A 144,179-nucleotide genomic window follows, 5' to 3' on the forward strand; every position below is an offset into this window, starting at 1 on the left:
AATGACGGTTGATAAGGTTTATGTTTTCGTTAGTTAAAGAGTTGCGGTTAGTTTGTGTTGAAGTGTATTTAAAGCAGTCAATGGCGTAGGTAGATTCCGACTGTATGTTACACTTTAATGTAATGTAGTTGTTGTAGTTTACTTTTGCAAGTATTTACGATGTAAATGTGATATCAAGAAGGAAACAAATACTGTACAAATCTTGTATTGTTTTATCAACAGTTTTCACGATACGTTAATGTGGAAGAGTGAACAGTAAACGGTTAATCTTACTGCGATCCTGTTTTCATTGACTATGGTTTACCTCGGTGTTTAGTTCAGCGTTCTCTTACACCTGAGCGAGAACACTATAGTGATCATAGTACCATTAGTTTCAACTTGATCATGGACAAAGACAGATCTGGTCCTCGGGTTGAGTTTCTAAACTGGAAAAAGGCCACATTTGAAGAAATAAGAAAGGATCTAAAAACTGTGGATTGGGACAGTGTTTTCTGGCAAGGATGTCATTGGTAAGTGGGAGGCCTTCAAGGAGAAATTTTGAGAGTGCAGAGTTTGTATGTTCCTGTCAGGATTAAAGGCAAAGTGAATAAGGATAAGGAACCTTGGTTCTCGAGGGATATTGGAGCACTGATAAAGAAGAAGAGAGAGATGTATGAGAAACAGGGAGCAAATAACGAACTTGAGGACTATAAAAAGTGCAAAATAAATACTTAAGAAAGAAATCAAGAGGGATAAAAGAAAACATGAGGTCGCTTTAGCAGTCAAGGTGAAGGATAATCCAAAGAGCTTTTACAGGTATATTAAGAGCAAAAGGATAGTAAGGGATAAAATTGGTCCTCTTGAAGATCAGAGTGGTCGGCTATGTATGGAACCAAAAGAAATGGGGGAGACTTTAAATGGGGATTTTGTGTCTGTATTTACTAAGGAAACTGGCATGGAGTCAATGGAAATAAGGCAAAGAAATAGTGAGGTCATGGAACATATACAGTTTGAAGAGGAGGAGGTGCTTGCTATCTGGAAGAAAATCAGAGTAGATAAATCCCCAGGACCTGACAGGGTATCCCCTCGGACCTTGAAGGAGACCAGTTTAGAAATTGCAGGGACTCTGGCAGATATATTTAAAATGTCGGTATCTATGGGATTGGAGGATAGCTCATGTTATTCCGTTGTTTAAAAAAGGTTCTAAAAATAATCCTGGAAGTTATAGGCCAGTAAGCTTGACGTCGATAGTAGGTAAATTATTGGCAGGAGTACTAAGAGATAGGATCTACAAGTATTTGGATAGACAGGACTTAGTAGAAAAAGTCAGCATGGCTTTGTGCATGGTAGGTCATGTTTAACCAATCCATTAGAGTTTTTCAAGGTCAAGGTCAAGGGCACTTTTATTGTCATTTCGACCATAACTGCTGGTATAGTACATAGTAAAAAGGAGACAACGTTTTTCAGGACCATGGTGTTACATGACTCAGTACAAAAACTAGACTGAACTACGTAAAAAAACAACACAGAGAAAGCTACACTGGACTACAGCCCTACACAGGACTGCGTAAAGTGCACAAAACAGTGCAGGCACTACAATAAATAATAAACAGGCAAGGTGTCAGTCCAGGCTCTGGGTATTGAAGAGTCTGATAGCTTGCGGGAAGAAACTGTTACCTAGTCTGGTCGTGAGAGCCCGAATGCTTCGGAGCCTTTCACCAGACGGCAGGAGGGAGAAGAGATTGTATGAGGGGTGCGTGGGGTTCTTAATAATTCTGTTTCCTTTGCGGATGCAGCGTGTAGTGTAAATGTCCGCGATGGCGGGAGGAGGGACCCCGATGATCTTCGCAGCTGACCTCACTATCCGCTGCAGGGTCTTGTGATCCGAGATGGTGCAATTTCCGAACCAGGCAGTGATGCAGCTGCTCAGGACGCTCTCAGTACAACCCCTGTAGAATGTGATGAGGATCGGGGTTGGGAGATGGATTCCCCTCAGCCTTCGCAGAAAGTAGAGACGCTGTTGGGCTTTCTTTGTTATGAAGCTGGTGTTGAGGGACCAGTGAGATTCTCCGCCAGGTAAACACCAGGAAATTTGGTGCTCTTTAAGATCTCTACCGAGGAGCCGTCGATGTTCAGCGGGGAGTGGTCGCTCCGTGCCCTCCTGAAGTCAACAACCATCTCTTTTGCTTTGTTCACATTAAGAGACAGGCTGTTGTCTCTGCACCAGTCCGTCAGTCGCTGCACCTCCTCTGTGTAAGCTGACTCGTCGTTGTTGCTGATGAGACCCACTACAGTCGTGTCATCGGCGAACTTGATGTGGTTCGAGCTGTGTGTTGCAGCACAGTCGTGGGTCAGCAGACTGAACAGCACTGGACTGATCACGCAACCCTTGGGAGCCCCCGTGCTCAGTGTGATGGTGTTGGAGATGCTGCTCCCGATCCAGACTGACTGAGGTCTCCCAGTCAGGAAGTCTAGGATCCGGTTGCAGAGGGAGGTGGTTCAGGCCCAGTAGGCTCAGCTTTCCAATCAGTTTCTGAGGGATTATTGTGTTGAATGCTGAACTGAAGTATATGAACAGCATCCGAACGTATGTGTCTTTTTTGTCTAAGTGGGTTAGGGCCCACCTAACCCACCTGGTTCGAGGTGGTTACAAGGAAAGTGAATACAGGGAAGACCCCTAGCCTCAGATGTCGACTACATGGACTTCAGTAAGGCCTTTGACAATGTCCCGCATGGGAGGTTAGTTAGGAAGATTCAGTCTCTATGTATACATGGTGAGGTAGCAAATTGGATTACACATTGGCTCAATGGGAGAAGTCAGGGAGTGGTAGTGGAGGATTGCTTCTCTGAGTGGAGGCCTGTGACTAGTGGTGTGCCACAGGGATCAGTGCTGAGTCCCTTGTTATTTGTCATCTATATCAATGATCTGGATGATAATGTGATAAATTGGATCAACAAATTTGCTGATGATGCAAAGATTGGAGGTGTAGTGGACAGTGAGGAAGGTTTTCAAAGCTTGCAGAAGGATCTGGACCAGCTGGAAAAATGGGCTGAAAAATGCCAGATGAACTTTAATACAGACAAGTGTAAGATATTGCACTTTGGAAGGAAAAACCAAGGTAGAACATACAAAGTAAATGGTAGGGCACTGAGGAGTGCAGTAGAACAGAGGGATCTAGGAATACAGATACAAAATTCCATAAAATTGGCATCACAGGTAGATAGGGTAGTAAAGAGAGCTTTTGGTACATTGGCTTTTATAAATCGAAGTATTGAGTATAAGAGATGGAAAGTTATGGTGAGGTTGTATAAGGCATTGGCGAGGCCGAATTCGGAGTATTGTGTGCAGTTTTGGTCACGCAATTACAGGAAGGATATTAATAAGGTTGAAAGAGTGCAAAGAAGGTTTACAAGGATGTTGCCGGGACTTGAGAAACTGAGTTACCGGGAAAGGTTGAATAGGTTAAGACTTTATTCCCTGGAGCATATAAGAATGAGGGGAGACTTGCTATGTCAATATAAAATTTATATTTTAAAATTATCTATGAGTGGTATCTATGGGTATAGATAGAGTGAACGCAAACAGGCTTTTTCCACTGAGGCTAGGGAGAAAAAACACAGAGGACACGGGTTAAGGGTGAAGGGGGATAAGTTTAAAGGGAACATGGTGGGGGGGGGTTGCTTTTTCATACAGGAGTGGTGGGAGTGTGGAATGAGCTGACAGATAAAGTTGTAAATGCTGGCTCACTTTTAACATTTAAGAAAAACGTGGACAGGTATATGGATGAGAGGTGTATGGAGGGATTATGAGCCAGGTGCATGTCAGTGGGACTAGGCAGAAAAATGGTTTGGCACAGCCAAGAAGGGCAAAAAGTCCAGTTTCTGTGCTGTAATGTTCTATGGTTATTTGGTTAACAGATGGGGTGCTTAGTGCACGCCAATCCTTCATCAGATGTAGGCATTTCACAGAATTTCAAATCTTGCGTACGTAGGTATTAAGAACTTCTATTAACCATGAATGTGGGACAGAATCAAATATTTTTGGCAATCAATGTAACAATATGAAAGGTTTGTGCTTTTCTCGGGGCTTGATTTAGAATGACAGAATCTATTATCAGTTGTTCTTTACATCCTTTCATATCCTTACGGCATTCTTTCTGCTCTTCTGCAAGTATGTCGGGGTCACCCAATGAGTGAGGATTAGTTGCGAGACACATGATGTTATACTTTTATATATGGTTTATGAGCAAGTAATAGGACGAGGTTTTGATGGGTCATCTGTGATTTCTCCTTTAGGTTAGAGATATGTTTTACCTTGTTACTATATGTAGTATTATTATTAAGAGTTCATCTTATTTGTTACGGGGAGTAGGCCAGAGAGTGTGGCCAAGGAGTGGGCAAGATGTATGTACATCTCATTTGAACAGAGATGAAGAGAAAATTCTTTCGCTTGCGGGTGGTGAATCTGTGATTTAAAAAAAAATTGCCATGGATGGCTGCGGAGGACAAGACATTGGTTATATTTAAAGCACAAATTGTTGGGTTCCTTAATAAAGGCGCCAACTTTATAGGCAGACGGCAGGGCAGTGGGGTGGAGAGCAATTGCAGAGCAAATTCAATTAGCCGATTGATCCAAATATTCTCCTAGTTCTTCTGATGGCCCAACTTTTGGAATGATTGGAAAGGGTGCAGAACAGGTTCATCAAAATGTTGCCTGATTCGAGGGCACGGAATACAAGGAGATATTTAAGAAACTTGGTTTGTTGACACCAGAGGCTGAGGAGTGATTTGACAGAGGTGCATAAGATTGAGAGAGGCAAAGTTATGCAGTGCGTATGTAACTATAATGGCTTCTTTGTTTGTTAAAAGTAAGAATGCTTCTTTGTTATGATAAGTGTTTTCTCTTGCAGTTTGTTTAGGTTTAAAAGTGCTGATAACGGGGGATTGTACTCATTTGTTAACCAATGGAGGAATGCTATTTTGTCCTGTGGTCTGGGAGCTGGGTTTTCGCGTTTTTTTTTCGGGGAGGGGGAGAAAAATCGCCGAGGATGGTGGACGTGCGCCGCACTGCTCGGTTGACCACTGCGGGTGGGCCCAGGTGCGAAGACGTGGAGGTCAGAGGGGCCACGAGGGGTCGAACGGTTCGATGGCTGAGCTTCAACAATGTGCGTTAAACTGACTGAACTCTGATAAGTTTTGGCGCCTTTTATTTTATTTTATTTTCCTTCATATATACTGTATTGTTAGTAACCATTTAGTTATTGTAAGATCTTTAAAGTATATTCTATAACAGTATTGGTGTGAGTTGATATTGTGTGTGTGCGTCGTTGCGTTAACTTTGTTTTCCACAGCACCTGTGCATACGGGAGGCGGGGTTGGAGAGTAGCTGGAATTTTTCCACTAGATGTATACCAGCCATTTGAGCAAGTGTTACATTTGTGGGGGCTCGTCCGGGATTGGATGTGATGTGTGGAGTGGATTTTCGGGTTTCGGAAGAGGCGTTACTTGAGTTGGGTAAAAGGCATGGGGCAGGTAGAACTAGTAGCTGGACGGTGTGGTAAAGAGCTAGAGTCTAGCTGGGTGCTGGTTCGTACAAGTGCTGACGTCATGACGTTGGATCTGCCAGCGATGGTCTGTGTTCCGTGGGAGGTGGGCCCGTGGGGACTCCACACCCTCTCCGAGGATGAGGATGACGAGACACCGGAGGAGGAGCTAGAGCTAGAAGTGGTCCCTGGGGAGGTGCCCATCACCAGTAAAGGGGGGTCGGAGGGGGAAGGCGTGACTGGGCCCCGCCTCCCAGGTGGAGTGGAGGCCTTCGAGCTGGCAGTCGCACTTAACTCCCTGGTGGGAGGGCCGAGAGGTCACTGCTGAAGCTGGGTGTGTTGTCAGGAGCCAAGCCTACTCCGGATCGGGATGCGGACTATGAGACCTGTATCGAGCATACGTCTCTGATGTTAGATGAGTGACCAGGCTCGGCTGAGGAGAAGAGACAGCGATTGGTGTGGAGTTTGAGGGGTGCGGCGGCCAAAGCTGTCCGGGAGTTGAAAGATGAAAAGCCCGGGGCTACAGTGGAGGAGTGTATAGAAGTTTTGGAGGGAGTGTTTGGAATGTCAGAGGATCCCGGCTGCGCTTAGCAGAGTTTAAACGCCTGGGACAATGGAGAGGGGAAAAGCTCTCTGAGTACATATTTCGGATGGAGGGAATGCTTACGGGGTTGCGGCGCCGGGGGGTAGTGCAGGCGCCCGACGTGGCTAGAGTGAGGATGAGTCAGATCTTCAGTGGCTGTCTGGAGGAGGACAAGGCTTATAGAAAGGGCCCCCCTCCATCATTCGGGCAACTGATTAGAGAGGTGCGGGAGCAAGACAGAGCGTTGAGGTGGAAAAAGGGCTCGGGCCTCCGCGAGCGATCCTCAGCGACACAGGAAGTGGTGGCCGGGTGGAGGACTGATAAAACCCCAGGGTTGTAGGGATCTCCCTCTGGAGGGGAAGGACAGGGAAAGTACCCGCTAAACGGGGGCGGCCCGTGCAGTGGGCTGGAAGTGGCGGCCGTCCTGGGAGAGGAGGGACGTCGGGCAGCGTGTGCTTTAACTGTGGGAAAGAGTGGCATTTCAGGCGGGACTGTGAGTGCCAAGGGTGTGCTATAGTTGTGGAGTGGAGGGACACTTTCGGTGGGATTGTGAGAGACAAGGAGTCCCGCGGAGGGCAAGCCCACCTGCGACTAAGAAGGGGGAGGTGTCGGGAAACTTAGGAGAGGCTCAGTGAGGGAACGGACTGGAGCCTCTGGAGGAACACGTTCCCAGAGATCAACCAGGGGACCACCGGGTGCCCACGCCTCTATTCCGGATGGGCTGGTAGGACCCCGTGCCAGTGTGTGTCTACGGATAGAGGGAGTTTACGCAAAAGCCGTTCTTGATACGGGATCGAAGGTGACCTTATTGTACCGGTCTTTCTACAACCAATATCTAAAGCATTTGCCCGTAACCCTATTTGACGCCCTGCAGATTTGGGGTGTGAGCGAGGGTGACTACCCGTACGATGGGTACCTATCGGTGAGATTGGATTTCTCGGAGGACGATGTGGGAGTGTCCGAGGCTACTGAGACAGTCGTGCTGGTGTGTCCGGACCCGGTGGATAACGGTGGTGCTGCCCGCCTGGTGGGGACTACCTCCCCCATTGTGCGACGGCTCCTGGGAGCCTGTAAGGAGAAAGGGGGGAAAACATTCTGGAGATCCTCCCAGTGCACCCAGTGTTTCGAGCGGTATTCGAGGAAGGGTGTGCCCCCCAAGGGCTGGACCCCGAGTGTACGCAGGTGAGGCCTAAGATGATCCGACCAGGGGAGGTAGCACTCGTGATGGGAACCCCCAGATTCCCTGGAGGGCCGGCGGGCGAAGCCCTGTTAGTAGACAATCTTGAGGGGGAGACACGATTTCCGGCGGGGGCGCTGGTGAGGCCCGAAGTGCAGAGACCAGGGGTGGTACATGCGAGGCGGATGGCTGTAAGCGTCAGGAACACTATGGCAAGAGAAATCACCATTAAGAGGTTGAATGCGGCTGACGCATCTGTTCCCGGTGACAGTAATGTCTAGCGCACCAGTGAGCACCCCCAACGGGGAGGGGTTGGAGCAACGAAGGGAGCTGACCGCTGAGTCTTTTAACTTCGGGGATTCTCCTGTGTCGCCGGAGTGGAAACGCAGGCTAGTGGAGAAGATGCTGAAGTTGGAAGCTGTTTTTTCTCGGGGCGAGTTTGATGTGGGCTGCTCCAAAAGCACTCGCCACACCATCCGGGTGACGGAGGACACCCCGTTCCGAGAGAGATCCCGGCGGCTGGTCCCGGCAGATGTTGAAGATGTGCGGCAGCACCTGTGCAAGTTGAAGGAAGCCGGAATCATAGCTGAGTCTCGAAGTCCTTATGCGTCCCCAATAGTGGTGGCACGGACGAAGAATGGGAGGGTGTGCATGTGTGTTGACTACAGGACTTTGAATCGGCGAACTGTCCCTGATCAATATACCGTCCCGAGGGGTCAAGGATGCGTTGGCCTGCCTGAGCGGAGCAAAGTAGTTCAGTGTGCTGGACTTAAGAAGTGGGTATTACCAGATCCCGATGAGTGAGGGCGATAAAGAGAAGACGGCCTTTATCTGCCCGCTGGGGTTCTTTCAGTTCGAACGAATGCCCCAAGGCATATCAGGGGCCCCAGCCACCTTTCAGAGGCTCATGGAGCGGACTGTGGGGGATATGAATCTGTTGGAGGTGCTGGTGTACCTGGACGATTTTATAGTATTTGGATCGACTTTGGAGGAACATGAAGAGTGGCTGCTAAAGGTTTTGGAGCGAGATGGGATGCTAAATGTGAGGAGGCGTTTCATTCTCTGAAAAGGGCGCTGACACAGGCCCCGGTGTTGGCTTTTGCCGAACCCCAGAAGCCATATGTGCTGCACACGGATGCCAGCCGAGAGGGTCTAGGGGTTGTCCTGTACCAGGAGCAACGCATTGAGACCGGTAGCGTTTGTTAACCGCAGCTTATCGCCATCTGAGAGAAACTATCCCAATCACAAGTTGGAGTTCCTGGCGCTGAAGTGGGCGGTGGTGGACAAGTTGAGCGATTACCTGTACAGAACCAAGTTTGAGGTGAGAACGGATAACAATGTCAGTTTGCTATCACCGTGAAGGCAGAGGGAAGAGGAAGGCTGGAGTAAGCCGTGGACCATTTGGGGGTTTTTGATGACGCCATACCCCCAGCTTACTGTGACCTGACCGCACTATGGACTAAGTCAGAACGAAGTCCGGGGGAAGTGGCAATTGCGAAGCAGAATGAGCCGGGTCTTGGCACTGTGTGGAGAGCGGTAGAGAAGGGGGATGTGGCGTTGGCTGAGAAGGTGAAACACGCGTCCGTGCCTCTGTTATTGAAGGAGTGGCCTCAGTTAAAGTTAATGAACCAAGTCTTTTACCGGGTCACGGCACCTCCGGACCAAACCCGGCGTTGGCAACTGGTCATGCCGGAGAAGTATCGGCAGACTGTACTCCAGGACTTACATGATGTTTCTGGACACTTGAGGGTGGAAAAGACTTGTGGATTATACAAGGACCGGTTCTACAGGCCCCGGATGAGGGGGCAGGTTGAAGAATATTGTAGGAAATGCAGTCTTTGTATCAGGAGGAAGACCCTGCCGGCGTCGGCCGCTCCTCTTCCGCACTTGCAGAGTGCGGGACCCCTGGACCTGGTGTGTATGGATTTTCTGTCGATTGAACCTGAACCCAGCAACACCGCGAATGTCTTAATTATCACAGATCATTACACTGGATATGCTCAGGCATTTCCCACTAAGGATCAGAAGGCGACGACAGTGGTGAAGGTGTTATGAGAGAAGTATTTTGTTCATTATGGCCTTCCCAGGCGGATCCATAGTGATCAGGGGCGGGACTTTGAGAGCCGGCTTATCCATGAATTACTGACTATGCTTGGGGTTGAGAAATCCAGGACTACCCCCATCACCCGCAGGGTGATCCTCAGCCAGAGAGTTTCAACAGGACCCTGTTGGATATGCTCGGGACGCTGGAAATTGGGTAGAAAAGTAAGTGGAGTCGTCATATTGCAAAATTGGTTCACTGTTACAATGGTACTCGCAATGACGCTACAGGGTACTCGCCCTATTATCTGATGTTCGGGCGGGAAGCGAGGTTGCCCATTGACTTGTGTTTTGGGGCTGAAGCGGGTGAATTACCCGGGAAGCCATATCTGAAGTATGTGTCTGGTATGAGGAGAGAGTTGAAAAGTGCGTATGAGTTGGCCAAGGCGGCGGCTACCAAACAAGATCAGAGGAATAAGAGGAGATATGATCAAAAGGTGAAGTTCGCTCAATTATTGCCGGGCGACCGGGTCCTTTTACGGAATTTGGGACTCCATTGTAAGCACAAGTTGGCGGATCGCTGGGCGGCCAGCCCCTATGTAATAGAGAGCCAGATGCCGAATCTACCAGTTCACTGGGTGAAACCCGAGGATGGGAATGGGCCTATCAAGGTACTACATCAGAATCACCTGCTGCCCTTGGGTCAAGAAGTGCAGGTGGATAAAGAGCCAGAGTGGGAGGTTACACATGGTACAAGGACTCTGCGAGGGCGCGGGCCAAGGGAAGAACCCGCTTTGGAAGGGCCGGAACAGGTCCTTAACCCGGGAATGAATATCAATTCGGAAGAGGACGATTCAGATGTCTGGTTCCTGTTTCCATTCGCTGGTCCTCAATACAAGAAGAGGAGGCTCCTGGCCCTTCCCATACTGAGTTAGGTGGGAGGAGGGAGGGTGTTGATGGGCAGACTGAGAGGCAGTCAGCGTTGGGGGGAGAGAGGGTGGAATCTGAACGCGGGCAAGATGGTTCTCAGGTGAGGGGGGAGCCCAGTGAGGGAGGGAGTGAGGGTCTAACAGGTTGACCTGGGTGTCCGAGGCAGAGGGCTCTCAGGTGAAGCAGGAGACCAGTGAGGGGGAGGGTGGGGGTCCGACAGGAGTGTCCCCAGTTGTGTCTGAGGCAGAAGGGATACGGAGATCTCAGAGAAGTAGGCACCCCCCGCCCCCGGAGGGTTTGAAATATTCAGTGCCAGGAGATCCGAGTGCGACCTCTACTACCCTGGGCAGTTATTTCGCTGCTTTTTGCACCTGGGTTGGGCTTGTGTCTTGCAGGAAGCATTGGAGAACTCTGGTAATATCATGAGGGCATGTCTTTTGTTCGTGGGGGGGGGGGGGAGAAAGTACTGCGTATGCAATTAAAATTGCTTCTTTGTTTGTTAAAAGTAAGAATGCTTCTTTGTTACGATAAGGGCTTGCTCTTGCAGTTTGTTTAGCTTTAGAATTGCTAATAACGGGGGATTGTATTCATTTGTTAACCGATGGGGGAATGTTATTTTGTTTTGTGGTCTGGGAGCTGGGTTTTCGCGTTTTTTTTCGGGGAGAGGGAGAGAAGTCGCCGAGGAAGGTGGACGTGCGCCGCACTGCTCGGTTGATTACTACGGGTGGGCCCAGGTGCGAAGACGTGGAGGTCAGAGGGGCCACGAGGGGTCGAACGGTTCGATGGCTGAGCTCCAACAATGTGCGTTAAACTGGCTGAACTCTGATAAGTTTTGGCGCCTTTTATTTTATTTTATTTTCCTTCATATATACTGTATTGTTGGTAACGGTATCTGGTGTGAGTTGATATTGTGTATATGCGTCGCTGCATTAACTTTGTTTTCCACAGCCCCTGTGCATATTGGAGGCGGGGTTGGAGAATGGCTGGAATTTTTCCACTAGACATATACCAGCCATTTGAGCAAGTGTTACAGTTATATTTGGGAGTCTGAAATGCCTAAGACTAGAAGGCATATGATTTCGGCGAACATATGGGTAGTTATTTTCCTTTGTTTGTTTTTACAAAGAGGTAGGGGCTTGGAATGTACTGGATGGTCACCGAGGCAACGATAACACGCCTGTTAAATATAGTCGTAGATATACACTAGAATGGATATGGTCCATAACATAAAGGAGAATACAAAACGTTTTTTTATCCTTCCTTTACTGGATATATAAAGAGTATGTGGTGCGTGGCCAAGTGGTTAAGGCGTCGGTCTCAGCTGAGGCAGCGTGTTGTGTCCTTGAGCAAGGCACTTAATCACAGATCGCTGCATGGGTCTTAATGCCCTTTCCTTGGACAGCATCGGTGGCGTGGAGAGGGGAGACTTGCAGCTTTGGCAACTGCAGGTCTTCCATACAACCTTGCCAAGGCCCCAGTCATAATCGAAAATCGATGGACAGCCGAAGAAGAATATAAAGAGAATAAGAAAGGAGAGAGCAGATATCCGTCCATTGGAAAATGATGCTGGAGATGTAAAAATGGGGGGGGGGGGGGGTGGAGGAGGGAAATGGCGGATGAACTCAGTAAGCATTTTCCGTCGTCTTCTCCGTGGAAGGTGCCAGCAGTATGCCACTATGTCAAGAGTATCCCGGGGCAGAAGTGAGTGCAGAATTCTGAAGAAGGAGAGAGTGCTTTGGAGACTGAAAGATCTGGGGATAAAATAGTCCCCTAGACTGTAAGATACAGTCTGTCAGGAACCTGCCTGGGGTGAGCGGGGATTTCCAGCCCATTTCGGTCAATGTGAAAGTCTCGGCTGAACCAGCTGCTGGATTAGTGGAAAAATACATTGTAGCATATTCAGGCTGCAAGGAGAGACTCTCTGAACTGTAACTTGAATCCAGAGATCGGCAAATGGTTTGTGGTTAAAACCAAAGAGCTGATTGTGGACTTCAGACAGACGTAGATGAGGGAACACGAACCGGTCCTCAGAGGGATCAGAAGCAGAGAGATTTAGCAATTTCAGGTTGCTGGGTGTCAGTATCTCTGAAGATGTTACTTGGTTCCGACATATTGATGTAACTATAAAAGAGGCAAGACAGCGGCTATGTTTATTTCGGAGTGTGAGGAGATTTAGATTGTCGCTTAAAACATTCAAAAACATCTACAAATGTACAGTGGAGAGCATTCCGACAGGCTACGTCACCGTTTGGTATGTGGGACACTGCACAGGATCAAAAGAATCAATAGAAATTGTAAAATTAGTCACCTTTATCATTGATACTAGCTACCGTACTATGAAAGATATATTGAAGGAGCAGTGCATCCATTATGAAGGACCCTCATCACTGAGGACACGCCCACTTCTCATTGGTACCGTCAGGAAGGGGTACAGAAACATGATGGCTCACACTCAGCGCTTCAGTTGAGCGGGTAGTTCTCGATTAATTTATGTGTACATGTGGATCCGGGCCTGTTTAAATAATAAAAAAAAAGCTCTCATGAAAACCGAGCTATTACAATTAAAACTGTTTATTTCAATGTGACTTTGCGTTCAGTGCGTGGCTTTAACATACCGAGCTCCTGTATTTCCTTCAGTATTCTGTCCAACTTCGGTAACTCGGTCCTCATTTTCGCAAAGGATTCCCACATCGCCCTCCGGGTTCGTAAGCCTTTCCCCATCACCAAATTTACGAAGAGTGTGGAACACTCTGCCCGGTTTCCCTTCTCTGCCAGTTCAGCAACTTCCTAAAGAAGGGAAACAATAAATTTTTTGTGCAGCAGACAGAAAGACATGGAGAATGTGGAGGAGAATATGTGTCCATTGTCGCTGTAGCTTCAGACAGGTGCAGTCACTTGACTGTCAACTCATCCCCTGAGTAAACGGATTCAGCAACAATAAAATATATAAGTGAGGCAGGGTATTTTATAACAAACAAAACGTTTATTAAACACTGAAAAACAAACCCCCAAAAGTAAACAAGCAACGAACGTAACCGGAAATCAGCTGTTGTGCGGCAGCTTAAACAGTTCTTAAAGCAATAAAGCTTAAAGAGTTCTTAAAGCGATGTTGCAAAAACAGTTCTTCAAAGTAGTACTGCAAAAGTTCAAAATACTCACAGTCCATTAAAGGAGAGACTTTTTAAGACGATTTAAATTCTCTTTCACGTCGTGTTATTGCGGTTCCCAGTCGAACTACTTTTCCCCGAGAATTTACGAAGATGAAAATGAAACGGCTTAAAGGCACTGACCTTTCCTTGACAAAACTGTACCCAAACCCTTTCTGCTATATTTCGCAGGGATTAGCACAGGGACAGCCAACGAATTCCTTCCGGATGAGGATCAAACAAGGTGGAACCTGTTTCACCGTCGAAATCAACTTTCCTCGATCTTTTATCTCCCGAACTCCGATCTTCACTCTCCACTGATTTTTAACTGGCAGTATTATATAGAAACTGCCGGTAATGACCTTTTAAACTTTAAGCGCTAAATAAAACTCCACCTTTCAACCAAACTGCGTCATAAATTTTGGACCACGCAGTGGCATGAAGTCAAACTGACAAATCCAGCCACCAACTGCTCCTCCTCACAGGGAGGGGTCCTCCTTTTATACCCTGTAAAAAAAACCTGTCACATGACCTCTACTGGTGGGTGTGGTGTGGTGTGGTGATTTCAATATGCTGTTAACTTTGGAAAATCAAGTTGGTGCTACATCCCAAGACAGGGGATTTGTATAATGCCGACAAGATACTTTTTAGAGAAGCTACTGGTTGAGGCCACCATATTAAAGGCGAATTTGGATTCGGTGTTCTGCTTTGAAACACATTTCATTAGGGAGCTTAAGGTAAAGGAGCCCTCAAGGGCCGGTGGTCATAATTTAATAGAACTCACCCTGCAGGTTGAGAGGGAGGTCGTAAAGGTAGACGTATCAGTATTACAGTGGATAGAGGGAATTACAAAGGCTTGGGAGAAGTGCTGGCCAAAGAAAAAATGAAGAACGACACCTTTGACTAGATGAGGCTGCATACCCGATAAGCGCCCATGATATGATAGGGAAGATAGTAGCACCGAGAGAGGATCCACGTTTTTTCTCCAGTTCAACTTTAGGCTGACGATCAGGAGGCAAAGAATGGGAAAAAAGTGGGCTTTTTGCTTTGGATGCCGGTGACTAGCGCTGTTCTGCAGGGGTTTGGGGACCGTTTCTTTTCTTATTATATGGCAATGATTTCGATGAAGGAATTGATGGGTTTATGGCCAAGTTTGGTGTCAATACGAAGGTATGTGAAGTGACGGGAAGAGTTGAGAAAGTAGGGAGTTCACGGAAGTAAATAAACTGTATGGAAAAATGGACAAAGCAGTGGCAGTTTGAATATCGTATAGGGAGTTATATGGGCATGCACACTTGTACGAGAAATGAAGACATAAACTATTTTCAAAACTTTGATACATGTATGTGGAATTTTCTGTGGAAAGGATGTTCATTACAGTGGAGATTCTAGAACCAAAGGGTACAGCCTCAGAACAGAAGGACGTCCATTTAGAGGAGATGACCAGGAATTTCTTTAACGGGAGGGTAGTGAATCTGTAACTTCCATCGACACAGACAAGTCATTGGGTGTATTTGAAATGGAGGTTGATATGTTCTGGATTAGTCAGGTCCTCTCGGTTTACGGGGAGAAGGTATGAGAATGGAGTCGAGACGTATATTAAATCATGTAATGGCGGACAAAATTAATGGACAACTGCTCCTCTGCCTCAGGGTTTTATGATTGATGGGTAAAGACAACAGAATGTTAGTTAATGTTGGTGCAGCTGTCTCAGGATTCAGATAATTACTGCCTGGATTATAGGATCTGGGATGTTATTTTGAACTTGTGTAAGACGTTGCTGAGGCAAATTTACAATATTGTGTGCAGTTTTTCGTCACCTGCATACAAGAAATATAGAAATAAGTTTGAACGAGTACAGAGAAAATTTAACTTGGATGATGCAGGGACTGGATGACCTGAGTTATAAGGAAATATAGAATAGGTTAGGACTTTATTCTTGGGATGTAGCGGGTCGAGGGGAGATGTGATAGAGGTATACAAATTTATCATGAGATGTATAAAAAGTGTAAATGCAAGGAAGCTTTTTCCACTAAGGTCGGGTGGTACAACAAGTGGTCAACAGTTAATGCTGAAAGGTGAAAGGTGAAAATTTCATGGGGAACATGAGGGGAACTTCTTCACTGTGAGAGAGTGAAATGAGTTAACAGCGAAGAGTTGGAAGCAAGCTCAATTTGAACGGTTAACAGAAGTTTGCATCGGTACGTGGATGATGCGCATATGGAGAGCGATGGTCCGGGTACAGCACGATGGAATGGGCAGTCTAAATGGTCTGGCACGGACTAGATTGGCAGGAGGGCCTGTTGCTGTGATTTAATTTTCAATTACTCTATGAATGGACAGTTATGCATTGTTTGGGAACTCTGATTGAAATGGAAGCAGGTTTGGTTAGTAAGATTACAATCCCTCAGAGACTGCAGTGAGGCCAGTTGGCCGAACTTACAATCTGACATCGTGTTATTTATCCTATATTAATAAACACGGGTGAATTTGTCAGACGGTCCCGTTAAGATGGGAAATTCATTTTAAGCTGAATGCCTGTTCAACAGTCCGGATATACAGCCACTGCTCTTGAACCTCACCGGTACAAACAGCAGGTGTGAGAGGAAATGATGACACTGAACCTGCAGTTTCCAGTGCTCCCCATCTTAACAGGCCTCTACAGCTGAATCAGATCTACTGGAGACAAGTTAGAGATCAAATCTTCATTGCCATGTAGAACGACGGGTCGCAGATTGATTTCAATCACTATTCCCTCTGATACCAGCAATTCTGTGAGAAAACACTAAATAAACTCACCGCATGTTCTTGTGCACTGAAATATCGCTCCTTTCTCAACATCCAACTGAGTGTTTCAACCCCTTCTTCAATCGCTTGTTTCAGTCTGTCCCTGTAGGGCTTTGTCAGTTGGTATTCATCCCTCTGTGCCAGGAGGTCAGATCTCGTAGGCACTGGATCTGCGAGTATGAAAAGGAGAAAGTGGACAATAATCTCAAACATCCATTGTCTCCATCGCTCTCACAGCACTCAGAAAAATCATCATGTCTCCAATCCCAGTGTTCACCCATCTTCAGCTGCAAACACGGATTTCGTCCAAATCTCCAACAAAGGCCTTAAAACCAACCCAGCAATGCCCTAGGCATTACTTTACCATAGGACCATTACAACAAAGACCAGTCCGCAACCCACCCACTCACACAGTTTAACTTAGTATGGACAATAAATGCTGGTGATTTCAGTGATTTCTGCTCCCCGGAGATACAATCGCCATCACGCGGGCTGTATTTCCCTCAATTCACATCCTGGAAATACTGTCTTCACCCGGAAAGCTCCATTTTCTTTACTTCACATCCCGGAAATACTCTCTCATTTGGACAGCTGCATTTCATAGAAACATAGATAACCTACAACACAATACAAATCTTTTGGCCGACAGTACTCTGCCGAATATGGAACCTTCGAAATTACCCATGGTTACCCATATCCTTCTATTTTTCTGAGCTCCATGTACCAATCCAGGAGTCGCTTAAAACAACCTGTTGTATCCGCCTCCACCACCGTCGCCGGCAGGCTATTCCACGCAATCACCACTCTCTGCGTGAAAAACTTACCCCTGTACCTTCTTCCAAGCACCTTAAAACTCTCGCGTTAGCCATTTCAGCCGTGGAAAATAGCTTCTGGCTATTCACACCATCACTGCCTCTCATCCCCTTATACACCTCTATCTGGTCACCTGTCATCCTCTGTCGCTTCAAAGGGAAAACGGCCAAGTTCACTCAGTCGACTCTCATGAGGCTCCCCAAACAAGGCAATATTCTTGTAAATCTGCACTGCACCCTCTCTATAGTTTCCAGAGCCTTTCTGTAGTGAGACGACCAGAACTCCAAGTGGGGTCTGACCAGGTTCCTATGTAGCTGTGACGTTATCTCTCGGCTCTTGAACTCAATCCCACCATTGATGAAGGCCAATACACCGTATGCCCTCCTAACCACAGAGTCGATTGCGCTGCAGCTTTTGAGTGTCCTCTGGACTCGGACTCTAAGATCCCTCTGATCCTCTAAACTGACAAGAGTCTTACGATTAACAATATATTCTTCCATCATATTTGACCTACCAAATGAATTAGCGCACACTTATCTGGGTTGAACTCCATCTGCCACTTCTCAGCCCAGTGTTGCTTCCTGTCGATGGCCTGCTATAACCTCTGTCAGCCCTTCACACTTTCCACAACACCCCCAACCTTTGTGACATCAACAAACCTTATCATTTTCCAGATCTCTATCATTACCTATTTTTTGAATATTTCGTAAGCTTTTCTTTACATTTTGACTCGATTTTCAATAGCCTCTGTAAAGCATGCTCCGGCAACCTACCGTCCTTTCCCCGACTTAATGGAACGTACCTGCGTAAAGCGTGGCGCAAATATCTCCTGAACATTTGCCACATTTCTCTGAGAAAATCTGTTCCCAAATTATACTTCCAAGTTCCTGCCTGATAGCTTCACATTTCCCCTTACTCCAATTAAACACTTCCCTAAGTTGTCTGTTCATATCCCTCTCCGATGTTTTGGGAGTAAAGGCTTCCTCTCATTCACATCCAGGAAATCTTCGGGGCACGTAGGACGTTTCTGACAGTGGGGTAACGGGTGCCCCTCGACACCACATGTACCACAGCCACACAATTCTCTCTCCTCTCTGGCCACCCACCCCAGGAAGGCCTCACAAGCTCCCTCCTCCCTGCCACAATGTGTGAACGCATCACCCTCATATCTGTCTCACCTGCTCCTTGTTGGACCCTTGACATCCCCGTGTTTAATGTGCTTCCGAGCTGACGCGCCGTCGCCTCACCTGTGCCGGTTCCATCGTGCGGGGCTGTGTCTCTGACGTCACTGTCTGTAGGCTGACTTTGCTCCCCCTCCACTGTGGCTGAACCGTTTTCCATTGGGACATTGCTGTCAATCCGACGCTGCTTTGTTGTCTGGTTTCCCTCGTCCCGATCATCTTCCCTCGATGATTGGTCTGGAAAATATCTCTTCGGATCTCTCCGTACCCTAGTTAATTTCCAAACTAAAATTAAAGATGAATCGCAGGTTATATTGGGTGATTGAGAGCTGAGCAAAACAAAGAATCAGACTGGATGGCTGCAATTAATTAACCCGAAACTTCTGCTGACAGGTTTTGAGTGGGACTGTGCAGGTGAATGTGAACCGTACTTCATGCCACGTGACCATCCCATTAATCCGGTCCCTGGACACATCGACTCGCAGAAAAAGAACAGGAGAGACACAGTAATAGGATCCCTGGCTACGCAGTAACTAACACATTGAGGGTCAAGGGATCTTAATGGCACAACTGCAAGTGATACCGGGAAATATCACTGGGATTACCTTCCACAAGCAAAAATCTTCATGAGTCACACACCTCCCGGTCCCCTTTGTCACACACAGACCAGCCACTGGATTACACTGTGTCCGATACGGTAGTTCATGCACTCTGTGTCCACAGACTCACACACTGACCATACCCTAAGGCCCATGCTGTCCAGTTCTGCCGTGGCCAGACTGATGCAAAGTCTCTCTCAGAAATCTACTTCATCCTCCTCACAGAGAAAGCCACATTCTGTAAACTAATTATAATCTTTTTAATTTTCTGGTGCCTTCACACACACTGCACCGTCATATGGATTTGCAAACTTTAGCGAGATTTACTCTCAGTCTTTTTCTGTTTAAAAGGTCACCCTGCATTATTAGTGAGGCCTGAGAACATAGTCAAAGTTCAATATAAATCTATTATTGATGTACATTCAGTACAGTACCAGTAATTCACAGTAGAACAAAGATACAGAATAGAATCAATGAAGGGTTACAAACAATGCTGACAGCCAACCAATGTGCAGACAGCAAGCTTTGAAAATACAGCAAACAAACAAGTACTTAATTTAATAGCGGATAAATAAATACAGAAATAAATAAACGTTATTAGAACAGGAATCAATGTGTACTTCACAGATTGTGTTCAGTGATCTGCAAGGTCCTGTGCAGAGTGAAGTTATCCACTGTTTCATGAGCATGATGGATAAAAGATAATCGCTGCTTCTGATCCTGACAGTGTGAGACCAAAGGCTCCGGTACCTCCTGCCCGATGGCAGCAGCGAGGAGACAGCGTGGTCTGGATGGTGGGGTACTTGTTGATAGCTGCTGCTTTCCTGCGACAGCCTTCCTCGGCGGGCTCTGATGGACTGAGCTTCGTGCAGGCTTTTCCATTCATGGTCATTAATGTTTCCATACCAGACCCTAATGCCTTCAGTCAGGATGCTCTCCACTGTACCTCTTTAGAAGTTTGTCTAAACTTCTCATGTCACCACGGGCCCATATTCTTCCTTCGTTTGTTCAGAAGCTCACCTCAATAACCTAGACAGTAATCAAGATGAAATACACCACCTAAACCCTCCTTCTCCACTGACGGAAAGGTCAAATGGAGAAATGAGCTTTTTCCTGCTCCTTCTCCAAGATAAGGGCCCACAGGTCATGGCTTAATGTAGCTCAGCAAAGGCAAGGCAGCCGACTAACTCTGCTACAGGGAGAGAAGTCCCAGCCTATTCTACCTCTCCTTATAACTCACGGCCCCCAATCCTGTTAATATTCTCACAAACGTTTCTGTACCTTGTCCATCTTAATAAAATCAGTCCTGTACCCTATCTCCATATAGAAACAATTTCAGCAAAATATGGATCCGAACCTTTGGTTTTACCCACGCTGCAACACCTTTCAGGGCGCGACTGTTTATTGTGCAAGTCCTGCGCTTCTTTAACTTTACAAAGTAAACCAATTAATAGATGCATTTTCCACGTTCCTCTCGGTCCCCTTTATTATCCATTATACCACCAATTTTGATGCCATCTGCAAATTTACAAACGACAGTGACAACTTTACCTACAAAATCACTAATACAGATTGTAACAGTGGACTCAGCATCCATCCATGCCACTGGTGACAATCCGCCAATCTGAATAGCACTTAAACCCTCTGATTCCTTCTAACGAGCGAATTTCACATCAAGTTGGCTAGCTGGTCCGCAAGGTGACGAACCTCAGGGCTGTATATGGTGACATATATGTACATTGATAATAAATTCACAGTGAACTTTCAACTTTTGAGCTTTCAATAAACCCATTATCACTAAATGCGACGTCACAAGGCAATATATTGAGACGATATTTCACATGTTCGACACCATTAATGTTCCCGTTTGCTGAAACTTGTCTGTGCCCCGTTAGCGCCCGAATAAATTTCTTCATCTGAGTTATTGTTCACCAACAGGACAGAGGTTAACATCCCAGTGATCATACCTGCTTCCATTCTGAATCTTCCTGTTGATAATTCGGTCTCAGTGCAGGAAAGCTCCACCTGCTGGTAATATTCTGAATTACATACAACAAACAGACATTGAGTCAGGGAGAGTCCGATTATTTTGCAGCATTACAGTACCCCATCCCCGGTATCAGAAGAGCAGTTGACCGAGGGAGTAAACATTCCTCGTGAACATCAACTTCCACACCATATCTGTATGTCTGTCCAGTGATATCTAGTGCATCATACTGACAGAGACATAGAGCAACAGAGCACGTATACAGAGTCTTCAACCCAACAAGACCATGTCAACCGCAATGATCACCGAAATAGTCCGAATTTCCTGTGATGGGGCCATATCACAGCATGACCCAGTTACCTGTCCGAATTGCTCCTTAAATGATTATATTCAAACTACCTCATCCACTTCCTCCGCCACTCACTCCACATGCAGTGCCCATAAAAAGTATTCACCACCTCCCGGGAGTCTCCAACCTTTATTGTTTTACAATATTGAATAAGAGCTGATTTAAATTGGCCTTTTTTTCCAAAGATCAACAGAATATTGACACTTTAATGTTAACGTGAAAACGGATCTCTACAATTAAACTAAATTACAAATAGAAAACGGAAAATTATTTATTGCATAATTATTCACCCCCTTTAATATGACACACCAAATCATCACTGGTGCAGCCAATAGGTTTTAGAAGTCACATAAATAGTTAGAGATCTATTTTTGGAGTTCTGTGTGCAGTCAAAGTGTTTCAATTAATTATAGTAAAAATACTCCTGTTCCTGACAATTAATTTCTTCATCTGAGTTATTGTGCACCAACAGGACAGAAGTTAACATCCCAGAGATCATACCTGTATCCATTCCGAATCTACTTTTTGGTACATCGATCGCGATGCAGGAAAGCTCCACATGCTGGTGATGATCTGAAATACACACAAAAAGCAGACAGTGAGACAGAGAGAGTCCGATTACTTTGCAGCATTACAGTATCCCATCCCCGGTATCAGAAGAGCAATTGACCGAGGGAGTAAACATTCCTCGTGAACATCAATTTCCACATCATATCTGTATGTCTGTCCAATGAGATCTAGTGCATCATACTGACAGAGACATAGAGCAACAGAGCACGTAAACAGACTCTTCAAAACAACAAGACCATGTCAACCACAGTGACCACCGAAATGGTCCGAATTTCCTCTGATGGACCTATATCAGTGCATATCCCATTCACTCTATATACCCGTCCAAATCGCTCCTTAAATGATTATATTCTACCTGCCTAATCCACTTCCTCCGACACTCACTCCACATAAAGTACCCCTAAAAAGTATTCACCACCTCCCGGGAGTTTCCATGTTTTATTGTGTTACAATATTGAATGACAGCTGAATTAATATGGCCTCTTTTTCACTGATCAACAGGATATTGACACTTTAATGTAAACGTGAAAACGGATCTCTACAATTAAACTAAATTACAAATAGAAAACACAGAATTATTTATTGCATTATTAATCACCCCCTTTAATATGACACAAAAAAATCGTCACTGGTGCAGCCAATAGGTTTTAGAAGTCACATAATTAGTTAAATACAGATCAATTTTCGGAGTTCTGTGTGCAGTCAAAGTGTTTCAATTGTTTATAGTAAAAATACTCCTGCTGCTGGTAATAAATTTCTTCATCTGAGTTATTGTGCACCAACAGGACAGAAGTTAACATCCCAGTGATCATACCTGTATCCATTCCGAATCTTCTTTTTGGTACATCGGTCGCGATGCAGGAAAGCTCCACATGCTGGTGATGATCTGAAATACACACAACAAGCAGACAGTGAGACAGAGAGAGTCCGATTACTTTGCAGCATTACAGTACCGCATCCCCTGTATCAGAAGAGCAGTTGACCGAGGGAGTAAACATTCCTCGTGAACATCAACTTCCACACCATGTCTGTATGTCTGTCCAGTGAGATCCAGTGCATCGTACTGACAGAGACATAGAGCAACAGAGAACGTAAACAGACTCTTCAACACAACAAGATCATGTCAACCACAGTGAAAAACGAAACGGTCCGAATTTCCTGTGATGGGCCCATATCCCCGCATGCCCCATTCGCTGCAAATCCCCGTCCAAATTGCTCCTTAAATGATTATATTCTACCTGCCTCATCCAGTTCCTCCGCCACTCACTCCACATACAGTACCCCTAAAACATATTCACCACCTCCCGGGAGTTTCCATGTTTTATTGTGTTACAATATTGAATAAGAGTTGATTTAATTTGAGCTTTTTTCACTGGTCAACAGGATATTGACACTTTAGTGTAATCGTGAAAACGGATCTCTACAATTAAACTAAATTACAAATAGAAAACACAAAATTATTTATAGCATAATTATTCACTCCCTTTAATACGACACACAAAATGATGACTGGTGCAGCCAATAGGTTTTAGAAGTCACATAATTAGTTAAATACAGATCTATTTTTGGAGTTCTATGTGCAGTCAAAGTGTTCAAATTGATTATAGTAAAAACACTTCTGTTGCAGGTAATAAATTTCTTCATCTGAGTTATTGTGCACCAACAGGACAGAAGTTAACATCCCAGTGATCATACCTGTATCCATTCCGAATCTTATTTTTGGTACATCGGTCGCGGTGCAGGAAAGCTCCACCTGCTGGTGATGATCTGAAATACACACAATAAGCAGACAGTGAGTCAGAGAGAGTCCGATTACTTTGCAGCATTACAGTATCCCATCCCCGGTATCAGAAGAGCAGTTGACCGAGGGAGTAAACATTCCTCGTGAACATCAACTACCACACCATGTCTGTATGTCTGTCCAGTGATATCTAGTGCATCATACTGACAGAGACATAGAGCAACAGAGCACGTAAACAGACTCTTCAACCCAACAAGACCATGTCAAGCACAGTGACCATCGAAAAGGTCCGAATTTCCTGTGATGGGCCCATAACACCGCATGCCCCATTCACTCCATATACTCGTCCAAATTGCTCCTTAAATGATTATATTCTACCTGCCTAATCCACTTCCTCCGGCACTCACTCGACATACAGTAAACATAAAAAGTATTCACCACCTCCCAGGAGTTTTCATGTTTTATTGTGTTACAATATTGAATGAGAGCTGATTTAATTTGGCCTCATTTTCATTGATCAAGAGGATATTGACACTTTAGTGTAAACGGGAAAACGGATCTCTACAATTAAACTAAATTACAAATAGAAAACACAAAATTATTTTTTGCATAATTATTCACTCCCTTTAATATGACACACAAAATCATCTCTGGTGCAGCCAATAGGTTTTAGGAGTCACATAATTAGTTAAATACAGATCTATTTTTGGAGTTCTATGTGCAGTCAAAGTGTTCAAATTGATTATAGTCAAAACACTTCTGTTCCTGGTTATAAATTTCTTCATCTGAGTTATTGTGCACCAACAGGACAGAAGTTAACATCCCAGTGATAATACCTGTATCCATTCCGAATCTTCTTTTTGGTACATCGGTCACGGTGCAGGAAAGCTTCACCTGCTGGTGATCAGCTGAAATACACACAATAAGCAGGCAGTGAGTCAGAGAGAGTCCAATTACTTTGCAGCATTACAGTACCGCATCCCCTGTATCAGAAGAGCAAATGACCGAGGGAGTAAACATTCCTCGTGAACATCAACTACCACACCATGTATGTATGTCTGTCCAGTGATATCTAGTGCATCATACTGACAAGAGACATAGAGCAACAGAGCACGTAAACAGACTCTTCAACCCAACAAGGCCATGTCAAGCACAGTGACCATCGAAAAGGTCCGAATTTCCTGTGATGTGCCCATATCTCCGCATGCCCCTTCACTCCATCTACTCGTCCAAATTGCTCCTTAAATGATTATATTCTACCTGCCTCATCCAGTTCCTCCGCCACTCACTCCACACACAGTAAACATAAAAAGTATTCACCACCTTCCAGGAGTTTCCATGTTTTATTGTGTTACAATATTGAATGAGAGCTGATTTAATTTGGCCTCATTTTCACTGATCAAGAGGATATTGACACTTCAGTGTAAACGTGAAAACGGATCTCTACAATTAAACTAAATTACAAATAGAAAACACAAAATTATTTTTTGCATAATTATTCACTCCCTTTAATATGACACACAAAATCATCACTGGTGCAGCCAATAGGTTTTAGGAGTCACATAATTAGTTAAATACAGATCAATTTTAGGAATTTTCTGTGCAGTCAAAGTGTTTCAATTGTTTATAGTAAAAATACTCCTGTTGCTGGTAATAAATTTCTTCATCTGAGTTATTGTGCACCAACAGGACAGAAGTTAACATCCCAGTGATCATACCTGTATCCCTTCCGAATCTTCCTTTTGGTACATCGGTTGCGATGCAGGAAAGCCCCACCTGCCGGTGATGATCTGAAATACACACAAAAAGTAGACAGTGAATCAGAGAAGAGTCCGATTACTTTGCAGCATTACAGTATCCCATCCCCTGTATCAGAAGAGCAGTTGACCGAGGGATTAAACATTCCTCGTGAACGTCAACTTCCACACCATGTCTGTATGTCTGTCCAGCGATAACTAGTGCATCATACTGAAAGAGCCATAGAGTAACAGAGCACGTAAACAGACTCTTCAACACAACAAGACCATGTCAACCACAGTGACCAACGAAAAGGTCCGAATTTCCTGTGATGGGCCCATATCCACGCATGCCCCATTCACTCCATATACCCGTCCAAATTGCTCCTTAAATGATTATATTCTACCTGCCTAATCCACTTCCTCCGCCACTCACTCCACATACAGTACCCATAAAAAGTATTCACCACCTCCCGGGAGTTTCCATGTTTTATTGTTTTACAATATTGTATGAGAGCTGATTTAATTTGATCTCTTTTTCACTGATCAACAGGATATTGAAACTTTAGTGTAAACGTGAAAACGGATCTCTGCAATTAAACTAAATTACAAATAGAAAACACAAAATTATTTATTACATAATTATTCACTCCCTTTAATATGACACACAAAATGATGACTGGTGCAGCCAGTAGGTTTTAGAAGTCACATAATTAGTTATATAGAAATCTATTTTTGGAATTCTGTGTGTAGTCAAAGTGTTTCAATTGATCACAATAAAAATATTCCTGTTGCTGGTAATAAATTTCTTCATCTGAGTTATTGTGCACCAACAGGACAGAAGTTAACATCCCAATGATCATACCTATTTCCATTCCGGATCTTCTTTTCGATACTTCGGTCGCGGTGCACGGATGCTCCAACTGCTAGTGATGCTCTGAATAACATACGACAAGTGGACAGTGTGTCAGAGAGAATCGGATTGCTTTGCAGCATGGTGAGTCAGTATACTGGCAAAAACTACATCATGAAAAGAATACTGTAATCTACTCCACGAAAAGGTTACTGAGTAGTCCAAGTCATGCAATGGATTCAAGTCCATATCCGGGTCATTGTGTATCCCTTGGAGTACAGCTGAGTGAATCATCAAGGAATGAAAAAAAAAAATGGCGCAGCTGTAAGAGCTCTTCAAAGTCCTTAAGGAAACACGACAATGCCAAACGGAATGCTATCTGTCCTTAATTGGGGCTGCGGGGACAATTTACATCCGAACAGCTCAAGTCAGTCGATATGCCGTTCCTGACAGTGAGAAACCACACTGTAAAGATCAGTTCACAGTCCCATAAAATTCAGTATCGTCACTCCATCTGAACCCTGACACAGGCCGTTCCGAATCACATGCAGCCTCTCTCAAAATAAGAGTGTTCTAAAAATAGATTAACTTTAAACAATATTACATTTTGTGTAGGACAGATGACAATAGAAATGGCAGGTGTATGTCAAATTGAAACCATGCATCTTGCATCTATATCAAAGAAATTAAATCTTGAAATAAACTTAGAAAAGTCTGAAATTCCAAGAAGAATAGTTAACATTTGAAGATTACATGGTAGTTTCAATGTAGAGAACAATGAACATTCCAGAACAATGCCACCCCGTTGGCATTTTGAGATGATTATGACGTAACGCAGCCAAGCAAAGAATCATCAAAACCTGACTAAAAGCAACTAGAGATGATGCAAGATCTTGAAATGAGTAAACACTGTGAGGGAATGGAAGTGGCTTCAAAGAGCTGAGCTGCTGACAGGACATTCCCAGACCTGGAGTGATTGCAAGTCGGTCTGACAGAGGCATAACTGGGAGCTACACTCAATCTCGCTTCAACATTTTCATACCTTCCTTTGTACTGTCTAAAGGATCACTGTTTGAGTAAATGAGGCTTACCAAACTTTCTCCTGACGGAAAGACTTGAAACTCTGAACCAGAAGGGCTCTCCAGTTGAAGCCCTCAGTCCTCAGGCTGGTTCACTTATTGCTATTCCCTCATCGTCAGTCTTGGTTTGCTTCCACTTGTAGGATTTGCTTCCAATCAATCTCTTACCACAGTTCTACCTTTAACCAGAGAAATACATTAACAAAACAAAGAAGAACAAAAAAATCTACTCAATCTTCCTAAAAAGAAAACTCGCTGAAACTTAAATATTATGATCTCAGTGATCAAATCTGTAACTGTCCCTCACACTTCACAAAACCTGACATGGCATAAAAAGGTGTTATCGATCAGTCATGGTAAAGCACAAGATATAGGAACAGAATTGGGTCATTTGGTCCACAGATTCTGGTCCACCATTCAATCAAGGCTGCTATTTTCCCCAAAGCCATATTCCTGACTCTCCCTGTAACCCTGAAGCTACCTAGAATTCTAGAATATATTAATCTCTGTCTGAATATACCCAATGACAGCACTCACCGCCCTCTTTGGCAGCAAATTCCATGGACCAACCATTTGGTTGAAGAAATTTTTCACATCTCTGAGAAGTGCAAGGGACAAAATTTGTAATCTGAAATATCAGTATAGTAATCTATTTAAATAAACATAGAGATGGGGGCGATCTTACATGAGTATTTTACATCTGTATTTTCTCAGAAAATGGACACAGACTCTAAAGAAGTGAGGCAAAGCAGCGGCGATGTCATGGACACACTGCAGATTACAATGAGATGTTTGCTGTCTTAATACTAATTAGGGTGGATAAATCCCCAGGGCCTGACAACATGTTCCATCGCACTAGAGCCTGATGATCCTTTGACTGAGCGGGAAAACTGGGCCGCGGGTCGCCAGCGGCTGGGATACATTTCAGCTTGTCTCCAGCAGGTAAATTGAGCAATTTTGTTCCTTATCCTGTTGTTGAAAGGCGTTCTGGAGCAGCGCAATTGGCCGCTACATTTCCCATACGTTTTTAATATAAAACTGAAAACAAAGTACTGGAGCGAAGGTTCTGTGGGCGACAACACTTTGTTAATGAGAGAGATCGGACGAGAAAGGCCAGACTGGAAGGCGATAGTAACTCGAACAATCACGCGTTACAGCCGGAGTGTGCAGAGGAGCATCACGGAATGTGTAACATGTCGAACATTGAAGTTGACGTGCTACAGTAGCAGAAGGCCCCAAACATACACACACAGTGTCCACATTATCATGCTCAGGAGGTACACAATGTGCCACCTGAGTGTAGATTTCGATGTTTTTTCCGTCAGTGCAATTTATTTCAGGAAGTTCTTACTAGCAGTGCCAGATGTAACCCGTCTTTACCAAAAATTACACATGCACAATGGAAAACATACAGATCAGTAAACCCGCACAATGCGAAAGGCAATGTTGCACTAAATACATTATCAGTATAGTTATAAGTGCGTATATTAAAACAACGTAATGCTTTCCACCCAGTACAGTCTCTCTGTCCTTACTTTGTGCTGATCTCCTCATTCTGTTTCCAGCAAATCCAAACACGTGGAATTTTTGGCCCGAGCAGTAAGTGAAAACGACCTGAGTAATCACGAGGAAATCTGCAGATGCTGGAAATTCAAACAACAACACACACAAAATGCTGGTAGAACACAGCAGGCTAGGCAGCATCTGTAGGGAGAAGCGCTGTCGAGTAATGGTCAGTTGATAACACCCTCACTCTAATCATCCCGTAACGCCACACACTGCTCCCCAGACCTTGAACTGAACAACACAGAGACTCGTTCAAGCAAATCAGGTTTAATATTGTACTTCAGCGTACGGGGACAAAGATTACATACTGTATATCGTCTCCATTCTATTTGTTCCAGGGAGGAACGGTGGCCCGCATGCTGCTTCATTTCTGTTCGTGTTTTCGCATTGAATTATTCTTTACTTTGGGAGCAGTTTATTGTCAGACTATAAACCCCAGTGACAGCTCAGGACAGAGACAGCTGTGGGTTTATTGCACAGAGACAGCAGAGGGAAGGGCACTCTGAACTCTGATGAAGTATTGTGCATTTGGAAAAATCATTTCCTTACAACACTGAGCTTTGGATTTCTCCAGATTTAACTCTGCTTCCGTCGCCTCGAGTACATTGATTTCAAGGTCAACCAGTTTATAAAGCGAACTTTAACTATTGTCCCCAGTTAAGCAATCACGTTGATGAGCCAGCTGGGAATCAGCTGTGCCGAGGTTTAAATCCCCCCGAGATAACTACCGGTCAAAGTCGGCAGCAAGATACGAACGCCCTTCCCTTCAGTTTACTGCTCACTTGCTGGAAACAATTTACCAAATCATATGTAATTCCGACCTTTCCCCTCTAGTAGAGATAACTAATGTCCACGTCGGCAGTTTACTGCTTAGTTATTGGAATAGTCTTGGGAAAAAATCTTTCTGCTTCTCTTTTCTAAGGAAGAGAATTTGAAGAACAAACTAGCCCAGCCCGTGCAAAACAAAAAGACATTGAATAGATCTTAATCTGTTGCTGCTCAATCTACAACAGGCAGACATGTTCTCCACGTTCCTGTCAAGAAGCCACGTCATGTTGTTTGCTCGCAGCAAGCGCTCAACTCATTTATCTAAACACCAACCAATAGTCCCTTCTCATTCACCTATTTAACTGCGAATGCAATCAACTCCACGCCTTTATCTAATAGCAGCGTATACGGTTTAAATCCACCGATTCATCGGGTACCTGGAGATAAAATCGCGTCTATATGCATCTATGAATATTTAGAATGAACACTGAAAGTTACATATTTTTGATTTTACTTATTAATTGTGGGGCATAATAGAACAGAGTACAATAAGGAAAAGATTTCACGTTTCGTAAACCTTTCCTAGCTGTGAACACTTACATCTGTGCAGCGACAAAAGCTGCGAATGGCCACGCGTTAGTTGATGCACAGCGACCATCTCTCTCTCTTTCTAGATCATCCCTCCCTCATAACAGGTATCTGTGTCCACTGATTGGTCAGCGACAACCTGTTGTTGGAATTCGGCCCAGATCTCATCCTTGCTCATGCCTACAATGGGGGAGAGTGTGTCTAAATGGAAAACACACTCGGTGACCTCTTTATTAGGTACACCCGTATACCAGCTCGTCACTGCGGATCAGTTAATCCTGCGATAGCAATTCAATGCATAAGAACATGGTGATGAAGTTCAGTTGTTCTTCAGATCAAACATCAGAATGGGGAAGAAATGACATCTAAGTGGCTTTGACAGTGGAATGATTGTTGGTGCCTGACGGGGTATTCAGAGTATCACAGAAAACTGCTGATCTCCTTTGATACTCACGTACAAGAGGGTCGTTTTACAGAGACTGGAGCAGGAAAGAAGCAAGCAACCAGACGTAAAACACAGTGAGAGGCAGTTCTGCGGGTGAAAATGCCTTGTTAACAACAGAGGTCAAGGAGATTGGCCAGACTGATCCAATCTGACAGGAAGGCGACAGTAAGTCAAGGAACCACGCGTTACGATAATAGTCTGCAAAAGTGCATCACTAACCGCGTAGCATACAGAATATTGGAGAGGACAGGCAACAGCAGCAGAAACCGCGATTATGCACTCAGTGCCCACGTCTGTAGGTACAGGAGGGACTGTACATTATACAGTGACCACTGTGTGTAAACTTAGATATTTTATCAACAGCCGGTGACATTTAATTCAGGAAGTTTTATTTTAAATATCTCGGTCAGATACATCTCGTCTTTTACTAAAACGACACACGCCTGATTAAAAATAACAATACATATGCAGAAAGCTGTGCAATTTTAGGGGCAATATTGAACCGATAGAAACTGTAGAAACACTGCCGTGACAAGTGGGCGTATTGAAATACCACGACGTTGCCCACCCAGCACAGTTTCTGTTCTTATCTCACAGCGAATCGGTCATCTGAATTTTATGGGCCCTAACAGTAAGCGAAATAACCCTGACTATAAACCCCAGCGTCAGCACAAGTAAAGTTCACTGATGCTTTATTTCATAGAGATAGCAGAATAAATGTCTGTGAACTGTGATCAAATATGCATTTGGAAAATCTTTCAATTTGACTGCTGGGACATTCCCTTTCTCCTGGTGTAACTGTGCCCCAGATCCGTGGAGCCGATTTGAGCTCAGGGTCAGCCCGATGATAAAGCCACCTTCGACAGTTGTCCACAGTTGGACCATTACAGTAATGAGCAAGGTCGCAACATTACCCTGAATACCATCTCCCAGAGATGCCTACCAGTCAAAGTCAACAGCAAGGTAACAGCGCCCATTATCCTTGAATTTATTACAGATATGCTGGAAACAAGTTGCCAGATCACAGCACCATCATATGAAATCCTCACCGTTTACCTCTGGTGAATTTGCCAGATATCGCATTTATTTTTCAAATCCATCAACCGCTCCTCGTCAAAAAGAGATAGAAAAATCTCTAAACATTAAAATCGCTGGGTCTCTAATTCGTCAGCGTGTTCTGCTGGCATTTGGAATTAGTGACAGGACATTCGTCCCCTCAATCCTATTCCGAAATTCTTCATGATCACAGCTGAGCCGTGGTCTCAGCGATGTGATGTTGCGACCGCCTGCAACATCTCTCTTGCTTCTCAGGAATTTATGCTCTGCGCAACTGAGCACATTGGAAAAAACAGCTGATTTCTCTTTTCCTTTAAGGTAGAAAATTCTAAAAGCACACCAGCCCCGCGCCATAACAAGCGTTTCATCTATTCACATCTGTTTCAGCGGATCCTAAAACACCAAACATATTCTCCACATTCTTGTCAAGACTCAGCCTGATGTTAAATATTCCTAGCAAGTGTTCAACTCATTTATCTAAACACCAGCGGGTAAAGACGCCTTTTATTTATCTAAATAGCTGTGAACGCATTCAACCTCCTGTATCTATCTAATACCAGAGAATATAACCAAATTACTCTATTCAGTCAGTAACAGTGCGACAATAGATTCACCTCTGAGACTTCAAAGTCAGCGAAGACTAACTTTGGCTCATAGATAATTTCTGACAAGAGAATTCACATAAACCAGCTATCAACGTACTCAACCTTCTTTGAACTACGACGGACGTAACGACATCCTTGCTGAAATAAGGGAAAGAACACCACAAGCGGTGATCCGCCTCCGGCCTCAGCACCAGTCTATATAGTAGGGCTACCTCCTTACATTCCCCCTCACTATTATTGGCAATGTAGGTCGATTTCCTTATTAACCCCCACCAGAACGTTCCTACAGAAATGCAGCTGGGGATGGGCAGATAGTGTCGATACCACCAGCGAAGGATTCCCTAAAGCGATCCTTCTGTCCCTCGGTCCCGGATCATTAAAAACCCGGACTGTGGAAAAGTCCGCCTCTTGCTGCTGGAAACATTGACATCGGGTCGGACCAGAGCTGCGGGGATCTCTCACTTACAGATCATGCAGCAGAAAACTGGTGGGGTGGTATCTGAGGACAAGAGGAACACTATCCGTGGTGGGGTGGCGGAAAATAAACGTGAGGGCAGACATGTGCGAAATAAAAGAGATGCGGTTGAGGGCAGCGTTGATGGTAGAGGAAGGGCAGACCCTTTATTTGAAGAAGGAGGACATCTCTTCAGGTCTTGAATGAAGAGCATAATCCTCAGAGCAGAAGTCCCTGAGCGTGCACTCAGTGAGCACCGAATTAAGTACAGGAGGAACAGAATAAAGTGCCCACTCCGTGTACACTTCGATATATTTATCAACAGCCAGTGAATTTACTTCAGGAAGCTTTACTGTAAATATCACCGGCAGACGTACCCACTCTTTGCTGAAAAAGATATACACAGGCAAAATAAAAGGACACATAGGGAAACCCGCGCAAATTAAAAGACTGTATTGAACTCGGATAAACACCAGAAATACCGCTGTGACAAGTGGGCATAATGAAAACCCATAACATTTCCCCCGTATGGTCTCTGTCCTTACCTGGTGCTGAACTCCAGGGTCTGGTTATAGCGAAACGAAGCATCTGAGTTTTATACGCCCGAACATAAGGAAAAACGCCCTGAGCGACGTTCAGCTGATAACGCGCTCATAAACCTGAACAGCACCTTATTCAGCACTTAACGCTGACATTCATATTCTCCAGGTTTATCTGCGTGCCCATTGACTGGAAATGCACTGATGTCCAGATCAGCTCGTTTATAAATCCATCTTCAGCGGTTGTCCGCTGCTGGGCCGTTGCAGTAATGGGCCAAACATGCCGGGATCACCATCTCTCCAAGGTAGCCACCAGCAAGATAAAAAAAGTCATTCTCCTTCAGTTTACTGCTCACTTACTGGAAACAAGAGACCATGTCACATCAGCAATCATATGAAATTGGGACCTTTTCCCTCTGCTGAATTTGTCTGACGTCGCATTTGTTTTACACAAATATCTAGCTTTCTTCGTTACAGATCGATGGAACAAGCCCGGACATTAAATAAATGTTCTCTGGGTCTCTTGTCCGCTGGTATGTTCAATTAGTAACAGGACATTCGGCCCCTCAGCGCGGTTGTACCATTCTACATGTAGACAACTGGACTGTGATCTCAGCGGGCCAACTCCACGACCGCCTGCAACACTACACTCCCTTGCCTGTAAAGAATCTGTGCTCTGCGGAACTAAACACACCTAAATAAACCCTGCTTCTCTTTTCCTTTGAGGAAAAGATTTTCAGTTCGTTGATGTGAATCAGTGAATCATGTGGAAACAGCTCTAAGCGTAAAAACCTGCAGACAGGATCAAAAAGAAACATTGTGGTTCAGTTCATGCATCAGATGGAGTTGAAATGTGGTCTAAGTCACTTTGACACTGGAATGATTGGTAGTGCCTAATAGGGTTAGTTTGAGTATTTCTGGAACTGCTCATCCCCAGAGATTTTCATTTGACTCAAATGATCACGCCGAACAAAGGGAGGACACATAATAGAACAAACATTAGTGGGAAGTTGGAGAATTGAGAAGCTTTTAAACACCAACAGAAGACAACTAAAACGTTATTAAGAAAGAAAAGATGGAAGACAACGGTATGCAATGCAATAATGTTAAAGGGGATTCCAAATATCCCTTCTGGTAAATAAAGTGTAAAAGAGAGGCGAGAGTGGATATCGGACCACTGGGAAACAAGGCTGGAGAGGTAGTAATGGAGGACAAGGAAATGACGGACGAACTGATTAAGTATTTTGCATCAGTCTTCACCGGCAGTATGTGGCTGTTTCAGGGGTTAGGGGTCAGAAGGCAGGTAGGGGACGTTAAGGTCAGCTAGAATAAGGTCATGAGTGACTGAAGTTGCCATTATCAGAGAGAAGGTTCTTGGAAACAGTAAGGTCTGAAGGTAGATAAGTCACCTGGACCAGATGGTTTACACGGCAAGGTTCTGAATGAGGTGGCTGAAGAGATCGTAAATAAGACAAGTTACTATGAGCCAGTATTTATTCAACTAAACACTTTAAAATTCAGAAATTTCGCAGATTTTAAAATAATACAAATTATGTATAAAGTATCCAAAGGATTTTTTTTTTAAATGAGAGAAAGTCAACATGGTTTGAGGGGAACGTCAAACGTCGACAGTGCTTTTTCCTGTAGATGCTGCCTGGCCTGCTGCGTACCACCAGCATTTTTTGTGCGTTGCTTGCAATATTGTTTCCAGTTCTGAGGTCTCGTAGCAGGAAGGCTAAGGAAGATTTAGAGCGGCTGCATAGGAGATTTGCCAGGATGCTGCCGAGACTAGATCCGTTTGTATGACGATACGTTCAGCAAGCTATGAATTTTCCTTTTGAAGCATATGGGTGAGGGGTCACTTCACTGAGTTCTACAGATAAAAGATATAGACCAAGTGGTTAGACAAAGGCTTTTTTTCCCCCCCAGAGTGGAAATACCTAATAGGTGGACGAAATTTTAAAGGGATTGGAGAAATGTATAGGGTCTGCCAGGGGTATATTTTACACGCAGTGAGTGCATGGAGCGCGCTATCAATGGAGGTAGTACCGACAGATATATTAGAGTCGGTTTAGCGACGCTTGGACACCAGAATAATAGAGAAATAGACGGCTCTGTCGGCACTGTTTATAATAAGGAAGATCGTGCCTGTGGAATCTGTCAGGAATGTTTGAGGAGCGCATGGATGGAGTGCAGGGTTCGATGAACTGAACATTGTCATAGATACATTACAAGGGCCAGAGCAAAGCTCTACAGCAGCGTTCTTTCCCTTGGAGCAGTGGAGTGAGGAGAGTGTCTTCTCTTCTCTCACCGCCGGAGCGCTCCTCGCCCGACCGCCAGCATGAGCAAGCGCCTGAGACTACAGCGTCTCCGGTTCATTAACCGGCGCAATCACAGTTGCCACTTACCTGTACGGTATCAAGCTGAAGTCATACGGAACCATGATGGGGATTGTGGAGGAAAAAAAAAAACAGAATTAGTAGCCCCACATTCTGAAGTTAACTGTAACCCAGACTCCCCGTCTCATTCCCACTCAGCTACTGATCCCACTTTCCCTCTGGACACGTTGACCCTCGAGAGTCATCATCAAATTCAGTTGTTCAACTAAACCCCTTTGTTCCGTTTATTTCAGAACCGGGCAGCCCCGCTGCAGTTCCTTGGAGCACGAGCCCAGCTTATCTCCCCTTAAACACACTGCAGCAGTACACACCGTTTCACCCCTTGGAGGCACAGCGTGACGAGAGGGCCTTATGGGACAGGAAGACTGAAATAACCCTATTTGGATTGTATTACAGACCCGGCAATACCCACGGGGAAAATAATGAACAGATAAGTAATCAGAATGAGAATGTGTATAGAAATAAAAGGGTTGCTGTCATGGAGTGTTACAATTTGCCTCATACAAACTGGGATTTTCTCATTGCGAGTCGTTTAGATGAAGAGAATGTGTTGAATGCACACAGGATGCTTCATTGAATCAATATGGGGAAGGTCCCCCGGGACGAGATACCTTAAACAAAAACTAAACGTATGATGTGTTTCGCAAATTACGATCAAATGGAGCACACGAGGAGTATAATGAAGCTGGGGGAGGAAAAAAAAAAGAAGGGAATTGGGAAAGACACGAAAGAACAGGCAAAGTCCTTGGCAAGTTGGATGAAGCTGAATCCCAAGGCACTCTATACCAACATCAACAGTAAAAGAAAAAACTATGGAGCGCGTCGGACAGCTGAATATGGGCGGGGGGTTTGGGGAGAGGGGTCAGGAAACGTTTGCTGGAATGTGGAGCATGTGAGTGACGTATTCAACGTGTATCTTGCTTCCGTGTTTCCCCAGGAAATGGACTTGGAGTAACAGCAGAACAGTTCTCAGTGTATAAATATGTTAGTAGTTTAGTGGTCAAGGAGGAGAAGGAAGTGTTGGGCCTTCTAACGAGATTTGAGTCGGATAAGTCTCCAGTGAATTTCCGCCCGTTATTGAACAAAACAGGAGACGAGATTCTTCTAACAAGGGAAGAAGGGACAATCCTGAAAACCATAGACCACCAAGTCGCACGTTAGTTGTAGTGAATTTACTGGAGAACATTGATAAGGATAGGATATATGAGCATCTGGAAACGGATGGTCTGAATAAGCTCTTCCAACATAGTTCTTTTTTTCTGCGGGAAGATCGTCTTTTTCTGAAATTTATTGATGTATTGACAAGGAGAGGACATATATTGACAGTGGATGTTGTTTACTTGGCCTTTAGTAAGGCGTTTGATAAAGCCTCTTATGCGACCTAATCTAGAAGATAAAGTTGCATGGGGTCCGCGGCTGTTGGTATTGTTAGGGTTAATGTTAGGGTTAATGTTAGGGTTAATTCGAGACTGCCATTACAGGTCAGGAGTGGCTCACGTAATGAGAGGGAGGGGGGAAGCGAAACTGGGGACTCCGCTACACCGAAACTACCAGTGTCACGCGATTCAGTAAACAAAAGAAACAGGTAACTCGTGAGTGTATGGCGTCGGGCCAATAAGATGGACACAAGTGCCCGATATTACCTAATATGTAGCGGGAGGTTGTGCTGGGGGGAAAAGGGATATAAATAAGAGCAGATTGTAAGGGGAAGTCGGAACGCGCCTTCTCCAGCGACTCCGTCGATTCGCTGTGCCAGTTACGAATTCTGCAATAAACCCAAGTTTTGTAATATTCCGGTGTTGGTTGTCTCTCTTCCTAAACGAACACAGGGCAGAATTTCAAGCCCAACAGTATTCAAAAGTGGTTTACACATGGAAGAGAGAGGGTAGTTGTTGAAGGGTCTTATTAGAACTGGAGCTCCAATTAGTGACTATCTGCAGGGATCTGTGCTGGGAACTCCACTGTTTGAGATGTGCATAAAGAACCCGGAGGCAAATGTGGATAGGCGTGTCAGTAAGTCTGTGGAACATACCGACATTGGTGGAGTTGTGCATAGTGCAGAAGTCTGGAAAAAAAACACAATGCAATGTTGAGCAGTTGCAGATATGGGCAGAGAAATTGAAGATAGATTTAAACGGAGAAATATGTGAGGGGTGGCATGTTGGTAGGCAAATGCAAGGGGACAGTACACTCTTAAATGTAAGAACCTTTACAGTGTTGATGAGTAGATAGATCTTGGGGTCCAAGTTCATAGCTCCACTAAAGCAACTATAAAGGTCGATAAGGTGGTTAAGGGGACTTTCGGGATGTTTGTTTTATTAGTTGAGGCAGTGAGGGCAAAGTCGATAGGATGTGCTGCAAGTTTACAAAAATCTGGTAAGGCCACATCTAGAGTATTTCTTACAGTTGTGGTCGCCCCACAATAGGAAGAATGTTGAGAATTTGGAGAGGATGCAGAAGAGATTTACCAGCAGGAGCTAACATGAGAGGCTGTTTTCTTTGGAGTGGAGGAGGCTGAGCGGCATAGATAGAGCAGACAAACAGTATTTTTTTTCAAAAAAAAGTATATAATAGAAGTATACAATACCAGAGGGCATGAATTGACGATCAGAGGGGGTAGGTTCAAAGCCGATGTAAGAGGTAACTTATTTTTCCCAGAGAGTGGTGAATGCTTGGACTGTGTTGTCTGGTATGGTGGTAAAGGCAAATACATCAGAGGTTTCAAAAGACGCTTAGACAGGCACATGATTCTGAGAAAGATGGAAGATTATGGGCGTTGTGTAAGGAGGAGGAATTCGTTTACTGGAGGTTTTGGATTTACTCTTCAGCTGGTTCAGCGGATTATATTTGCCCGAAGGACCTGTGCTGTGTTGTACTCTTCCATGTTGTATGTTCTGTCTCTTCCTGCTGGAACGCCCCTTCCCCCATTTCCGGCAGCATGAACACACACCCGATGCTGAGACGCCTCTGGACACTTTACTGCCTCCTTCACAGAAACAGCTTTCGACATCCACTTACCGTCCATACAGGTCCATGGACGAACCTCGTGTTTGAATGATGTGAATAAGGAATTAAATTGGGTTCATTAAGAGACTCTAAGATAAGTTCCAGTTTTTCGCTCAGAAATGCAGGTAGACACACCACTTTTAGAATACTGCGCTTAGCTCTGTGTGCTTTCAGGTGTTGCCTTTCAATGGGATGGTGCATTGTTTCCGTACGTTACGTACACCCACCAATAACGTGAGGCTGAGTGACTGTACGCTACGTGAGACCGAATGACCTCTAAATAACGAATGCTTTTAGAAAGGGCATTTGAATATCAAAATGATGTATTTTTATGTTTTATTGATTTCACTAAAGCATTCGACAAAGTGCAACATGAAAAATTTATTTCAAATTCTCGCTAAACTAAACATTGACGGAAGGGACCAACAACTGCTTCAAAGTTTATATTGGAACCAAATGGCGGCGGTAAAAATTGATGATATTATAAGCAGTTGGACTAAAATTCAAAGTGGAGTTAGACAGGGATGCGTTGCTTCACCGGAATTATTTAATATCTACAGTGAAATGATTGTCAGAGAAATAGAAGACCCAGATGGGATAAAAATTGGAGGTGTTACATCAACAATATGTAGAAGATACCACCCTAATAGCAAGTGCTTCAGAAGATCTGCAAATCCACTTAGAGAAAGTAATACAAACAAGTGCAGATTTTGGTCTAACCATCACCCTAAAAAAAACCAACAAATGTATGGCAATATCAAAACTGCAGGATACTCCCAACTGCCAATTTTACATTGGTCACCAAGAGATTGAACAAAAAAAGCTTTAATTACCTTGGTAGCTTTATATCACTAGATCTTAGATCTTAGAAAGTAGAAATAAAAAGAAGAAATGCCATTGCCAAAACCAACTTCCAGAAAATGAAACCCATTTTTACCAACAGACACATTTCTATGACAACAAGGATTAGCCTATTAAAATGCTACATCTGGTCAGTCTTGCTGTATTCTTCCGAAAATGGACTATAACACCAGACTATAACTCCAAGGAAACTTAAAAGCAACAGAAATGTGGTTTCTTAGAAGAATACTGAAAATATCATATATAGATAAGGCAACTAATGAGAAAGTTCTCCAACCTGAACACACAAAAAAAGGTCTTTAATGAGAACATTAAATAAGAGGAAACTTAATTTCCTGGGCCATGTCATCAATAAGGAAGAAGCAGAATGCCTGACATTACAAGCCGTATGCCTGAGAAACGCGGAAGAGGAAGGCAAAGAAGAAAGTATATGGACACTGTGAAAGAACTAACATATCTAAGTGTGCGAGATAGCATTGACGCTACATGTGATCGTTCGATGTGGAAAGCTATGATCGCAAAGCACACAAAGAAGAAGAAGATCCTTACTACTGCATAAGTATTTTCAATCATTGTTCCCCGTGGAAGAGACTGGCAGTATGCCGGAAGTTCGAGTGTCGGGGGCAGAAGTAGCGGAAGTTGCGATTACTCGATAGAACGTCTGGTAAACTGAAAGGTCTGGAGGCAGACGTCACTTGTACCTGTCAGTACAATTCCGAATTCCGAAAAAGTTCCCTGAGGAAGAATACTGGGGTAAAAGTAATGTTCTTTAAAAAAATCTTTGGAAAAAAAAAGATTGTGCTATGATTCCGGAGGAATGGAAAATTCGTAGCGTCACTCGACTCTTAAAGTGGGAGCGAAACAGAATAAAACAAATCATGTGCCAATTAGCATGATCTCAATTAGCGTGATCTCAACACACACACACACAAAATGTTGGAGGAATTCAACGGGCCAGGTAGCATCTATGAAAATGTACTGTCGATATTTCGGGAGGAAATAATGTTGAGGAGGAGTCTTAAAAGGTAGGAGGTGGGGCTAGAGAATCACCAGATGATACTTGAAACCTCGAGCGGGAGGCATAGATTAAAGAGCTTGAAAATTGAATGTTGAAAGAGACAGAAAAAACATGGAAGAAGTCTGGGGGAGGGGAGCACCAGAGTAAGGTGATGGGCCGGGAAACAGGTACGGTGAGAGAGGGAAAAGGAATGGGAAATGGTGAAGGGGTGAGGGGTATTACTGAAAGATTGAGAAATCGATGTTCATGCAATCAGGTTGGAGGTTACCCAGACGGAATATAAGATGTTGTTCCTCTAACCTAAGTGTGGCCTCATTAATACATTTTCTCTTGTTTGTGGAAGATATTGGAGTCTACTGTTGAGCCATTGGTTTCTGACTTTCTGAATGTACATGATAAAATAAGCTGTAGTCCGCGTATTTTTCTTTCAGGGAAAACCTTCTCTGACAGATATGTCGGAATTTTTTGAAGAAATAACAAGCAGGATAGACAAAGGAGAATTCAGTGGATGTGGTGCACTTGGACTTTCAGAAGATGGCTCACATGACGCTGCTTAACTAGTTAAGTGCACGTGGTATTACAGAACAGATATTCACGGATAGAGTATTGGCCTGTTGGAAGGAGGCAAGTATAGCGATTAAAGGGAGCCTATTCTTGTTGGCTGCCTGTTATTCCGCGTGTTCCTCACAGGTCTGTTTCTTTTTACTTCATATATCAATGATTCGGATGAACGAATTGATGACTTTGTGCCCTGGTGCAGAGGAGGCAGAGAAGAGAAATAATGACTTAGGAAGATTAGGAGAATGCGGTAAGAATTCGCACATGGAATACAGTTTCGGGAAGCGTATGGTAATGCACTTTGATAGAAAAAAAAGTGTGGTCTACTTTCTACATGGAGCGAAAATTTGAAATCTGATGTGCAACGGGTCTTGGGAGTCTCCGTGAAGGATTCCTTCAAATTTAAATTACAGATTGAGTTATTGGTGAGGAAGGCGAATGTGATGTTGGCGTTTATTTCGCGTGAACTAGGCTACAGAATCAAGAATGCACTGCTGACGACCTATAAAACCCTGGTGAGTACTAACTTGGAGTATTGTGAGCAGGGTTGGGCCCCTTATCTAAGAAGGGATGTGCTATAATTTAAAAGGGTTCAGAGGGGTACACGGAAACGATTCAGGGATTGAATGGATTATCGTCTGTGAAGTGTTTGATGGCCCTGGGCCTCTTCCCACTGGAATTCAGAACACTGGAACACAGGCCTCGATAGAGTGTATGTAGGGAGGATGTTTGCTCCAGTGTGCTAGTCTAAGAGGAGAGAGACGGGCTCAGAATAGAGGGATCCCTTAAGGCATAGGAGCAGAATTACGCCATTCGGCTCTTCGAGTGTTCCACCATTCCGTAATAGCTGATCCCCTTTTCCCCGTCCTCAGTTACACTCTTCTACCCGTAACAAATGAGATGAACTCTTAATAATAATAAATGTAATAACAGGTAAATCATACAGTATATCTAACCTAAAGGAGAAATCGCTTTAAGGTGATTAAAAATCTATCACAACTCGAAGCCGCCGAATCTGGGACAGCAGTCTCCAGTCGCATGTGCAGTTCCCCTTTAAGACAGCGGAAGAGAGGATGCCGCGCTGGATTAAAAATGAGTTTGTTTTAGGAGATAAGACTTCAGGCTTCCACGACCGACGATCGCCCAGCGAGCGTACAATCGCTGGTAAATAATATCGAAGATCTCCGAGCAAGATTCCTGTCCCAGAGGGACATTCGTTCACATTGTGTTTTCTGTTTCATGGAGACTTGAACATCTCCCGCCAACCAGGATGCCGTGATACAACTCGCTGGCTTAACATTCGTCATCAAGGTAGGACTGTGGAGTCTTTCAAAGGCAGAGGAGTTGGAATATGCTTCATTACTCACTCCCTGTGTTGTACAAACGTGGCGGTTTTACCCCTGTCATGCTCACCCGACCTGGAACATCTCACGATCAAGCGTCGTCCATTTTGGGAATTTTAAACAGGCCAGCTTAAAAAAGTCTTTAAGAATTGTCACCAACACATCACTTGTGGAGCCAGAGGAGCCAAGACACTGAAGCAAGTTATACTGCCGTCAAGAGTGCTAACTGTGCCATCCCACGTCCGCACTTCGGAAAGTCTGAACTCCCGGCTGGACTACCACTCCCCGACTACAGGCAGAGACAGAAGGCCACAACAGCAGTACAGAGGACCAAGAAGGAATGGACAAGGGAAGCACAGGAGCGCTTACAGGACTGGTTTGAGTCTATGGGCCAGGCGGTAGTCACAGATACATCTTCGAATCTGGATGAGTATGCCACACTTGTCACTGGCTTCATTAAAACCCCTGTATGGAGCATGATCAGGGTATACACTGCCCCAATAGTACTATTTCCAACTGATAGAGCGCCACGCTGTGGGCGGGGAGGGAGCGCCACGCTGCGGCAGGGGCAGGGAGGGAGCGCCACGCTGTTGGAGGGGAGGGAGCGCCACGCTGCGGCAGGGGAGGGAGCGCCACGCTGCGGCAGGGGCGGGGAGGGAGCGCCACGCTGTGGGAGGGGAGGGAGCGCCACGCTGCGGCAGGGGCGGGGAGGGAGCGCCATGCTGCGGCAGGGGCGGGGAGGGAGCGCCACGCTGCGGCAGGGGAGGGGAGGGAGCGCCACGCTGCGGCAGGGGCGGGGAGAGAGCCTCACGCTGTGGGCGGGGAGGGAGCGCTACGCTGCGGCAGAGGCGGGGAGGGAGCGCCACGCTGTGGGCGGGGAGGGAGCGCCACGCTGCGGCAGGGGCGGGGAGGGAGCGCCACGCTGCGGCAGGGGAGGGGAGGGAGCGCCACGCTGCGGCAGGGGCGGAGAGGGAGCGCCACGCTGTGGTAGGGAGGGAGCGCCACGCTGCGGCAGGGGCGGAGAGGGAGCGCCACGCTGTGGTAGGGAGGGAGCGCCACGCTGCGGGAGGGGAGGGGAGGGAGCGCCTATCAGCACACAGGCGGGCGATAGCAAATTTGTCTGAGTAGTGTCATAATAAACTCCCAGTCAATGTCAACAACACCAAGGAACTGATTGTGGTCTTTAAGAAAGATTAACCAGAGGCCCATGGGCAAGTGCGCATTGGAGATGGTCAGCAACTTAAAATCGCTGGGTTTTAATATTTCAGAGGACCTGCCCTGAACCCAGCACAGAGGTACAATTGTGAAACAAAAACACGGCAGAGCCTCAACTTCCTTAAAATTTTGCGGAAATTCAGCATACCATCTAAAACTTGGTCAAATCCTTACAGATGCGTCGTGGAGAATGTAATGACAGGCTGCTTCACGGCCTGGCATGGAAACAACAATGCGTTTGAACGGAAAATCCTACAGAAGCGATTGTATTCGGCCCAGTAGGTAGCTGGTAGACCCTCCAAACCACTGAGAACGTCTACATGAAATGCTGTTGCAAGAAAGCAGCATCCATCATCAGAAATCCTCACCACCCAGACCACGGTCTTTCCTCGCTATGTCCATCAGGTAGAAGGTATAAGAGTCCCAGGACTCGCATCACAATGTTCAAGAGCAGTTGCTACCCCAACCATCAGGTTCTTGAACAAAGTGGTTAACTGCACGCACCTTGGGATGTTCCCTTCACCAATGATCTCAAATTAAGGACTCGTTAGCTTTTATTTTGTGTTTATTTCTGAACTGCTGGCATTTCAGTTTTTGATTATTTAGTTCTTTTTTTTTCACCTCCACTGTGAAAACAGGAGCACGTGAAAGAGAAATAAATAATTCCAGTTAAGTTGATCAAAAACCCTGGTTACAATACTTATTGAGGTGAACCACGTTTTGTGGGCTGGTTACTTTCAAAGCACTGCAGAAAAAGAGACAGAAGATTATAAAACAAAATGGGAGAAGGAAGAATGGATAATTATATCTGAGGTGGAATGGAAAATAGTATGGAGGTATGAATGGAAGTGTACCAGTTCACAGAAATGGAGGGAGTTCGGATGGAAAAACTTGATAAGATATTTTATTTTATTACACCCTCTCAGAAATCCCATTATGCTAGTAACCTTCCTGTTTGCTGGAGAAATTGTGGAAATCAAAATGCAAACCATGGTCATATTTTCTGCGAATGCCCCGGTATCAAAGACTATTGTGTGGTATACACAATGTCCTACAAGACATCTTTAACTGTGAAACACCAGTAGAGAGTAAGACCATATATGCCTATTTTAAGATGAGGGTAGTGGAGGTGTGCTTACCAACTCTGACTTGCTCTGGTCGGTTTGTGAGAAATTGCATGACCCATGAGCACAAGGCCAAGAGTGTTCAATTTGCTGACCAGTTTATGGGAGATGACTGTGTTAAATGCAGAACTGAAGTCCACAAATAACATCTTCACATAAGGGTTCGGTTCCTCTAAGTGAGACAGAGCAATATGAAGAGCTGTTGTGATTGCATCCACTGTGGAGCGGTTTGCCCGGTAGGCAAATTGGTGTTTGTCCAGACCAGGTGGGATTATAACTTTAACCACTTCATGGCTATGGGTGTCAGCGCTACAGGGCGATAGTCATTCAGGCACTTCACAGCTGATTTTTGGGCGCTGGGGTGATGGTGGAGGTTTTAAGGCATGTTGGAACAGCAGTTTGTTGTAGTGAGAGGTTAACTGTACTTGTAAACACCTCAGCAAGCTGGTCGACGCATGTTTTCAGTACCCGAACGGGCGCTCCGTCAGGGCCAGCTGCCTTACTCGCATTCACTTTCCTCAGTGTGGATCTCACCTGATGTTGCTTGAGGACCAGTGTGGTCTCATCGACAGGTGGGTTGATGAGTGGAGCAGCCTCCACCCTCTGAGTATGAAAGCGGGCAAAGAACTGGATTAGGACATCAGGCAGTGTGACGTCATCATCTGGCAGCAGATTATTGGTTTTGTAGTCTGTCAGCGTCTTGATGCCTTTCCGCACACTGTGGGGTTTGTTGTTATCAAACTGATTTTCAATGAACAATTTGTATTTGCACTTTGCATCCCTGATGCCCCTGTGGAGATTCCCCCGTGCTTCACTGTAGGCTTGTTTGTCTCCTGACCTGATAGCTGCATCGCGCTCCCTGAGTAGTACCCTCACATTGCTTTTGATTAGGAAACACCTTAATGGTCTTTTGTGTTATTACATTTTCTGTGCAAAACTTAATATATCCTAGGACTGAACCATCCTATTCCTCCAGGTCTTCTCCTGCTCGCTTCTTAGGAAACCCCTCTCCCGTTGCACACAACAGAACATCAACTTGAGAACTATGGTTGCAGAGCTCCTCGGAGGTGCAAATGGGTCAGGGAATCCTCGTGGTTAATTTGATAGCTGGTGTTCAGGAAGGCAAATACAATATTGGCATTTATTTTGGGAGGACTAAAATGCAAGATCAGGGATGTATTGCAAAGGCATTTAATGCCAGGATGTAATGCATTTGTTGCACTATATTTGGAATATAACAAGTTGCTTGGGGCGAGTGAAAGTTTTCACTCTGATTTAATAGCCTGACGGTTAGCGGTTAATATCTGTCTCTGAACCTGGTGTTGTGAGTCTCGAGGCTCCTGTACCCTCTTCCTGATGGCCGCACTGAGAGGAAAGCAAGGCCTGGATGGTGGGTGTCCACGATGTAAGATGATGCTTTCCTGCGGCAACATCCGTACAGATGTGCTCAATACTACTTTTTTTGTACGTATTGTTGTTTCTATGCCGGATCCTGATGCAACCAGTCAATATACTCTTCACCACATATCCATAGACGTTTCTTAAACATTTAGATGACGTGCCGAATCTTCGCAAACTTCCAATACAAAAAAGCTGCTGCCTTGCTTTCTTTATAATGGGAATTATGTACTATTACTATCGAGTTATAGTGAAGTTAAATAACTATTAAGTTATTGAAAGTTACTATCAAATGATGTGTTTGAGCATAAGGAAAGAAAGAAATAGTTAACAGGGAAACAGGGAGAGCCAGAAGGGTTCATGAGCGTGCTCTTTCTGACAAGGTAAAAGAGAATCCCAAGGACGTCTACAAATATATCAAGATCAAAGGTACAGCAAAGGACAGAATTGGTCCTCTTGAAGACCACCGTTGTCATTTATGAATAAAGACAGACACAGACTCTATAGAACTGAGGCAAAAGGACAGTAACGTCTTTGACCATATCCAGATTACATAGGAGGAGGTGTTTGCTGTTTTGAGGCAAATTAGGATGGATAATTTGTCCCTCGGGACCTGACAAGAGGAACCCTCAGCCTGTGTGGGAGGCTAGTACAGAAATTACAAAGGCCCTGTTAGAGATTTGAAATATCCTTAGCCAACGGTTTAGTGCCTGAGAACCGAAGGATAGTTAATACTGTTCCATTGTTGAAGAAAGCCTCTAGCAATAAGCCAGGAAATTACAGACTGGTGAGCCTGACATCAGTAGTAGGTGAATTATTGGAAGGTTTTGTCAAGGACCGGATACATAAGTATTTTGATGAGACAGTCAACAAGGGTTTGTAAATGGCAGGTCATGGCCAGACAAACGTACTGTTTTTTGAGTAGATTACCAAGAGGTTGATGAAGGAAAGCTGGTGAGTATTGTTTATGTGAAACTTAGCAAGTCATTAGACAAATTCCCACATAGGAGGCTGGTCAGAAAGTTAATGTACTCGACATTCCGGATGAAGTAATCCATTGGATTCAATATTGCTTAGTGGGAGAGGTCAGAGAATGGTAGTAGGTTGGTTCAGTGTAATCTATAACAACAATTTGGATGGTAATGTGGACAAAAAGATCAGCAATGTTGTCACTGACTTCAGGATTCTGGGTGTAATGGACAGCGAGGAAGCTATCAGTGCTTGCAGCGGGATCGAGACCACATGAGAAAAGAGGCTGAAAAAGGGCAGAGAGAACTTATTGCAGATGAGGGTGAGATGTTGAATTTTGGAGGAAAAAACCTGGATAAGACTCACATAGTGAATGTTAGGGCTCTGAGGTGTACGGTAGAACCACGGGAGCTGGAAATACAGATCCACATTTCCATGAAAGGAGCGTCAGAGGTCGATACAGTTGTAAACAGAGCTTTAGGTACATTGGCCTTCATAAATCAGGGCATTAAGTAAGGAGTAGAGATATTATGTTGAAGTTGTAAAAGTTGTCATTGAAGCTGATTTCAAAGTAATGTGTGCAGTTCTGGTCACCTACCGATAGGAAAGATATCAATGAACTTAAAAGAGTGCAGAGAAAATTTACAAGGATGTTGCCGGGAATTGAGTACCTGAGTTACAGGGACAGTTTATTGGGAACGATGAAATATTTAAGAGGAATCTGAGGGAGATCTTCACTCAGAGGGTGGTGTGAGTGGAACGAGCTGCCAACGGAAGTGGTAGATGCAAATTCAATTGTAACATTTAGGAAAAGTTTGGACAGGTGGATGAGATGAGAGAGGTCTGGAGGGCTATGGTCTGGGTGCAGAGAGATGGGACGAGGCAGAGGAGCAGGCTGGCATGGACTAGATGGGTCGAAGTTCTTGTTTCTATGATGTAGTGCTCCATGACTCTATGACCGACACTCCCCCCCCCACATACAATAAATGTCAATGTGCCATTTGCCTTCCTAACACTTGCTGCCCCTTTCTGCAGTCAGAGATAAACACCCGACGGTGGACCACTGTGACTACACATTTGCATCTGTGTATAAACATCTCTGAGTCTTTCATAAAATTCTCTCTAAATTCCTTCTCCATTACAGTCCCTGTACACGGTCCACTCCCTGTTACTGACCCATAGCCAACCTGACCGGGGTTTATTCTGTGTCCACTCCCCCTCTAATGTCTGCTGTCCATTACAGACGATCTACATCTTCCACTCCACAATACTGACCCATTATAAACCTGGCAACAGTAATCCTGTGACTATTTCCTCTCTAGCACCTGTGTCCATTCCTGTCCCTCTGCTCAATACTGACCCATCGCTGTGGTTGTTTGAGGAAGCTCACTGACTGGGAACAATAGGCTCTTCATTGCAGAGGCTCAGGATAGATGATGTTTGTTTGTTTGCTTTGCATAATCTTCCAATCATACATCAGTAGTTCCACCGCCCAGTTCTGGTTTCATTGCTTCGAGAAGCCGGTGTGGAAAGTAGTCGTTGACCTGTCGCTGCGTCTGACACCACTCACAGCAGAGAGTGAGGAGGTTGTAGGTGGTCCCATCTCCCTCCAGTTCACACAGCAACACCTCTTCTGGCACCACACGTGAGCTGACATCCCCAAACAGAAAACTTGGTGTGTGTGTGTGTGTGTGTGTGTGTGTGTGTGTGTGTGTGTGTGTGTGTGTGTGTGTGTGTGTGTGTGTGTGTGTGTGTGTGTGTGTGTGTGTGTGTGTTGCTGAGAGAGTATGGTGAGGGGAGTGGGGGGAGGGCGAGAAAGACAGTGTGTAAATAAATGAAGGCAGACGAAGCTTATCATCACGTCTATCTGTGAGGTTTCAGGAAGGATTTATACCGGCTCAGTGACGGAGATCTCACTGTATGTGAGGTACCAGTAAGTAAGAGAAGGAGATAGAAACATAGAAAATCTCTTAAAAGGACCTGTCGTATCCGCCTCCACCACCGTTGCCGGCAGCCCATTCCACGCACTCACCACTCTCTGAGTAAAAAACTTACCCCTGTCATCTCCTCTTACCTACTCCTCAGCACCTTAAACCTGTGTCCTCTTGTGGCAACCATTTCAGCCCTGGGAAAAAACCTCTGATTAGCCACACGATCAATGCCTCTCATCATCTTATACACCTCTATCAGGTCACCACTCATCCTCCAACAGCAGGCCAGGCAGCATTTATAAGAAGAAGCATTGTCGACGTTTCCACCAGCATTTTGTGTGTGTTGTTTGAATTTCCAGCATCTGCAGATTTCCTCGTGTTGCCTCTCATCATCCGTCGCTCCAAGGAGAAAAGGCCGAGTTCACTCAACCTATTCTAATAAGGCATGCTCCCCAATCCAGGCTACATCCTTGTAAATCTCCTCTGCACCCTTTCTATAGTTTCCACATCCTTCCCGCAGTGAGGCGATCAGAACCGAGCACAGTACTCCAAATGGGGTCTGACGAGGGTCCTATATAGCTGCAACATTACCTGTCGCCTCCTAAATTCAGTTCCACGATCGATGAAGGGCAAAACACCATACGCCTTCTTAAACACAGATCTTGACTCTGTCTGTGGAATTTCGGTGAGGGAGATGTCACCACTTTCTCTGGAGTTCCAGTGAACGAGAGGGGGAGATCTCACTTGTCAGTGTGATCTGAGCGAGAGAGATCTCACCACCTAATATTCGACCCCAGGGAAGAAGAGGGAGCGATTCCAATTCTGTCTTTGTAAACTCGGTGAGGGAGATTTCTTTGTCTGTGTAGTATCCCTAATGGAGATCACCTGTCCATCTGTGGTGTCTGGTGAAGGGGCGAGAGAGATCTCCTTAGAGAAATGGGGTTTTAATGTGGATGGAGGTTGTTAGGTGTGTTCAGGAAGGTTTCCTGCCGCAATATGTAGACACGCCAACTAGAGGAGAGGCTGTACTTGTTCTGTTATTGGGAAATGTCAAGTGTCAGAACTCTCCGTAGGAGAACATGTTTGAGTGATCACAAATGTAGTGATCACAAATCTGTCTCCTTCACTGTAGCGCTGGTGTGATGAACCCTTAGGTTTATCTTGCCGTGGACTGTTATTTTAAGACGTCTGCTGCCGGCTGTCTCGGCTCCTGTTTAACTCTGACTAAGAGCGAGAGGGGCGGAATTACTTGACTCTGCACCTTGTTTTGATTTAAGGAAGGGCACTCACACGCACACAGCCAGTCGCATTTCTAGTGGAACAATGGAAGGAAGCCAGTGACTAAGGGGTCACTGGTTGGAAATTTCGAGTGCCCACAAGGCTGGGTTGAGCATCGACCCAGCACATCGATAAGGGGCTATCACGTTGTGTGATTGGGGCAACCTTGTGGAATCTACCTATGTGTTAACCCTTGCTTGGGTGGTAGTTCCCTTTGAAGACAGTAGCCCTGTGATCAGCTACTATTGGTGATAATTCGTAAGTGGATTTGGAACGACGACGGATACAACCCTCGGCAATTGTTATCCTGTTTTACCACCGTGAAACCTGTGGAATACGACTTAAATGCTTCCTCTCGACATTCACCTTGGATTACAAATCTCTCTGAAACGTCATTTAATCTGTGGATGAATTGAACTTTCATACCTCACCATCTCACGATTTTAAGCCTGATGCCCCCCCACCCCACCCCTCACCGAGCTCAATGGCTTGGGAGTTATATTTACACATAAGTATACTGGTAACTTTTGATTATTCTAGTTTAATTGCTATATTAAGTAGATACTAATAAAGATAATGGTTTTAATATCAAAATCAGACTCCAGATGTGGTTTATTGTTGCTGGTTCATTTAAGCCGTTAAGGGTATGTAACACCGGAGAGGGATTGGAACAGACAATTTGGGGGGAAATCGTAATTGGAGGAGGGGGAAACATGATGTTATTAGGCAGAAACTTGGGAGCATAAATTTGGAGCAGGTATCTTCAGGGAAATGCACAGCAGACATGTGGCAAATGTTCAGGGAATATTTGCATGGAGTTCTGCATAGATACATTCCATTGAGGCAGGGAAGTGACGGTAGCATAAAAGATCCATGGTGTACATAGAATGTAGAAAATCTAGATAAGAAAAGATTACGAAATGTCCAAGAAAGTTACAGAATGTTACAAGGGTGCCAGGAAGGAGCTTAACAATGAAATTAGGAGAGCTCGAAGGGGCCATGAGGAGGCCTTGGTGAGCAGGATTCAGGAGAACCCCAAGGCATCCTACAAGTATGTGAAGAGCAAGAGGCTGAGCCGTGTGAGAATAGGACCAATCAGGTGCGATAGTGGAAACGTGTGCATGGAGTATGAGGAGGTAGTGGAGGTACTTAACGAATACTTTGCTTCAGTATTCACCAGTTTTGGGGAACTTGACAGTTGTGGGGATGGCTTACAGCGAACTGAACCGCTTGAGCATTTAAACGTTAAGAAAGAGGATATGCTGGAGACTTTGAGAAACGTTAATTTAGATAAGTCGCGGGGTCCAGACGAGATATACACCAGGTTGCAATGGGAAGCGAGGTAGGAGATTGCTGAGAATCTTTGCACCATGAACAGAGACGGGATTGGAGGGTTGGAAATGTTGTTCCCTTATTCAAGAAAGGGAGTTGAGATAACCCAGGAAATGATAGACTGGAGAGACTTACTTCAGTTGTGGGCAAGTTGTCGTAGTAGATTTTAAGAGGCAGGAGTTATGAGCATTTGGGGAGACATAATTTGATTAGATATAGCCAGCATGGCTTTGTCGAGGGCAGGTCATGCCTTACGAGCCTATTTGCATTATTTGAAGAAGTAACAAAACACACATGAAGGTAGAGCAGTGGATGTAGTGTAGATGGATGAAAGGAATCCAAGGAGGCCTTGCTTTATAGACCGAGAACTGGCTTGCCCAGAGAAGGCGAAGTGTGGTTGTAGATGGTTCATATTCTGCATGGAGGTCGATGACCAGTGGTGTTCCGCTGGGACCTGTTCCGCGACCCCTCCTGTTGTAATTTTTATAAATGACCTGGATGAAGAAGTAGAAGGGTGGATTAGTCTGCTGATGACACAGGCGTTGGGGAGCTGTGGATAGTCTGGAGAGTTGTCAGAGGGTTCAGCAGGACAATGATAGTGTGCAGAACTGGGTTGAGAAGTGGCGAATGGAGTTCAGCCCAGATAAATGTGAATTGGTAAGACTCAACAGTGTGGAGGATCAGAGAAATTTTGGGTCCATGTCCATAGGACACCAAAAGCTGCTGCCCAGGTTGTCAGTATTGTTCAGAAGGCGTATGGTGCCTTCATCAACCGTGGGATTGAGTTCAAAGGCCATGAAGTAAAGTTAAAGCTGTACCTTGGTCAGACCCCACTTGGAGTACTGTGTTCAGTTCTGGTCACCTCACTGCAGGAAGAATGTGGATACTGTAGAGAGAGTGCAGATGAGATCTACAAAGGTTTTGCCTCAATTGGAGAGCGTGCCTTTTGAAAATAGTTTGAATGAACTTGACCTTTTCCACTTGGAGCGACGGAGGATTGGAGGGGAACTGATCGAGGTGTACAAACGATGAGAGGCATTGATCGTGTGTATAACCCAAGGTCTTTACCTAGGGCTGAAATAGCGGTTTTTTAAGAGACTCAGATAGGTACATGGAAGTTAGTAAAATAGAGGGTTATGCTGTAAGGTAATTCAAGGCAGTTTCTAGAGTAGGTTACATTTTCGGCACAACATTCCTGGCCAAATAGCCTGTATAGTGCTGTAGATGGGACCTGCCTTACGCCATCCACTTTTCCGTTCCCCTCCCTCCTCATTGCCCCCTTCTCCCTCTCTTCTCGCTCCTTCCTCCCTCCCTTCTCGCTCAACGCTTCCTTGGCTTCTCTATCTGAGCATACGAAAATCTATTTTCCCTAGTGATCTAAAGAGCAAAAGTGAAGTGATACTGGATGTGATGGGGGTAGAAGCACATGACAGGTTATTTCGATAAGTATCTTGCGCTAGTTTTAACTGAAGTTACCTGCAGTCCGCTAGAATTAGGAGAGTGTCGAGGTTGGAGGGGCGTAATTGAGTGTAGTTACTATCACTAACGAGAAGATGATTGGGAAGCTGAAAGGTCTGAAGATATTTATGTCACCTGGACTGATGCACAACACCCCTGATTTCTGAAAAATATAGTTAGTGAGGTTGTGGAGGCATTGCTAGAGTCCTTTGGGAATCACTCTGATCTGGGATGGGTCCCGAGGACTGGGAAATTGCTGATGTCACTCTACTCCTTAAGAAGGGAGGGAGGCAAAAATAGGAAATTAGCAGCCAGTTAGTCTGATTTCCTGGTTAGGAAATTGTTGGAGGATGAGGCTTCGGGATGCATGATAAGATACGCCAAAGCCCGCATGGTTTCCCTAATTGGAAACCTTGCCTCATAAATCCGTTGCAAATTTGTTTGAGGAAATAACAGTCAGTAACAGACAATGGAGAGTCAGTGGATAGTGTTTGCTTAGATTTTCAGAAGGCATTTGACAAGGTGCTGCACCCTGGATTAATATATTTAACACTGGTGGCCCTATCAGAGGAAGGGTGTCCAGGTTTGCCGCGGGTGCAGAAGACGTCAACCCGGATGCTGCCTGGATTAGAGGGCATGTGGGATAACAAGATCTTGGACAATCTGGACTTGCTTTCTCTGGAGCGGAGGAAGCTGAGAGTAGATCTGATGGAGGTTTATAATATATAAGACAGACAGTATCTTTTTCCCCAGGGTTGAAATGACAAGTAACAGAAGGCATATATGCAGACTGAGATGGGGGTAATTGCAAAGGACGTGTTTGTTTTACACAGACAGTGGTGGTTGCGAGGACTGCTCTGCCTTGGATGGTGGTTGGGACAGCAGAATTGGGTATTGCTAAGAGAGGTTAAAATAGGCACGCAAATTTACGGTAAGTGGAAGACGACTTAGGGAAACTGTTTCATTTTAACGAGGAGTGGTGTGTGAGAGGAATGGTGATTGCTTGCGGGGAGTGGTGATTGAAAGTGATACATTAGTGAAGTTTACGAGACTATCAGACCGGCAAAGGCTGCTAGAAAAAAACAGGGTTATGGGCTGCGCAGTGGGGATGTGGGGGACAGAGTCTGCGCACGGGGCAGCTGATGCAAGGAGAGCACGCGCGAGTGGTGGGGTACAAGGAGTGCGCACAGGTAGTGGGGCGGTAGAGCCCAGGCAGCGGGAACGAGCAGTAGGTCGGTTTAGCAGTAGTTGGGGGGGGGGATTATCCCACTAGACCTCACTCAGCCTGGAGGTTATAGGCTGCTGTGCTGGTCTGAGAGGCGAGGGGTAAAGTAAGTGAGTGGGAGGGTTAAGTGAGAAGCTGGGAGGTGATAGGTAGAAAAGGTAAAGGGCTGAAGAGACCCGAAAAATTGTCTCTTTATTTCTCAACAAGTATCTTGAGACTGTCTTTACTGTGGAAGTTACCAGCAGGAGAGTGTCGGGGTGGGGGTGGTGGGAGACGTAATTGATTGTACTAACTATTATTAAGGAGAAGGTAATTGGGAAGCTGGAAGTTCTGAAGGTATTTAAGTCACCTGGACTGATGCACAACACCCCCGATTTCCGAAAAAATATAGTTAGTGAGGTTGTGGAATCACTCGTATCTGGAATGATTCCTGAGGACTGGGATATTGCAGGTGTCACTCTACTCCTTAACAAGGGAGGGAGGCAAAAATAGGAAATTAGCAGCCAGTTAGTCTGATTTCCTGTTTGGGAAATTGTCGGAGGGTGAGGCTTCGGGGTCAATGGTAAAATAGGCCAAAGCCCGCATGGTTTCCCTAATGGGAAATCTTGACTCACAAATCAGTTGCAATTTTGTTTGAGGAAATAACAGTCAGTGACAGACAATGGAGAGTCAGTGGATAGTGTTTGCTTGGATTTTCAGAAGGCATTTGACAAGGTGCTGCACCCTGGAGTGATACATTTAACTCTGGTGGCCCTATCAGAGGAAGGGTGTCCAGGCTTTGCCGCGGGTGCAGAAGACGTCAACCCGGATGCTGCCTGGATTAGAGGGCATGTGGGATAACAAGAGCTTGGACAAGCTGGGCTTGCTTTCTCTGGAGCGGAGGAAGCTGAGAGTAGATCTGATGGAGGTTTATAATATATAAGACAGACGGTATCTTTTTCCCCAGGGTTGAAATGCCATGTAACAGAGGGCATATATGCAGACTGAGATGGGGGTAATTGCAAAGGACATGTGAAGTGCAGTTTGTGGGTGCGAGGACTTCTCTGCCTTCAGACACAAGAATTGGGGAATGTTAAGAGTTGTTAATAAAGGCACGAAAATTCACGGTGGTTGGAAGACGATTGAGGGAAGGTGTTTGATTTTAACGGGGAGTGGTTTCTGAGAGGAATGCCCTGCGGGGAGTGGTGATTGAAAGTGATATATTAGTGAATTTTACGAGACTATCAGACTGGCAAAGGCATGCTGGAAAAAAGGAAAGGTTATGGGCTGTGCAGTGGGGAGGGGCAGCCGACGCATGGAGAGCACGCGCGAGTGGTGGGGTAGAAGGAGCACACACGGGTAGTGGGGCGGTAGAGCCCAGGTAGCGGGGACGAGGAGAAGGTGTGGTTTAGCAGAAGTTGGAGAGGGGGAGGCATCCCATTAGACCTCACTCAGCCTGGAGGTGATAGGCTGCTGTGCTAGTCTGAGAGGCGCTGGACCACTGTAGGAATGACCGGGCTGCGGGGGACAGCAGTAACCTTAAGTCACTGTTTCTCCTCAAATCAGAATCAAGTTCAACACCGCGACTGGAAGCTACAGCGGTTTGCTGATTTAATCATGACTAATGTAAATTGCACAATTCCAGCTAAAGTGCGGGAATAAATAAGCATCTCCCGATTCACTCACAGACACACACAATTAATTGACCGACGTCAATGAGTGACAGGTTGAATAATCAGTCCCGTTTCTCACCATCACTTTGTATCGGGGTGTCAAAAACGGATCGACCCGCTGCAAAGGCGCAAGTGCCAAGGACGCAATGAGACCATAAAACAAGCGATAAAACTTTTACTCTTTATTCATGGCATGCTATGGGGGACGTTACAGACTGATCTCCCAAAGAGCCAGTGTGGACACCGCCCTCCCCCGAATCACAATTCTTCACAATTTATAACATTGTTCACCACAGGAAATATAATTACGCGAGTTAATACAGTTTTAGAACAGTTTCGATCACAAGCTAAGATACAATTAGATGTAAAATCATCATTGGTTAGTTATAATTATTTCTGCCAAAGCTAGCCTGTTTCCGTGCTGTAATTGTTATATGGACATATGGGTATATGGTTAACACCGGTGGGAAGTCAACCTGGCGCGCAGGCATTAAAGGGGAGGGTGGTGGTTAAAGGGAATGCCGTTGAGTAGGCCAAAATGTCCCCAGACGGGGATGTTCACACATTCAGATGTTCACGTGATCATGGTCAGTCGGGGTCTGATTTCCTTCAGAGATCTCAGTTGCTCCCTCCCGCTCAAATAGAATCGATTTCCTACCAGTCTGAAAGAGGAAATAAACGAATTACTAACACTGTCAGCAACACGGGCTTGGGTTAATGTTTCAACAACTCTCACAGACAAATATCACCAGAATCCCCGCGGATCCGCTGAGGAGAAGCTAGACTGGACTGCCAACACAGATGCCTTGTGCAGGAAGGCACAGAGTCGACTGTACTTCCTAAGAAGGTTGGCGCCATTCAATGTCTGTAGTGAGATGCTGAAGATGTTCTATAGGTCAGTTGTGGAGAGCGCCCTCTTCTTTGTGGTGGCGTGTTGGGGAGGAAGCATTAAGAAGAGGGACGCCTCACGTCTTAATAAGCTGGTAAGGAAGGCGGGCTCTGTCGTGGACAAAGTACTGGAGAGTTTAACATCGGTAGCTGAGCGAAGGGCGCTGAGTAGGCTACGGTCAATTATGGATAACTCTGAACATCCTCTACATAGCACCATCCAGAGACAGAGAAGCAGTTTCAGCGACAGGTTACTATCGATGCAATGCTCCTCGGACAGGATGAAGAGGTCAATACTCCCCAATGCCATTAGGCTTTACAATTCTACCGCCAGGACTTAAGAACTTTTTAAAAGCTATTATTAATGCTTTTTGAGATAGTGATTTAGATGCATATCATATTTTTTTACTGAGTTAAGTATTGTATGTAATTAGTTTTGCTACAACAAGTGTATGGGACATTGGAAAAAAGTTGAATTTCCCCATGGGGATGAATAAAGTATCTATCTATCTATCTATCTATCTATCTATCTATTTCATCACATTGAGCACTAACAGAAACACTCACCGGATCCACTCCAGACTCGGGAGTGTCTGTATGAGGCGGCGGACAGCGGGGACTGCTCGGTCTGTGAGCGAGTTTAATCCCAGGTACAGCTCCATCAATGATCGGTTTGTACTGAGAGCGGAGAGGAGATCCTCGACACCAGAATCTGTGAGACCGACTTTCCCCAGCCTGGAGATGTGAGAAAGTGAAGGTGAAGGACACAGAGAGACAGGAGACGGTACAAATTCCCAGTGTTTATCAGTAACGCAGTTACTGATCACATTACTGTTCAGTGTCTGACACCCAGTGACTGTAGACACAATCTCCCACAGTCTGGTACTTACTCCAGTCTCTGTATTTTACACTCCGGGTTCCTCAGAGCTGCAGACACCAGTTTCACTACTGAATCTCCCAGTTTATTCTCCTTCAGGTCCCGGCCCATCAGTGATCGGTTTGTACTGAGAGTGGAGACGAGATCCTCGACACCAGAATCTGTGAGACTGACTTTATTCAGCCTGGAGATGAGAGAGAGTAAGGGTGAAGGACCCAAAAAGATGGAAGATGGCACATTCCCCCTGTGTTTCTCAGTAATACAATTTCTGCTCACATTAATGTTCAGTGTTAAGAACCCAGTGACTGTAAACATAGTATTGTAGTTTATACTCTGGGTTACTGAGAGCCGTAGACAGCAGCTTCACTCCTGAATCTCCCAGGTCATTCTCCACAGTCTAAGCACAAACAGGCAAATTGAAGAACTAGGCAAACAAGAGGAAATCGGCAGATGCTGGAAATTCAAACAACACACACACAATATGCTGGTGGAACGCAGCAGGTCAGGCAGCATCTATAGGAAGAAACGCTGTCGACGTTTCGGGCCGAGACCCTTCGTCAGGACTAACTGAAAAGAAAGATAGTGAGAGATTTAAAAGTAGTGGGGGGAGGGGGAAATGCGAAATGATCGGAGAAGACCGGAGGGGGTGGGGTGAAGCTGAGAGCCGGAAAGGTGATTGGCAAGAGGGATACAGAGCTGGAGAAGGGAAAGGATCATGGAACGGGAGGCCTATGGAGAAAGAAAGGGGGAGGGGAGGACCAGAGGGAGATGGAGAACAGGCAGAGTGATGGGCAGAAAGAGAGAGTAAAAAAAGGAGGGGGAAAAAAGCTAAATATAATAGGGGTGGGGTAAGAATGGGAGGAGGGGCATTAACGGAAGATAGAGAAGTCAATGTTCATGCCAGTCCTTCCAGGTGGGGCGACACTTCACCTGTGAGTTGGCTGGTGTGGTATACTGCGTCCTGTACTCCGGTGTGGGCTTTTATATATTGGTGAGACCCGACGCAGACCGGGAGACCGTTTCGCAGAACCCCTACGCTCTGTCCGCCAGAGAAAACGGGATCTCCCAGTGACCACACATTTTAATTCCGCGTCCCATTCCCATTCTGATATGTCTATCCATGGCCTCCTCTACCGTAAAAATTAATCCACACTCAGGTTGGAAGAACCACACCTTATATAGCGGCTGGGTAGCCTCCAACCTCACGGCATGAACATTGACTTCTCTGACTGTTCACTTATCACAATTAAACACAGCCTGATTTACTACAGTTCCGTCCAGATTCCTAACATTAAAATAACACAATGGAACGTGTCACAGTTCACAGTCAGAGAAAAATGAAGTTACCTCAGCTCCTGGCACTTATGCAGCTCGTGTCCCAGCCGTTGGAATCCTTCACGCTGAATGTGGCAGCTAGAGAGATCCAGGAGTTTGATCGTATCACACAGTCCGATGACATGGGATAGAACCGCGCAGTCAGTCGGGGTCAGTGTTGTTCCACTGAATGAAAGTGTTTCCACAGATTCCAGTACGGCCTGAGCCAGTCCTCGATTCTCCGACTCAAACAGGCAGTACATTGTGTTCAGGAGGCTTTTACCGGCTTTACTCCATCTGTTTTTACTCTGGTGTTTAACTTCCTTCTTCACCCATTCAATCACCTGGCAGGTTGTTTGTTGAACAGACGGACCCAGATACTCTTCCAGGCCCAGAGCTGTCTTTGGGGATGAGAGACCAGCAACAAAACGGAGAAATACCTCGAATCGCCCGTCCGTCGTGTTGTGAGCTGCAGTGAGAAATTTCGAGATATCTCCGGCATCTGGAGTCAGGTATTGTGCGAGCGCAGCTACAAACTCTTGGATGGTGGGGTGTAGGAATGTGTACAGCACAGAGCGGTCGGAATCATCCCTCTCGAAAAACTCCGTCAGGAACCCAGACAGGAACTGGGAAGGATGGAATTTGTACTTGATCAAATCTTCATCTGTAAACACAATCTTCCTCTGAGGCACTCCTTCGAATGCCATCTGACCAACTCCGAACAACAAATCACGAGCGTCCTCAATCTCGCCGCCGTGAATTTTTAAGATATTATAAATATAGCAGGAATACAATTGGGTGATGGTCCTGGGAAGTCGCTGAGGGTCCCTGACTCTTTGGGTGAAGAAGGGGCCCAGTGCCAGAGCGAGAATGCAGCAGGACGAGGGGTTGTGGCTCATGGTGTACAGGATCTCGTTCTCCTTCACGTGTTTGAAAACAGCTGCCGCCACCGTCTGATCTTCAAAATATTTGATGAAATATTGCTTACGTTCTTCGCCAACAAATCCCAGGATTTCAGCCCGGACACTGATTTCTGCCTTTTCCAATAAATGTAACGCAGTGGGGCGGGTGGTCACCAGAACTGAACACCCTGGGAGCAGCTTGTGCTGGATTAAACTGTACACAATGTCCGACACTTCACACCAGGACTCAGGATCCGGGCAATGGTGCTGAGGTTCTGTGTCTCTCCGACTGTCAGTAAAATCGATTCTGTGTTTGAATTCATCCAAACCATCAAATATAAACAACAATCCCTTTGGGTTCTTCCAGACCTCTCTAAGCAAATTCCCAAAGTAAGGATACTGATCCAGAATCAGTTTTCTCAGGTTTGTTCTACAGTTAATTGAGTTTAAATCCTTGAATCTGAAACGGAAGACAAACTGGAATTGTTGGTATATTTTCCCTGTGGCCCAGTCATAAACAATCTTTTGTACCATTGTCGTTTTCCCGATTCCCGGACCTCCGGCCACTGCTGCCGAACTCCCTGAATTGACTTCACTCTGGGAAAAGCTGCTCTGGAACAACTGATCAGTCCGGATTTTTTCCAGCTCTCCGCTGAGATGTTTCTCTCTCCTCTCCTCGTGGTCTCTGCCTCTTGCCGGCAGCTCATGTTCCACCAGTCTCCAATCTCGAACAGTAGAAATGACTGTGAGCTCAGCGTATCGATCAACCAACTGGAAAACCTTCTCCTTCTCCCTCACCAGGATCGTGTTCACTCTCAGTGTTTCAGTTTGTGCCCGCAGAGTCTCCTTGTGTTTCTGTTGAACATCTTCCATGGGAACAGAGAATGGTAAATGGCTCATTTGACAAAGAACTTTTTAACAGCATTACGATATTGAGTGCCAGAGATAACATGAATTAATTCAATCCCTCCATGGATATTGTTGCAGAAAGTAAAATTCTGCTCACAAACACCGTATTTGACTGGAATGAATATCCCAGATAATATTCAATCTTCATATTCAGGTACAAATTCCATGTGAAGGTAACATCCCTCTGACATCCTATTCCGTGTGAAGGTAAGATTCCCCTGATATCCTATTGCAATTCTGACTGCACGTCTGTGGACGTTTTCCTTTACAACAACATTTCTCTATACTTAAAGCACTGTTATCATTAGCAAGTGATGTTAATGTGGAAATATGGACAGCGGGACCCTGTGCATTTTCACAAGTACACACTGGGGATTCACAGGTGTCCACTGCATCCTGCATCAAAGCAGGAGCAGAATATGCGCGAAATACTCAAGTAGGGCCGCATCTTTATGTTCAGTGTTCTGCATCTTTCTCATCCAAAGTGCTTGTATACATCTCTCAAAATATATCTGCTGCTTTATTTAATTGTTTCAACTTTACTGATGAAGGAGTGTATAATTTCAAATCGTCCATGAATAGAGGATGCATGTTTTATTTGATTGTCTCTGATTTGAGACACGATTTTCATCCGATTCAATAAATTAGAGAGCGGGCTTCCAGCTGGACAAAGCAGGTGAGATGTCCGAAAACAACATTGTAAAATAAAAATAATACTGAGCATTTTTGAAAGATTTGAAAATGCATTTTCCAATTTAAAATAAGAGTTCATGTACCTTAAGTGTTAATTTATGTGTAAGAAGTTTTAGTGAGACATTCGTACGCATCATGCAAATGTAAATGTTATGGTTTTTGTAGTTACACAATGAGTCTCAGAATGAAAGGCGTCCCTTTAGAGAGTGGTGAATCTTTGGAATTCATTGCTGTAGTTGACTGAAGGCCAAGTCACTGGGTATATTTAAACCAAAAGTTGATAGTTTCTTAATTAGTAATAGTGTGAAAGAGGAGAAAATGATAAAAGAACGAAAATAAATCGGCCATGATGGAACGGAAGAACAGACACGATGGGCCAAATGACCTAATTCTGCTCCAATGTCTTATGGTCCATTCAAAACCATAGTGGATTTAGAGAGTCGCCCTGAAAAAAAAACTACCTGGGTTTATTTTGATAATGGTGGTTGTTCTTTGTTGGTTGTTAATAGATAGGGTGAGTATAGTATGCCAATGCTTCATCAGATTTTGTACGACCTTGATAAGTATTATTATTGTATTTTGTATCTTTTCTCAACTCAAGCTGCTAAAAGCTGGACTCTATCTCACTCTTTTATCATCTCTGGTATCGTACTATTTTAATTGAACTATTTAATGTACACATATATTTACCGTAATCCAGTTACTAATTTTTACTATATCACAAGTTCTGCCAAGCACAGTCTAACATTTGAGATGTGGTTTGAACTGTGGAATACATCACTCACCTTTCAGTTGAGCGGGTAGCTCTCGGCTATTATTTATGTGTACATGTGGATCCGGGCCTGTTTAAATAAATAAAAAGTGCTCTGATGAAACCCAAGCTATTAAAATTAAAACTATTTATTTCAATGCGACTTTGCGTTCAGTGCGTGGCTTTAACATACCCAGCTCCTGTATTTCTTTCAGTATTTTGTCCAACATCGGTAACTCAGTCCTCATTTTCGCAAAGGATTCCCACATCGCCCTCCGGGTTCGCAAGCCTTTCTCCATCACCAAATTTACGAAGAGTGTGGAACTCTCTGCCCGGTTACCCTGCTCTGCCAGTTCAGTGACTTCCTATAGAAGGGAAACAATAAATTTTATAAACAATAAACAATAATAGCAGACAGAAAGACATGGAGGACAATGTGCGTCCTTGTCGCTGTAGCTTCAGAACAGGTGCAGTCACTTGACTGTCATCTCATCCCCTGCTAAATCTCTGTATTCTGTCATTAACAGAGAAACAATAACTGAGGGAAATTCAAAATCAATGTTGGGCGAGAATAAGGCTTCACTGACACTCTGTAATAGATGCAACGAGATTAATTTCCTCGATCTGTCAATGTGCAAAATTACATCAACAAGATGTGGCAACAAGAACGGGGAGAGCGAGAGAAAAAAATGGATGGGAAGCATCACTGATTCGTGGCTGAATGAAAATCATAGTTTTGTGCTCACATCCAAGGATACATTTTGAATCGAAAGTATAGGCTGGTAGGCTTGGATCGTCTCTGATGTTAAAAAAAATCTTTAGAATGAAGTGACATCGTATTGGATAATCATGTCTGTAGAGTTAAGAAACTTGAATACCCATTGAACATTAAACAGTAGCCCGATATGGAGATAGTTAAAAAAAACTTGGAAAAGGGGCAGTATTAAAAGAGCTATGTGGGTAGGGGTGGTGATTTCAATATGCTGTTAGCTTTGGAAAATCAAGTTGGTGCTACATCCCAAGGCAGGGGATTTGTATAATGCCTACAAGATGCTTTTTAGAGAAGCTTCTGGTTGAGGCCACGATAGTGAAGGCGGATTTGGAATTGGTGTTGTGTTTTGAAACACAAGAAGTGCTGGCCAAAGACAAATTGAAAGATGACACCTTTGACTACATGAGGCTGCATACCCGATAAGCGCCCATGGTATGATAGGGAATATAGTAGCACAGAGAAAGGATCCACATTTTTACTCTATTTCGACTTTAGGCTGACTATCAGGAAGCAAAGAATGGGAAAATAGTGGGCCTTTCGATTTTGATGCCGGTGGCTAGTTTGGGTTTGGGGACCGTTTCCTTTCTTGTTATATGGCAATGATTTCGATGACGGAATTGATGGGTTTATGGCCAAGTTTGGTGTCAATACGAAGGTATGTGAAGTGACGGGAAGCGTTGAGAAAGTAGGGAGTTCACGGAAGTAAATAGACGGTACGGAAAAATGGACAAAGCAGTGGCAGTTTGAATATCGTATAGGGAGTTATATGGGCATGCACGTTTGTACAAGTAATAAAGGCATAAACTATTTTCGAAACTTGGATAAACTTATGTGGAATTTTCTGTGGAAAGGATTTTCATTACAGTGGAGAGTCTCAAACCAAAGGGCACAGCCTCAGTACAGAAGGACCTCCATTTGGAAAAGATGAGGAGGAATTTCTTTAACGGGAGGGTAATGAATCTGTTGGTATAACCATATAACCATATAACCATATAACAATCACAGCACGGAAACAGGCCATTCCGGCCCTCCTAGTCCGTGCCGAACTCTTAATCTCACCTAGTCCCACCTACCCGCACTCAGCCCATAACCCTCCACTCCTTTCCTATCCATATACCTATCCAATTTTACCTTAAATGACACAACTGATCTGGCCTCTACTACTTCTACAGGAAGCTCATTCCACACAGCTATCACTCTCTGAGTAAAGAAATACCCCCTCGTGTTTCCCTTAAACTTTTGCCCCCTAACTCTCAAATCATGTCCTCTCGTTTGAATCTCCCCTACTCTCAATGGAAACAGCCTATTCACGTCAACTCTATCTATCCCTCTCAACATTTTAAATACCTCGATCAAATCCCCCCTCAACCTTCTACGCTCCAATGAATAGAGACCTAACTTGTTCAACCTTTCTCTGTAACTTAAGTGCTGAAACCCTGGTAACATCCTAGTAAAACGTCTCTGCACTCTCTCTAATTTATTGATATCTTTCCTATAATTCGGTGACCAGAACTGTACACAATATTCCAAATTTGGCCTTACCAATGCCTTGTACAATTTTAACATTACATCCCAACTTCTGTACTCAATGCTCTGATTTATAAAGGCCAGCGTTCCAAAAGCCTTCTTCACCACCCTATCTACATGAGACTCCACCTTCAGGGAACTATGCACTGTTATTCCTAGATCTCTCTGTTCCACTGCATTCCTCAATGCCCTACCATTTACCCTGTATGTTCTATTTGGATTATTCCTGCCAAAATGTAGAACCTCACACTTCTCAGCATTAAACTCCATCTGCCAACGTTCAGCCCATTCTTCTAACCGGCATAAATCTCCCTGCAAGCTTTGAAAACCCACCTCATTATCCACAACACCTCCTACCTTAGTATCATCAGCATACTTACTAATCCAATTTACCACCCCATCATCCAGATCATTTATGTATATTACAAACAACATTGGGCCCAAAACAGATCCCTGAGGCACCCCGCTAGTCACCGGCCTCCATCCCGATAAACAATTATCCACCACTACTCTCTGGCATCTCCCATCTAGCCACTGTTGAATCCATTTTATTACTCCAGCACTAATACCTAACGACTGAACCTTCTTAACTAACCTTCCATGTGGAACTTTGTCAAAGGCCTTGCTGAAGTCCATATAGACTACATCCACTGCCTTACCCTCGTCAACATTCCTCGTAACTACTTCAAAAAATTCAATAAGGTTTGTCAAACATGACCTTCCACGCACAAATCCATGCTGGCTACTCCTAATCAGATCCTGTCTATCCAGATAATTATAAATACTATCTCTAAGAATACTTTCCATTAATTTACCCACCACTGATGTCAAACTGACAGGTCTATAATTGCCAGGCTTACTTCTAGAACCCTTTTTAAACAATGGAACCACATGAGCAATACGCCAATCCTCCGGCACAATCCCTGTTTCTAATGACATCTGAAAGATCTCCGTCAGAGCTCCTGCTATCTCTACACAAACTTCCCTCAAGGTCCTGGGGAATATCCGGTCAGGACCCGGAGATTTATCCACTTTTAAATTTCTTAAAAGCGCCAGTACTTCCACCTCTTTAATTGTCATAGGTTCCATAACTTCCTTACTTGTTTCCCACACCTTACACCATTCGATATCCTTCTCCTTAGTGAATACCGAAGAGAAGAAATCGTTCAAAATCTCTCCCATCTCCCTCGGCTCCACACATAGCTGACCACCCTGATTCTCTAAGGGACCAATTTTATCCCTCACTATCCTCTTGCTTTTAATATAACTGTAGAAGCCTTTCGGATTTACTTCCACCTTATTTGCCAAACCAAACTCGTAACTTCTTTTAGCTTTTCTAATCTCTTTCTTAAGTTTCCTTTTACATTCTTTATATTCCTCGAGCAATTCCTTTACTCCATGCTGCCTATATCTATTGTAGACATCCCTCTTTTTTCGAACCAAGTTTCTAATATCCCTTGAAAACCATGGCGCTTTCAAACCTTTAATCTTTCCTTTCAACCGAACAGGAACATAAAGATTCTGTACCCTCATAATTTCACCCTTAAATGACCTCCATTTCTCTATTACATCCTTCCCATAAAACAACTTGACCCATTCCACTCTCTCTAAATCCCTGCGCATCTCCTCAAAGTTAGCCTTTCTCCAATCAAAAATCTCAACTCTAGGTCCAGTCCTGTCCTTCTCCATAATTATATTGAAGCTAATGCTATTGTGATCACTGGACCCGAAGTGCTCCCCAACACATACATCTGTCAGCTGACCTATCGCATTCCCTAACAGGAGATCCAACACTGCCCCATCTCTAGTCGGTACTTCTATGTATTGTTGCAAAAAGCTATCCTGCACACATTTCACAAACTCTAAACCATCCAGCCCTTTTACAGAATGAGCTTCCCAATCTATGTGTGGAAAATTAAAATCTCCCACAATCACCACCTTGTGTTTACTACAAATATCTGCTATCTCCTTACACATTTGCTCTTCCAACTCACGCTCCCCATTAGGTGGCCTATAATACACTCCTATCAGTGTTACTACACCTTTCCCATTCCTCAATTCCACCCAAATAGCCTCCCTAGAGGAGCTCTGTAATCTATCCTTCCAAAGCACCGCCATAAGATTTTCTCGGACAAGCAATGCAACACCTCCTCCTCTGGCCCCTCCTACTCTATCACACCTGAAGCAACTAAATCCAGGAATATTTAGTTGCCAATCACACCCTTCCTGCAACCATGTTTCACTAATAGCTACAACATCATAATTCCATGTATCAATCCACACTTTAAGCTCATCCACCTTTCTTACAATGCTCCTAGCATTAAAATAGATACATTTAAGATACTCTCCACCTCCTCCTCTCTTTTCATCCCTAGCAATGCATTCAAATTTATTATCCTTTTCTTTCTTCTCCCCTACAACTTCGGGCTGAGAGCATCCCTCCTCCATCACCTGCCTGTCCTCCCTCACACACGGTCTACTTACTTGCTCTACTGGTGAACTAACCTCCTCTCCCCTAGTTTCCTCAAATTGATTTCCGCCCCCCCATCTTACTAGTTTAAAGTCTGCCCCGTAGCCCTAGCAAACCTCCCCGCTAGGATATTGGTCCCCCCAGGATTCAAGTGTAACCCGTCCTTCTTGAACAGGTCACGCCTGCCCCAGAAGAGGTCCCAATGATCCAGAAACTTGAATCCCTGCCCCCTGCTCCAATCCCTCAACCACGCATTCATCCTCCACCTAATTCCATTCCTACTCTCACTGTCGCGTGGTACAGGCAGTAATCCCGAGATTACTACCTTTGCGGTCCTTCTTCTTAACTGCCTTCCTAACTCCCTATACTCTCGTTTCAGGACCTCTTCCCCTTTCCTACCTATGTCATTGGTACCTACATGTACCACGACCTCTGGCTCCTCACCCTCCCACTTCAGGATATCTTGGACGCGATCAGAAACGTCCCGGACCCTGGCACCAGGGAGGCAAACTACCATCCGGGACTCCCGATCACCTCCACAGAACCGCCTGTCTGAACCCCTGACTATCGAGTCCCCTATTACTATGGTCCTCTTTCTTCTATCCCTACCCTTCTGAGCTACAGGGCCGTCCTCTGTGCCGGAGGCCCGGCCACTGTCACTTCCTCCAGGTAGGCTGTCCCCCCCAACAGTACTCAAACATGAGTACTTATTGTCAAGGGGTACAGCCACTGGGGTACTCTCTAGTACCTGCCCCTTCCCCTTCCTGATCGTGACCCACCTATCTGCCTCCCGTGGCCCCGGAGTGACCACCTGCCTGTAACTCCTCTCTATCACCTCCTCACTCTCCCTGACCAGGCGAAGGTCATCGAGCTGCAGCTCCAGTTCCCTAATTCGGTCCCTCAGGAGCTGCAGTTCGGCGCACCTGGCGCAGATGTGGACGTCCGGGAGGCTCGGAGACTCCAGGATCTCCCACATCCGACACCGAGAACAACAAGCTGCCCTCACACTCATACCTCCCGAATAACTGAAAATAACAAGAACTAAAAGATAAGCCTACTGTGCCCTCTTCCGCCTAAGCCCTCTGAGCCCAAGCCCTACACTCTGCTCCCGGCTCACTCCGCTGCCCGCAAACGAAGCTGCCCGCTGCTTAAGGCTGCGTTCTTTTTATATCTTCCCTCCTTCCCAGGCCTCCTTCACGCGCCTGCGCAGTCCCGCCTCTCAGAACTCCGATCTGAGAAGCAATTTGAAAATGGCCGCCGCCGCACTTCTTCTCAGCCTCGCTGTCCTCTTCCAAAAGAGAACTGCCTCACTCCTTCTCTCCTTTTTATATCTTCCCTCCTTCCCAGGCCTCCTTCACGCGCCTGCGCAGTCCCGCCTCTCAGAACTCCGATCTGAGAAGCAATTTGAAAATGGCCGCCGCCGCACTTCTTCTCAGCCTCGCTGTCCTCTTCCAAAAGAGAACTGCCTCACTCCTTCTCTCCTTTTTATATCTTCCCTCCTTCCCAGGCCTCCTTCACGCGCCTGCGCAGTCCCGCCTCTCAGAACTCCGATCTGAGAAGCAATTTGAAAATGGCCGCCGCCGCACTTCTTCTCAGCCTCGCTGTCCTCTTCCAAAAGAGAACTGCCTCACTCCTTCTCTCCTTTTTATATCTTCCCTCCTTCCCAGGCCTCCTTCACGCGCCTGCGCAGTCCCGCCTCTCAGAACTCCGATCTGAGAAGCAATTTGAAAATGGCCGCCGCCGCACTTCTTCTCAGCCTCGCTGTCCTCTTCCAAAAGAGTAGGTTCTGGATTAGTCAGGTCGTCTATATTTACGGGGAGAAACCAGGAGAATGTAATTGAGACGCATATTAAATCATCCATGATGGAATGACGAACAGAAGTAATGGACATCTGCTCTTCTGCCTCAGGGACTATGATTGATAGGTAAAGACAACAGAATGTTAGTTAGTTGGTGCAGCTGGCTCAGGATTCACATGATTACTGCCTGGAGTACAGGATCTGGGATGTTGTTTTATTTGAGGCAAATTTACAATATTGTGTGCATTTCTCGTCACCTGCATACAGGACAGATGGAAATAAGTTTGAACGAGTACAGAGAAAATTTAATTTGGATGTTGCAGGGACTGGATGACCTCAGTTCTAATGGAATATGGAATAGGTTAGGACTTTATTCCTGGAACGTAGAGGGTTGAGGGGAGATGTGATAGAGGTATACAAATTTATCATGAGGGGTATAAAAAGGGTACATGAAAGGAGGCTTTTTTCCACTAAGGTCAGATGGTACAACGAGTGTTCAACAGTGAAGGACGAAAGATGAAAGGTGAAAATTTCATAGGGAATATGAAGGGAACTTCTTTACTGTGAGTTAACAGCGAAAGAGCTGGGGGCAAGCTCGATTTGAACGGTGAACAGAAGTTTGGATCGCAAGTGGATGGTACGCGTATGGAGAGCAATGGTCCGGGTGCATTCGATGGGAGTGGCCCGTTTAAATGGTCTGGCACGGACTAGATTGGCGGAGGGGCCTGTTGCTGTGATTTAATTTTCAATTACTCTATGAATGGGCAGTTACGCATTGTTTGGGAACTCGGATGGAAATGGAAGCAGGTTTGCTTAGTAGGATTACAATCCCTCCGAGACTGCAGTGAGGCGAGTTGGCCCAACTTATAATATTACATCCTGATATTTATCCTATATTAATAAACTTGGGTGAATTTGTCAGACGGTCTTGTTAAGATGGGAAATTCATTTTAAACTGAATGCCTGTTCAACAGTCCGGATATACCAGCCACTGCTCTTAAACCTCACCGGTAAAAACAGCAGGTGTGAGAGGAAATGATGATACTGAACCTGAAGTTCACAGTGCTCCTCACCTTAACAGGCTTTTACAGTTGAAATCAGATCTACTGGAGACAAGTTACAGATCAAATCTTCATTGCCATGTAGAACGATGCATTGGAGATTAACTTTGATCACTATTCACTCTGATACCAGCAGTTCTGTGAGAAAACACTAAATGCCTCACCGCATGTTCTTGTGCATTGAAATATCCCTCCTTTGTCAACATCCAACTGAGTGGTTCAATCCCTTCTTCAATTGCTTGTTTCAGTCTGTCCCTGTAGAACTTTGTCAGTTCGTAACGTCGATATTCATCCCTCTGTGCCAGGGTGTGAGAGTTCGTAGACACTGGATCTGCGAATATGAAAAGGAGAAAGTGGACAATAATCTCAAACATCCATTGTCTCCATCGCTCTCACAGCACTCAGAAAAATCATCATGTCTCCAATTCCAGTGTTCACCCATCTTCAGCTGCAAACACGGATCTCCTCCAAATCTCCAACAAAGGCCTCAAAACCAGGCCAGCAATCTTCCAGGCATTACTTTACCATGAGGACCAATACAACGGAGACCAGTCCGCACCCACCCACTCACACAGTTTAATTTAGTATGGATAATAAATGCTAGTGATTTCAGTGATTTCTGCTCCCCGGAGGTACAATCGCCATCACGCGGGCTGTATTTCCCTCAATTCACATCCTGGAAATACTGTCTTCACCCGGAAAGCTCCATTTTCTTTACTTCACATCCCGGAAATACTCTCTCATTTGGACAGCTGCATTTCATAGAAACATGGATAACCTACAACACAATCCAAGCCCTTTGGCCGACAATGCTGTGCCGAATATGTCCTTATCTGCGAAATTATCTATGGTTACCCATTTCCCTCTATTTTTCTAAGTTTCATGTACCTATCCAGGAGTCGCTTAAAACATCCTATTGTATCCGCCTCCACCACCGTCGCCAGCAGGCTATTCCACGCAATCACCACTCTCTGCGTAAAAAAAAAACTTACCCCTGTCATCCCCTCTGTACCTTCCTCCAAGCACCTTAAAACTCTCACGTTAGCCATTTCAGCCGTGGAAAATAGCTTCTGACTATCCACACCATCAATGCCTCTCATCACCTTATACACCTCTATCTGGTCACCTCTCATCCTCTGTCGCTTCAAAGGGAAACGGCCAAGTTCACTCAAACTCCACTGCACCTTCTCTATAGTTTCCAGAGCCTTCCTGTAGTGAGGTGACCAGAACTCCAAGTGGGGTCTGACCAGGTTCCTATGTAGCTGTGACGTTACCTCTCGGCTCTTGAACTCAGTCCCACCATTGATGAAGACCAATACACCGTATGCCTTCCTAACCACAGAGTTAACCTGCGCTGCAGCTTTTGAGTGTCCTAAGGACTAGGACTCTAAGATCCCTCTGATCCTCCAAACTGCCAAGAGTCTTATCATTAATACTATATTCTGCCATCATACTTAACCTACCAAAATGTATTACCTCACATTTATCTGCTGGCTATTCCTAATCATATTTTGCATCTCCAAATGTTCATAAATCTTGCCTGTCAGGATACTCTCCATCATCTTACCAACCAGTGAAGTAAGATTCACAAGTCTATAATTTTCAGGGCTATCTCTACTCACTTTCTTGAAGAAACCCTCCAGTCCTCTGGAACCCTGATGATGCAAAGATCATTGTCAGAGATTAGCAATTAACTCCCGCGCCTCCCACTGTAGCCTGGGGTATATCCCGTCTGATCTCAGTGAATTATCGAACTTGATGCGTCCCAAAAGCTCCAACACATCCTCTTTCTTAAAGCCTATATACTCAAGCATTTCAGCCCGCTGTAAGCCATCCCTTTTCCGTAGTGAATACTGAAGCAAAGTATTTATTAAGTACCTCTGCTATCTCCTCCGGTTCCATACACAATCGATTGGTTGTATTCTGTCACACTTATCCTCTTGCTCTTCACATACTTGTAGAATGTCTTGGGGTTTTCTTAATCCTGCCTGCCAAGGCCTTCTCGTGGTCCTTCCTGGCTCTCCTAAACTCGTTCATAAGCTGCTTCCTGCTAGCCTTATTATTTTCCAGATCTGTATCATTACCTATTTTTGAACCTTTCGTAAGCTTTTCTTTTCATCTTGACTCGATTTTCAATAGCCTTTGTAAAGCATGTTCCAGCAGCCTACCATCCTTTTCCTGTTTCAATGGAACATACCTATGCAGAGTGCAACGCAAATATCCCCTGAACATTTGCCATATTTCTGCCGTACATTTCCCTGAGAACATCAGTTCCCAATTTATACTTACAAGTTCCTGCCTGATAGCTTCATATTTCCCCTTACTCCAAATAAATGTTTTCTGGACTTGTCTGTTCCTATCTCTCTACAATGCTATGGAAGTAATGGGTTCCTCTCATTCACATCCTGGAAATCTTCGGGTCACGTAGGACATTTTTGGTAGTGGGGCAACGGCTGCCTTCGACACAACATATACCACAGACACACAACTCTCTCTCCTCTCTGGCCATCCCCCGAAGAAGGCCGCACACGTACCCTCTTCTCTGCCACAATGTGTGAACGCTTCACCCTCATATCTGTCTCACCTGCTCCTTGTTGGACCCTTGACAATTCTGTGTTTAATGAGATTCCGAGCTGACGCGCGGTCGCCTCACCTGTGCCGGTTCCATCGTGCGGGGCTGTGTCTCTGACGTCACAGTCTGTAGGCTGACTTTGCTCCCCCTCCACTGTGGCTGAACCGTTTTCCATTGGGACATTGCTGTCAATCCGACCCTGCTTTGTTGTCTGGTTTCCCTCGTCCCGATCATCTTCCCTCGATGATTGGTCTGGAAAATATCTCTTGAGATCTCTCCGTACCCGATTTAAATTCCCACCTAAAATTAAAGATGAATCGCAGGTTATAGTGGAGTGATTGAGGGCTGACAAAACAAAGATTCAGACTGGATGGCTGCAATTAATTGACCTAAGTCTTCTGCTGACAGGTTTTGAGTGGGACTGTGCAGGTGAATGTGAACCGTACTACCCGTGACTATCCCATTAATCCCGTGACTGGACACATCGACTCACAGAAAAAGAACAGGAGAGACACAGTAATAGGATCCCTGGCTACGCAGTAGTTGAACACATTGAGGGTCAAGGGATTTTAATAGCACAACTGCAAGTGATATCGGGAAATACCACTGGGATTATCTTCCACAAGCAAAAATCTCTATGGGTCACACACCTCCCGGTCCACTTTGTCACACACAGACCAGCCACTGGATTACACTGTGTCTGACACGGTAGATTATACACTCTGTGTCCACAGAGTCACACACTGACCATACCCTGAGGCCCATGCTGTCCAGTTCTGCCGTGGCCAGACTGATGCAAAGTCTCTCTCAGAAAACTACTTCACCCTCCTCACAGAGAAAGCCACATTCTGTAAACTAATTAGAATCTTTTTAATTTTCTGGTGCCTTCACACACACTGCACTGTAACATGCATTTGTAAACTTTGCCGAGATTTACTTTCAGTCTTTTTCTGTTTAAAAGGCCACCCTGCATTATCAGTGAGGCCTGAGAACATAGTCAAAGTTCAATGTAAATCTATTATTGAAATACATTCAGTACAGTACCAGTAATTCACAGTAGAACAAAGATACAGAATATAATCAATGAAGGGTTACAAACAATGCTGACAGCCAACCAATGTGCAGAGAGCAAGCTTTGCAAATACAGCAAACAAACAAGTACTTAATTTAATAGCGGATAAATAAATACAGAAATAAATAAACGTTATTAGAACAGGAATCAATGTGTACTTCACAGATTGTGTTCAGTGATCTGCTAGGTCCTGTGCAGAGTGAAGTTATCCACTGCTTCAGGCGCATGATGGATAAAGGATAATCGCTGCTTCTGATCCTGACAGTGTGAGACCAAAGGCTCCGGTACCTCCTGCCCGATGGCAGCAGCGAGGAGACAGCGTGGTCTGGATGGTGGGGTACTTGTTGATAGCTGCTGCTTTCCTGCGACAGCCTTCCTCGGCGGGCTCTGATGGACTGAGCTTCGTGCAGGCTTTTCCATTCATGGTCATTAATGTTTCCATACCAGACCCTGATGCCTTCAGTCAGGATGCTCTCCACTGTACCTCTTTAGAAGTTTGTCTAAACTTCTCATGCCACCACGGGCCCATATTCTTCCGTCGTTTGTTCAGAAGCTCACCTCAATAACCTAGACAGTAGTCAAGATGAAATACACCACCTAAACCCTCCTTCTCCACTGACGGAAAGGTCAAATGGAGAAATGAGCTTTTTCCTGCTCCTTCTCCAAGATAAGGGCCCACAGGTCATGGCTTAATGTAGCTCAGCAAAGGCAAGGCAGCCGTGTAACTCTGCTACAGGGAGAGACGTCCCAGCCTATTCTACCTCTCCTTATAACTCAGGGCCCCCAATCCTGTTAATATTCTCACAAACGTTTCTGTACCTTGTCCATCTTAATAAAATCAGTCCTGTACCCTATCTCCATATAGAAACAATTTCAGCAAAATATGGATCCAAACCTTTGGTTTTACCCACTCTGCAACACCTTTCAGGGCGCTACTATTTATTGTGCAAGTCCTGCGCTTCTTTAACTTTACAAAGTGAGCCCATCCCTTGATGCATTTTCCACGTTCCTCTCGGTCCCCTTCATTATCCATTATACCACCAATTTTGATGCCATCTGCAAATTTCCAAACGACAGTGACAACTTTACCTACAAAATCACTAATACAGATTGTAACAGTGGACTCAGCATCCATCCACGCCACTGGTGACAATCCGCCAATCTGAATAGCACTTAAACCCTCTGATTCCTTCTAACGAGCGAATTTCACATCAAGTTGGCTAGCTGGTCCGCAAGGTGACGAACCTCAGGGCTGTATATGGTGACATATATGTACATTGATAATAAATTCACAGTGAACTTTCAACTTTTGAGCTTTCAATAAATCCATTATCACTAAATGCGACGTCACAGCAAGACAATATATTGAGACGATATTTCACATGTTCGACACCATTAATGTTCCCGTTTGCTGAAACTTCTCTGTGCCCCGTTAGCGCCCGAATAAATTTCTTCATCTGAGTTATTTTTCACCAACAGGACAGAAGTTAACATCCCAGTGATCATACCTGTATCCATTCTGAATCTTCCTGTTGATAATTCGGTCCCAGTGCAGGAAAGCTCCTCCTGCTGGTAATATTCTGAATTACATACAACAAACAGACATTGAGTCAGGGAGAGTCCGATTATTTTGCAGCATTACAGTATCCCATCCCCGGTATCAGAAGAGCAGTTGACCGAGGGAGTAAACATTCCTCGTGAACATCAACTTCCACACCATATCTGTATGTCTGTCCAGTGATATCTAGTGCATCATACTGACAGAGACATAGAGCAACAGAGCACGGATACAGAGTCTTCAACCCAACAAGACCATGTCAACCGCAATGATCACCGAAATAGTCCGAATTTCCTGTGATGGGGCCATATCACTGCATGACCCATTTACCCGTCCGAATTGCTCCTTAAATGATTACATTCTACCTGCCTCATCCACTTCCTCCGCCACTCACTCCACATGCAGTGCCCATAAAAAGTATTCACCACCTCCCGGGAGTTTCCATCCTTTATTGTTTTACAATATTGAATGAGAGCTGATTTAGTTTGGCCTTTTTTTCAATGATCAACAGAATATTGACACTTTAATGTAAACGTGAAAACGGATCTCTACAATTAAACTAAATTACAAATAGAAAACACAGAATTATTTATTGCATAATTATTCACCCCCTTTAATATGACACTCAAAATCCTCACTGGTGCAGCCAATAGGTTTTAGGAGTCACATAAATAGTTAGAGATCTATTTTTGGAGTTCTGTGTGCAGTCAAAGTGTTTCAATTAATTATAGTAAAAATACTCCTGTTCCTGACAATTAATTTCTTCATCTGAGTTATTGTGCACCAACAGGACAGAAGTTAACATCCCAGTGATCATACCTGTATCCCTTCCGAATCTACTTTTTGGTACTTCGGTCGCGATGCAGGAAAGCTCCACATGCTGGTGATGATCTGAAATACACACAAAAAGCAGACAGTGAATCAGAGAGAGTCCGATTACTTTGCAGCATTACAGTAGATAGATAGATAGATAGATAGATAGATAGATAGATAGATAGATAGATAGATAGATAGATAGATAGATAGATAGATAGATAGATAGATAGATAGATAGATACTTTATTCATCCCATGGGGAAATTCAGCTTTTTTTCCAATGTCCCATACACTTGTTGTAGCAAAACTAATTACATACAATACTTAACTCAGTAAAAAATATGATATGCATCTAAATCACTATCTCAAAAAGCATTAATAATAGCTTTTAAAAAGTTCTTAAGTCCTGGCGGTAGAATTGTAAAGCCTAATGGCATTGGGGAGTATTGACCTCTTCATCCTGTCTGAGGAGCATTGCATCGATAGTAACCTGTCGCTGAAACTGCTTCTCTGTCTCTGGATGGTGCTATGTAGAGGATGTTCAGAGTTATCCATAATTGACCGTAGCCTACTCAGCGCCCTTCGCTCAGCTACCGATGTTAAACTCTCCAGTACTTTGCCCACGACAGAGCCCGCCTTCCTTACCAGCTTATTAAGACGTGAGGCGTCCCTCTTCTTAATGCTTCCTCCCCAACACGCCACCACAAAGGAGAGGGCGCTCTCCACAACTGACCTATAGAACATCTTCAGCATCTCACTACAGACATTGAATGACGCCAACCTTCTTAGGAAGTACAGTCGACTCTGTGCCTTCCTGCACAAGGCATCTGTGTTGGCAGTCCAGTCTAGCTTCTCGTCTAACTGTACTCCCAGATACTTGTAGGTCTTAACCTGCTCCACACATTCTCCATTAATGATCACTGGCTCCATATGAGGCCTAGATCTCCTAAAGTCCACCACCATCTCTACATCATGTCTGTAGTGAGATGCTGAAAATGTTCTATAGGTCAGTTGTGTTAGATAAGGGCACGCAGATGTAGCTCAGCAAAGGCAAGGCAGCCGTCTAACTCTGCTGCAGGGAGAGAAGTCCCAGCCTATTCTATCTCTCCTTATAACTCAAGCCCCCCCCCCCCCCCACATTCCTGTTAATTATCTCACGAACGATTCTGTACATCTTAATGTCATCAGTCCTGTGCTCTATCTCGGTATAGAAGCAATTTCAGCAGAATATGCATCCGAACCTTTGGTTTTCACCGCTCTGCAACACCTTTCAGGGCGCTACTATTTACTGTGCAAGTCCTGTGCTACTTTAACTTTACAAAGTGAGCCCATCCCTTGATGCATTTTCGACGTTCCTCTCGGTCTCCTTCATTGTCCATTATACCACCAATTTTGATGCCATCTGCAAATTTCCAAACGACAGTGACAACTTTATCTTCAAAATCACTAATACAGATTGTAACAGTGGACTCAGCATCCATCCACGCCACTGGTGACAAACCTCCAATCTGAATAGCACTCTATTATTAACCCTCTGATTCCTTCTAACGAGCGAATTTCACATCAAGTTGACTAGCTGGTCCGCAAGGTGATGAACCTCAGGGCTGTATATGGTGACATATATGTACATTGATAATAAATTCACAGTGAACTTTCAACTTTTGAGCTTTTAATAAATCCAATATCACTAAATGCGACATCACAGCAAGACAATGTATGGAGACGATATCTCACATGTTTGACCCAATTAATCTTCCTGTTTGATGAAACTTTTCTTTCCCCCGTTAGCGCCTGAATAAACTTATTCATCTGAGTTATTGTGCACCAACAGGACAGAAGTTAACATCCCAGTGATCATACCTGCAGCCATTCTGAATCTTCTTGTTGATACTTTGGTCCCGGTGCAGGAAAGCTCCACCTGCTGGTGATGCTCTGAATTGAACACAACAAACAGAGAGTGAGTCAGAGAAGTTACGATTACTTTGCAAACATTAGAGTAACCCCACACCTGTATCAGAACAGCAGATGGCCGAGGGAGCAAACATTCCTTGTAAACATCAACTTCCACACCATGTCTGTATGTCTGTCCAGTGATATCTAGTGCATCATACTGACAGAGACATAGAGCAACAGAGCACGTATACGGACTCTTTACCCAACAAGACCATGTCAACCACAGTGAACACCGAAATGGTCCGAATGTCCTGTGATGGGACCATATCACTGCAGGCCCCTTCACTCCATCTACCCGTCCAAATTTCTCCTTAAATGATAATATTGCACCTGCCTCATCCACTTCCTCCGCCACTCACTCCACATGCAGTGCCCATAAAAAGTATTCACCACCTGTCGGGAGTTTCCATGTTTTATTGTTTTACAATATTGAATAACAGTTGATTTAATTTGGCCTTTTTTACACTGATCAACAGGATATTGATACTTCCGTGTAAACGTGAAAACGGATGTCTACAATTTAACTAAATTACAAATAGAAAACCGAAAATTATTTATTGCATAATTATTCACCCCCTTTAATATGACACTCAAAATCCTCACTGGTGCAGCCAATAGGGAAAAGACTGTGAACACTAACCTATCCCTGCTTCTCATAATTTTAATCATTTCTGGAAAGTCGCTGCTCATTCTCTTATGTTCTAAGGAGTGAAGACTCAGAGTACCCGTCCTCTACTTGTAACTCATGACTTCAGTCTTGGCAACATCATCGTAAATCTTCTCTACACTCTTTCCAGTTTAGCCACAGATTTTCTATAACAGAGAGACAGAATCCACGCACAGAGAGATGTAGTTCTCCACGCACAACCTCACGAAAGGCGACTGCACATGATGTCAAAACCTCCGTACTTAATATCCCGACCGGTAAAGGCCAGTAAGCTGAACACCCTGTAGTCCTAGTGGTCTCTGGTCCACTACACTACCTAGTGTCCTATCACAGCCCTACGTTGGATTGATATCCAAAACTACAGATCCGTATTTGTATGGCAATCTATTTACCATTCATCTGTCTATTTCCTCAACTGATTATGATCCCTATAACCTACAATAATCTTCACTATCAGCAGTATCTCCTAATTTTGTGTCATCCGCAAGCTTGCTGGTCAGGCCTTTTGATCCACACCCAAATCATTGCTGTAAAATAATAAATATCAAAAGTCCGAACTCGTAACCCATGGCACTCTACGAATGTCCAGCGTCCATTCTGCGGAGGAACCTTCAACTACCACTTTTTTGCTTTCTACCTCCAAACTGATTTTGAATCAATTTAGCCAGCTCTCGGTGGACTGCCTGGTACCTAATCTCCCACGCCAACCTGCCAAAGGCCTTTCTGAAATCCAGTGTCCGACACGCACTGCCCTAGTATTATTTACGACTTTAGTTAACTCTTCAAAATCCTTAAGGAAACACGACAATGCCAAACAGAATGCTATCTGTCCTTAATTTGGGCTGCGGGGACAATTTTATCCGAACAGCTCAAGTCAGTCAATATCCCATTCCTGACAGTGAGAAAACATACCCTGGTAAAGATCAGTTCACAGTCCCATAAAATTCAGTATCAGCTCTCTATCTGAACGCCGACACAGGCCGTTCCGAATCACATTCAGCCTCACTCAAACTAAGAGTGTTCTAAAAATAGATTAACTTTAAAAAATATTACATTTTGTGTAGGACCGATGACAATAGAAATGGCAGGTGTATATCAAATTGAAACCATGTATTGCATCTTGCGTCTAAATCAAAGAAATTAAAGTATGAAATAAACTTCAAAAGTGTGAAATTCCAACAAATGGTTAACATTTGATGACTATGGTAGTTTCAATGTAGAGAAAAGTTTTAACCAGAGAACAATGAACATTCCAGAACAATGCCACCCCGTTGGCATTTTGAGATGATTATGACGTAACACAGCCAAACAAAGAATCATCAAAACCTGACTAAAAGCTACTAGAGATGACGCAAGACCTTGAAATGAGTAAACACTGTGAAGGAATGGGAGTGGCTTTAAAACGCTGAGCTGCTGTCAGTACATCACCAGACAGGAGTGATTGCAAGTCGGTCTAACTGAGGCATAACTGGTAGCTATGGGTACAATCACTCCCACTCGAGCATTTTCATATCTTCCTTTGCACAGGTATGTAATGTCTATAGGATCAGTGTTTGAGTAAACGAGACTCACCAAACTTTCTCCTGACTGAAAGATTAGAAACTTTGAACCAGAAGGGCTCTCCAGTTGAAGCCCTCAGTCCTCAGGCTGGTTCACCTGTTGCTATTCCCTTATCGTCAGTCTTGGTTTGCTTCCACTTGTAGGATTTTCTTCCAATCAATCTCTCACCGCAGTTCTACCTTTAACCAGAGAAATACGTTAACAATACAAATAACAAAAAAAATCTACTCAATGTTCCTAAAAAGAAAACTCGCTGAAACTTAAATATAATGATCTCAGTGAACAAATCTGTAATTGTCCCTCACACTTCACAAAACCTGACATGGCATAAAAAGGTGTTATCGATCAGTCATGGTAAAGCACAAGATATAGGAACAGAATTAGGTCATTTGGTCCACAGATTCTGGTGAGAGATTGATTGGACCAGATTCTGGTCCACCATTCAATCAAGGCTGCTATTTTCCCCAAAGCCATATTCCTGACTCTCCCTGTAACCCTGAAGATACCTAGAATTCTAGAATATATTTGTCTGAATATACCCAATGACAGCACTCACTGCCCTCTTTGGCAGCAAATGTCACAGATCAACCATTTGGTTGAAGAAATTTTTCTCATCTCAAAGAAGTCAAGGGACAAAATTTGTAATCTGAAATATCAGTATAGTAATCTATTCAAATAAACATGGAGATGGGGGGCGATCTTACATGATTATTTTACATCTGTATTTTCTCAGAAAATGGACACAGACTCTAAAGAAGTGAGGCAAAGCAGCGGCGATGTCATGGAAACACTGCAGATTACAATGAGATGTTTGCTGTCTTAATACTAATTAGGGTGGATAAATCCCCAGGGCCTGACAACATGTTCCATCGCACTGGAGCCTGATGATCCTTTGACTGAGCGGGAAAACTGGGCCGCGGGTCGCCAGCGGCTGGGATACATTTCCGCTTGTCTCCAGCAGGTAAATTGAGCAATTTTGTTCCTTATCCTGTTGTTGAATGGCGTTCTGGAGCAGCGCAATCGGCCGCTACATTTCCCGTGTGGTTTTAATATAAAACTGAAAATGAAGCACTAGAGATCTGTACAGGCGATTCCTTTTTATTTTGATATACAACGATTGACTGCTTGCAATCTGTTTGTGACGTCCTGAACAGATTTGCATAAATGCTAAGCGTACATGATCACTTCATTCCAACACAGACAGCCTGCATTCCGTACAGTAAATGCTCAAAGCATCCCCGCCTCCACACCTCCTCTTGAGGTCACCCCAGGGGGCCGTGATCAGAGCGCATAAAAATATTCAACACTCATTGAAGCTCTGGTGGGCTGTTACTCTGGCGACGGAGAAGTGACTCACCAGAACTTCCTGAAAAAGCAAACTGCGTGCCCTGCGTTTCATTGTGACTAAGATGAAGAGTGAATGCTCAGCCATTTTGTAATGGGCAATAGACAATAGGTGCAGGAGTAGGCAATTCGGCCCTTCTAGCCAGCACCGCCATTCACTGTGATCATGGCTGATCATACATAATCAGTACCCCGTTCCTGCCCTCTCCCCATATCCCTTGATCCCGCTATCTATAACAGCGCTATCTAACTCTCTCTTGAATGCATCCAGAGACTTGACCTGCACTGCCTTCTAGGGCAGAGTATTCCACATATCCACCACTCTCTTGGTGAAAAAGTTTCTCCGCATCTCAGTTCTAAATGGCCTACCCCTTATTCTTAAACTGTGGCCTCTAGTTCTGGACTCACCCATCAGCGGGAACATGCTTCCTGCCTCCAGCGTGTCCAATCCCTTAATAATCTTATATGTTTCAATCAGATCCCCTCTGTTCTTTGTAAATTCCAGTATATACAGACCCAGTTGCTCCAATCTTTCAACATATGACAGTCCCGCCATTCCGGGAATTAACCTTGTGAACCTACGCTGCACTCCCTCAACAGCAAGAATGTCCTTCCTCAAAATTTGGAGACCAAAACTGCAAACAATTCTCCAGGTGGTGTCTCACCAGGGCCCTTTGCAGCTGCAGAAGGACCTCTTTACTCCTATACTCAATTCCTCTTGTTATAAAGGCCAGCATGCCATTAGCTTTCTTCACTGCCTGTTGTACCTGCATGTTTACTTTCATTGACTGATGTACAAGAACACCTAGATCACGTTGAACTTCCCCTTTTCCTAACTTGACTCCATTTAGATAGTAATCTGCCTTACTGTTCTTGCCACCAAAGTGGATAACCTCACGTTTATCCACATTAAACTGTATCTGCCATACATTTGCCCACTCACCCAACCTGTCCAAGTCACCCTGCATTCTCAAAACATCTTCCTGACATTTCACACTCCCACCCAGCTTTGTGTCATCAGCATCCACACCTCCACGCTTACTCTTGAAGTCACCCCAAGGGGCCGTGATCAGAGCGCATTAACATGTTCAACACTCATTGAAGCTCTGGTGGGCTATTATTCTGACGACGGAGGAAGTGACTCACCAGAACTTATGAAAAAGGAAACTACGTGTTGTGCGTTTCATTGTAACTAAGATGAAGAGTGAACGCTCACCCATTTTGTAATGGTCATTTTATTTGGTAAAGCAAATCAGCCAATCATGCGGCAGCAGCTCGGTCACTGTAATAAAATCACGCTGAAATGAACGAGGGCTCGGATGTTTTCAGATCAAACATTATAAAGGGGAAGGAATGTGCTCAAAGTGACTTTGACCGTGATATGATTGCTGGTGCCAGACAGTCTAGTTTGAAATTCTCAAAAACTGCCGATCTCATGGGATTTTCATGCACAACACTCTCGGTTTGTAGAGAATGGTACTAAAAAACACCAAACAACCAAAAAATGCACGAATCACCCAGTGAGCGAAGGTTCTGTGGGCGACAACACTTTGTTAATGAGAGAGATCGGACGAGAAAGGCCAGACTGGAAGGCGATAGTAACTCGAATAATCACGCCTAACAGCCGGAGTGTGCAGAGGAGCATCACGGAATGTGTAACATGTCGAACATTGAAGTTGCGTGCCACAGTAGCAGAAGGCCCCGAACATACACACACAGTGTCCATATTGTCAGGCGCAGAAGGTACAGTACACAATAAAGTGACACCTGAGTGTAGATTTCGATGTTTTTTCCATGAGTGAAATTTATTTCAGGAAGTTCTAAATTTCAGTAACAGATGTGTCCCGTCTTTACCAAACATTACACATGCACAGTGGAAAAACATACAGATCTGTAATGCCGCACAATGCAAAAGACAGTATTGCACGAGAGACATTATTGGTATCGTTGTAAGTGCGTATGTTAAAACACCGTAACGCTTTCCACCCAGTACAGTCTCTCTGTCCTTACTTTGTGCTGATCTCCTCATTCTGCTTCCAGCGAATCCAAACACCTGGATTTTGTGGACCCGAACAGTAAGTGAACACGCCCTGAGTAATGGTCAGTTGATTACACCCTCACTCTAATCATCCCGTAACTCCACACACTGCTCCCCAGCCGTTGAACTGAACAACATAAATACTCGTTCAAGCAAATCAGGTTTAATATTGTACTTCAGCGTACGGGGACAAAGATTACATACTGTATATCGTCTCCATTCTATTTGTTCCAGGGAGGAACGGTGGCCCACATTCTGCTTCATTTCCGTTCGTGTTATCGCATTGAAATATTCTTCAGTTTGAGAGCAGTTTATTGTCAGATTATAAACCCCAGCGACAGCGCAGGACAGAGACAGCTGTGGGTTCACTGCACAGAGACAGCAGGGGGAAGGGCACTCTGAACTCTGATGAAGTATTGTGCATTTGGAAAAATCATTTCCTTTCAACACTGAGCATTGGCTTTCTCCAGATTTAGCTCTGCTCCCATCGGCTCAAGTGCACTGATTTCAAGGTCAGCCTGTTTATAAAGCCATCTTTAACTATTGTCCGCAGTTAAATGCAGCAGAATACATGTATACATGGTAAATGGTAGGACATTGGGGAATGCAGTAGAACAGAGTGATTTAAGAATAACGGTGCATAGTTCCCTGAAGGTGGAATCTCATGTGGATAGGGTGATGAAGGAAGCTTTTGGTATGTTGGCCTTTATAAATCAGGGCATTTAGTATAGGAGTTGGGATGTAATGTTAAAATTGTACAAGGCATTGGTGAGGCCAAATTTGGAGTATTATGTGCAGTTCTGGTCACCGAATTATAGCAAAGATGTCAACAAAATACATAGAGTACAGAGGAGATTTACTAGAATGTTACCTGGGTTTCAGCACCTAAGTTATAGAGAACGGTTGAACAAGTTAGGTCTTTATTCTAGGGAGCATAGAAGGTTGAGAGGGGACTTGATAGTGGTGTTTAAAATTATGAGGGGGATGGATAGAGTTGACGTGGATAGGTTTTTTCCATTGAGAGTAGGGGAGATTCAAACAACAGGACATGAGTTGACAGTTAGGGGGCATAGGTTTAGGGGTAACTTGAGGGGCAACCTCTTTACTCAAAGAGTGGTAGCTGTTTGGAACGAGCTTCCAGTAGAAGTGGTAGAAGCAGGTTTGATTTTGTCATTTTAAAACTAGTAGATAGGTATATGGACAGAAAAGGAATGGAGGTTTATGGGCTGAGTGCAAGTAGGTGGGACTAGGTGAGAGTAATACTAGGCACCGACTTGAAGGGCCGAGATGGCCTGTCTCCGTACTGTAACTGCTAGATGGTTATATGGTTAAACAATCTAATTGATGAGCCAGCTGGGAATCAGCTGTGCCGAGGTTTAAATCCCCCCGAGATAAATACCGGTCAAAGTCGACAGCAAGATACGAACGCCCTTCCCTTCAGTTTACTGCTCACTTACCAGAAACTATTTACCAAATCATATGTAATTCCGACCTTTCCCCTCTAGTAGAGATAACTAATGTCCACGTCGGCAGTTTACTGCTTAGTTATTGGAATAGACCTGGGGGAAAAAAACTCTGATTCTCTGTTCCGTTCAGGAAGAGAATTTGAAGAACAAACTAGTCCCGGCCCGTGCAAACAAAAAGACATTTAATGGATTTTCATCTGTTTCTGCTCCATCAACAACAGGCAGACATGTTCTCCACGTTCCTGTCAAGAAGCCACGTCATGTTGTTTGCTCGCAGCAAGCGCTCAACTCATTTATCTAAACACCAACCAATAGTCTCTTCTCATTCACCTATTTATCTGCGAATACAATCAACTCCCCGCCTTTATCTAATAGCAGCGTATATGGTTTAAATCCACCGATTCATCGTGTACCGGGAGATAAAATCGCGTCTATATGCATCTATGAATAATTAGAATGAACACATAAAGTTACATATTTTTGATTTTACTTGTTAATTGAGGGGCATAATAGAACAGAGTACAATAAGGAAAAGATTTCACGTTTCGTAAACCTTTCCTAGCTGTGAACACTTACATCTGTGCAGCGACAAAAGCTGCGTGCGGCCACGCGTTAGTTGATGCACAGCGACCATCTCTCTCTCTCTTTCTAGATCATCCCTCCCTCATAACAGGTATCTGTGTCCACTGATTGGTCAGCGACAAACTGTTGTTGGAATTCGGCCCATATTTCATCCTTGCTCTTGCCTACAATGCGGGAGATTGTGTCTAAATGGAAAGTACACTCGGTGACCTCTTTATTAGGTACACCCGTATACCAGCTCGTCACTGCGGATCAGTTAATCCTGCGATAGCAATTCAATGCATAAGAACATGGTGATGAAGTTCAGTTGTTCTTCAGATCAAACATCAGAATGCGGAATAAATGACATCTAAGTGGCTTTGACAGTGGAATGATTGTTGGTGTCTGACGGGGTATTCAGAGTATCACAGAAAACTGCTGATCTCCTTTGATACTCACGTACAAGCGGGCCGTTTTACAGAGACTGGAGCAGGAAAGAAGCAAACAACCAGACGTAAAACACAGTGAGAGGCAGTTCTGCGGGAGAAAGTGCCTTGTTAACAACAGAGATCAAGGAGATTGGCCAGACTGATTCAATCTGACAGGAAGGCGACAGTAAGTCAAGGAACCACGCGTTACGATAACAGTCTGCAAAAATGCATCACTAACTGCGTAACATGCAGAATATTGGAGAGGACAGGCAACAGCAGCAGAAACCGCGAACATGCACTCAGTGCCCACATCAGTAGGTACAGGAGGGACTACACATTATAAAGTGACCGCTGTGTGTAAACTTAGATATTTTATCAACAGCCAGTGACATTTATTTCAGTAAGTTCTAAATTTCAGTAACAGATGTGTCCCGTCTTTACCAAACATTACACATGCACAGTGGAAAAAGATACAGATCTGTAATGCCGCATAATGGGAAAGACAGCATTGCACGAGAGACAATATTGGTATCGTTGTAAGTGCGTATATTAAAACACCGTAACGATTTCCACCCAGTACAGTCTCTGTCCTTACTTTGTGCTGATCTCCTCATTATGCTTCCAGCGAATCCAAACACCTGGATTTTGTGGTCCCGAACAGTAAGTGAACACGACCTGAGTAATGGTCAGTTGATAACACCCTCACTCTAATCATCCCGTAACTCCACACACTGCTCCCCAGACCTTGAATTGAACAACACAGAAACTCGTTCAAGCAAATCAGGTTTAATATTGTACTTCGGCGTACGGTGACAAAGATTACATACTGTATATCGTCCCCATTCTATTTGTTCCAGGGAGGAACGGTGGCCCACATTCTGCTTCATTTCCGTTCGTGTTATCGCATTGAAATATTCTTTAGTTTCAGAGCAGTTTATTGTCAAACTATAAACCCCAGCGACAGCTCAGGACAGAGACAGCTGTGGGCTTACTGCACAGAGACAGCAGGGGGAAGGGCACTCTGAACTCTGATGAAGTATTGTGCATTTGGAAAAATCATTTCCTTTCAACACTGAGCATTGGCTTTCTCCAGATTTAGCTCTGCTCCCATCGGCTCAAGTGCACTGATTTCAAGGTTAGCCTGTTTATATAGCCATCTTTAACTATTGTCCGCAGTTAAATGTGGCAGAATATATGTATACATGGTAAATGGTAGGGCATTGAGGAATGCAGTAAAACAGAGTGATCTAAGAATAACGGTGCATAGTTCCCTGAAGGTGGAATCTCATGTGGACAGGGTGATGAAGGAAGCTTTTGGTATGTTGGCCTTTATAAATCAGAGCATTTAGTATAGGAGTTGGGATGTAATGTTAAAATTGTACAAGGCATTGGTGAGGCCAAATTTGGAGTATTATGTGCAGTTCTGGTCACCGAATTATAGCAAAGATGTCAACAAAATACAGACAGTACAGAGGAGATTTACTAGAATGTTACCTGGGTTTCAGCACCTAAGTTATAGAGAAAGGTTGAACAAGTTAGGTCTTTATTCTAGGGAGCATAGAAGGTTGAGAGGGGACTTGATAGAGGTATTTAAAATTATGAGGGGGATGGATAGAGTTGACGTGGATAGGCTTTTTCCATTGAGAGTAGGGGAGATTCAAACAAGAGGACATGAGTTGAGAATTAGGGGGCAAAAGTTTAGGGGCAACTTGAGGGGGAAGGTCTTTACTCAGAGAGTGGTAGCTGTGTGGAACGAGCTTCAAGTAGAAGTGGTAGAGGCAGGTTTGATTTTGTCATTTTAAAACAAGTGGATAGGTATATGGACAGAAAAGGAATGGGGGTTTATGGTCTGAGTGCAAGTAGGTGGGACTAGGTGAGAGTAATACTAGGCACCGACTTGAAGGGCCGAGATGGCCTGTCTCCGTTCTGTAATTGCTAGATGGTTATATGGTTAAACAATCTCATTGATGAGCCAGCTGGGAATCAGCTGTGCCGAGGTTTAAATCCCCCCGAGATAAATACCGGTCAAAGTCGACAGCAAGATACGAACGCCCTTCCCTTCAGTTTACTGCTCACTTGCCTGAAACAATTTACCAGATCATATGTAATTCCGACCTTTCCCCTCTAGTAGAGATAACTAATCTCATGTCGGCAGTTTACTGCTTAGGTTTTGGAATAGACCTGGGGGGAAAAAACTCTCTGTTTCTCTGTTCCGTTCAGCAAGAGAATTTGAAGAACAAACTAGTCCCAGCCCGTGCAAAACAAAAAGTCATTTAATGGATTTTCATCTGCTTCTGCTCCATCAACAACAGGCAGACATGTTCTCCACGTTCCTGCCAAGAAGCCACGTCATGTTGTTTGCTCGCAGCAAGCGCTCAACTCATTTATCTAAACAGCAACCAATAGTCTCATCTCATTCACCTATTTAACTGCGAATGCAATCAACTCCCCGCCTTTATCTAATAGCAGCGTATATGGTTTAAATCCACCGATTCATCGTGTACCGGAAGATAAAATCGCGTCTATATGCATCTGTGAATATTTAGAATGAACACTGAAAGTTACATATTTTTGATTTTACTTGTTAATTGTGGGGCATAATAAAACAGAGTACAATAAGGAAAAGATTTCACGTTTCGTAAACCTTTCCTAGCTGTGAACACTTACATCTGTGCAGCGACAAAAGCTGCGAGCGGCCGCGCGTTAGTTGATGCACAGCGACCATCTCTCTCTCTTTCTAGATCATCCCTCCCTCATAACAGGTATCTGTGTCCACTGATTGGTCAGCGACAACCTGTTGTTGGAATTCGGCCCATATCTCACCCTTGCTCATGCCTACAATGGGGGAGAGTGTGTCTAAATGGAAAGTACACTCGGTGACCTCTTTATTAGGTACACCCGTATACCAGCTCGTCACTGCGGATCAGTTAATCCTGCGATAGCAATTCAATGCGTAAGGACATGGAGATGAAGTTCAGTTGTTCTTCAGATCAAACATCAGAATGCGGAACAAATGACATCTAAGTGGCTTTGACAGTGGAATGATTGTTGGTGCCTGACGGGGTATTCAGAGTATCACAGAAAACTGCTGATCTCCTTTGATACTCACGTACAAGCGGGTCGTTTTACAGAGACTGGAGCAGGAAAGAAGCAAACAACCAGACGTAAAACACAGTGAGAGGCAGTTCTGCGGGTGAAAATGCCTTGTTAACAACAGAGATCAAGGAGATTGGCCAGACTGATCCAATCTGACAGGAAGGCGACAGTAAGTCAAGGAAACACGCGTTACGATAATAGTCTGCAAAAATGCATCACTAACTGCGTAACATGCAGAATATTGGAGAGGACAGGCAAACGCAGCAGAAACCGCGGACATGCACTCAGTGCCCACATCAGTAGGTACAAGAGGGACTGTACATTATACAGTGACCACTGTGTGTAAACTTAGATATTTTATCAACAGCCAGTGACGTTTATTTCAGTAAGTTCTAAATTTCAGTAACAGATGTGTCCCGTCTTTGCCAAAAATTACACATGCACAGTGCAAAAAGATACAGATCTGTAATGCAGCATAATTGCAAATACAGCATTGCACGAGAGACAATATTGGTATCGTTGTAAGTGCGTATATTAAAACACCGTAACGCTTTCCACCCAGTACAGTCTCTCTGTCCTTACTTTGTGCTGATCCCCACATTCTGCTTCCAGCGAATCCAAACACCTGGATTTTGTGGTCCCGAACAGTAAGTGAACACGACCTGAGTAATGGTCAGTTGATAACACCCTCACTCTAATCATCCCGTAACTCCACACACTGCTCCCCAGACCTTGAACTGAACAACACAGAAACTCGTTCAAGCAAATCAGGTTTAATATTGTACTTCGGCGTACGGTGACAAAGATTACATACTGTATATCGTCCCCATTCTATTTGTTCCAGGGAGGAACGGTGGCCCACATTCTGCTTCATTTCCGTTCATGTTATCGCATTGAAATATTCTTCAGTTTGAGAGCAGTTTATTGTCAAACTATAAACCCCAGCGACAGCTCAGGACAGAGACAGCTGTGGGTTCACTGCACAGAGACAGCAGGGGGAAGGGCACTCTGAACTCTGATGAAGTATTGTGCATTTGGAAAAATCATTTCCTTTCAACACTGAGCATTGGCTTTCTCCAGATTTAGCTCTGCTCCCATCGCCTCAAGTGCACTGACTTCAAGGTCAGCCTGTTTATAAAGCCATCTTTAACTATTGTCCGCAGTTAAATGTGGCAGAATATATGTATACATGGTAAATGGTAGGGCATTGAGGAATGCAGTAGAACAGAGTGATCTAAGAATAACGGTGCATAGTTCCCTGAAGGTGGAATCTCATGTGGATAGGGTGATGAAGGAAGCTTTTGGTATGTTGGCCTTTATAAATCAGAGCATTTAGTAGAGGAGTTGGGATGTAATGTTAAAATTGTACAAGGCATTGGTGAGGCCAAATTTGGAGTATTATGTGCAGTTCTGGTCACCGAATTATAGCAAAGATGTCAACAAAATACAGACAGTACAGAGGAGATTTACTAGAATGTTACCTGGGTTTCAGCACCTAAGTTATAGAGAAAGGTTGAACAAGTTAGGTCTTTATTCTAGGGAGCATAGAAGGTTGAGAGGGGACTTGATAGAGGTATTTAAAATTATGAGGGGGATGGATAGAGTTGACGTGGATAGGCTTTTTCCATTGAGAGTAGGGGAGATTCAAACAAGAGGACATGAGTTGAGAGTTAGGGGGCAAAAGTTTAAGGGTAACATGTCGGGGAATTTCTTTACTCAGAGAGTGGTAGCTGTGTGGAACGAGCTTCCAGTAGAAGTGGTTGAGGCAGGTTTGATTTTGTCATTTGAAAACAAGTGGATAGGTATATGGACAGAAAAGGAATGGAGGTTTATGGGCTGAGTGCAAGCAGGTGGGACTAGGTGAGAGTAATACTAGACACCGACTTGAAGTGCCGAGATGGCCTGTCTCCGTACTGTAATTGCTAGATGGTTATATGGTTAAACAATCTCATTGATGAGCCAGCTGGGAATCAGCTGTGCCGAGGTTTAAATCCCCCCGAGATAACTACTGGTCAAAGTCGACAGCAAGATATGAACGCCATTCCCTTCAGTTTACTGCTCACTTGCCTGAAACAATTTACCAGATCATATGTAATTCCGACCTTTCCCCTCTAGTAGAGATAACTAATCTCATGTCGGCAGTTTACTGCTTAGTTTTTGGAATAGACCTGGGGGAAAAAAACTCTCTGTTTCTCTGTTCCGTTCAGCAAGAGAATTTGAAGAACAAACTAGTCCCAGCCCGTGCAAAACAAAAAGACATTTAGTAGATCTTTATCTATTTCTGCTCCATCAACAACAGGCAGACATGTTCTCCACGTTCCTGTCAAGAAGCCACGTCATGTTGTTTGCTCGCAGCAAGCGCTCAACTCATTTATCTAAACACTAACCAATAGTCTCTTCTCATTCACCTATTTAACTGCGAATGCAATCAACTCCACGCCTTTATCTAATAGCAGCGTATATGGTTTAAATCCACCGATTCATCGTGTACCGGAAGATAAAATCGCGTCTATATGCATCTATGAATAATTAGAATGAACACTGAAAAGTCACGTATTTTTGATTCTACTTATTAATTGAAGGGCATAGTAAAACAGAGTACAATAAGGAAAAGATTTCACGTTTCGTAAACCTTTCCTAGCTGTGAACACTTACATCTGTTCAGCGACAAAAGCTGCGAGTGGCCACGCGTTAGTTGATGCACAGCGACCATCTCTCTCTCTTTCTAGATCATCCCTCCCTCATAACAGGTATCTGTGTCCACTGATTGGTCAGCGACAACCTGTTGTTGGAATTCGGCCCAGATCTCATCCTTGCTCATGCCTACAATGCGGGAGATTGTGTCTAAATGGAAAGTACACTCGGTGATCTCTTTATTAGGTACACCCGTATACCAGCTCGTCACTGCGGATCAGTTAATCCTGCGATAGCAATTCAATGCGTAAGGACATGGAGATGAAGTTCAGTTGTTCTTCAGATCAAACATCAGAATGGGGAAGAAATGACATCTAAGTGGCTTTGACAGTGGAATGATTGTTGGTGCCTGACGGGGTATTCAGAGTATCACAGAAAACTGCTGATCTCCTTTGATACTCACGTACAAGCGGGTCGTTTTACAGAGACTGGAGCAGGAAAGAAGCAAGCAACCAGACGTAAAACACAGTGAGAGGCAGTTCTGCGGGTGAAAATGCCTTGTTAACAACAGAGATCAAGGAGATTGGCCAGACTGATTCAATCTGACAGGAAGGCGACAGTAAGTCAAGTAACCACGCGTTACGATAATAGTCTGCAAAAATGCATCACTAACCGCGTAGCATGCAGAATATTGGAGAGGACAGGCAACAGCAGCAGAAACCGCGAACATGCACTCAGTGCCCACATCAGTAGGTACAGGAGGGACTGTACTTTATACAGTCCATTAGTGACCACTGTGTGTAAACTTAGATATTTTATCAACAGCCAGTCACATTTATTTCCGGAAGTTTTATTTTAAATATCATGGCCCGTCTTTTACTAAAACGACACACGCCAGAATAAAAATAACAATACATATGCAGAAAGCTGTGCAATTTTAGGCGCAATATTGAACCGATAGAAACACTAGAAACACTGCCGTGACAAGTGGGCGTATTGAAATACCATGACGTTGCCCACCCAGCACAGACTCTGTTCTTATCTCACAGCGAATCGGAGCATCTGAATTTTATGGGCCCTAACAGTAAGGGCCTAAAATAACCCTGACTATAAACCCCAGCGTCAGCTCAGAGTAAAGTTCACTGTTACTTTATTGCTTAGAGATAGCAGAATAAATATCTGTGAACTGTGATCAAGTATGCATTTGGAATAATCTTTCAATTTGACTGCTGGACATTCCCTTTCTCCTGGTGTAACTGTGCCCCAGATGCGTGGAGCCGATCTGAGCTCAGCGTCAGCCCGATGGTAAAGCCACCTTCGACAGTTGTCCCCAGTTGGACCATTACAGTAATGGGCAAGGTCGCAACATTACCCTGAATACCATCTCCCAGAGATGCCTACCAGTCAAAGTCAACAGCAAGGCAACAGCGCCCATTATCCTTGAATTTATTGCAGATATGCTGGAAACAAGTTGCCACATCACAACACCATCATATGAAATCCTCATATATGAAATCATTTGAAATTATATGAAATCATATAAAATATGATCGATTTATTTTTCAAATCCATCAACCGCTCCTCGTCAGAAAGAGATAGAAAAATCTCTAAACATTAAAATCGCTGGGTCTCTAATTTGACAGCGTGTTCTGCTGGCATTTGGAATTAGTGACAGGACATTCGTCCCCTCAATCGTATTCCGAAATTCTTCATGATCACAGCTGAGCCGTTTATGCTCTGCGCAACTGAGCACATTAAAAAAAAAGCCGTGATTCTCTTTTCCTTTAAAGTAGAAAATTCCAAAAGTACACCAGCCCCGCGCCATAATAAGCCGTTCATCTATACACATCTGTTTCAGCGGTTGCTAAGACACCACATGCTAATTCTCCACATTCATGCCAAGACTCCGCCTGATGTTAAATATTCCTAGCAAATGTTCAACTCATTTATCTAAACAGCAGCGGGTAAAGACGCCTTTTATTCATCAAGACTAACTTTGGCTCATAGGTAATTTCTGACAAGAGAATTCACATAAACCAGCTATCAACGTACTCAACCTTCTTTGAACTACGACGGAAGTAACAACATCCTTGTTGAAATAAGGGAAAGAACACCGCAAGCGGTGATCCGTCTCCGGCGTCAGCACCAGTCTATATAGTAGGGCTACCTCCTTACATTCCCCCTCACTATTATTGGCAATGTAGGTCGAGTTCCTTATTAACCCCCACCAGAACGTTCCTACAGAAATGCAGCTGGGGATGGGCAGATAGTGTCGATACCACCAGCGAAGGATTCCCTAAAGCGATCCTTCTGTCCCTCGGTCCCGGATCATTAAAAACCCGGACTGTGGAAAAGTCCGCCTCTTGCTGCTGGAAACATTGACATCGGGTCGGACCAGAGCTGCGGGGATCTCTCACTTACAGATCATGCAGCAGAAAACTGGTGGGGTGGTATCTGAGGACAAGAGGAACACTATCCGTGGTGGGGTGGCGGAAAATAAACGTGAGGGCAGACATGCGAAATAAAAGAGATGCGGATGAGGGCAGCGTTGATGGTAGAGGAAGGGCAGACCCTTTATTTGAAGAAGGAGGACATCTCTTCAGGTCTTGAATGAAGAGCATAATCCTCAGAGTCCCTGAGCGTGCACTCAGTGAGCACCGAATTAGGTACAGAAGGAACAGAATAAAGTGCCCACTCTGTGTACACTTCGATATATTTATCAACAGCCAGTGAATTTACTTCAGGAAGCTTTACTGTAAATATCACCGGCAGACGTACCCACTCTTTGCTGAAAAAGATATACACAGGCAAAATAAAAGGACACATAGGGAAACTCGCGCAAATTAAAAGACTGTATTGAACTCGGATAAACACCAGAAATACCGCTGTGACAAGTGGGCGCAATGAAAACCCATAACATTTCCCCCGTATGGTCTCTGTCCTTACCTGGTGCTGAACTCCAGGGTCTGGTTACAGCGAAACGAAGCATCTGAGTTTTATGGGCCCGAACATAAGGAAACACGCCCTGTGCAATGTTCAGCTGATAACGCGCTCATAAACCTGATCAACACCTTATTCAGCACTTAACGCTGACATTCCCTTTCTCCAGGTTTAACTGCGTGCCCATTGACTGGAAATGCACTGATGTCCAGATCAGCCCGTTTATAAATCCATCTTCAGCGGTTGTCCGCTGCTGGGCCGTTGCAGTAATGGGCCAAACATGCCGGGATCACCATCTCTCCAAGGTAGCAACCGGGGTCAGAAGGAAAAGGTCACAGTCGACGCAATATAAGAAAGTCATTCTCCTTCAGTTTACTGCTCACTTACTGGAAACAAGAGACCATGTCACAGCAGAAATCATATGGTATTGGGCCCTTTTCCCTCTGCTGAATTTGACTGATGTCGCATTTATTTTACACAAATATCTAGCTTTCTTCGTCAGAATTCGATGGAAGAAGCCCGGACATTAAATAAATGTTCTCTGGGTCTCTTGTCCGCTGGTATGTTCAATTAGTAACAGGACATTCGGCCCCTCAGCGCGGTTGTACCATTCTACGTGTAGACAACTGGACTGTTATCTCAGCGGGCCAAGTCTGCGACCGCCTGCAACACTACACTCCCTTGCCTGTAAAGAATCTGTGCTCTGTGGAATTAAACACACCGAAGTAAACCCTGCTTCTCTTTTCCTTTCAGGAAAAGATTTTCAGTTCGTTGATGTGAATCAGTGAATCATGTGGCAGCAACTATAAGCATAAAAACCTGTAGAAAAGATCAAAAAGTTACATTATGGTTCAGTCCACGGATCAGATGGGGTAGAATTGCGGTCTAAGTCACTTTGACACTGGAATGATTGATGGTGCCTAATAGGGTTGGTTTGAGTATTTCTTGAACTGCTCATCCCCAATGATTTTCACGTAAAATGGATCGGGTTACAGAGAATGGTGCTAAAAAAGCTGGCAAAATATCCAATGAGCGGCAGTGGATGAACCTCCTTGATAATGAGAGAGATGAAAGTTAAAGGCCAGACTGATTCAGTCTGACAGGAAGGCGACAGTAGTTCAAATGATCACGCCTAACAAAGGAAGGACACATAATAGAACAAACATTAGTGGGAAGTTGGAGAATTGAGAAGCTTTTAAACACCAACAGAAGCCAATTAAAATGTTATTAAGAAGGAAAAGATGGAAGACAACGGTAAGCTAGGCAATAACGTTAAAGGGGATTCCAGATGTCCATTCTGGTAAATAAAGTGTAAAAGAGAGGCGAGAGTGGATATCGGACCACTGGGAAACAAGGCTGGAGAGGTAGTAATGAAGGACAAGGAAATGACGGACGAACTGATTAAGTATTTTGCATCAGTCTTCACCGGCAGTATGTGGCTGTTTCAGGGGTTAGGAGTCAGAAGGCAGGTAGGGGACGTTAAGGTCAGCTAGAATAAGGTCATGAGTGCGTGAAGTTGCCATTATCATAGAGAATGTTATTGGTAACAGTAAGGTCTGAAGGTGGATAAGTCACCTGGACCAGATGGCGTACTGAATGGTTCTGAATGAGGTGACTGAAGAGATTGTAAATAAGACAAGTTATTATGAGCCAACCAATCTACTATTTATTCAGCTAAACACTTTAAAATTCAGATAATTGGTACATTTTAAACCCAAATTATGTATAAAGTAAAAAATGGACAGCTACCACAAAGTATCCAGAATTTTTTTTAAATGAGAGAAAGTCAACATAATTTGAGAGGAACATGTGTATTTCAAAAACAAAGGATAAGAACCAATGTAAAAAGATCAATGTAAAAAGTATTTCGGTCAGAGTGGCGAATCTATGGAACAGTTGTACGAATTTAAAAGCATGCACTATATTTAACAAGTTTAAACAAATATTAAACAAATATAAAATACATGAATTAAACTGAATTCGAGTAATGTAAATAAATGACATTTGGAATTGGATTTTGTGTTAAAAGATTAAGATTTATTTTTGTTTTTGATGTGACGATTGACACCAAGTATATGGTTGTATAAGTAATAGGAGTAGGCGTAATAAGCTGTCACTTCAGCCTACATCCTTTCGGTCTGTTTTAAAGAATATCTATGTTTTTGTTGTAATCTTGTCCTATGAGTTCATCGTTTTGAAACCATCGTTGTAAATGATGCTTTTTTTATGTTTGTACTGACCAAAGTAAATTAATTTCATTCATTCATTTATTCATTAGATTGTGGAAACATAAGTAATGATCTTTTATGATTTTTAAATGGCTCTTGAAGTCTAGAACTTTGGCAATGTTACCCAACAATTTATGAAGGGAGAGAAGCCGAACAAAGGAAACTAAGGACAGTTAGTCTGACCTCAGTCGTTGAGAGTTTGTTGGAGTCTATTATTGAGGATGAGGTCTCAGGGTACTTGGAGACACATGACCAAAAAGGCAGCAATCAGCATGGTTTCCTGAAGAGCAAAATTTCCCTGGCAAACCTGGGGGAATTTTTTGAAGAAATACCAAGCAGGATAGACAAAGAAGAATAGGTTAATGTTGTGCTCTTGAATTTTAGAAGGTTCTTGACAACGTATCACACATAAGGCTGCTTGACAAACCATGAGCCCATGGGATTAAAAGGAAAAAAAAAGTCTATCATGGATACAGAAGTGGTGATTGGCAGAAGGCAAGAAGTTGGAACAAAGGCACCGCTTTCTGATTGGCTGTTGGTGACTAATGGTGTTTCATAGCAGTCTGTGTTGGGACCGATTCTTGTAACGTTATATGTCAATGATTTCGATGGTGGGATTGATAGCCTTTCTGCAAAGTTTGCAGACAATACAAAGACAGGTGGAAGCGCAGGTTGTTTTGAAGAAGAAGAGAGTCTGCAGAAGAACTCAGATTAGAAGAATGGGCAGAGAAATGACAGATGGAATAGAGCTTCGGGAAGTATCTGGTCATGAACTTCGGTAGAATAAAAGAAATTGCAGACTAATTTTCAAACTGGGGTGAGAATACAAAATGGTGAGGAGCAAAGGGACTTTGAAATCCTTGTGCATGATTCCCTAAAGAGTAATTTTCTGTTTGAGTCTGTGGTGAAGAGGGCAATTACGATGTTAGCATTCACTTCAAGAAGATTAGAATATAAAAGTAGAGATTTCATAGCACCGTTGAAGCCCCGCTTTGACTATAGCGAGCAGTTTAGGGTCGTTTATATCAGAAAGATGTACTGAAACTGGAGAAGGTTCAACTGATGTTCAGAAAAATGATACAAGGATTCATTGGTTTGTTAAATGAAGAACGTTTGATGGCTCTGGACATGTAGACACTAGAATTCAGAAGAATGGAGGGAGGGTGGGGGGATTGTGGCGGGTATCATTCAAACCAGTCAGATTGTAAACGGATTTGATGGAGTGTCTGTGGAGAGGATGATTTCAATTGTGGGAGAGTCTACGACCAGATGACACAATCTCAGATTAGAGGGGCATCGTTTTGGAACAGAGGGGAGAGGGAATTTCTTTAGCCATAGAGTGGTGAATCTGTAGAATTGTTGCCGCATGCAGCTGTGGAGGTCGTCTTTATGATAGATTCCTGATTGTTCAGGGCATGTCGGGATATGGAGAGCAGGCAGGAGCTTGGGGCTGAGAGGAAAGTTTGGATCAGCTATGATGAAATGGCGCAGCTGACTCGATGGGCCACGTGGCTCAATTCTCCTCCTACAGTGCCTATAAAATGTGTTCACCCCTTCGGAAGTTTTCATGTTTTATTGTGTTACAGCTTTGAATCACAGTATATATAATGTGAGTTTTTTGACATTAATCATAGAAACACCTCCAACCTTTGTGTCATCAGTAAACACTTACTAACCCATCCCTCCACTTCCTCATCCAGGTTATTTATAAAAATCACGAAGTGTTAGGGTCCCAAAACAGATCCCTGAGGCACTCCACCAGTAACTGACATCCATGCAGAATATGACATGTCTACAACCAGTCTTTGCCTTCTGTGGGAAAGCCAGTTCTGGATCCACAAAGAAATGTCCCCTTAGATCCCATGCCTCCTTACTTTCTCAGGGATCATTTGCATGGTGTTCTGCATCGGTATGTTCCATTGAGGTACGGAATGGATGACGGGGTAAAAGGAATATGGTATGCAAAGAACGCAGGAAATCCAGTTAAGAAGTAAAGAAAAGCTGATGAAAGTTTCCAGAAACAAGGTAATGTGAGAGTTCTAGAAAATTGCAAGGGTGCCAGGAAGGCGCTCAGGAATTAAATATGAAGAGCCGGAAGTGGCGATGAGTAGGCCTTGGCGGGCACGATTAAGGAAAGCCCGAAGGCATCCTGCAAGTATGTGAAGAATACTTCATATGTGTGAGAATAGGACCAATCAGGAGCGATAATGGAAACATGTGCATGAAGCTGGAGGAGGTAGAGGAAGTAATTAATGAATACTTTTCTTCAGTATTCACCAGTGAAAAGGACCTTGGCAGTAATGGGAATGAGTGACAGCGAACTGACACGTTTGAGTGTACAGACGTTCAGAAAAGGGATGTACTGCAGATTGTGAAAGGTATTAAGACAGATAACTCGCAGGAAACGGACGAGATTTTCCCCAAGCTACAGTGGGCATCGAGGGAGCGGATTGCTGAACCTTTGTCTCTGATATTTGCATCATCAGTACGGACGAGAGAGGTACCAGATGATTGGGACGTTGCAAACGTTCATCACTTATTACAAAAAGGAGTAGAGATATCCCAAGGAATCATGGACTAGTGTATCAGTCGTGGACAAGTTGCTGGTGAAGATCGTGAGAGGAAGGATTTATAGAAACATAGAAACATAGAAAACCTGCAGCACAGTACAGGCCCTTCGGCCCACAATGCTGAGCTGAACATGTCCCTACCCTAGAAAATACTAGGCTTACATATAGCCCTCCATTTTTCTAAGCTTCATATACCTATCCAAAATTCTCTCAAAAGACCCTATCGTATCTGACTCCACTACCTTTGCCGGCAGCCCATTCCACCCATTCACCACTCTCTGAATAAAAAGCTTACCCCTGACATCTCCTCTGTACCTACTCCCCAACACCTTAAACCTGTGTCCTCTTGTGGCAACCATTTCAGCCCTGGGAAAAAGCCTCTAACTATCCACACGATCAACGCCTCTCAATATCTTATACACCTCTATCAGGTCACCTCTCATCCTCTGTCGCTCCAAGGAGAAAAGGCCGAGTTCACTCAACCTATTCTCATAAGACATGTTTCCCAATCTAGGCAACGTCCTTATAAATGTCCTCTGCATCCTTTCTATGGCATCCACATCCTTCCTGTAGTGAGGTGACCAGAACTGAGCACAGTACTCGAAGTGGGGTCTGACCAGGGTCCTATATAGCTGCAACATTACTTCTCGGTTCTTAAATTCATTTCCACGATTGATGAAGGCCAATACACCGTACGCCTTCTTAACCACTGAGTCAACCTGTGCAGCTGCTTTGAGCGTCCTTTGGACTCGGACCCCAAGATCTCTCTGATCCTCCACACAGCCAAGAGTCTTACCATTAAAGCTAAATTCTGCCATCATATTTGACCTACCAAAATGAACCACTTCACACTTATCTGAGTTGAACTGCATCTGCCACTATTCAGCCCAGTTTTGCGTCCTATCAATGTGCCGCTCTGACCTCTGGCAGCCCTCCACGCTGTCCATAACACCCCAAACCTTTTACTAACACATCCTCATCCAGGTCATTTATAATGATCCGTAGGGGTCCCAGAACAGATCCCTGAGGCACTCTACTGGTCACCGGCCTCCATGCAGTATACGATCCGTCTACAACCACCAGCCTTGTGTGGGAAAGCCAGTTGTGAATCCACAAAGCAATGTCCCCTTGGATCCCATGCCTCCTTACTTTCTGAATAAGCCTTGTATGGGGTACCTTATAAAATGCCTTGCTGAAATCCATATACACTACTTTTACGGCTCTACCTTCATCAATGTGTTTAGTCACATCCTCAAGAAATTCAATCAGGCTCGTAAGGCACGAACTGTCTTGGACAAAGCCGTGCTGACTATCTTAATCGTATTATGCTTCTCCAAATGTTCAAAAATCCTGCCTCTCAGGATCATCTCCATTAACTTACTAATGACTGAAGTAAAACTCACTTGTCTATAATTTTTCGGGCTATCTCTATTCCCTTTCTTGAACAAGGGAACAACACCCGCAACCGTCCAATCCTCTGGAACGTCTTCCGTCCTTATTGATGATGTAAAGATCATCACCAGCGTCTCAGCAATCTCCTCCCTCACCTACCACAGTCGCCTGGATTACATCCCGTCTGGTCCCAGTGACTTGGTGCTTTCCAGCAGCTCCAGCACATCCTCTTCAACCGAAACAAAGTTGTTCGTGTCAAGGCGAAAACTGATTTCTACAAAGTGATCTAAACTAATTACTAACATAAAGATGAATTCATTGATTGCATACGCATTTACCCCCTTCAAGCCAGTATTTATTAGATATGCCTTTGGCCGAAATTACATCCTTGAGTCTGTGTGTATAGCTGTGTGTAAATTTTCTCCGAAGTTACAGTTCTTTTGCAGACTGCATCAGGTTGTCCTCCAAGATTTCCACAATTTGGCAGTAATTATTTTATCCTCTACGTTTCCAAGACTTCCAGTGCTTGCTGCAGTGAAGCATCCCCACAGCGTGATGCAGCCACCACCATGCATCTTGGTAGGGATGATGTGTTTTTGGTCATTTGCGTTCTTTGGCTTTCGCCAAACATAGCGTTTAGTTTGAGGGCCTTCATGATCAATTTTGTGTTCATCAGACCATAAAACCTTCTTCCAGCTGACCTTAACGCCCCCCACCTACCTTCTGGCAAACTCGAGCCGAGATTTCATGTGGGTTATTTACAACAGTGGCTTTCTCCTTAGCACACTCCCATAAAGCTGCGACTGGTGAAGCAACCGGACAACAGTTGTTATAAACGCGATCTCCCCCATTTCAGCCACTGAAGATGGTAACTCCTCCATAGTTGTCATAGGTCTCTCTTTCCATTTCTTGATTATTGACTGAACTGTACTCAGGGGATATTCTGTGACGTGGAAATTATCTTGTATCCATCTCTCGATTTGTGTTGTTCAATAGCCTTTTCGCGGAGTTGCCTGGACTGTTATTTTGTCTTCATGGTGTAGTTCTTCGGACAGGATACTGTCTCACTGGCAGTTGGACCTTCGACATATGTGTATTTTTACACAATCATTTGAAACAGCTTGACTGCACACGGTGATCTCCATTTAACTAATTATGTGACTTGTAAAACCAATTGGCTGTGTCATATTAAATTTGTGGAATGAGCTTCCAGTAGAAGTGGTAGAGGCAGGTTCGGTATTGTCATTTAAAGTAAAATTGGATAGGTATATGGACAGGAAAGGAATGGAGGGTTATGGGCTGAGTGCGGGTCAGTGGGACTAGGTGAGAGTAAGCGTTCAGCACGGACTAGAAGGGCCGAGATGGCCTGATTCCATGCTGTAATTGTTATATGGTTATATGCTTAAAGTGGATGGGATGGATAGAGTAGATGACCGGCAAAGCAAACAGCGGGATATATATTAGTTGCAGATATGGGCAGAGAAATAGGGGCCAGGGTTTAATCAGACCAAATATGGGTATTTGGGACATTAAATATAAAGGAACAGTATATGGGTAGTCTCGAGACATTTAGCAATGTTCACGAGGACACACATTTTGTGATCCAAGTTCATACCGCTCTAGTAAATGAATACGCCTGTAGATGTGGTGGTAAAGAAGGCATGCGGGGTATTTGCCTTTATTTTCCTATGAATTGGCGATACAGGAATCGAGAGTTTGATATATTTTTGTAAGATTCCACTTTGGTATATTGCATTAGGTCTGGTCTGTCCATTTCAGTAAGAATATGGAGGCTCTGGTAACGGCGCAGATGTTGTTTTCCAGATAATGCCTAAATTAGAGGCATTGCACTATGGGATTGTTCAGTGTCCAGCACCTAATGTAACTCAGGAGGGCATTAATTGGCGTAAGAATCATTACACCCATTGAAACACAGCATCTGGGCAGTGGACATTTCTCATACAACTGATCTCTACTTCTGGATAAATATGGGATGTCCAGCGCGATGAAGAGGAACTGGACCTCCCGAAAATCCATGCAAAATAAGAAAAAGCCTTTGTCTAACCACTTGGGCTATATCTTTTATCTGTAGAACTCAGTGAAGTGACCCCTCACCCATATGTTTCAAAAGGAAAATTCATAGCTTGCTGAACGTATCCTCATACAAACGGATCTAGTCTCGGCAGCATCCTGGCAAATCTCCTATGCAACCGCTCTAAATCTTCCTTAGCCTTCCTGTTACGAGACCTCAGAACTGGAAACAATATTGCAATCAACGCACACAAAATGCTGGTGGTACGCAGCAGGCCAGGCACGCTGAGGCTGTTTTCTTTGGAGCGGAGGAGGCTGAGCGGCGTAGATAGAGCAGACAAACAGTATTTTTTTTCCAAAAAAAGGTATATAATATAAGTATATAATACCAGAGGGCATGAATTGACGATCAGAGGGGGTAGGTTCAAAGCCGATGTAAGAGGTAACTTATTTTTCCCAGAGAGTGGTGAATGCTTGGACTGTGTTGTCTGGTATGGTGGTAGAGGCAAATACATCAGAGGTTTCAAAAGTCGCTTAGACAGGCACATGATTCTGAGGAAGATGGAAGATTATGGGCGTTGTGTAAGGAGGAGGAATTCGTTTACTGGAGGTTTTGGATTTACTCTTCAGCTGGTTCAGCGGAATATATTTGCCCGAAGGGCCTGTGCTGTGTTGTACTCTTCCATGTTGTATGTTCTGTCTCTTCCTGCTGGAACGCCCCTTCCCCCATTTCCGGCAGCATGAACACACACCCGATGCTGGGACGCCTCTGGACAATTTACCGCCTCCCTCACAGACACAGCTTTCGACATCCACTTACCGTCCATACAGGTCCATGGACGAACCTCGTGTTTGAATGATGTGAATAAGGAATTAAATTAGGTTCAGTGAACGACTCTAAGATAAGTTCCAGTTTTTCGCTCAGAAATGCAGGTAGACACATCACTTTTAGAATACTGCGCTTAGCTGTGTGTGCTTTAAGGTGTTGCCTTTCAATGGGATGGTGCATTGTTTCCGTACGTTACGTACACCCACCAATAACGTGAGGCTGAGTGACTGTACGCTACGTGAGACCGAATGACCTCTAAATAACGAATGCTTTTAGAAAGGGCATTTGAATATCAAAATGATGTATTTTTATGTTTTATTGATTTCACTAAAGCATTCGAGAAAGTGCAGCATGAAAAATTATTTCAAATTCTCGCTAAACTAAACATTGACGGAAGGGACCAACAACTGCTTCAAAGTTTATATTGGAACCAAATGGCGGCGGTAAAAATTGATGATAATATAAGCAGTTGGACTAAAATTCAAAGTGGAGTTAGACAGGGATGTGTTGCCTCACCGGAATTATTTAATATCTACAGTGAAATGATTGTCAGAGAAATAGAAGACCTAGATGGGATAAAAATTGGAGATGTTACATCAACAATATGTAGAAGATACCACCCTAATAGCAAGTGCTTCAGAAGATCTGCAAATCCACTTAGAGAAAGTAGTACAAACAAGTGCAGATTTTGGTCTAACCATCAACGTAACAAAAAACACAAATGTATGGTAATATCAAAACTGCAGGATACTCCCAACTGCCAATTTGACATTGGTAACCAAGAGATCTATACCAGTTTGACCATAAGCCTGAAAATTATCGTGCATGGTACTCCTCATTCACCAATGCAAACGGCGGAGTCCAGCTCACAGCAATCCTAGAGTTGGATCTTATGACAAAATGGCTGAGAAAGGAATCATGTGGACATGAGAGACGCATACGTTCAGTGTACGACAACAACCCCAAGCTAGCCTTACGCAAAGCATGGGAGAGACTTCGGAGTGCTATGCGGCCCCTGAAATTATTGAAACGGCACTATTGCGACGGCTGGAAAATTTTTCTAGAGTGTCAGCCAAGGACCACACTAAGCAAAGAGAGCTCGGAGACTTACTCACAGGCATAATCATGACTTTCCAGGCGCAGATCCATGGTCACGCGAGACTAACGGATGCCACATCCACCGAGGTATTTGTCATTTCAATACCATTATATTGGCCGGGCTACTGAATAAACCGCCCTCAGCAAAGTCAGCAAGAGATTTCTCTTCCCGCATAATCCCACTCCGGGACGCTAGTGTCGCAGACTGAACCCCGACCCCAGGCTCTTCCTGGCTTTGTAATTCCACGGGACCTCACGGCGGAGCACACGCACACGGACATCCGGCGGAAGCGGCCCTGCTGGACAGGCGGGGGAATAACGTGATTACGAGAACGCCTTGACAGAGAGTTCGATTGAAGTTGGCAATTGAAACCCGCGCGCCGGTATTAAAGGAAAATCAGCCTAAATGTCCAGTTCCTATGAACGGGGATACTCACACATTCAGATGTTCACAGGATCACTGACATTCCGGGTCTGCGTTCCTGCAGAGGCCTCAGTTCCTTCTTCCCGGTGGAAGTGAAATTATTGTTCACAAGCCTGAAACAGATGGAGCATAAAGAGGAACTAAACAAATTACACAACAGTGACATTAACAGGGGACTGCGGTTAATGTGTTAACAACATTCCGAGACAAATACCACTAGAAGACCGCGGTTCCGCTGGTATTTTATAATATTGAACATTAATACCAACACTCACTTGATCCACTCCAGACTGGGGACAGTCAGTATGAGGGAGCGAAGAGTGGGGACAGATCGGTCTGTGAGCAAGTTGCCTTCCAGGTTCAGCCCCGCCAGTGATCGGTATGTACAGAGAGCGGAGACAAAATCCTCGGCACCAGAATCTGTGAGACCAACACCCCACAGCCTGTAGATGAGAGAGAGAGAGAGAGTGAGGGGGGAGATGAAAGACACGGAGATAGGAGACGGTACAAATTCGTAATGTTCATCAGTAACACAATTACTGATCGCATTAATGCCCCGATGAGACTCCAAGTGACTGTTAACACAATATCCCACAGTCAGATACGTACCGTAGTTCCTGTATTTTACACTCCGGGTGCCTCAAAGCGTCAGACACCAGCTTCACTCCTGAATCTCCCAGCTGATTCCACCCAAGGCTAAAGACAAACAGACAAATTGATGAGCAAAGTGAATCAACCCGTGGATCTGAGACAATTCCATCATTCTGATATTTCATGAAACATTATATCCTTCAGTGAATCACTAATCGAAGTTCCCATTACTGTCGATACCTCTCACTGTGCAGCTCCAGAGTATTCACCGAATGTCAGTAATTTACACATTCAGTGTGACCCGGTAAACTCTCCATATTCTGTTTCTTTCCCCGAAGCTGAGAAAAGAATTCATGTAAGGGACGGAGTTGAAGGGTGAAAGGAAGTTCCACAGTGAGGAGCAAGTCTGGGTGGCAAATGGCGGAAGAGACTCCCACAAGAGGAAAAGAAGAAGATAAATCTAACAGGAGGACGGGAGATGGGGAACAGAGATCCCCACAGAATGGTCGCGGGAGAAGACCTAACAGACCCCCACTGGAGGATAAGGCAGATCCGACAGGAGGAAGAGGGGGGCCGGGGAAGAGGCCTCCGATCAGGAGGAAGAGGGATGGGGAAAAGGGATCCCATCAGAAGGGGGATGGGGAAGAGATAACACCTTCAGGAGGAAGGAGTTGGGAAAAAGAGATCCGACGAGAAGAAAGAATAAGAAAGATACCACAGGAGAATGTGGACTGAGGAAGAGAGATTAGACAGGGAAAAGAAATCCCCAGATGAGGAGGAAGGATGGGGAAGAAAGATCCCCACGTAATGAAGGGCCAAGGAATGGAGAGATATCTCCATAGCAGGAGTGCATGGGCTTGATAGGTCCCATAAAATGAATGAACGTGGAGCAGAGCGATCCTACCTGACGATAGCGGCGAGAAAAGCAGATCTCCCAAAAGGAGAATTCACATGAGGGCTGGGAGTGAGCAAAGTCACACCCGTGGAGTGAGGAGATGCTCACTTTCGGGGAAGGGCGAGGGGAAGACAATCTCACAGAGGGAATTTTCTCCCTCTCGCTGGACAAATCTGTCAGTCACCGGGAAGGGGACCTGAAGCTCCAACCCACCTGCTACAGTCAGCATCGCTCCGGGTGTCAGTAACAGAGAGAAGGAGCATTGTCAACAGACGTGTCAGAAGCAGCGACAAACATGGCCATATCTGTGATGTACAACCATTAAAATAATGGCTGTTTATCAATGGTCTGATGAAGTCTCCACTATCAGTTCACAAGGAAACACAGAACGCCCCCCCCCCCCCCGCCCGCCTTCTTGAGGAATTACTGATAGATCCCTGGCCATTTGTCACAATCCTGCACATTCTGATCTTTCTTCAGTTTTACCCAAATCACTGCACATTAAAACAAGACAATGGAACAGATTCACAGTTCAGAATAGGAGTTAAATCCAGTTACCCCAAATACTGGCACTTGTGCAGCCAGGGTCCCAGCCTCTGGAGCCCATCACACTGAATGCGGCAGTGAAACAGGTTGAGGTGTTTTATTGTATCACAGAGCCCGATGGCATGAGACAGGACCGCGCAGTCAATCGGTGTCAGTGCCATTCCACTGAATGAAAGTGTTTCCACAGATCCAAGTGCGGTCTGAGCCAGTTCACAATTCTGAGACTCAAACAGGTAGTACATTGTGTTCAGGAGGCTCTTCTTACCAGCTGCACTTTCGGTGTTTTCAGTCTGGCGTTTAACCTCTTCCTTCACCCAGGTAACCACCTGGCAGATTGTCTGATGAGGAAATGGACCCAGAAACCCCAACAGGTCCCAAGCCGTCATTGGCGAGGATAGACCAGCAACAAAACGGAGAAATACCTCAAATCGCCCATCTGTTATGCTGTGGGCCTCACTGAGAAATTTCTTAATGTCCCCGGGATGCGGATTCAGGAATTGTGCGAGTGCAGCTATAAACTCTTGGATGATGAGATGTGGGAATGTGTACACCACACATCGGGCAGAATCATCCCTCTCCAAAAGCTCCATCAGAAACCCGGACAGGAACTGGGAAGGCTGCAGATTGTAGTTTATCAAATCTCCACCTGTAAATACAATCTTCTTTTCGAAGAGTCCTCTGAAACCCATCTGACCAACCCTGAGTAACACATCACGTGGGTTCTCAATCTTGCGGCCGTGATTTTTCAGGATGGTGTAAATATAGTAGGAATAGATTTGAGTGATGGTCTTGGGAACTCGCTGTGGGTCCTTGTCTCCTTGTGTGAAGAAGGGGCCCAGTGCCCGAGCGAGGGTACGGCAGTAGGAGGGATTGTAGCTCATGGTGTACAGGATCTCATTCTCCTCCACGTGTTTGAAAACAGCTGCCGCCACCGTCTGATCTTCAAAATACCTGATGAAATATTCCTTCCGTTCCTCACCAACAAATCCCAGGATTTCAGCCCAGACACTGATCGCTGCCCTTTCCAATAAATGTAACGCAGTGGGACGGGTGGTCACCAGCACTGAACACCCTGGGAGCAGCTTGTGCTGGATTAAGCTGTACACAATGTCGGACACCCTACAACGGACTTCAGGATCTGTGCATGTGTACTGAGGTTCTGTGTCTCCCCATCTGTCAGCAAAATCGATCCTGTCGTTGAATTCATCCAGACCATCAAATATAAACAGCAATCCCTCTGGGTTCTTCCAGACCTCTCTCAGTAAATTCCCAAAGTAAGGATACTGATCCAGAATTAGTTCCCTCAGTTTTATTCTGCAGGTAATGGAGTTTAAATCCTGGAATTTGAAACTGAAGACAAACTGGAATTGTTGGTATATTTTTCCCGTGGCCCAGTCATTAACAATCTTTCCTATCATTGTTGTTTTTCCGATCCCCGGGACTCCGGCCACTGCTGCTGAACTCCAGGACTTGGATTTATTCCGGTAAAAGCTGCTGTGGAACAACTGATCAGTCCGGATTTTTTCAAGCTCTCGCCGGAGATATTTCTCTCTCCTCTCCTCGTGGTCTCTGCCTCTTGCCAGCAGCTCATGTTCCACCAGTCTCCGATCTCGAACAGTGGAAATGACCGTGAGCTCAGCGTATCGATCAACCAGCTGGAAAACCTTCTCCTTCTCCCTCACCAGGATAGTTTTCACTCTCAGTGTTTCAGTTTGTGCCCGCAGAGTCTCCTTGTGTTTCTGTTGAACATCTTCCAGGGGAACAGAGAACAGAGTCACAAACGTAAATGGCTCTCGTCTGACAAATAATTTCATAACAACATTTCAACATTCAGTGCTTGAGATTACACGAATTCATTTAATGTTTCAATTTTAGGACAGAAATTAAAATTTTGCTCACAGCCACCTGAAATGTGGACAATGTATTGCCCAGAAAACATCCAATTCTAATATTGTGTTACTAATTACTCATGAAGGTGAACATTCCCCTGATATCACATTGGAATCCTGACAGTCCGTTTTCCCTTCAGAGGTTTCACTGCACTTCTGTGGAAGTATCCCTTACAGGAATATTTCACTATTTTTAAAACATTGTTTGCATCATTAACGATGGTAATGTTGATCTGTCGTGGACACGTGGAGAGCAGGACACTGTGCATTTTAGCAAACACGCACGGGGGACTCACAGGTGTCCACTGCATCCTGCATCAAAACAGAAGCAGAATATGCCTGAAATACTCTAATCGGGCAGCACCTGTGGAAACAAGCAGAGAGAGGTTTCCGATCAATTGAGATGAGAAATAAGAAAATTGGACGTTTCCAGTTGCAGGGATGGAGGAAATGTGGAAAGATGGAAGGGATAGTCCATGAACGTCAGAGCCCACAAGCGGCTGATTAATGTACTTGTGGGAGAGGGTGGTGAAGTCTTGCTGCTGATCAGCCTGCCAGCGGGGCTGTGCGGAGCTATCTTATGGACAACAATAAGTCGGTAAATTGGTTTATTACTGTCACGTGTACCAAGGTATAATGGAAAACTTTTTTCCTGCTCTCCATACCGATCATTTCATTGAGGTCGTACGAGGGCAAACAGAACTCAATAGTTCAGTGTTGCTGAGAAAATACAGTGAAGGTAAGAGGTCAAAGGATAATTAGCGGGTCAGGTTTTTTTTTAATTTTCCCTCCTAAAATGTACAATTCAATAGTTAAAACTGCAGTTTGTGCAAACAGTTTAGGCACGTATGTGTAACTAAGAGCTTAAACTTTTCCAAGTACCGTGTAATGGGATGCAGACTCAGATGTCACTTTAAAACGCCATCAATTTGTCTTTTATTTTTATGTTTGCATTTATCCCATCGTCATGCAATTTGAACTACATTGCTTGACTGAAAGTGCTTTCAGAACAAGTTATTATTATCAGCTTTGTATATATTTTTCTCATCAAGCCCGTAAAACCTGAGGTACTGGCATGGCCAAACACATTAATTTCGCAAATGCTAGGACTATTCTAGTGGTGTGTAGTATTTTGGATTTCTGGAGAGATACATAAACATAAGGTATGTCGGACTAATTGTTTAGTGTTATTTTGTAGTTTCCTTGGGATGATACCAGTTGTTGATGTTACTGTTGGGATAATGTATACCCTGTTCATATTTCATAGTCTTTTAATTCAGCATATTACTGGTGATTTACACTTATTGATTTCTGTATCTTATGTGTCTTTGGAATGACTATACCTTTTCAGTCAGTTGTTCTTGCTTGTTTATCCTGTAATAGTACATCCTCACGGTTATTACGGGTTATCCTATTTGTAATAGAGGATCGGTCGGAATATAATTTTTAGGATTCTGGCACTAAAATTGAATCGGTCTGATATCATATTACACACACACACACACACACACACACACACACACACACACACACACACACACACACACACACACGCACACACGCACGCACACACGCACGCACACACACGCACGCACACACACACACAAACACACACACTCATACACACACACACACGCACACACACACACACACACACACAAACACACACACTCATACACACACACACACACACACGCACACACGCACGCACACACGCACGCACAAACACGCACACACACACACACACAAACACACACACTCATACACACACACACGCACACACCGACACACACACGCACACACCGACACACACACACACACACACACACACACACACACACACACACACACACACACACACACACACACACACACACATTATATATATATATAAGCCTTCACTTTAACAGAGGTGAAAAAAATGAATCCTCGTGCAGGCTTCCCTAAAGGTGAATTTGCAGGTTGAAGACAAGAAAAAAACTGGACTGATGTTATGCTCAGGCTTTTCAAGACAGTGATCAGACCATATTGGGAGTATTTTGTGAAGGTTTGGAGCCAATTTCTAAGTAACGGATGTTCTGGCATTGAACAGGAGGTTCACGAGAATGATCCCGGGAATGAAAGGTTTAACAGTTGAGGAGTGTTTTAAGGATCTGAGCCTGTGCTTGCTGGAGATAGAAAGTATGGGCCGGGGGGGCGCTGTGGAGGGATTCCAATTTAAACGTATCGAAAGTCGCGAAACATTGGAAGTAGAGAGTATGCCTCCTTTAGTGTAGGAGTCTGGAACTGGAAGGATTGGAGACGGTGCAGACCGGTTTCACCGGGATGTTGCCTGGATTCGAGGACACGTGCTACAAGGAGATGTTACAGAAACCTGTTTAGGTTTATTCACTCTGGAGATAGAGGTGCATAAGTTTGCGAAATGTATGGTTTGAGATGACAGCCAGCATGTTTCTATAGCCACTACTGACATGTTCAACAACAGAGGGCATCCGGTTAGGGTGAGACAAGGTACATTCAATGAACACATTCAATTCTCAGTGGTTGCAAAGGCAACTATGATAAGTGTGTTCAAGATGCTCTTAGATATACACGTGAATGCACAGGAAATAGAAGGAAATAGTCAAAATTATATAAGAGAACAAGAAAAGATTTCCCCTGGATATATAAAGAGTTTAAAAAAAAAGAGGCTGGGTATCAGAACGCTGGGAAAGTATGCTGGAGAAGCCGAGGAAATAGCAGACGAACTCATTAAGTACTTTCCTTATGTCTTATCGTGGAAGACAGGAGCAAGCTGCCATCATGTGTCAGGGCCAGAAGTGAATGTAGCTGTTATTGCGGCAAAGAAGGCGCTTCGGAAGCTGAAAGGTCTGATGATAAATAAGTCATCTGGACCGGGAGATACACTCTATCGGGATCTTCACTGGGGTGTGTGGGGATTTCCAGCGCGATTGGACCAGTGTGAAGGCCTTGGCAGAACCAACAGCTGGATTAGTGGGAAAAAATCTTGCAGCATCTTCAGGCTGCAACTAGTTATTTTATGAATTGCAACTTGAATCCAAAGATTAGCGTATGATATATGGTGAATTTTGTTTCCCGGGTCCTACCAAGCCACAGTGTCATATTTGAGATGTGGTTTGAAATCTGCATTTCATCACTCACCTTTCAGTTGAGTGGGTAACTCAGATAACCCTAGGGCGCGGTTAATGTACTCCTGGGGATCAGGGCCTGTTTAAATAAAACAAAAGCTACCTTGAAAACTGACCAAATACGATTAAAACTACGCACCCAAAATGCTGGTGGAACACAGCAGGCCAGGCAGCATCTATAGGGAGAAGCACTGTCGACGTTTCGGGCCGAGACCCTTCGTCAAGACTAACTGAAAGGAAAGATAGTAAGAGATTTGAAAGTAGGAAGGGGAGGGGGAAATGCAAAATGATAGGAGAAGACCGGAGGGGGTGGGGTGAAGCTGAGAGCCGGAAAAGTGATTGACAAGCGGGATACAGAGCTGGAGAAGGGAGGCGACACTTTACCTGTGAGTCGGCTGATTTGGTATACTACGTCCGGTTCTCCCGGTGTGGCCTTTTATATATGGGTGAGACCCGAAGCAGATTGGGAAACCGTTTCGCTGAACACCTACGTTCTGCCCGCCAGAGAAAGCAGGATATCCCAGTGGCCACACATTTTAATTCCAAGTCCCATTCGCATTCTGATATGACTATCCATGGCCTCCTCTACTGTCAAGATGAAGCCACACTCAGGTTGGAGGAACAACACCTTATATACCGGCTGGGTAGCCTCCAACCCGATGGCATGAACACTGACTTCTCTAACTTCTGTTAATGTCCCTCCTCCCCTTCTTACCCCATCCCTGATATATTTAGTTTTTTCCTCCCTCCTCTTTTTTTCTCTCTCTCTGCCCATCTCCCTCTGGTGCTTCCCTCCCCCTTTCTTTCTCCCTAGGCCTCCCTTCCCATGATCCTTCCCCTTCTCCAGCTCTGTATCCCTTTTGCCAATCATATTTCCAGCTCACAGCTTCACCCCACCCCCTCCGGTCTTCTCCTATCATTTCGAATTTCCCCCTCTCCCTCCTACTTTCAAATCTCTTACTATCTTTCCTTTCAGTTAGTCCTGACGAAGGGTCTCGGCCCGAAACGTCGACAATGCTTCTCCCTATAGATGCTGCCTGGCCTGCTGTGTTCTACCAGCATTTTGTGTGTGTTGTTTGAATTTCCAGTATCTGCAGATTTCCTCGTGTTTACGATTAGAACTGTTTATTTCAATGTGACTTTGTGTTCGGTGCGTGGCTTTAACATACCTAGCTCCTGTATTTCCTTCAGTATTCTGTCCAACTTCGGTAACTCGATCCTCATTTTCACAAAGGATTCCCACATCGCCCTCCGGGCCCGGGAGCCTTTGCCCATCACCAACCTCAGGAAGAGCGTGGAACTCGCTGCCCGGTTCCCCTCCTCTGTCAGTTCAATAACCCTCTATAAATGGAAACAGCGAATTTATTGTGTAGCAGAGAGAAAGACATGTAGACCGTGGTGGTAAATATGTGTACATTGTCTCGGTAGCTTCAGAACATTTGCAGTCGCTGGGCTGCCGTCTCATCTGCTCAGTTACTCCCTGGGGTTTGTCATTAACAGAGAAACAGTAGCTGAAGCAAATACTAAATCGATATTGTGGAAGGAGAAATCTTTACTGACACTCTGCAGTAGATGCAACATGATTAATAATCTCGATCCATCAGAGTGCATGGTTACATCAGAATACCTAATAGTGACATGACGCACTATATAAATAACCACCCTGCAATAATGGAAATGTATTTGACACGTTAGATATTTTCTTTCGGCACAGCAACTATTCATATAAAACATCACACCACATTTCTCGCAAAGAGTTCAGAGAATTAGTGTAGACAAGGTTTCTGGGAAAGCTATTATTTTGCTGCAGCAAACAGCGTTTCAGGGGACAGTCCCGAAGGAGTCGGCAATGATGCGGAAATAAATCAAAGTAACCTGACGAGTGAGGGCGTGGGGAGCGAGAGAGGGCGCGCGCAAACAATGGGTCGTGGGATGGAATTTCACAGACATAAGAAGACATCCGAATTCTGAGAGGTTTCAGTATCGGAAATCAGAACAGGTCTCATTCAGAGTGGCCCAGGACATAGCCGGGAGGGAAATATTACTGGAAATGTGTTATATCACCCCATTGTTGACTGTTCATCCATAATTGGCCTTTCAGAAGAAGACAGCAATTTATAACCTCTGGTGAAGTTAAGACATACAGGAGTGTGTGCGAGGCATATCCAGGATTATATCACAGTGCTGTGGAAGGATATCCAATAGCCAGGATGGGCTGAGATTCGAAATGGATGCGCCAGCTGGCGGGGACGAACTTATCCATTACCTTTTGCTGAGTAGATGGATCTGCATGTTTGGGAGATACCATGAGTCCATTAGTTCGGGGAGATGCAGACATTGCTTGGTGGAATTAATCGATACATAACGCTGAATAATTTGCAGCCATCCAGCACCACCTCATGCTTCTTGATGTTTTCATGTGTTGCTGCAGTAGCGCTACGAGACATATGCAAACTGCACCATCACTGTCCTAACTGACGTCTTGATGGAAGGTTTGATGCAAAAAGAGATTCCTTCCGCTGCTCTTACAGCCATGTTGTGTGTGGCAAGTGAAGTCCATTTCCGGACGTCCTCCGACCTCCATGACATGATGGTAGAGGGATGAAAGCAGAACGCTAGGGCTGAGGACAGAGCAGTTGGCATACAAGTAGGTGCGGTGTGCAGAGAGACTGTGAGGAAGGACACAGGAACAAAGTTGCCATCAATGGGATGAGTTGCAATGTGAAATCGGGGTGGGGGAGGGGGATCAAAAATGATGACAGACACAGGACATTGTGCGTTGTATTTTAAAGCTTGCTGAAGGTGAAATAATGTCTCTAGTGAAGTTAGAGATTGGTAGGTGTGATATTTTGGGCATCACTGAACCGTGGTTGGAAGCAGATAATTGCTGTTTGGTGCTTAATTTCAAGGATAAATATTGCATCTAAACAATGGGCAGGTGGTCGTAACAGTGGGGTAGGCTCTGTTGATAAAAGTCCTTAGAAAGAGCTAACATTGTATTGGGCGATGTAGAAACCTTGTGGGTAGAGTTATAAAAAAAAAAGAACGGCAAGATTAAAATTACCCTGATGTGATTTATATGCAGGCGACTGAACTGTTGCCAGGATGTGGGCTGCAAAATTATAGTGGAATATAGAAAGAGCATGTAAAAAGGATAGCGTGAAAATAGTCAGGGGGTTCAATAAGCAGGTAGTTTTGAAAAATCAGGTTGGTGCGGAACACCAAGAGAGGTAATTTGTATGTAAGGCTCTGTAACGGTTCACTGCTAATGTAATGGTTTCTCTGTAGGTGTCACAAGTGCGGAGCAACGGTGGAACCAAATGCAGGACATAATCACGTTTTGTAGGGATAACTAAATAGAGTTTATTAATAATTACAAGCAAAGCCATGACGCAAGGATAGAACAGAGAGAAATCAAAGAGCGAGCAAAGCGGAAGCGGGAATAAAAGTAATGGACTAGGGAGAGGACCAGGTGTATCAAGACAGCAAGGCAAGTGGGGAAAAAAACGACGCTGGACAAGACACAGACCCTGGATAACGCTAGGATACAGGGCCTGGGCTAGGACCACACTAGGAAAGTGGGACCTGGACGAGGAGCTAGGAACTTGGAACCTGGACAAGGACTCCGAGCCAAAGACTAGACAGCGGCCCGAAACCTGGGCCTTGACTCGAGCTCGGGCTCCGGATCTAGGCGAGGACAATAAGTGACAAGGCAACAGGACTGGACGAGGATCACCTCCACAGGACGAGAACACAAAGCTTTGACTTGACTTGGAACTGGAACCCGGAACTCGGGAGCCAGACATGGACTGTATACTTGAACCTCGGAGCTTGGACTTGATCCACAAAACCTGGACTTGGAATTGGACACGAAGAGACAGTTCTTAACTCAGGGTAGCGGCAGACGGCCGGGCCTACCCTGTGGAGGCGTGGACAATAAACATTGAGCCAGAGCTCCTCCTTTTAGGGTAACAGAATGATTTGCAATGTAAAAGGTGGACAAAATTGAAAAGGGTGAATATGTTATATTTCAATGTATGCTTTTGTGCAATGTACCGGAGTAGATTACGGAACTCAAGGTAATGGAACTCCTCGGGAGAAGTGTCCGGATTGTGATCGAATTCACATTACAATTTGAAAATGAGAAGATAAATTCAGATATATTAAATAAATTCTCCAATTCCTGATGAAGTGACTCGGCCCGAAACGTTGGCTGCTCTTTTCTCACGGATGCTGCCTGACCTGCTGAGTTCTTCCAGCGCTGTTTACGTATTCTTTGATCCACAGCATCTGCAGTCGTATTTTTGTGTTCAGATATATATTACAGCGTAGTAAAGGCAATTACAGAAACATTTCTCGGAGCAATTCAGAATGCGCAAAAGAGGAAGAAGTATGCTAAATGATTCAATGACACAGCCTTGGCTGACAAAAGAAGTCAAATCTAGGTTACAGGGAATCTAGAGGAAATGGAAGCTTTTGAAAAACCTAACAAGTCATAAAGAGGAAAAAATGGAATGCGAAGATAAGTTTGCCAATAATATTAAAAAGAGAATACCAAACGTTTCTCCATATAAAGTGCCAATAAAACCACCCCACCACCCCGGAATGTTTCGTGTTTTATGGTGTTACATCATTGAATTTGGCTTTTTTCCCCCAAATGATCAACAGTAAAAGAAAACTCTTTTGTGTCAAAGTGAAATCAAACCTCTACAACGCGATCTAAGTTAATTGCAAATACAAACCACAAAATAATTGTTTGCATAATTACTGACACACACACCCCCTTAATATGATACACGAAAACATCACTGGTGCAGCCAATTGGGTTTAGAAGTCATATCATTTGTTAAACGGAGATCTGTTTTTGGAGACCTGTATGCAGTCAAGCTGTTTCAACTGATTGTATTAAAAATGCAGAACAACCTGGAAAGTGCCATTGCTGGCGAGTCAGTATCCTGCCAAGAACTACAAAGTGCACACAAAAAAAAAACACTCTAATCAACTCTTCGAAAAAGTTATTGAACGAGAGAGGCTACAGACAGATTAGGAGAATGTGCAAAGAAGTGACAGAGTAAATACAGTGAGGGAAGTGTATGTACGCTATTTTTTCTAAAGAGAGAAAATTCAAAAATATGAGATGAAATTGCTGTTACAAATTCTTGTGCAGGATTCCCTAAACCTTAATATGCAGGTGGAATCGGTGGAGAGGAAGGCAACTGTGGTGTCATCATTCATTTCAAGGGTAGAACGTAAGGACAAAGATGTAATAATAAGGTTTTACAAGGCAAGGGTAAGGCCTCGCTTGGATTATTTTGAGCAGTATTCGGCCACTTAGCTAAGATTGGAGAGAGTCCTAAGGAAGTTCACGAAGATGATTCCGGGATTGAAAGACTTATCATATGCAGAACGATTGTTGGCTCTGGACTGTTTTCACTGGAATTCCAAACAATGAGAGGTAACCTCATTGAAACCTCTCACGGTCGAAGGCCATGATAGAGCGGATATGGAGAGGATGATTTGTTTAGTATGGTGTCTAGGATCAGTGGAAACAGCCTCAGGATAGAACGACATCAATTAGAACGGAGATGAGGAGGCATTTCTTCAGCCAGAGAGGGGTGAATTTGTGGAATTCTGTGCCGCAAGCAGCCGTGGAGGCCAAATCTTCCTGTATACTTAAATCAGAGGCTGGGAGATTTTGATCGGTCAGGGGGGCATGAAGGGGTACGGAGAGAAGGCAGAAGACTGGGGCTGACTGGAAAATTGGATCAGACGGAGCAGACTCGAGAGGACAAATGGCTTAATTCTACTCTAATATGCTATGGTCTTATATAGTGACGAGGAAGGGAAAAAAATGACTTCAGGTTTAGAAAACACGGATCCATTTATAACCTCAATTAGGAGAAAATTGTCAGCTGGGGGGTTGGGGTGGTGTTGGTGAATCTGTGGAATTGTTGCGACAAGCAGATGTCGAGGCCAGGTCATTTGATATATTTAATGCAGATGGTGAAATATTCTTCACTGGTCAGGGCATGAAGAGATACGGCAAGAAGGCAGGAGATTTGGACTGAGTGGAAAACCCGTGATGCAATGCCGGAGCAGACTTGCTGGGCCTTATGGGCGATTTCTGCTCCTATATTGCATGCTCTTAATATTAATTCTGGATTAAACATCAATTAACCGATGGCTCTGACGAGATGTGAAGTAATATTTGGACTGAATCCCTATTCAACTGCCCAGTTATACAGCCACCGCTCCCACAACAGGCATGAACCTACGGTTCCCAGTGTTCCCTATCTCAACAGGTTTTATAGCTGAAGGCCGATCTACGATAGACGTCAATGATCAAAGTCGCCATTGCCTTTCAAATCTCCAAGAATGTGTAGGCGATTAATTTTCATCTCTGTTCCCTGTGATACCAGCAGTTTTGTGACAACAGTCTAAATACACTCACCGCATACTCTTGTGCACTGAAGTGTCCGTCCTGTCGTAATATCCAAAGAAGTGTTTCAACCCCTTCTTCGATCGCTTGTTCCAGTCTGTCCCTGTAGAACTCCGTCAGCTGGTAAAATCGATATTCGTCCCATTGTGCCAGGAAGTCAGAGATTGTAGACTCTTGATCTGGGAAGAGAAAAAGGAGAAAGTTGACACCAATGCAATTATCCCTCGTCTCTACAGCTCTTACCACATTCAGCAAATCAATTATATCTCGAAACCTGCCTTCAGCTACAACAACAGATTTTGTCGCAATCTCCAACCCTGGACATAAAAGCGACCCAGCAAAGTTCTAAACAACACTTAACTAAAATCACCACTTTACCAGAAACCAGGTCCCACCCATAACCCCGCACCCCCACCGCACCCACAGGACCTACTCTCCTAATTCAATTTAGGATGGGCAATAAGTGCTGCGGCTGTCAAAGGCACTCGCTTCCCGGTCATCTGAGCAGCTACATTTCCCTTAATTCCCATCCCGGAAATACTTCCTTCAATTGGACAGCTGCATTTCCTCTAATACACTCTGAAAATCCTCGGAGAAGGAAGTACAATTCCAGTAGTGGGTGAATGGGTGCTCTACCACACTACATGTACCATATCCACACAGTTTTCTCTCCTCGGGCCAGCACTTCAGCAAAGCCCCACATTTTCCCTCATCACTGCCACATTATGCTAAAATATCACCCTCATAGTTTACTTACCCGTTCCTTGTTGGGGACTTGACAATTTCCTGTTTAATGAGGTTCCGAGCTGGCCGGCAGTCCCCTCACTTGTGCCGGTTCCAGAGTCCGGATCAGTGTCTCTTGGCTGACTTTTCTCCCTCTCTTCCGCGGTGCGATCACATCCCATTGTGACATTGCTATCAATCTGATCCGGCTTTAGTACCTCGTTTTCCGTGACCCGGTTATCTTTCCTGGATGAGTTGCCTGGTAAAAATCTGCTGAGTGCTTTCCGTATCTGCTTTGATTTCCCACCTGAAATACATGAAGAATTGCTATTTATATTGAACTGATTTAGAGCTGAGCAGAGGAAGGTTTCGCAATGGATCCGAGACTCTGGCTCACCAGATTTGGAGTGGGCAGTGCTGGTGAATGTGAACCTCACTTCATGCCAGGTGACCATCCCGATAAGCCAGTGACTGGGCACATCCACAATCAGAAAAAAAAATTAACTACAGGACTGTGGGATACTGCAGCAAAATAGGACAAGCTTAGAAAGATTTAGATCAGCATGAATTAATTGGCTGCGCTGTAACACGTCTTATTCTGATACTTTCAGTGGCCAGAATGATGCGAAATCACTCTCTGAAATCACCTCACACAGATACCCACACCCTGTCAATTAATTATAAATCCTAATTTTTAAGTCTTCTGATGCCCTCTGTGGGCAAAAGTTTGACGAGCACCCGGAGGGGCGAAGGGGACAGACTGCTTGTTAGTTTGCGGAGCATGATGGATAAAGGGTAATAACTGTTCATGATCCTGAGAGTGTGTGAGATCAAAGACTCCAGTATCTCCTTTCCCGATGGCAGTAAACAGGAGATTGCACGGTCTGAATGGCGGGGCTACTTGTTGACCGATGTTCTTTTCGTTTCACGGTGTGACTGAGGGCGAACCCAAGTGCAGGACACAGGCACGAAGGCAAACTTGGACAAAACTTGGACTCCGAGCCGGGTCTCGGACATGACTTGGACTCCAAGCCGGGAGTCGGACTTGACTGGAACACAGAACCGGAACCAGGACCTGGACTGAACATGGAACACGGAGAAGACAACACTATGACAGTCCATTCGAGTGGCGGCGAACGGCCTGCAACCCTCAGCCGGACGGCAGGCTCTCGACTTGACTTGACTCGACTCGGAACTTGACTCAGGCTCGGAACTTGAATAGCCGCCATGCTGAGGGGACAAGCCAACAGAGAGTAGTTGAAAATCGAAGTCTTTTATGCTGCCAGTTCGAATGGGATCAGGTGCCCTCAATGAAGGAGCCAGGCAAAGCACGGGGAAAAGGAAATCAACAGAAACAAGGAGTCAGTAGCCGGACCGTGAGAGTTTTCTTGTGGTAACGCTCCTTGTGGCGGAGGGTACAACAATGCGAAAGATTTTTTTTTTCCCCTGTGATGGACTGAGCTGTACAAACGCACTTTTTCGTTCGTGGGCATTCGTGTTTCCATGCCAGACAGTGATGCCACCAGTCAGGATACTCTCCATTATGCCGCCTTAGAAGTTTGTCTAAGCTTTTCACGTCACCATGGGAACACATTCAGCCTTCTCTTGCTTATGCACTCACTCCAACCATCTAGACTCCAAGCATGATGCAATGCTCCACCATTGCCAACTAACTCTACTGATGGGGCGTTTAAATGGCAATTGAGCTTCTTCCGCTCGTTCCTTCAGATAAGGGCACACAGATCATGGTTTAATATAGATCAGCGAAGGAAAGGCTCCGTTAAGCTCTGCTGCAGGGAGAAATGACCCAGCCTATCCGGCCTATCCTCATAGTTCAAGCCTTCCACTGTCACGGTCCGGTCCGTTGACTCTCTGTTTCTGTTGATTTCCATTTCCCCGTGTTGTGACTGGCTCCTTGATTGAAGCACCTGATTGTCATTCGGCTCGGCAGCATTAAAACTTCGGCTTACATCCACTTGGGTCTGGACCGTCACCTGAGCCTCCGGGCTGTGTAGCAATGCTCGACCCGGGCCGCCAAGAATAGGGACCGTCTACCGAGCCAAGACATGAATGGTCTGTCGTTACAAACACGAGAAAATCTGCAGATACTGGAAATTCAAACAACACACGCAAAATACTGGTGGAACGCAGCAGGCCAGGCAAAGTAGGAAAAGTACAGTCGAAGTTTCGGGCCGAGACCCTTTGTCAGGACTAACTGAAAGAACAGATGATAAGAGAGTTGAAAGTGGGACGTAGAGGGGAAGATCCGAAATGATAGGAGAAGATATGAGGGGGAGAGATGAAGCTAGGAGCTGGAAAGTTGATTGGCAACAGGGATACGCAGCTGGAGAGGAAGCCGAGGGAGAAAGAAAGAGGGAGGGGAGAACCGGAAGAAGTTGGAGAGCAGGCAAGCAGTGATTGTGAGAGGGACAGAGAGAGAAAAAGAGAGAATGAAAAGGGGGAATAATTAGATAGATAGATAGATAGATAGATAGATAGATAGATAGATAGATAGATAGATAGATAGATAGATAGATAGATAGATAGATAGATAGATAGATAGATAGATAGATAGAGGATGATGTAAGAAGGGGAGGGGCATTAACGGAAGTTAGAGAAGTCAATGTTCCTGCCATCAGTTTGGAGGTTACCTAGACGGAATATAAGGTGTTGCTCCTCCAACCTGAGTGTGGCTTCATCTTGACAGTAGAGGAGACCATGGATAGACATATCAGAATGGGAATGGGACGTGGAATTGAAATGTATTGCCAGTAGGTGATCCTGCTTTCGCTGGTGGACAGAGCGTTGGTGTTCAGCGAAACGGTCTCCCAGTCTGCGTCGGGTCTCACCCATATATAGAAGGCCGCACCGGGAGCATCGGACACAGTATATCACATCAGCCGACTCACAGGTGAAGTGCCGCCTCACCTGGAAGGACTGTCTGGGGCCATGAATGGTGGTGAGGGAGGAAGTGTAAGGGCAGGTGTAGCACTTGTTCTGCTTACAAGTTATAAGTGCCGGGACAGAGAGTGGTGGGAACGAATGGGGGTGGGAGGATGGATGGACAAGGGAGTCGCGTAGGGAGTGCTCACTGCGGAAAGCAGAAACAGGGGCAGAGGGAAAGATGTGCTTGGTGGCGGTGTCGTTGTTTGTTTTTGTCGTCTCGTTTCCAGCTGAGTGTTGCCGGCAGTTTGCCGCTGCTCCTAGCCGGGATGCGAGTGGTCTGTCGTCGTTTTATTTTGTCGGTCCGTGCCCAGTTCCAGGCTCCGTGTCCAAGCCCAGGCTCCTCCGGTTTGTTGTCTAACGTTCACGTCCGGGTAATCATCCAACCCGATCTCCGTGTCTGTGTCCTGCACTTGGGTTCTCCTCAGTCATACAGATAACGAACAGTATACCCAGCATGCATCAAAGCTTCTGGTCACTCACCGAAAATTTGAATAGCACTCTATTATAAGCCCGCTGATTCCTTTCATCTGGATGCATTTGTACTGGAGAGGGTACAGAAAAAATTCAGCAATGTGTTGCTCGGGATTGAATGTCTCAATTATAAGGTTGATAGTCTGACTGAGAGTCTCAGCTCACACATCAATTATTCATTTCCCTCTGTAGATGATGCCAAACCGGCTATGACTGTGTGTGTTTCCCGCTCTAGATACCCTTTTGAAATGCCATGGGATTCACTAGCCAATAAAATTATATTTTCTCGATAGGCTTCTTTGATTCCATGCTTGTCTCTTGCTGGTTTATATTCCTCATAGACCTTGTGTCGAAGGACCTTAAGCATCCTTTGTGAAACCCACGTTCACCACTGTTCCCCAGCCCAGACATTCATCGGTGCATTAAGATATCAAAAGAGGCCACAGATTTATCTACAACGAGTTCCTAGGCCATCCCCAGCGTTAGCAATGTTCTCGGCTTAGCGACAAAAAAACAGATCTCAGAAACACCCCTTTTCTGCACTGCGCAAAAAAACAACACAGCGGAAAATTGATGCCTGTCCTTTCGAAACCTGAGAAGATCTGTTCTCACGCAATGTCTAAAATCCCAGAAATCCTCCTATAATCTGGCGGTGACTTTTTTTTTTAAATGAAAGTTGGTGGCGTTTTCAACATCAAGACCTGTCTAAATGTAAAACAGACCCTGACTGTTGCCTGGGCAGTTACATCTCATACAAGCGCTAAGAAAGCTAATAATAATACCAAGACTTTCTTCGGATCCATTGTGTAAAAGAGATACGAGAGCGGATGTAGGACTGCTGGAAAACGATACTGGAGAGGTAGCAATGGGGATAAAGGAATGGAGAACGAACTGAATATTTATTTTGCAGCAGTCTCAGTTTCACAGTTGATGGCACTGTTGAAAGTTCCCTGTGTCAGGGGTCATGAAATGTGTGAAGTTAGCATTAATAGAGAGAAGTTTCTTGGGAAAATACAAGGTCTGTGAGTAGATAACCCAGAGTTCCGAAACAGGCATGAAAGTTCTGAAAGATCATGGAGGCATCTTTCAAGAGTCACTGGATTCTGAAATGCAAAAGTCCATTCTTCAAGAAGGAAGAGAAGTAGAGAAAAGGAAACTATAGGCCATTTTGGCTGACCTCAGATGTTGCAGTTGATTATTAAAGGTGCAGGTCACGAAGTACTTGGAGCAACAGCATAAAGTAGGCCGTAGATAGCATGGTCTCCTCAAGGGAAAATCTTGTCTGACAAATCTGTTCGAATTATTTGGAGAAACAACATGTGGCTGCTCAAAAAGCAACGAACCTATGGTATTACAGGAAAGAGTCTAGCATAGATAGAGCAGCGGTGATCGGCAGTAGGCAATTAGTGGGAATAAAGCAGATGCTAGAAATTCGAGCAGCGCACACAAAATGCTGGTGGAATGCAACAGGCCAGGTAGCATCTTTAGGAAGAAGCACAGTCGACGTTTCGGGCCGAGGCCCTTCGTCAGGACTGACTTCGGCCCGAAACATCGACAGTGCTTCTTCCTATAGATGCTGCCTGGCCTGCTGCGTTCCACCAGCATTTTGTGTGAGTGGGAATAAAGGAAGCCGTTTTTGCCTGGCTGCCAATAACTAGTGGTGTTCCACAGAGGTCTATGTTGGGATTGACCCTTTTCAGAATCACAATCAGGATCAGAATCAGATTTATTATTCCCGACGTGGTCGTGAAATTTGTTAACTTACCAGTAGCATTTTAATGCAGTAAATAAGAGAAAAACAAATAAACAAATGAATAAATTTCTTTATGTGTATACGTTTGCAGATGATATGAAGATAGGTGGCTCGTAGTTTCGATGTCGTAGCGAGGCTACACAAGGACCTAGATTGATTCGGAGAATTGGCAAAGAAATGGCAGGTGGTATAGTGTCGGGAAGTGTATGTTTTTTCACATTGGTAGAAGAAATAAAACGGTTGACAATTTTCTAAATGGTGAGAAAATGCAAGAAACCGAGGTTCAAAGGTATTTCGGTGTCCTTGTGCAGGATTTTCTGAAAGTTCATTTACAGGTGAAGTCTGTGTTGAGGAAGGCAAGTTATGTTGGCGATGTTACTTTTCATTAAGATTATTAAGGGATTGGACAAGATAGAGGCAGGAAATATGTTCCAGATGCTGGGAGAGTCCAGTACCAGAGGGTATGGTTTGAGAATAAGGGGTAGGTCATTTAGGACAGAGTTAAGGAAAACCTTCTTCTCCCAGAGAGTTGTGGGGGTCTGGAATGCACTGCCTCGGAAAGCAGTGGAGGCCAATTCTGTGGATGCTTTCAAGAAGGAGCTAGGTAGGTATCTTATGGATAGGGGAATCAAGGGATATGGGGACAAGGCAGGAACCGGGTATTGATAGTAGATGATCAGCCATGATCTCAAAATGGCGGTGCGGACTCGAAAGGCCGAATGGTTTACCTCTGCACCTATTGTCTATTGTCTATTTCCAGTGGAATAAAGTATAAAATCAAGAATATTAATGCTGAGACACTATAAAGCACTGGCAAGTGCTCACTTGGAGTATTGTGAGCAGTTTTAGGCCCCTTATCTGAGAAAGCATGTGCTGGAACTGGATACAGTTCAAAGGAGGTTCACGAAAATGATTCCAGGATTGACAGGTTTGTCATATCAGAGCGTTTTATGGCGCCGGGCCAAAATTGACTGGAATTTAGAACAATGAGGGGTGACCTTATTGAAACCTATCGAATGGTGAAAGCTCTTGAAAGCGTGGATGGGAAGAGGATGTTTGCTACGGTGGGAGAGTCCATTACCAGAAGAATCAGCCTCAGAATAGAGAGGCATCCTTTTAAAATGGAGATGAAGAGGAATTCCTTAGCCAGAGAGTGGTGAATCTGTGGAATTCTTTGCTACAGGCAGCTGCGGAAGCCAAGTCTTCGTGTATATTTAAGGCAGATGTTGATAGGTTTTTGATTGGCCAGAGCATGAAGTGAGACGTGAAGAAGGCGGGTGACTGGGGCTGACAGGAAAATTATATCAGCCATGATGTAATGGCAGAGCAGTATCGAAGGGTCAAATGGCCTAATGCTGCTCCTGTATCTTAAGTTCTTGTGGTAAGACCGATGTTTGAATTCCTGTCTGTGTTTCACTCACAACCACCTGAATCAGGACCTCATGTTACCTTTCATGGTGACCCGAGGGATTTGATGGAATAAATAGATTAATCGGTTACTCAAGTCCGCGTTGCTAGTGGGATTAATGGCCCCGTTTGATGAAATATTTCTGTGTCCCTGGGTGCATTTCTTCCTCTGAACTGTTCTGCAGCTTTAGGACGGAAGTTTTATTGTTAATTATCCCAGTGATCGTACCTGTAGCCATTCTGATTCTGACTGACGATTGTCGATTGTCTTCTTCCTGTTTACACCTGGTTGCCGTGCAGGAACCCCCACCTGCTGGTGATGCCCTGAATTACACACAACAAGCAGTTAGTCAGAGGACGATTACTTTGCAAATACGACAGTATCTCCATCCTCTATATAAGTGCAGCAGTTGGCTTAGGTCCCAAGAATTCCCCTGAATATCAGCGTCCACACTATGCCTCTTTGTTTGTCCAGTGATATCTGGCGCATCCTACTGAGAGATTCACAGAGCAATAGAGAATGGATACAGACTTTCCGGCTCAACGAAACCATGCTGACGACAGTACTCACTGAAATGGTACCAATTTCCTGTGATTGATCGATACCCCTTCACTCCATCGACCCATCCCAACAGCTTTTCAAATGACACTGTTACATCTGCCTCATCCAATTCCTCCAACAGCTTAGTCCACATTACCACCAACCTCTGCATGAAAACGTTGCGGCTCGTGTCCCTTTTAAAACTTTTCCGCAAGTCCGAAATCTATTTCTCAAGTTTTGGTCTCCTTTAACCTCCAGAAAAGATTATTGACCTTATCGCAGCCGCTCCTAATTGCCAGCATTTCTGTAAAGTCGCTGCTCATTCTCGCACGATCCAAGGAGTAAAGAGTCAGCCTGCCCATCATCTCCTTGTAACTCAAGTCTTTAGTCTGGCAATATCACCGTAAATCCTTTCTGCACTCTTTCCAGTTTCTATTATGGAACAACAAAATTTGCCTGTCGTTCTCCGAGCACAGACTCACTAAATACAACTGCACATGATGTCCCAGCCTCAGTACTCAATATCCTGAGCGAGGAAGGTCCGTGAGATAAACAGCTTTCTCCCCACCCTGTACTCCTCGGGATCTCTTTTTCGTTATGCTGTCTGCTGCCCTACGACACATGCCATCAGTCAGACATTGGTTTGATATCCAAAACTTCCAACACCTGTTTGGACAGTAATTTATTTACCACTCCTCTGCCCATTTCTGTAAAGATCCAAATCTCCTAAAATCTGCAATAATCTTAAACATTAACAGAGCCTCCGAATGCTGTGCCATCCACAAACTTACCGGTCAAGACTTGTGTATTCGCATCTATATCATTGCTATAAAATAACGAACATCGAAGGTCCCAACGCTCTCTCTCGTAGCACACAACTAGTTACTAGACTCTATTCTAGTCAAGTCCTAACCCATTCAGGGCCTGGGTTAGGACTTGACTAGAATAGCGGAACCAGGACATGGAACTGGGAACTAGGAGCCTGTGCTTGGACTCCGATCCAGAGACTGGACAAGGCGAGAACAAGACGTGGCTCTAGGACGAGGAGAGGCAACTGGGCTGGACGTGAGACTGCTGGACAGGACAAGGGAACCACAGCACCGGACGAGGGAATCCCAGCACCGGGATGGGTAAGGTACTCCTGGGTTGGGCGAGGCACATGGACAAGACGAGAACACAAAGCCTTGGTCGAGGGAGAACAAGAACGCAAAACACAGAGGCTTGATCGAGGGTGAACAGGAACGTAGAACGCAGAAAGATGAACACGACGAGACAGTTCCCAACGCTAGGTAACGGCAAACGGCCGGACCTACCTAGCGAAGGCGTAGACACGGAGAGGCTGTTCCAAACAGGACGAGGCTCCAGAGAAAGGTTGCGGGGCAAGGCTCCAGAGACAGGCTGCGGGGCAAGGCTCCAGAGACAGGTTGCGGGGCAAGGCTCCAGACACAGGTTGCAGGGCAAGGCTCCGGCGTGGGTAGCTGGCAAGGCCTCAGGCGTAGGTTGCAGACAGGTCGTCAGGCCAGGCGCTAGAGGGAAGGAAGGGAGCAGTCCAGCCTCAGGGTAACGGCAATGACGGCCTGACTTACCCAACGGAGGCGAGGACAGGATATCGACTAGACGAAATGCAACCACACTCGAACCCAGGGCCACTTATATTCCAGCCCCAATATGAGAATCAGGTGTGATTAAGCCCAACCGAAACGACGGACAGCAAGAAGACCTGGAGTCCTGAGTCCACGGACCGGACCGTGAACCGGAAGGCGTAATTCAGGGACCGGACCATGACAGCTTCCTAACTTAAAGCTGATTTTGAAGAAATATAACTGGCTCTTCATGGACTGCATCTTCCAGAAAAACCGTCCATCAGAATATTTCCAATACATTCGCCATCTCCAATTGTCAGACTGACTGGCCCGTCCTGACTGCTTGTCATAAACAACAAAATGACATTAGCCTCCTGAGAGACTTCAGGAGAATTGCCGGAGGCTAACGGTGAAGTAAATATCTTTACAGAGATCTGCGCTGTATCATCCCAGTGGTCAATTCTCCAAACTTTATGTGTCTATTGTCTGAGATTATTTACAGATCATAAGAGCATCAACCAGTTAACAGAAGTCGATGCCTCAGAAATCTCCTCCCTCATTTCCTGCAGTAACGTGGTATCTATCCCTCCTGTTCCGGAGAATTCTCTGTTGCAATGCTGGTCAGTAGCTCCTGCAATACCTCTTTCTTAACGTGCTAAGATCACATACAAATGGTAAACACTAAAACAAAGAATTCATTCAGCCTGTCACATCCGCCTTCATGCACATTTCCCTCCTTGCCCCTGAGTAGTCCTACTCTCACTCTATTCACTCTCCTGTTCTTCTGCCATGTGTAGAATAATCTGGGGTTCTATGTAATCCCACTCACCAAAGACTTCAAGTCTCCTTCTAAATCGAAGTTTGTTTGTAAGCTATCTCCTGGTTACCTTATAATTTTCAAGAAAATTCCATGAAGTTTGTCTCTTAAACCCAGGCAATCCTTCCATTTTCCTCTTGAACCATGTGAACCATGATTGGTATAACCGATCATTCCTTCCCTCTCTGTGAAGTCTATCCAGAACCCCATGCACGTACTCCTGAAACAATATTCTTGTTGCGCATTTCCCTGAGAAAATCGTTTCCCAATTTACCCTCCAGAGTTCCTGACTAATACCAGCAGAATTATCCATCCACTAATTAAATATTGTCCCATATCATTTGCCCCTATCCTTGTGCATGACGAGCAAAAGAGTGCGTCATTGTGATCACTAGCTTCTAAAAGTTCACCCATCAAGATCTTATCACCTAACCAGCTTTATTAACTAGTACTAGATAAAGTATGGCATCTATTCTGGTTGGCCCATGCACATATTATGTCAGGAACCCTTGTTGGACACACATAACACATTCACCCACATTGAAACACCTTCGAATAAGGAGGTGGGAATCATTATTAGGAAAGTTTAAATCACCAATGATGCAAACCCTCTTATATTTGCACAATCCCAAAAAGATGTGAATTTTACCGTTGCTCATTGCCCCGCTGGCCATTGCGGGTGGGAGCGGGCGGTATGTTGCTAGTGGGCATGCATGTAGAATACACCCATTTGTTCCCTTCCTGTTTCTTATCCTCACCCACACAGAATCTATAGATAGTCTCTCCACGATGTCCTCCGTTTCTGTAGCTTTGATACCATCCTTGATTAGCAATAACACCAGTCACCCTTTCACCTTCCACATGAATTTTGTAACAGCTAAACCCTGGAACATCAAACTGCCAATCCTGTCCTTGTAACAGTCAGGTCCGTGTCATGGTACCATCTATGCACTGAACCATGTTCTCAGTTACAATTATTCTCAATACTTATTGTATTAAATTAATCACATTTCAACCCATCCAGCTGACTACATGACGCCCTGTCCACGGCAAATTATTCCACCGTCTCTTTGAATATTGCACCTACCTTTAAATCAACTGCTCCATCTTCTGCTCTAACATTGGGTTTCTTCTCCACCTACCATCCGAGGTAAACCGATCCGGGCAGCTCCGGTAGACATTGGTTCATCTGAAGTATAGGTATATCGCTGGCTGAAATTGGAACATAAGTTCCTTCCAATACCTTCTGTTCCTTCTGTTCAATTCAGGATTATAGGTACTGACAGTTTAATTAATAGAAACGTACTTGATGAGACCTTGCGTTTAATTTTCATTAAATTAGTTCAGTCCTAGTTAGGACTGCAGAAAATGTGCTGTTGAGACGTTTTTCTCCAAAATGGGATGTTCTCAGCAGAGGCTTGCACAACGATATACTCGCCAGCAGAATCAATGACGAGTTGTTGTAGTTCCTGGCCATTCCACATTTCTGCAATTATTGCAGCACAAAGCACCTGGGGCATCTAGTAAAGAGAGGAAATTCTCAACCCGTTTTGAGATGATTATGACATAACACAGCCAAACAAGGAAACATCAGATCTGTCCAAAACCTACTTCGGAAAATCCAGGACCTTGGAATGAGCCAACGCTCTGAAGGTATGTGAGTGGCTTTAAAGAGTTGGGCCGCTGACAGCACATTTACCAGACCCAGAGTGATTGCATCTGAGTCTGACAGAGGCATAACAGGTTCTTCTTGGCACATTCAGTCTCACTCCAGCTATTTCCTACCTTCCTGTCTGCAGATATGTAATGTCTAAAGGACCAGAGTTTGAGTAAATGAGACTCACCAAAGTTTCTGCGGACTGAATCAATGGAAGCTCTGAATCACAAGGGTTCTCTCTCAGTCCTCGGGCTCGTTCACTTGTTACTGCTTCATTGTCTTCATTTATAGTTTGCTTCCAGTTGTGGGCTTTACTAATAAATCTCTCACCACAGGTCAAACTTTAACCGGAGAGATAACGGAGCACGTTAACAAAGCAAAAGAGAACAAAACATTTCTTCTCAATGTTTCCAAAAGCAAATCTCACTGAAATTTAAAAGTTGACGACGAATATAACGATCTTACTGTACAGATCAGGAATTATCACAAAACCTGATATGGGATAGGAAAGGGTCGTCGTTCAGTCGTGATAAGACATTAGATATAGGAGCAGAATTAGGCTATTCGGTCCATCTGGTATGTTCCACCACCATTCCTTCATGGTTGATGACGTTTCCCGCGAGCACCACATTTCTGCCTTCGTACTGTAACACTGAGCGCTCAAGAATATATCAAACCCTGCCATAAATATACCCAATGAGAGCGTGTACGCCATTCATGTGGCAACAAATCCCACAGGTCTACATGTCTTGGCTCAGAACATAACATATCTTTCATCTCAGTTTTAAAAGAAAGTTGTGTTTCTTTTTAAATTCTCAAACTGTGCTCTCAGAATGCGGACATATGGAAACATCCTCACCATTTTCACTATATCCAGAGTTTTCAGCATTCGATGGGTTTAAATAACTACACCCCCACCCCTATTCCATCCCTCTAAACTCCACGAACAACAACAAGTTCTCTCTGTATTCACGGGCTATCATTCCGGACTCAGCTGCACCATATACATCAGGACTATCATTCTTGTGAGCCTTGTAAATAACAACTGCACTTTCTGGTTTGAGATGACGCCGAGGCGAAGCACAGCTACGTCTCGCTGCTGGCAAAGAGAAGTGTAAATTATAGTTCTAATCACACTTTTCATGAGTCATGATCACGTAATCAATAGCCCGTAACTTCCCTTTCGAAGATATGAATTTGAACCTCCTGTACTATCTATAGTTTTGCGGTGTGAACAGAAATCTCAGAAGATGTAGCACGGTTGTGCGTGACCTGGCGTGTACAGGCCGAATCGAGGCAGCGGGTCCCAGGGCCGAGGTCGGCGAGTGAGCCAATGTTCGGCCATTACTGAAACGGACCAGAAGGCAATTCGATGTGGTAGAATCAAGGTGAGGCGAGCGGGATATTGGTTTTCATGTAAGGAAGCTACATTAATGGAAGATGACATAGGAACTTCTACAATTGTGATTTCTTTAGTAGAAGTTACCAATCTGTAGGTTACCCTGACAGAAAAAAAAATACTGACAGTGGTGACAAAGGGGTGCAGTCTGGTTTATTGCAGGTTGGAGAGTGGTGTGGAGTTTTGAAATCAATGCCTTATGGTGCCACCATCGTTAATTTAGCATGTCCGAGGTGGTGGATCACACAACACGGAAACAGGCCTTTGGCCGGCCAGACCTGTTCTGATCATGCACTCACTGTCTACATTGGTCCCGTTTATCAGCATCTGGTTCACTGCCGACTGTACCTCGGCAGTTTGCTCAATCAGGATTATCCCCGATTCGCTTCTTGAATAATTCATCAATTCGCCAGATCAACTGAGCTACTCGCCAGCCCTTTAGGACCTTGCCGGTAGCTATGGAGGACACAAGGGTATTGGTCCGGTACAGGCTTCAGCAATCTCTTCACTTGCAACTCTCAATAGCCTAGGTTATATCCCAGCAGGTTCTGCTACTTAAGGGACTCAATGCCACCTCGTCCTTCCAAATGCCCTAACACATTGGTACTCTCAGCCTGACTTTTCTATTCCCCAGCCACGTCTTAAAGACCTCACACATATCCTTTGCATCGAAGCAAACCCTCCTCGATTTATCGTTGTGTGGTCCCATCCTCTCCCTAGTGACCCTCAACCAATATGCTGGGATTTTGGCATTGTATACTCCCTCATGAATACCCCACTCTTGCCATTATGAAAGTGCTTGGTCCACGGTATTGTCAGCGGCCTCCAGTTTTGGAAATCGGCAATAAATAGGCCCAGTTCTCATCACAGTTAATACCCGAGATGATGGTGAGTTGGGTGTTTAAATCGGAAATATACAGTACTGATTGTATTAGGTACACCTGTACACCAGCTCATTAACGCAAACCAGCCGATCATGCGGAAACAGCTCAGTTGCTGTAATAAAATCATGTAGAAATATCAAGGGGTTCAGATGTCGCTCAATGGAGCAAACATCAGAATTGGAAAGAAATGTGATCGAAGTGACTTTGACCGTGGAATGATTGTTGGTGCCAGGCGCTGTAGTTTAAACCTTCAGAAACAGTTAGCCCCCTGGGATTTTCACGCACAACGCTTCCGTTTACAGAGATTGGGGCACAAAATAAACAAAGAAAAAAACAAAAGAAAAGAAAACAAACAAACAAACAAAAAAAAAACCGAAACATCCATTGAGCGGCAGTTCTGTGGAAGAAATCGCCTTGGTAAGGAGTGAGATCAAGAAGACAGACCAGACTGATTCAATCTGACAGGAAGGCAACAGTGACTTATGTCCCCACGCATTACAACAGTAATGTGCGGAAGATTGAATATGACGAGCTACTGCAACAGAAGACCCCGAACAGGCCACATTATTAGGTACAGGGGGTGCACAATAAAATGCCCAATGAGGGTAAATTTCGGGGTTTTGTTTTTGCAATCAACAAACAGTGACACTAATTTCAGTAAGTTCGCTGCCAGATGTGCCCCGTCTTTGCCAAAAATACACATACCCAATAAAGTAACATACAGATTGGAAAAGCCGCGCAATTTCAAATATTGAACTGATAGAAACACTGGAAATCCTGCCGTGACGAGTGCGCGTATTAAAACACCATGATGTTGCCCACCCAGTGCAGTCTCTCTGTCCTTACCTTGTGCTGAGCTCCTGACTCTGTTTCAGCGAATCCTTGTATCTGAATATTATGGGTCCAAAGAGCGGGTGAACACACCCTGAGCAATATTCAGTTGATTACATACTCATCAACCTGGACTTCACCCTATTCAGCTCGTAACTCCACACCCTGCTCCCAGCGCCTGAACTGAACAACACTAAAACTCCTTCAGCAAGATAACTACGCCCTTCCCCTTCGCTTTACTGCTCATTTGCTGGGAACAGGTTACCATATCACATCAACAATAATGTGAATTTATGACCATTTACCTCTGGTCGCATTGCATTTATTTCACAAATGCATTAACTGTTCCTTGTCAGAGCCTGATGGAGAAGCTCTGAACATTAACGTCACTGAGTCTCGTATTTCTCAGAGTGTGCTGCTGGCATGTTGAACTAGTGAGAGGACATTCGTCCCCGCAATCGTGTTCCGCCGTTGTCCATGATCACAGCTGAACTGGGATGTCAGCGGCACATCTCTGTGCCTACCGGCAGCCGTCCAATCCCATGCCTGTCAAGGTCCAGTGCTCTACGGAATTAAGCAATTTGAAATAAAAATTTTCTGCTTCTCTTTTCCTTTGAGGAAGACAATGCGAAAGATACACTAGTCCCTGACCATACAAAAATATAAACAAAAACATTTCATCTATTTTCAACTATTTCAGCTCGCTGTACAACGCTAACATTTTCTCCACATATCTGTCAAAAAGCCGCGTTATGTTCTAAGTTCCCGGCAAGAGCTCATCTGATTTATCTAAATACCAGCAGATTAAGTCTCCCCTCATTCATCAAAAAACAGTGAATACAATCAACTCGCCGCCATTATATAATCGCAGCCAATCCTCCCATTCATCCAGCACGAGAGGATAAAATCCCATCACCTCTTTCGACTAAGTTAGCGAAATGAAGCTAAGGTTCAAAGATATTTCTTCACAAGAGAATTCACATAAACCAGCTCTCAATGTATCACGTTTGTACTAAACTTCCCTTGAACTACAACCGATTGACATATAGAAAACAACGCTGCATGTGGTGATCCCCATTAGTTCTCACCAACAGCGATACAATGGAACCATTACCTCCTTATGTTCCCACTCACTTCAACTAGCAATGTGGGTGTATTGCCTAAATGCTCCCCTTACACCGCCTACCGAGGTATAGTCGGGGATGGGCAGATAGTGACGGCCCCAGCAATGAAGGGATAAATAAACCGAAGCCTCGATTCCCTTCGTCCGGGATCAATGGAGAATTTGAAAGTGTTCGTCTCCTGACTCTGGAAACATGGCCTACGGACTGGATGGGGCCGATGGAAGCTATCACCTTTCTAGACATTGTTTTTTTTTATTCGGAAGTGTATGGAAAGTCCGGTGTTCCAACTGCACCCGTTCCCCGCGGGACATATTCGGCCAATTGATCCATTGATCTAAAAGTAATAATTAATCCCTTCAAGAGCCAAATGCGAACATGCCACGTTTCAGCTATTCAAAAATCCATTAAATTCTCAATCTAATTTAAGAGTTCATAAAATGTCTTAAATACCTTCCTATTTTGAAGGAGATCCAATCGTGGCCAACAAAAGACGAATGCAACATGGGAACAAAGAGTGGGCATATCATAGAGAAAATGTTAGTTGGATGTTGGGAAGCTCTTCAACACGAACAGAGGAAACTATAAAGTAATAAGGAGAGAAAAAAGATAAGTTTGAAGGCAGGTTAGCCAATAATATAAAAGACCATACTTTCTTCAAGTATATAAAGTGTAAAAGAGAGGAGAGAGTGAATATTGGGCCCCTGGGAAGTGATGCTGGAGAGGTCGTAATTGAGAGACAAAGAAATGGCTGACGAGCCATATAAGTATTTAGCGTCTGACTTCACTGTGGAAAACACCAGCAATATATTAGAATTCAAAAGAGTCCGGACTCAGGGGTGATTATAATTACCATGCCTAAGGAGAAGGTGATTGGGAAGCTGAAAGGTCTGAAGGTAGATAAATTACCTGCTCCACATGGACGACACGCCACGGTTCTGCAAACGGCAGCTGAAGATATTTGGGGGACATTAGCACTGATTTTTCATGAAATGAAAACAAAATTCTTGAAAAATTAAAGTAATTGGATCTTCTAAGTATTCGTTATTCAACATTGATTTTGTATTGCTGAGCTCTTGAATTTCATCACCTCACGGAACACGCCCTTGAACAAGGCGAGATTAATTTATTTTGTGTTAGTCGTTACTATTTATTTGATACCAGTGAAACAGTTTTGTTCTCTCTATTCAGCCTCACTGCTCTTCACTGACAAGAAGTGCGGTGGTGTAGTTATTCCATTGTGTTCTTGACAAAATATTCGACAAATTGGTTTGTGATTACCTCCTTCTGAGCAATGTCTTTACAGAATGGATGACTGCAGCCCTTATTAATTCCCTTTAAAGATTGTCTGCCTGGTATCAATGGCCGCATAACCAGGACCTGCGATCGGCACCACCTGCTCCCATGGCCTCACGTGACTCCGATGGTGATCCAGGCAGGTGGATACTTTGCGGCTAGCAGAAGGAGGGAGCAGCTTCACCTTCCTTGGTAGAGACGTATCTGTACCCGTGGTGCCGTACCGTGTTCAAATGTATTTGTTATAGTTATTAATCTGCAAAGACAGAAAAACTGCACGGTCTCCAACGTTCGTCTTTTCTTCTTACTGCTGTGCTGTCCAGCCATCGGTCTGAGGAGGAAATATTTACATGGCCTGACAAATGCACGGCACTTTAAATGTATTGTGTAATATGCATCTATGAATATTTTGAATGAAAACTGAAAAGACGCATACTTTTGATTTAATTTATTAATTGACGTATATAATAAAATACAGTGCAGTCATGAAAAGATTTCATGTTTCATTAACTTATTCTGCCTGTGTCCAATTCCGTCTGTGGAGCAACAAATGCGGAGACATTTCAGTTACTGTGCGGCCGCGTACTCGTACAGCTCAGCGTGCACAGTTACTGTCTGTTCCTCTCTTTCTCTAGATTACCCCACCCTCATAACAGGAAATTGCCCACTAACTTGTCAGGGACAATCTGTTCTTTGAAACAGCGGATTCGGCTCTAATTGGGCCCAGATCTCATCTTTATTCAGACCTCTAATTGAGGAGTGGGTATCTAAATGGAAAATTCACTCGGTTGTCACTTTACTAGGTATATCTGCTTACCAGCTCGTTAGTGCGATTCGGTTAGTCATGCCGCAGAAACTGAATGCACAAAGTCACGTAGATATGGTCAAGAATTTCAGCTGCTGTTTAAGACAAACATCCCGTGGAATGATTCTTGGTGCCAGAAGGGGTAGTCAGAAAATTGGACTGTCAGAACCGGCAGGCAGTTGATTGAACGTGATTTTAACCCAGCAGGGTGATGATCATTGCGGATGCAGAATCAAAAAGGGTAGCAAATGCACCACTCAAAGTGTGAAATCTCAATGCCCGGAGTATAAGAAATAAGGTGGTTGATTTTGTTTTATTTTTACGGATTCTTGGGTAGGATGTTTTGGCCATTACTGAAACATGGCTGAAGGATTATTGTAGCTGGGACCTGACTCTCCAAGGTTACAGGTCGAATCGGAGCGATAGGACGGTCGGCAGAGAGGGTAGTGTGGCTCTGCTGGTAAAGAATGGCATGAACGCAGTAGAAAGATGCGGCATAGTATCAGAAGATGTTGAAACCTTGTTATGTGAGTTAAGAAACTGCAAGGGTAAAAAGACGCTGATGGCATTTATATACAGGCCTCCCAACAATAGCTGGGATGTGGACCACAAATTGCAACAGGAAGCAGATAAAGAGTGTCAAAAGGATAATGTTATAATAGGCATGGAAGACTTCTACAGATTCCAGCAGAGTTAATTTATTGAATGCCTACAAGATGGATTTTTAGAGCAGTTTCTCCTTGAGGCTACGAGGGCATCAGCTATAATGAATTGGGTGTTATGTAATGAACCGGAGGTGTTAGGGAGCTTAAGGTAAAATAACCCTTAAGAGGCCTGATCACAATTTCAAGTTCAACTTGAAATTAGATAGGGAGAAAATATAGTCTGTCGCAGCTGTATTTCAGTAGAGGAAAGGAAATTGCAGTGTTGTGAGAGAGGAGTTGGCCAAAGTAAATTGGAAGGAGATGCTCGCAGGGCTGGTAGGGTAGTGTTTAGGAAACAGGTAGGCTGCAGGACTTAGACAGCTTTGGAGAATGGGCAAGGGGGTTGCAAATGATACAGAATGTTCAAAAATGTATGGACATGCACATTGGTATTAGAAATGAATGTACAGACTATTTTCTGAACATGGAAAAAATCCACAAATCTATCTTTCTATTTTAATAGAAATGTTCCTTCTTGCCAACAATGTAACAAATGCAATTAAATGTTGATCTGAAGATGAAATACCCTGAATATGATGCAGAACTATTCCAAATAGAACGGTCAGTCTATTAGGTTGTAAATTAATTTTCAGAGCTTTAGAAATTGTAGAAAATAAAGATTTCCAAAACAGTTTTAATGAACATGACCAGAACATATGTGACAAAGTAGCTACTTCAGTTTTACATCTATCGCAGTAAATATTTACAATAGGAAATATTTTAGATAGTCTCTCCTTTGTTAAATAATAACGATGGACAATTTTAAATTGAATTAAACAGTGGTTGACAAATATACAGAAGAATTTACGTTTTTCAAAGTTCAAACCCAATCTTCACTAACAAAGGTCATATTAAGTCCTCTTTCCCAATCTTGTTTAATCTTTAGTGGTAGGTTCTCTTTTTGTAACAAATATAAATGATAAATTCTGCTAATGGAATCTGTCACTAAAGGATTCAACTTCAAAATGGTATCCAACAAATCAGATTCATGTAGATAAGGAAATGTAGGTAAATATTGTTGTAAAAAAGTGTCTAACCTGAAAATATTGCAAAAAATGTGTATGAGCGAGAGACTATTTGTTAATGAACTCTCAAAAGTCATCAATCGACCATCAGAAAATAAATCTGTGAAAAAATGGATCCCTTTATTTCTCCATAGGAGAAAAAAAATCTTCCTACATTAATTGAATGGTTTTCTCAAGTAATGTTATGTCTCAGTTTGGAAAAAAATTAGTAGAACTTTTGAACCTCGATTCCATTTTGAGAGAAGATGGGGTTCCTTTGCTAAATATTACCATTTAATTTGAATTATTCTTTATGGTTTCCTCCCAATTTTATTATTTTTAAAAAAAATATGAATTGGCGGCTGATGACTTTTTTCCCTTATATATTTAGATGACGGTTAAACGTATTGCTCAGGGGGTTGATTCCTATTTTTTTTTGTAATTAGTGGGGATTTTTTTCTTAGGTAGATGGGGTCCTTTTTTCCTTCTTTTTCCTTTTTTTATCCCATTTTTATATATTACGATCAGTTTTCTTCTACAGCTCTCTTTATTGTATAGTTATTAATTTGTTGGTTTTGTATTATTCTATAGCTGTAGAAGATTATGTATCAATAAAAAGATTCTAAAAATGAAAAATGAAAAATCCACAAATCTGAGATGCAAAGTCCTTGTGCAAAACACCCTAAAGGTTAACTTGCAGGTGGATAAGAATGGCCTTCACCTTCAGTTTCCAGCTCACTTACGGGCAACATTGCTATCACATTTATTTGAACAATACACGGACCGCTCCTCGTCAAAATCCCGGAACATTAAATTGACTCGGTCTCCTACTCGTCAGAGATAAGTTGGTATGTTGAATTAGTAGAAGGACTTTAGGCCCCCGGCCTGTTCCGCCTTCTGTATGATCATAACTTAGCTGCCCATCCCTGCAACCACCTACAACATTCACTCACTTGCTCGTCAATGATCTGTTTTCAACATCGAGAACACTCTGATTCCCTTTCCTTTGAGGAACGAATTCCAGAGACCCACTAGTCCTACTTCGTTAAAATACTCATTTCGGTCTTCATCTGTTTCCCCCTACGGGAAAACATATTCTCCCCGTTCCTGTCCAGATGCCTCGTGAAGTTGTATATTCCGAGCTACTGCTCAATGCTTTTAATCTAAACCAAGAGCATAAAGCATTCATCTAAGTAACAGTGAATACAACCAACAACCCCCCCCCCCCGCCGCCTTTATCTAATTACAACGTTTACAGTTGCACTCCCGATTCACCTAGTAGCAGAGGAGAAAACAGTGTCATTGCTAATTCTGCTAAGTCAGCAAAAACAAGTTAAAGTTCGCAGACATTTACTCGCAAGACCAGTTTTCAATGTAATAAACATTTCTTCGAAGGACGATCGGTTGAGTGCCACCCGCTCTGACACAGCATGCGGTGATACACCTGAGTACTCAGTAATAGGCGAGACCATCGCCTCCTTATGTTCACCCTCGGTATAACTGGCAATGTGAGTAGGGTTCCTAATTAGCCTCCGTACCGACCTACTGAAGTTCAGTCTGGGATAGACATATCGTGACGGCCCACCAGTGAAAGAATAAATAAATAAAGCATAGCCTCTATCCCTCGGCCCAGGATCAGTAAAGCTCAATAAGATGCAATTAATTAGCTGAAGGAAATCCTTCGAAGGAGACTTTGCCACAGTTCCACTGTTCAACAATCCAATAACTTCTCAATCTCATTTGAGAATTCATGGAAGTGTCCAAATACGGAAGATGGAGGGCAGTCAAAGACAACATAAAACAGAGAGGACAAGAGGGAGAATTGGGAATTTATTAAAAACCAACAGAAAGAAACTAGTGTGTAATAAAGAGAGAAAAGAATGAATTATGAAGGTGAGGCATCCAACAACATAAAAGTAGTTAACTATTTTTTTTCAGATACAGTATTTAAAGAGTAAATGAGAGGTGAGAGTAGATATTGGACCACTGGACATTGCCGCCTGAGGGGTTCTAATGGGAGAAAAGCAAATGGCGGACAATCTGATTAATTATTTTGCGTCAGACTTCACTGTAAAACACCAGCAATATGCCAAAATTCGCAAGTGTCAGGGAGGGGAATTGCTGCAAGCCATGACTAAGAAGCAGGTGCTTGGGAAGTTCAAGGGTCCGAGGTTATATAACTCACCCGGAGCTGAGGTACTACACCCAGGATTCTGCAAGGTGGGGGTGATAGAACAGAGAACACCGAAGGGCACAGCACATGAACAGGCCCCTCGGCCCAGAACCAGCTGAACAGCAAATCAAAAACACCCAAATATTAATCCCTCCTAGCTACACAACGCCCACATCCTCCCATCTTCTTTCCATCCATATACCTACCCAAAAGTCTCTTCATAACCTTTGGTATTAGGCGTTTCAACCCTGGGAAACAAATAGTCCGTTTCTGATATATCTATGCCTCGCATAATTTTAAAATCTCTATCACGTCTCGCGGCAGGGTCTGCTGCTACAGAGACAACAACGCAAGCTTATTGAGCCTCTCGCGATAACACGTCTTCTAAACCAGGCTGCATCCTAGTAAACCTCTTCTGTACTCCCTCCAGTTCCTCGACAGATTCTGTGTTGGCGCCTGGTATGGTGGTAGAGGCATATAAATTATGGACCTTAAAGAGATGTTTGGATAGGCACATGGAAGTAAGTAACAGGTACGGTAAACAGGAACAATGGACAACTGTGTAAATGCAGCTATAATTAAGTGGTAAGAAATAACGATGAAGGAATAACAAGTGATTTTCAAAAATGGCAGTCTCCATTTTAGTTTCACGCCCTCTACCAACACAAGGAGTGATATAAACTTGAATAGAAGCGAGATAAAAATTCGGTGAAGCAGTAAATAAGCAGGAAGTTTGTGTTCATTAAATACAGAGATTGAACAAACAGCTTAATTACACATAGAATTAATTGACTTTCATTTCAGGCATCGTCCCTTTCCATCTTTTACCAGCCATAAGAAGTGTATTTTTGGAATTTTGTGTTATTATAGCTTGTGTTCATTATTCTTGGCATTCAAATGTTAAACCCGAGAGCCTGCATTGACAGTTGAGATCCGTATTCCATTTGAAAGTGGAAAAGAAAAGGAAGGCTTTTTAAATGTCTGTTTTACTATTATTGTTTAATGGCTAGCACGAGAGGGCACAGTTTTAAGGTGCTTACAAGTAGGTACGGAAGAGATGTCAGGTGCATTTTTTTTTTACCAGAGAGTGGTGAGTGCGTGGAATGGGCTGCCAGCGGCGGTGACGGAGGCGGATACGATAGGGTCTTTTATGAGACTCCTGGTAGGTACATGGAGCTCAGAAAAATAGAGGGCTATGGGTAACCCGAGGTAATTTCTAAGGTAAGGACATGTTCGGCACAGTATGGTGCTGTAGTTTTTCTCTGTTTCTATGTTTATAGACAAAGCGCTGTAACAAGCCGTCCCGACTGGACAACTCGCGCTGTCGACTACAATCATGATTAAGTAACCTAAAAACCCTCACATCTTTGGAATGTGGGAGGAAAACGCGGCACCCGGAAGAAACACAGGAGGAGAACGTGCAAGCTTCTTACAGGCAAAAACGGATTTGAAGCCGGTCGCTGGCGCTGTGATAGCGTTAATCTAACAGCAATGCGACCGTAGCGATCAATCAGCGATTATTTCTTAATTCTAACTCAATCACCGATTATTTCTTCAGTGGTTTGATCGGGGCACGACTGCGCAAGCGCGTGAATGTCAGTCAGTGAGAACAGGGAGAAGAGATTACAAAGAAGACAGTTTTACAGAGCGGGCGATGAAGTAGAGGGAGATAGAGTAGGAAGGCTCTGGCTCAACAGGGCATCGACGATAACGGGTCTAGGCAAGGTAGGTTATCTGTTTAGAATACAGACAGGAAGTATGTCTGTGAGGCCAGTTTCCTGTGCTCGGGGTCGGATGTGGGAGGTCCTGGAGACTCCCAGCCTCCCGGACGGCCAATCTGCGCCAGGTGCGTCGAGCTGCAGCTCCTGAGGGATCGTGCTAGGGAACTGGAGATGCAGCTCGATGACCGCTTGGTCAGGGAAAGTGAGGAGGTGATAGACAGGAGCTATAGGCAAGTAGTCACACCGGGTACACAGGAGACAGACAAGTGGGTAATAGTCAGGGGAGGGAAGAGCAAGGCACAGATGCTAGAGAGTACCTCAGTGGCTGTCACCCTTAACAATAAGTACTCCTGTTTGAGTACTGTTGGGGAAGACGGCCGACCTGGGGGAAGCAACAATGGCCGCACTTCTGGCGCAGAGTCTGGCACTGTGGCTCAGAAGGATAGGGAAAGGAAAAGGTTCTTCAAGGAAAAGACGCCGGTGAGTCCTTAAATGGAGTATTGTGTGTCTATGTCATCTACCTATAGGAAAGATGTGTAAAATTTTGAAAGAGTGCAGAGATAATTTACAACAATGTTGTCGGGACGAGAACTTGGGTTATAAGGCAGATTGAGTAGGTTAGGACTGCATTCTTTAGAACATAGACGATTGAGAGAGGTCTGACAGAGCTACACAACATTAAGAGGGCAAATGCACGCAGGATTTTTACAGGGAGTTTGGGTTGCACTACAACCAGAGTTATTGGCTTCAGGGTGAAAGGTGAGGATTAAGGGGAACATTAAGGGATACATCTTCATTCAGAGGGCTGTATGTGTGCTATGAGCTGCCAGCACAAATGGTTCATGCGAGCTCTGTTTCAACCGAGTTTGGAAGTTTGGATATATAACCATATAACCATATAACAATCACAGCACGGAAACAGGCCATTCCGGCCCTCCTAGTCCGTGCCGAACTCTTAATCTCACCTAGTCCCACCTACCCGCACTCAGCCCATAACCCTCCACTCCTTTCCTGTCCATATACCTATCCAATTTTACCTTAAATGACACAACTGAACTGGCCTCTACTACTTCTACAGGAAGCTCATTCCACACAGCTATCACTCTCTGAGTAAAGAAATACCCCCTCGTGTTTCCCTTAAACTTTTGCCCCCTAACTCTCAAATCATGTCCTCTCGTTTGAATCTCCCCTACTCTCAATGGAAACAGCCTATTCACGTCAACTCTATCTATCCCTCTCAACATTTTAAATACCTCGATCAAATCCCCCCTCAACCTTCTACGCTCCAATGAATAGAGACCTAACTTGTTCAACCTTTCTCTGTAACTTAAGTGCTGAAACCCAGGTAACATCCTAGTAAATCGTCTCTGCACTCTCTCTAATTTATTGATATCTTTCCTATAATTTGGTGACCAGAACTGTACACAATATTCCAAATTTGGCCTTGTACAATTTTAACATTACATCCCAACTTCTGTACTCAATGCTCTGATTTATAAAGGCCAGCGTTCCAAAAGCCTTCTTCACCACCCTATCTACATGAGACTCCACCTTCAGGGAACTATGCACTGTTATTCCTAGATCTCTCTGTTCCACTGCATTGCAAAGCTGTGATATTGTGTGCAGCTCCAGCCACGTCGCTATAGGAGGGATGTGATTCATCTCAGACGGTGCAGAGAGCATCCACAAGGCTGATACTGGGACTGGAGGG

The 144,179-nt window shown here is 44.4% G+C and overlaps 2 protein-coding genes across 4 annotated transcripts; both read right to left on the reverse strand.

Annotated features, from left to right (window-relative positions):
• Positions 1-12,381: 12,381 nt before the first annotated feature.
• LOC140722199 (uncharacterized) lies at positions 12,382-27,264 on the reverse strand. Its single transcript, XM_073036993.1, has 12 exons — positions 27,106-27,264; positions 26,027-26,098; positions 25,144-25,215; positions 24,262-24,333; positions 23,380-23,451; positions 22,499-22,570; positions 21,616-21,687; positions 20,746-20,817; positions 18,246-18,464; positions 16,198-16,355; positions 12,868-13,039; positions 12,382-12,764 (listed from the first exon to the last, which is right to left on the reverse strand). Exons 2-12 carry the CDS (start codon positions 26,034-26,036, stop codon positions 12,736-12,738), a joined length of 1,020 nt encoding a protein of 339 aa, XP_072893094.1. The 5' UTR covers positions 26,037-26,098; positions 27,106-27,264; the 3' UTR covers positions 12,382-12,735.
• Positions 27,265-56,067: 28,803 nt separating this feature from the next.
• Positions 56,068-105,199, reverse strand: LOC140722197 (NACHT, LRR and PYD domains-containing protein 3-like). 3 transcript variants are annotated; one of them, XM_073036991.1, is made up of 13 exons: positions 105,137-105,199; positions 80,054-80,220; positions 77,722-77,793; positions 75,866-75,937; positions 74,997-75,068; positions 72,498-72,716; positions 70,009-70,175; positions 62,409-62,580; positions 62,250-62,306; positions 58,994-60,728; positions 57,660-57,830; positions 57,337-57,504; positions 56,068-56,543 (listed from the first exon to the last, which is right to left on the reverse strand). In XM_073036991.1, exons 3-13 carry the CDS (start codon positions 77,729-77,731, stop codon positions 56,456-56,458), a joined length of 2,931 nt encoding a protein of 976 aa, XP_072893092.1. In that variant the 5' UTR covers positions 77,732-77,793; positions 80,054-80,220; positions 105,137-105,199; the 3' UTR covers positions 56,068-56,455. The 3 variants fall into 3 exon arrangements, with proteins under 3 accessions (XP_072893092.1, XP_072893091.1, XP_072893093.1); XM_073036990.1 differs by lacking the exon at positions 105,137-105,199 and adding an exon at positions 94,558-94,599; XM_073036992.1 differs by lacking the exons at positions 75,866-75,937; positions 105,137-105,199 and adding an exon at positions 94,558-94,599.
• Between the last annotated feature and the right edge of the window lie 38,980 nt (positions 105,200-144,179).

Source organism: Hemitrygon akajei, unplaced genomic scaffold, assembly GCF_048418815.1.
Source record: "Hemitrygon akajei unplaced genomic scaffold, sHemAka1.3 Scf000072, whole genome shotgun sequence".
NCBI classification, from domain to species: Eukaryota; Metazoa; Chordata; class Chondrichthyes; order Myliobatiformes; family Dasyatidae; genus Hemitrygon; species Hemitrygon akajei.

Excerpts from the sequence above, each read along its gene's own strand:
- LOC140722197 (XM_073036991.1), bottom strand. Across the intron at positions 70,176-72,497 it reads GCACGATGGAACCGGCACAG|ATCCAGTGTCTACGAACTCT; the intron begins GTGAGGCGACCG and ends TCATATTCGCAG. Across the intron at positions 56,544-57,336 it reads CCGAGTCTGGAGTGGATCCG|ACTGGTAGGAAATCGATTCT; the intron begins GTGAGTGTTTCT and ends TTCCTCTTTCAG.
- LOC140722199 (XM_073036993.1), bottom strand. Across the intron at positions 20,818-21,615 it reads TAGATTCGGAATGGATACAG|AATATTACCAGCAGGTGGAG; the intron begins GTATGATCTCTG and ends TATGTAATTCAG. Across the intron at positions 13,040-16,197 it reads TCAGTGCACAAGAACATGCG|GAAGTTGCTGAACTGGCAGA; the intron begins GTGAGTTTATTT and ends TCCCTTCTTTAG.